The sequence below is a fragment of the Amblyomma mixtum genome, chromosome 1 (genome assembly GCF_055824585.1).
Source record: "Amblyomma mixtum isolate Tamu chromosome 1, ASM5582458v1, whole genome shotgun sequence".
Lineage (NCBI taxonomy): Eukaryota > Metazoa > Arthropoda > Arachnida > Ixodida > Ixodidae > Amblyomma > Amblyomma mixtum.
In genome coordinates, this window is record NC_143012.1 from 179,686,100 (window position 1) to 179,807,995 (window position 121,896).

The window sequence follows — 121,896 nt, forward strand, 5'->3', positions numbered from 1 at the left end:
TAAGCCTCTAATCCATTATCTGTTCTCTATTCGTGTGAATTATAATGTATATTACAGTTTTTTTTCTACTTGTGCTTTGTTCTGTATTTATGTATTGCACCTTGGAATTGCACATTTTTGTTTTGCATTCTTGTGTGTCTATGCTCCCCCCCCTATGTAATACCCTCGACTGAGGACCTTTAGGGCTCTATTGAATAAATAAACTCAACCGAATTCTTTGACGAGTTTTTGTCTATGCATTATACGTCAATTACATCGCGCACAATGGTTCTTCTTATCACCATCCCGTCCTTCTAGCACCGTGACAGAAACAAACAAACGGTCGTGCGCGAGCACGGACATCTATTACGCGCGTTTACGCTTGAGTACGCAAGCACGCGCGAAAAAAAAAGAAAACAGCAGCGTGCCTTAACAGCCACTGGCAGTGACCCGATTGATAGCCGATCGGTGTCGTGTGCGATCTGTGGCGTGGATGTGGGGCTGCTTCATCGGACCGCCGCCTAACGCGTAACTCTGCACGCCGCGCCCAGCGCTTCGCGGCGCTAATCGGGCGCGGTAACTTTCTCGTTTTGATCCCTCCTCTTTCCCCGCGGCCCTGAGAAGAAATACAAACCGTAGGACCAAAGTGGACCGCTGCAGAGATGTTATCAACGCCGTGGTAGGCCGAGTCGGCTGCACGCGGGCCCGATGCAATCAGCGCGATCAAGTTCGTGGATTGAAGGACGCTCCGCCTTGACCCGTGGAAACGATAGCCGACAGGCTCGAATCGCAGATAGGGCGATGGCTCTGCCCGCAAGCGGGGACCGGGAGATGATTGAGCAGGAAAAGAACCCGGAAGTAATCGTCACCCAGCAAGCGCCTACTACGAGCGCACGTCTATGCAGAGAGCCGTGCTTATTTACTGCATTGCTTAGAGCACAGGCTACTGTTATGGAACACGTGATAGAGCTCGTGTCGAAGAATAGGCGGCGTCGACGCGTCGGCGTCGTTGAACGTGATCGAAAAATGTACGAAAAGTCCCCAGAGAAGAAACCGAACGTGGCGGGTGACAGTTAAATTAATGAATGGTCGCTCGGGAAGAGCAACCTGGATCGCACAAGGCACACCGCTGAGAGCACCTGCCATCGCAGGGCAGTGGCGCATAGCTTAACCAGTGCACCACAGCGCCAGGAGGGGTACGAGGACACCCAGGGATATATGAAGATAAAACGCGGCCATTAAATGCGTGCTAGGTGCATCCCCGAGTAATGACGTCACAGATGAAATGATGAAGTGCATAGTCCGACAAATGAGCTATTAAAAAATTTCGCTGTGCTAAGAATGGTGAGGATAACATGCAAGATGGCATTAGAGCTTGTCAATATGTCCTTCCATTTTTATTTTGTTTTACCTTTTCCGCACCGCACTCCTTCCGCCTTTATTTCCGAAATTCCCTTCCCCGCGCAAAGTGGCATGCCAGTGATTTTTAGACGTCGGATAAAATTTCTCTTGTCTCTCTTCTTGTCTTGTCTTGTCTCCGTCTTCGTCTCTCTTGTCCGTGTCTTTGTTTGCGCTATAATCCCTTCTAGATCAAGATCAACTACGAACTCGCCCAACAGGAAGTTTTAATAAATTCTCTGATTTTTTCATTGAAGGGCTTCTCTCTTCTGTCAGGGATACATGAATGTAAAGTAGAGATTTACCTTCTGCATACGATAGAACCCATTATGCTATCGCGTCATAGCCTAAAGACGAAGCTTAAGGGTGCCCCACAATTTTTGTTCATTGGCGCTTCCGACGCTCGTGCTACACAGGATGTAGCCTCTTTATTTTTGCCCTTACATTCTATTTAGTGTATGTAGTCGTGTGTGATTGGGATCGGATTTATGTTTTCAAAGTAATGTTTTACTTAAGTTGCTGCAGGTCCACGTTTAATGTATGGCGCGTCCCATCAGGATTCTGCCGAAAGGGGATTGTTTGTTGTTTCCTGCTGATAAACTGCTTCCATCGTGAATTACTCACTGTGCTCACCCTTCGTCCAAAGAACAACTGGGGAGACAAAATAAAGCACAACAATAAAAAAAGGACAGTGCAAGAACAATATTTAGTCTCCCTAGAAAAAAAAATAATGAGTCGCGATGTGCAATGGGAGCCGTTCCATCAACTTGGACTTCGTGCGAGTCATATTACCCATTAAAACATCAGTTATGCACACTGCACCATTCGCATTTACATGTGAGCTTTATTATCTAATTGTAATGTTAGCTACATTATATCGTGAAAATTTCAGGACGTGAGAGGGGCGTCAGGTAGGATTTTTTCCTCTCTCCCACCTTCCACACTCGACCGCTGAATTTTCAGGCGCCAGCCAACCCTGTTGGACTGTCCTTGAGAGCGTATACTATGGCGAGGTCCGTGTTGCAGTATTCCACACTCACTCTGCACCTCACAACCCGGCGTTCAATCACTCAGTGTCCGCGAAAAGTGGAGCCTCCCTTTATATCTGAAGGAGACCTGAATACGCCAAAGGCGCCCTCGCATTCATGCAATGTTTAACGCCTTGTTCAATGGAATGTTTTAAGGCGAAAGCCTTTAATGGCTCATAGTGTCGCCCGTTATCAGAGGGTGTCACACGTGTTTAACTCGGGAATTAAAAAGGATAGAAGAAAACCAATGGCCGCTTCAGATAGAGGAGGAGAAAATGAACCTATAAGCCAAGTTTGATGACTGTAGATTAATTGGTTAGTTAATTATAGACAGAAATGGCGAACTTGCGTCGAAATAGCGCGGACGTCGATATAGCCACGGAAACGGTATGACGTCACATCCATCGGAAGTCGTCACGGCACAGTGAAAATTTTCACATAATGGGCGGAAAAACGTCGAATTTGTGTAAAATTAGATGGAGAAATGTGTAATTAAGCGTAATTAACACTTAAGAACCCCCGAAACAATTAGGGTATCGATATAGCCACTTGAACGGTGTGACGTCACATCCACCGGAAGTCATCACGGCATAGTGTCCTCGGCTTTCGCCTCTCAACACTTTAGTAGCCAAAGTGTTTCAGCCGCCCCTCGGTTTCCAAGGAACAATGAGATTAAATTGAAGGTGGCTTATATCGACAGATTACTACGAAGTTGTGTTAACAACGCCTCCAATTTCACTACAAACGGATACTTTGTAACGTATAGAAAAGATTAAAAAGTTAAATGAGAGTTTCGACACCTTCTGTCGTTTTCGCTACCGAACTGCGGTTCTTGGTCAAGACAGAATAGTCATCACTAGTCTCTGAGGCTACGCAACATCGATATTCACTTCCAAATCGCGATCACGGAGTCCTTTTCGGTATAAACTTCACGAGTTTCAATCAAATGAAGAGAAATTTTCAGAGTTCAGTTTTTTCAGCTATATATGCGTTCTTTTCCTGCTGCGCAAGCATCAATATATAGCCAGAAAGAGTAACACAATAATTTTTTACGAAAAGCAAAAGTTACATGGATTTTTTCCTTTTGCTCCTTTACTAGTTCGTTCCATTTATAGGCTGCTGGATAGAGGATATTTCCATTGTTTAACTTCAAGTGAATTTGGCTTCTCTGATTTCATCCCGACATCCGCATCTAGTTTGTAGAACTGCTTCGTATAGGCGTTCTTTTCGTTATATAAACTCCGCTGTACATTGCGTTGCTGACCGGTGCCTTGTGGAGTGACCTTGGGTTGCGGCACTGGTAATAGGATACCTTGCGCGAACTGGCACCGTCCAAGTAACTCACAAGGTGCAATAAACCCATACGATATAGCGCCGTTGTCACTGTCCGTTGTATCTGCGCTGTAACGGCATCCCGCATACATAGTTCTACTAAACCAGGCAAAGTTCAACCTTGTACCCTGTAGTATAACTGAACTGAACTGAACTGAACTTGAGATTTATTTACCAGAAAGGCTGGTGGGTGACCTGGGCTAAAAGCTGTAATCAAACAGCTTGACGAGGCCCAGGCAACCCTTGCAAGGCAGCATAGACGACACCAATAAATAATAACAATACTAATAATAATGATGAAAGAAAAAACTATTCCGGGTATAACCACTCATCCCTCGCTTTACCCGCATTGCTCCACATCTATGGCCAGGATGTTGGGCAGATGCGTGTACGAGTGCGCGACAAGAGTGACACCATTGCGGGCACGTTCATTCGCCGGATGCGCCAAGGCCACTCGACTAGCTTTCTTGAGCCTTGCGCTGGAGTACGCCAAGTCGCGACGGGGGTGATTTCAGCAGAAGCTGTTTTGAAGGCCATGGTCACGGAGCCAAGTAAGGTGCTGGAAATGGCAGCGCAGGCAGGTTTTCATTGTTACACTCTTTTCGAATTATGCTCACCTCCGTAGCCTCAAAATCTCTTGGGCCGAAGGCAACTAAATACTGTCATACGCACAAGTGTAAAACAGGGCTCGGTACTCATGTTATTGTGCCGAGCCTTCTTTCTTGAAAAGAAGCGCGTTCGATGTCAAAGAAATTGGGCAGCGTTAATGCTGCAAGATGAATGCAACCAGCTCGTCTGCCGCCAAAGGCGAAAGCCTTCAATGCCTCATCGTTGTCGACAGAAGGTTGTCAGCAGAGGTGTCACGCTTCTCTAGTCAGACCAGAAAAATCTTTGTGCACGATGGGATTCGAACCACCATCCTTCCGTTCCGCACCCGAGCGTGCTAATGGCTACGCTACTTCCTGCCAACACACATGTAGCTCTCCTTGTCTAGGACGCTGGAGAGTGTTTGCAGAAAGGCGTCGAATCAGACGGATGCCTCCCAAACGCCCCCCCAGTGCCTCCAGCATTTAAGATTCACAAACAGTTGTATACTTAATAAACATCTTAACCACACATCAGTGACACAAGCAGTAACACCGCGCTAAAGGCTTTGGCCTCCCCGCACTTTAGGTCAACAAAGTGCCCCCCTGAATTTTTTAAGCTTGTCTGGCGGACATCCTGAGGTCTGCTTTCGGCCCCGCTCTGTCGTCAGCAGCAGCGGCGATAACCTTTCGCAACCAATGGGGGGCGTAGGGGGCGGCTATGTTTGCGGTTATGTAGCGCCTCAGAAATTCACGCTTGGATGGCATTTCTTGCCCTGCCTATTTTGACATGTTGTGTCACTCGCGTCACTGTTCTTTTTTTTTTTTGACAAATTATGTTTTACTATTTTTATATGCGGTCGCATAAAATATTCTGCTTCTGATCCCCATCTAATCAGCCAGTTCACTTTCTAAAACAGGCTAGAATTTTGTTACCTTCCATTCTTCACTTCCCTCTCTCGTTTTTTTCTGAATGAATCGACCGCAGATTTATATCGTAAAATAAAAACGTTATTTCTTTTTTTCGGCGCAACGTTAAGCATGCTGTCCGATAGGCGCAATTTCTCAGCGGTTGCGTACAAGCGCAGTAAAATATTCCTGAGAATTTCTAAATTATTTGAAAGCGCTTGTTTTTATGTAAACAGGTGCTGAAAACAATGATGAGAAATCGCGGTCACGGCTGACTTCGGGGAAGATAGAAACAGTGTGGTCTTGGTCATTCAGCATAAGCAGTTGTCGTCTTGGCAAATCACTTAGGAACTGTTTCATTACATCTGTGCTAATATATGTGTCCGAATACGCTAATTTACGTCCCCACTTTTCGACGGCCGCCGAAATTTGCTGTTCCAGTCTTTGAACGTTCCTAACATCTCAAGCCGCCCTGCAAAGGGCGAGAATTACCATAATATAAGACGAATACTCTTTAACGAAAATTACAATGTAATTAACAACAGCTACACAAGCTACGTATGCGTACATGTGGTCAAGTGGGGACATTTACGGATAGCCCTAAAGTTACGTCACAGAGCGTCATCTCACCTAGAATTACGGGATTCTGTATGCCGAATAATAGTTATCATTCCCGGTTTATTCGGCAGGATGCCTGATTCAACCATTATAAGACAAGATCTTTATTATTTGATCCTGGTATCATAACAGGATTTGGCTAATTGTTGGATCCTTTAATTAAGCAGGCTGTGGTGGACATGACTTCAAGCGTTCGCAGTGTCCTTGAAACTCTCTTATGCCAAGCCTAAATCCTGCTGTCGTCTCTGTTTCCTGCTATTTCTTTGTGGAGAATGAGGAAGTGTAAACTGAAATATAAACAAATAGATAAATGGGTCTCGCTTTCTTCTTTGATAATTTTGCCATTAGGCAGAAGCAAACAATAATATTAAGCGGCTTGTATAGATCACCGGAGCTCACGAATCGCCGCAGGTAGTTCTCGAATGGACACGATAGTTCATCGAATTTGGTTTTGGATAAAATTCTACCTGGGGCACCTGAAAGGAGGCTGGAAAATAGATATTTTGCTTTTCAAATAGTACGGTAGGTTGCAGCACTTAGTTTGCTCTGCGCTTATTGACAACATAGTGTCATTACTTCAGCACTTTGGTTATAAAAGTAATGAGAAACTGCTGTTAAGCGTTGATGAAGAGTAACTGTGCATCTTCCATGGGTTGGGTAGATAGCTGTCTGCGAATTTTTTTTCTGAATGCCACAAGAAAAAATCCGCGCCGCAACGTTACCTTCACACAATGGCTCCCCACATATAATCTGATATGTCCGATATTTACGGACAAACAGTCGAGAAGACCAACAAATTTTATTCCTTGTTGCTGTTACTCCTACGGCAAATTATACAGTTATTGCGTCCGAGGCAAGAGAAAGTAAGGAGGTTGACTTCCTGACCGGCTCTTGCCCTGTCATGGTTGCAGCAGCAGTAGTTTTGCGCTTTAGCAAAGGGGGAGACTTTCAACGACAAATAACCTAACCTAACCTAACCTAACTTAACCTAGCCTAACATAACCTAGCCTAACATAACCTAACCTAACATAACCTAACCTAACCTAACCTAACCTTCGGTTTGGTGCAGTCTTTCTCTGCCATATTTTTTTTCACCTTCTGGAGAGTTTTACAATAAAGGCGATTAACGTCCCAAAGCGACTCAGTCTATGAGGGACGCCGTAGTGTAGGACTCCTGAAATTTCGACCACCTGAGGTTCTTTAACGTGCACTGACATCGAGCAGTACACGGCCTCCTCTGGCATTTCGTCTCCATCGATATGCAGCCGCCGCGGCCGAGATCGAACCCGCGTCCATCGGGTCAGCAGCCGAGCACCATAACCACTGCGCCACTGCGGTGGCCCTAACCGCAGATCTAATGGGGAAATACGGCCGTGGGCACAATTATACCTTCAGATTTAAATAAACGAAATTCCCACACACCTGCAAAACTGAACCGGAGCCACTGTCCGTTCACAACTGGGGACCGCCTTCCGTATGCATAAAGTAAGCACTACACACCGCTTCGGCCGTCCTGCTCGCTTTAAGCCGTTGACCTGAAAGGGTTGCCCGAAGAGGCGAACGCGGAAGGGCGCACAGTAAAGCTCTTCACTCCGCGGAAGCAGTCATCGCGCAGACAACAGGGAAATGGAACGACTATGTTATGGAGGGGGGGGGGGGGGGGGGGGGGGGGGCAACAAAAACGTATAGCTTCCTGGAGGACGGGGCAGATAGGCTGGGCAGCTCGGCGGCGATGGTTGGCAAGCGCCCGTTGCGAAGTACGACCTTGGCCATTGGGGGATTACCGGGAGGCGGAAAATGCCAGAAGGTCCTCAGTACGTTTCTCTATGTGCTGCCGGAAATGCGCAGTCCCCCCCCCCCCCTCCCTCGAGTGATGCCAACTATAGGAGGACAGAACCATAAGCTAAATATAACCACGGACAGTTTAGCACTCGGGTCGTCTAATGAGGGACCAGTCGCCTGCGATGCCACTCCCTGATCTCCGCAGAGAAGAGCGGAAGGCCTGGCAGTCTTTCTAGTTGGCAAAACGATTACCTTAAACAAGTACAGACAATAAATTTTTGTGTTTTCGGTTGTTTCTTTCGAACGATGCTTTAGACAGTGGTATACATGGAGCACCCCATGGCATTCGGCTAAGACCACAAATAATTTATAACTGAATTCCTTCATGGCGCTGTTTCCGCGTCAACAATCGAACGATGGCTGCGACGAGTAGTTTACATTAAGGTCACATGAGAGACAAAAAAAAAACGGCAGTATAACTGCATATGAGTCGTTTGCTGTAATTCTAGCTCTCGAAGAAGGCTCTGGTGTAGGCGATATAGTGAGTTAAAACTACGTATTCGCGTTTAGTATTGTAGTTTTTCCTTGCCTCACCTGACCTAAAGTTCAACTGCATGCCGCAGCCATTGTTCGGTTGATGAAACCGAAACCGAAACAGCATGACAAAGAAATTCAATTACAAATTATTTAGCAGTCGTAGGCAAACACCACGCTGTTATCCGTGTATTCTTATGTGTAACGTATCATTTTAAAGAGGTCAGCAAGCAATAAAATTAGGTGTCTATAGTCCTTTAATGCTGCAGGTGTTTTTGCTTTTCGCCATCATAGGAGTAGTCTATGCGCAAAAATCGTTTTTAATTTTAGAGCCCAAGAAGCGCTTTCCAGGTACATGCTGACCTTGCTAAAGCTTTCACGTGACCCCTAGGAGGTAGTGTGCGAGCTGTGATGTGAATACAGCCCCTGTATGCAGTGGTCCATACATATACTACCAAAGAATGGATATACAAACGCTTCCTGGCTCGTAAAAAAATAACCGAAAAAAATTATGGCAGACCATAGAGCAGCTTCAGCACGCAAAAGAAAAAACAGTAGCAGTCTATCCTGGATAGTCGAGTGACACGCGGTCTGCTTTACAATCATGACAATGCAGCACTGCATCTGCTAGGGAATGGGAATACACCATTTGAAGTCGTGTGATCCGGTCCGTGAGTAGGGCATTGATAAATCTGTCTGTTTAATTTTTTTGTTGCAAAAGCAACACTACGCGGGTCGCCGAGCCATTTCGCGGAGCTGACGAAAGGCCATACTGCGCATGCGCGAGGAGCAGTGACGTCACACGGCGCACAACTTGTGCGCCGCCGCCGTCGCTGCGCGGGTGACTCAGAGGTGCCGCCGCCGCGCTCGCCAGTTGCGCATGCGCAGTGGCGGCGCATAGCTAGCGTGCCGGGGCCACCGCCGCTGTCTCGCGCTCTCCATCCTCTCTCTCTCTCTCCTCGTTGCTTTCGCAATCCTCCAGGTTTAACCAGAGCTAAACCACTGCCATTTTTTTCAACCTCATGAGTCCGAAATTTTTTTGCGTGTGCATGTGTGTGCTCCTGCCTATTAAGTAGTTACAACTGAAATGGGGCTTCTTTTGGAGGCGATAATGCGTTAGCACGTGTTTAAATACCAAGGCGTGGCGATGTTCGTAAAGTGATCAACAAATCAAAAGGAGTGAGCAAATCCAGAAACAAAATCCAGAGATAAGCGCTAGATAAGTGGCACTTTAAAGTTAGGCAATTGGGGCGAATTCCGGACTCCTTCATGCAAGAAAGAACTGTCCCTAATTTGTGAAAAGAAGAATGGATGCCTTAGTCTTGGTTCTCAAGAAACAACAAGACAGAAAAACACACTGCGAGAACTCAATCCGCAGAAATTTGAGATGAACAAGGCGCCTTAATTCCGCGTTATGCGCGGCCGCTGCCGTAAAGGTCGCGGCGGCGCCGGCGGCGGCCGTTACGTAAGGGGCCAGTCGTTGGCCAGCCGGAAGTTTCCGAATCGGGGCAAGGCTCGCTGCCAGGAAGCGGCCTTTGTTTTCGGCCATCGGCGAGCGTGTCTTTTCCGCAACATTACGCATCGGGGCGTCCCCCTCCATCCGCTAATGGCCGGCCACTTCCGGAACCGCGGCCTGCAGTTCCGGCGCCGCGATCCCGGAAGAGAAAGGTGCTGGGAAATCACCGCCACCAAAAGCAGCAGCATCAAGCAGCGTCACGAGAGTACGCCAGCAGTAGGACCATTTTACGATGTCGCCTTTTCTATTTTATTCTCGTTCTCGGCCCCCTTTTCTCTCACATTTACTTTTTTTGCGCGAAGCCCGCCTTATCGGCGGTGGTTTTCTTCCCAGTGGCCGGGCTTTCCTGATTCGCCGGCGGCGGCTCGGACCGTGCCTGGCCTCCAAACACACCAGACACGCTACGCGAGGGGAGGAGGCGCCGAGCAGGAAGAAGTTTTCGCCGCACTCGAAAGCCGCGCATTGTTTCCCCTTACGTAACGCGGGTGAACGGCCCCGTCGCCGACCGCGATCGGTACTTTCTCCCCGGGAGGAAACGACCGCGTAAGGTTACGCGCCGGTTAGTTGGCGCCCAGAGGTGCCGGGTACAGGGCCACGCGCGGCGGCACGCGATCGCGCCGACAGGTGTTGCGAAGGCGAAGAGGGCAGGGAGGAGGGAGGCCGAGAACGGCAGCTCATTCAAACGCGAGGCTCCGCGATAAAGTCGAGTAATATCCGCAGCTCGTGGTGACGGCACGTGAGAGCGTCTAAGAGCACTTGCTGCTGGGCTAGTTGGTTTTGGTTCATAATTATATATATTTTTAGGCGCAAAAAACAGACGAGACGCATAGGAAGGTAACAGGACGAAGCGCCATCCGTAGCGCTTCGTCCTGTTACCTTCCCATGTGTCTCGTCTGTTTTTTTGCGCCTACAAACTATTTGAACGTGAGAGCGTCTTAAACGCCCTAGCGCGGAGGCCCGCTGTGCTTCTGCTGAGAAACCTGGTGAAAAGATTTGCTGTGGCTTAGGTCAGCTAGGCCAGTGTATACATAGCGAAAGGTACTATCGAGTACAAAAGTGGTATACACTCCACGCGGCGGGAGCGGTAGCAGCGGAAAACTAACGGAAAACTGCGTTGCAACGCCATCTACAGGCGGCATCTGGGATCGAGACAGCCAGTGCGTGACCTTCATTATCAACAGGCATGTCGCTTGGCTCGTTTCAATGTTTCGTGCTTTAGCTCGCCAAAATGCCGCAGTTTTACGTTGCTCCGGCTACCGCTGCGTGGAGTACACCACTTTTGTCCCCGATAGTACGTTTGGCGCGGCGCCCAACAACCATGGCAACCGGTTGCCATGGTTACGGCGCATGCGCAGTACTGGCCTGCGACGACCGCCCGAAATGCACCGCAGACTAGCGTAGTGCAACTTTTGCTATAAAAAGAAAAGTGTTTTTTGTTGAAAGAAAATGTCGCAGTAACTGTGGCCACGTACTGCCACGTGGCCACAGTTACTGCGACGTGGCCACAGTTACTGTGGCCACGTGGCCAGTAACTGTGGCCGCGTGGCCACGTACCTGCGGAGTGCCACTGCATCTAACCCGTTCATGAATCAATGCACAGTGGCGCACGAGAAGAGGGTCCTCGACGTGGTGCTTCGTGCCATCTGCGCCTTTGCACGGGTTTGCCACCAGCTTGGTCGCAATGGAGCTCCCAGGGTACGTGGCCACGCGAAGCCATGTTCCCTCTAAGCGTGATTGACCCTGTACATGCACCGCATGAGAAGGGGACCTGATATACCACCCCCACCTCGCAGGGCATAGACGGAGGTACATGACGCACCTGACAAGCATCCCTCTTGCCGCCTTGCCTCTTACTGATCTGTTTGCACATTGTGCTAAGTTTTCTAGGCGCAGAAAAGACGACAAAATACGGCAGGTAGATAAGACATTGATGTCGTATCTACCTGCCGTCTTTACCTTCCAGATAACTTTACCTTCTAGACACAAAGTTACCTTCCAGACAACTTTTGTTTACTTTATAAGTCTTTCAATGTCTGTATATATGCGCCTTTCGTTCTTCAATAAAAAAAAAAACCGTTGATTATCAGCGCTTGTTTGTGTTTGTCTTTCGTATAGTGTCGCGCTCTTGTTGCGCTGTAAGCAAATTGATGGATACTTGACAACTCGCCCAAATTTCCGCCTTGCTGAACGTTATTTATAGTTAAAACTTCCAATATATGGAAAAATTGCGCCCATGAACTGTTTCCCGCTCAAAAATGCTTTTGTCCGGAATTGTTGGGTATGACACGTATACGGCAGTGAGCCAGCTCGCCTGAACCATGGCAGAATACCATATCTCTGTTGCACAAGCCACGTCTGCACTCGTCTCGAGTGTTCGACTACGGCAAGACGCTAATTCGCGTGCAGTTGTGTGCTCCAACTTTTATTTGTTTTTTTTCTTCTTTCTTCTGTATTCTCTCCCATACTTAGTGTCTCTTTCTCGAATCTTTCCCCCTTATCGATCCCTTTTACTTTTAGCCCACCATCATTCCGCTGCCCGCTAGGAATGCGGCAGTTAAAGAACCAACCGGGACTTTTTTTATTTTTTCCTCAACTAGACCACTGTCACAGTTACGCTCAGCTCGAAACGGTAGGAGATGTTGGTTCTTTCTTTCAGCAATTAGACTCGTGCTCGCATTTCGAGACTGCCAGGCTGTCAGCAGCAGCAGCAGCCAGGGGTGTATAGAACGCGGATCCCTGGTCGAACGGAAAGGGCCCTTATTTGTCCCTGCTTGATCAGCGAAGCGTGCGGTGCAGCGTAGGGCGGATCCGGAGCAGCGCCGGGCCACAGGTGCGGGTTGCTCGACCACTGGGATTGTTTTCTCACCCGAAGCAGAACAGGCTAATTAAATTTCCAGAAATGGCAACTCATAGTTACAGCTTCCGGGGCTTCGTTTCTTACATTTGTACCTGGTCTGGTAGCGCCTCCGTGCTTTATACTGCCGAGTACGCAGCAGGCACGGCGTATTATCTTTGCAATTTTCCTTGAAGTTCAAAATTATGGCAAAAAGAAATGGCAGTGGTTTAGCTCAGCTAGGCAAGGATATACGTATCGGAAGCAGCTTCGTCTAATGACATTTCTGTAACGACACGCCGTCGTTGTCGTTCAGCAGCTTGGTGGCGTCTCTTTGCGAGACCTTCCTCTCGTTCTCCGGGCGTGTCGGCCACCCTCTTAGCCTTTCTCGCCTCGTTTTCACGCTGTCGGCCGGCCTTGTACCAGGCGACGACCTCTGGATCGGAAGACTCAATTTCACGCAGCCTGTGCTGCTTCCGTGACGAGCACGGCCGCTCTCCTTCCTCCATGGTGCGCGTCTGGGGAGCGAGCGCATCGCTTCCGGCTTTTATCACAGCTGCGCGGCGCGACTCTGCGCAGTGCGGGGCAGCGGCTGCGGCACCGTGGTTGCCATGGTACCGGTTGCCTTGGTAACGGCGCATGCGCAGTAGTGGCCTTTGGCAGGCACCGCGAAATGCGCTTCTGCTAGTCTTTAGTGTAGCTTTCGCTGCAATAAAAAATCACCATAAACATTTGCCTTTCGTCATAAATACACTGCTTATGCTTTTTTGGCGTTGAATAATTTTTTTACGATCTTCTGGACTGAAACCAGGGATAGCGCACTGTAAACAGAAAGGAATAAAAAGAAAGTAAGCTGTCCTCTAGCGCACTCTCTCATAAAAAAGGGGACTGCGCTAGAGAGCAACTCCTTTTTACTCCCATAGAGGCGTATTCATGTTTAGAGTGCATGGAGCAGCTTCTGGCGTCGAAGCTGGGAAAGTCAACGCACTGTTTCAATGTCCACACCATACTAATACCTGTGGTTTACGGTGCGCTCTCCCATATGTTCCTAGTGCTTGCGATGGGCCCACCGGCGCAACGCATTATCAAGCGCTTCCGGATGGACAGGACACTCAGTGCGCGGTACAGGACATGGGGCAAACCTTCGAGCAGCGCCTTTTCACTTTCTATTCCCAGTTTTGCGCCGCCTAAACATATTAGCTTGGTCGTAGTCCACTACACCTGTTCTCTTTTCGCATGCCTATGCTTGAGAGCTCTCTGCAAAGCAGATCTATCAGCGATCTGAGGCAGTGGTCTTATATTCTGGACAGGAGGTAAATACAGGGGTCTCGCAAACCGTTGAGCGCGAAGCTAAATTTCTAGCTTATTTTTTACACTGTAAAAAGCTGTAATATAAACTTGTCACAGATTTATCGCAGGCAAGGTGTTAAAAAATGGTATCTGTAAAAAACTCCGTTATCATCGTCATCAATGCCGATTACGCCTTGTTTAGAACAAGGGCCGCTGCCCATGGTTGTTGCGCTAATTGCGGCTGCTACACTACCTCAACAAATTTTGTCATCGACCCCCCTGACTTTCTGCAACCTAAGGGTACTTCTCTTGTAGTCCACTGCTGTAATACACTGCTCTCTTCCTGTCCCTTAAAGGGTCATTAAGGAGAAATAGAAGCTGTCCTGTATGGATAGTGTGCCGAGTTCTGATTACAAAAAGACCACCCTCACTGAAAACAGAGCTTTTATGAACTAGAAAAGATCAAGAAATGAAACACAGGTGTTGTTCTACCGGTCCCATTTCGTAAGCGAAATGTATCCGTCTGCACTGAGGCCTCTTGACCTCAGGTCAGCCTTGTCATTAAAGTCATAAGAATGAATGAATGAGTGAATGAATGAATGAATGAATGAATGAATGAATGAATGAATGAATGAATGAATGAATGAATGAATGAATGAATGAATGAATGAATGAATGAATGAATGAATGAATGAATGAACACTGATTTTTTTTCGTGGATCTCAGCGGCTATGCTGCACCGCCATTATTCACTTCAAAACAGCAGCAACCCGCCATTTTTGCTAAGGACGTCGCGAGTTTGAATCGACAGGCGGGGAGATTTTTAAATCCCATTTTCTCGGCGACGAATACGTCTTTTGATGCAGGAGAAACGTTAAGGTAGTGAAAGTAGCCTAAGAGCTCTATACAGGTCTGTACAGTAGCCAATGTAATCAGGACGTAAACGAGACAAGAAGTCTCACCAGCAATGGGACGCACGGCCAGTAACGAAAGAGGAAGTAAAGAAAGCCTTAGGAGCAATGCAAAGGGGGAAAGCAGCTGGTGAGGATCTGATAACAGCAGGTCAGTTGAAGCACGGAGGCGAGATTGTGCTAGAAGAACCAGCCACACTGTATACGCAATGCCTTGTGGCCTCGAACGTACCAGAAGCTTGGAAGAACGCTAGCACAGTATTGGAGAAGCGCAGCTTGTTGGACCAGTTGGTACATGTTACAAATGAATAGAAAAACCAGCAAAACAGGACGCGTTCACACGGCGAAGAAATACACACGGACAGTGCTGTTGAACGTTCCAACAATTGATTGTTCCAAAGTGACTCGGGCTATGAGGGACGCTGTAGTGGTGGCTTCAGGATAATTTCGACCCCCTGGTGTTCTTTAGTGTGCACTGACATCCCACAGTACACGGGTGTCTCTCTCTTCTGTAAGCGCCAGCTCATCCCCGCCGACGGAGATCCTTCGCCGGAGGGCGAGCGGCCCGAACTTTGAGTCCGAGCAACCCGAGCCGCCGTGGGAGGAGAGAGTGATGTGGGGAGAGGATGAGGAGGACGAGCGCTCGCGCGGCGCTTGAAAAACAACAGACTCAGGTGTTGGACACGAAAGAAGCAACACGGCCTCTTGTTAACCCAGTGATCCTTTGTAACGGAAAGACGAATAAACGTCTTTTGAATTGTTCGTTTATCCTAACACTTCATCGTAATGAAAGAATCGCGGCCGGGATTGAACCCGCGTCTTTCGGGTCATTAGCCGAGTACCGTGACCACAGAGCCTCCGCGGTGTCTTTCAGCGTAGAATATAACCAGCCCCTATATATATATAGCGTTCATAGATCACGAGAAATCATTTGACGCAGTGGAAACGCCACCAGTCATGCCAGGATTACGTTATCGCGGTTTATATGAGCCGTGTGCAAAAATACTGGAAGTCATCTATAACGACTGCACAGCGAACATAGTGCCCCATAAAATAAGAAATAAAATTTCAATGAGGAAGGGTGTCAGGCAGGGAGGCATGATGTCGCCAGTGCTATTCACCGCTGTTCGCTGCTATTCAAAATTGGGCGGAAGTTGCTTAAATCTTTCTTCTCGCACCCTTTGTGAATAGCGCTAAAACGAACTATTTTCATTTCATCAGAAGCTGGCGTACGTTTGGAAAGCTATTGCGTTCGTGAGCAAGAATCTTGGCAGTTATATCTACAATCAATAAACTTAATAGATGTGACTGCAATGCGTCCATAGCGGAAGATTTCATTACAGAAAGAGCCACTCATGTCGGTTATTTCATTTTCTATACGCAATGCTAGAAAACGAAAGTTGCCAATTTACTTCGAAGGACTTGATAAGAAGTACTTATTAAATGTGTTGGACAGGTCTACTCACTGTTCGAGAGTATCTGTAAGGATGATATTGAGTGTGTTTTATGGAAGCAACCAAGGAGATCATTAATGAAGTCCACATTTCCTTGGTGTTGTCGAATGTTGGAAACTTCATCTAGTACTCTCATTAATGTCCGCCGTCAACGTGTGAAGAATTTTTCAACCCTTTTATTATACTTAAATGTTTAGTTTGTTGTAACAAATTTAGCACAGTGTTTTTATGCTCAGTCACTTTTAAGAAATACTTAGTAATTTGCTATTTTCTCGATAATTTCAATATCTTCTAAGCCCAATCCGGAAAAGCTTGGTTGTAAATTTCGAGCCTTTTTTAAGCCTTCTGTATATTTCCGGCCCATCGGCCGTATGCAGTCTCCTGTAAAATGCATATAAGTTTGTACATTGCCTGTATCTTGGTAACGAAGAAGGTATTGACAATGTTGCTGGGCAGTGGGCGATTCTGGGAAAAGGCGAGACCGCACTGTTAGACGCCCATTTCCTTGAGCGTGCGAAATCCTTTCTGACTCGCGCGCAGCGCTCTGGTGCCGACAACCCCATTGTCCGAAGCATTTGCATCATAGCTTGTCAGACTCTATTTCAAGGGGTATCGTAATACTGCTAGTGGGTGTCTTCCCATGTAGGCGCGATTGGTAATGACGCGCGGTCGATCGTCTAGCCTGTTGTGTCTGCGACAACGGTGACACTTCCGAGTTTTTGTATCCTTTCGACGATGCACGACTGTTCGTACACCATCGCTTTCTCGGACAACACACTCACCAGCGCGTCCCCTACGCTGTCAGATACCGTTTTCCTCTTCGCTGTCTTGTTTTACTGCGGGGACTCTCTTGTTTAAGCTGCGTGATGGCCGCTAAACGTTTATGTCGGCCCGAACGAGTACTAAGTACGTCATCTATTTCCCCGCCCGCGACTCTGTCGAGACGCTCTGTCATCTAATTTTAGGCTGTCCCGAATTTCGCTCGCAACGAGTTCAGCTTTTTGCACACTATACCGCCAACTAGGGTTACGTCGTGCGGCAGTACAAAACTGCCTTTTTCCCGCATCGACGTGCGGCTCGGCGTGACCAAGTGCGTCGTGCACTCTTTCTTCTCCTGAGGCGAACGCTTCAGGCTGTCCGCTATGACATAACCGTCGCTGTTTCCGCCATCCGTTAGCGCACCGACTGGGTACTACGATTCCTGTGCTTTGTGGGCGTTGCGTGCTGCGTGTCTGCTTTTTTTTTTTTTACATTTTGGACCGTTTACTTTGGTCTGCGCGCCTTGTTTTGCTGCGCTTTTTCCGTGCCGTGAGTGCTGTCATATGACGTCTTATCTCTCTCTTTCGTCCCTCTTTCTCGCTATATTCTTTCTCTGAAATCTATCTCCTTTCTGAAGCGGGCGGCAGCTTAAGCCTTTTCCATTTCCTTGTCTGTATTCATGGCATCAAACCAAACAAAATACTCGTGCGAAAGCGCAAACAAGGATTTCTTTCTTGTGTTTTGTTTACGAGCCGAGCACCACACGCCCTTTGAGCTTGGCCGGAACGACGATGAAGCGGCCGTTGGCGCGTGTGGAGCGCTCGGGCCAGACATGGCTCGGTGATTAAAAAAACCGACCTCATTCTTGGATTCTCCCCTATGCCAGCCTACACGGCTGCTTGGGTCGTGACACTGGTGGAGGTGTGGTCAACGCTGCCTTCTCTTGCGAACGACTCGACGCGCCCGCCTCTCGTGACCACCTCTGACCACCTGGGAACTATACCCTGGGGATGCAAGGCAGGACCCCGCACCTCCAGAATGGAGGGGAGGGGGGGGGGGGGGGGGGATTCCTGCTTCCAGACGACTGGGAGACCCTGCTGCGCAGCTCGGACCCGAACATACAAGACCGGATCCTCAAGCGCGCATATGAGGTCGCGAGTAGGCCTGACCTGCTGGGCAATCTAACCCGACCCTACATAACTATACAGCTAAATAAAGGTTTGCCGCCGCGGTGGCTCAGTGGTTACGGCGCTCGGCTGCTGACCGGAAATACGTGGGTTCGATCCCGGCCGCGGTGGTCAAATTTCGATGGGGGCGAAATTCTAGAGGCCCGTGTGCTGTGCGATGTCAGTACACGTTAAAGAACGCCAGGTGGTCGAAATTTCTGGAGCCCTTCCCTACGGCGTCCCTCATAGCCCGAGTTGCTTTGGGACATTAAACCACCATAAATCAAATAAATTTTTCTTCTGCCTCTCTCTCTCTCTCTCTTTCAGTATGCGTTTGAAGCGTAGCTTCTTGTTTGTTCTGGTTGTTTCGGAGAGCTTTGGCCAGTAGTCCTGTTGCAGTTTCGGATGCAAAGATAGCTTTGTCGACGGCGTCCTTTGAGCGCGTTTGTGCATCCACCATGTCAAAATGTTGAGCTCTTTGGAACTGCGTTCAAAGGCCCAAGTCGTCGGAAACAATTGTAACTATTTTAGGACGACGTGTGTTGTTTGCAGGAGTTTCTTCGTTCGGTAGACAAACTACGAGATCTTTGCTATGCACCGAAGCTGCAAGTGTTCCAGGAAAGGGACTTTGTCTTCCTTCTCGAGTACTGCGGCGTTGTGCAACCGATAGTACTTGCATTGTCTCAACTCCAAGCTGAAGCTGACTACTTTTATGGGAACTGCTGCCAACTCTACAAACAGCCACTAAAATCAAAACTTGACTGAAAAGCTGAAGCAGATCACATCTACTGCAGCCACATTTGGAGGAAATTAAGGATGGCTTTAACTGCAGGTTTGACCATCTTTTGCGGCTTAATCCTAGTGCAAAGGATGCAATGATTGCTGCCGCTCTCATACCTATTAAAAGTTGCGATGGCAGCCTAAAGAAATGTAAAAATTCCGCCATCGTGCTCAGGAGCTCGAATGACAGGCTATTGTTGACCTGCTCAGCTTGACTAAGGTCACGCACACTTCCACACATAGGTCAGTGAGTACAGCTTCGGCTGCGGGATCAAATGCATCATCTGAAGCATTCTTTGCATTTTGAAGCATCCAGCGCAACAACAAGGCTAAGCTCCCAAGAAATGCTATTGAAACTTGAGTTTCTTAACTACTTCCAATATCCTCGAGCGGAAGTAACCACGCTTCACTCCTATCCATTCGTAAAAAGTGCAACACGCGATACGTACTCGCCTGCTCCTGTAGAAAGGCGCTTTTCATTTTCTTGCGGAAATTGCAGCCTGATTAAATTCGTGCGGCCAGGCTAGTTTCAGCCCTTTAAAAAGTAGTTTGCTAAATTGTACGCCCTAATTCACGGAGAAATTAACTTAGCTAATCAGCGTATTATTTATTTCAATAATGCATCGAAGTATCGAAGATACAGTATCGAGTGCCTGTATAGATAATCAATTGTCTAAATCTATCTTGTATCGGTATCGAAAATGCAATTTTTAAGGGAATTGGTGTCAGTATCGAAGATGCTGTTTCCAAGTATGTTGCCCAGCGCTGCCGACTGTGTTCGCCTTCCTTGTTTTTCGGTGGCGTTTGTGTGTGTTCGTGCGTGTCGCGTTACGTAACGGCTTCATGGAATGGATGCGGTGCTCGCACGTGAACAACCTCGTGGGCACCGGCGTGCCATTGGCTCTTTCAGTTTTGAAGGAATTCTCCTGATTGACTCCAACAAGTTAAACTTCTACTGACAAGAGAAATGATCACCAGAATGCTAGGCAAATGCATTTAAGGGCGGCTTTTTGAAGTACGGTACTCCAGATCATGTCTAAGGGTCAGTCATAAGCGTCACGAAAAAGTGTCGTCTTCTGTTTACCCCAACGGTTCAGCGGCAGTTCTATAGCTGATAATAGCGCGCAGACCACGTGACGTCCTGCTTTCTACTGAACCCAGAGCAACAGTCCAGCGATGAAATAACAAATTTATAAAAAATAATTAACTTCGATTTGCGCTTGCGCATGACACTTCCACTGTTTCCTTATATGGCAATATCAATTCCTTCGACAAGCACTGCTGTATATACGTAGCTCTCTTTTGCATTTATTACACTGGCAGGTGTCTGGTGAGCTTGATGCAGCCTTTAAAGATATGAGGAGCCAAACACGATCCATGGGAATGTGAATGCACGACACGGTCAGGTTTTGCAGCCCTAGGCCATTTGTAAATGGCAGAAATGTAGCCCCCGGTGCGCCGTTCAAGCGCTTCAGACCGGTATGTGGATGACTGTAATTACTGGTAAGTCTACTTCTGATGCCGACAAAATGACCAAATTGTACTTTAAGTGATTTCTGACCACACTGGAGCTGCCATATTATATCATCGAAAAAGTCCGGTAATTTATCAGTACAAAATAGTACTCGCCAAAAAAAAAAAAAAAAACGAACACTGCGTTCAGAAATAAACACTGAAAGAACAAAAGAACCAAATTTTCAGAAAATATAAACCTAAAAGTCCAATGCGTACGTACGCTGTAGTTCTTGGTGTGACACATCCGTTCTCCTACCTACAATAACGAAATGCGATGAAGCCACCTTACTGTGTGACAATAAATTGTGTGGTGAAGTCCACATAGCAGGCATGTCGTTCGAGTAATAACAACTTGCGAAGTCGCCAGTGCAACAGTCGACGATGTTAGCGGTGTTTCACTTGTGCCGAAACCGTTCTTGCACGTCGGAGACACTCTGAGCGAGTTATTCCGCACACGGCGGAATCGGAAGGGAAGAAAAAAAGAAAGCAATTGAAAACAAAGAACGGATTAGCAAAGTTATTGAAATAACTCATTTGGACTCAATATAAGAGCGGTAGAAAGTACAGTCGTCCACACGCGTGTCTAAAGCGCTGGAATGGCGCATTCTGTTGTGAATTTATGAGAGTCGCCGCAGCCTGGAGAGGCCGATGCAGCTTTCAAAGACACGAAGGGTTACACACGATCCACGGCAGTGTGCATGCACAGTAGGGTCTCGTTGTGAGCCCTATGCCACTAGTAAATGACGAAAGTGTACTTCCCGCTGTGCATTCGTATGGCTTACAACACGCAAATTGAACGTGCCGTTGAACTGCAGCGGGCTGTCTGCGAAGTGACGTCAGAGAAGGAGGAAGCTCCACCCGCAATAGAATCCCATCGTGAATATAACTCCACCCAAAGCCCTCTAACCCGAAGTGGAGGCAGGATAAATGCACATATGTATTGATTCTATCGGCTTGAAAATGGCCAAATTATCAGAGTAACAATTAAGAGATTTATTTTCTTATTCCTTGACGTATGGATTAAGAGTGCCAACTAACAGTGAACTTGACCATTTAAAGTGAGCAATGGCGCTGTAGAATGCAGCGAGGACAGTGTATTGGTACGAACCGGGAGGGCAGGGTCAACGCAACGACACGCATGATAGGCTGACTTCACCACACAATAGAAATGTATCTTGGTAGGGGGGCTTCGCCCCATGTTTGCGGTGCCTAAGGAGAACGACACTTCTGCTACGTGGACTTGACCACATAATATGAATCTTTATGTAAGAACGAGGAAGCCGCCTTCTGGCGTAATACGTCTCGCTTTAATTGCACAAGAAAAAAATGACAGAGAACGTTTGCAACATTCGATTCAGAGTGAACCCACGGGCCTTTTTTTGGCGAAGGTTGTTTTTATTGATCTTACAGAACGACTGAACCGAGGCATACACATGAAGGCTGATTAAATTATCTGTATTTTTTTTAGCGGACACGCAAGAGACGAGTTTTCTTGGGTCAGAGAGAGATAGCATAGATTTAATGCATAGAAGATTTGAGTGGGCCCTCATTTCAGGAGCGCCGCCGCCGCTCTTGCCCAGTTCACCAGCCAAAGCTGGTGTTCCGGTAGTGAGCTGGCCTGCGCCGTCTCCCAGGCCCCAGTTGTTGGATTATTGCTTCTTTGTACAACTGGGTTTTTCTGCTATGCCCATACCATGTGGTATAAGTCAGCCACTTCACCGCAGAAGGCGCGATGCGGATCGTACCAAATTGGAATCATGTAGCTGAATTTGGTGGGATTTATATACGTAAAAGTCGAGCCCACTTATAACGAACCTGACGGTCACGCTGATTGCGCTCGTTATATCCGAAGTTCGTAGTAAATGGACTTCTCATGTCATGCAGACGAAAATCCAAAATCAATCAAAGGCAGTGTTTGTTTCTTAAAGTCTGTGACCTGCGTCTGCTTTTTTCAAAGCACACCCTATTACGGCGTTTTCCAGCCTGCCCAGAGCGGCCACGTGCTCCTTTCCAAAGCCCTTGCTGGCAACAAACTTTGTCAGGGACGCGATGTAACTAACCGCTGTTGAAGCGCTCAAGTCATCATCCTCGACGTCTTCGCCTTCGGCTGCTCCACGCGCTATGGCATCGCCAGTGCATGGCTCTGCTATCTCAGCGTCATCGTCCGCACCCACCAAGTCGTTCCAAACAACATCAAGTACGGCCAGCTGCGCGTCAACGACGCGCTGCCACAAATCCATTTGTGTCAGATCACAAGACTGTTGGACAACCTCCTCCGTCGTTCCCGGGCCCATAAACCCCGCCTTACGGAAACAATTCACGATGCTCTCCGCAGTTAGCTCAGTCCAAGAGGCCTAAAGCATTCCCAAAGCGTCAAACAAAGAGATCTAAAATTGAGCATCGGCCCCTGGGCTCTCAATTGCAATCAGCATCCGCTGGATTACGCGTCGCCGATAAGAAACCTCGAGCGCGTGAATGATGCCCATGTCCAGTGGCAGAAAAAGTGTGGTCACCGCAGTCAGGGAGGGCTGCAAGTGATGCGCCCAACAGTTGTCGAGCACAAGTAGGACTTTCCTGTTTTCCTTCGTCGTGTCACGGTCGAATGCAACCAGCCACTCGGTGAACAATTTGCGCGTCATCCAAGCCTTTCTGTTTTGTCTGTAAGGGACTGGAACGTAAGTCCCAAAGCACCGCGGCTTGCGAGACTTCCCGACGACGAATGGCAGCCGCCTGTCAGTGCCATCCATGTTTGTGCACAGCAGGGCGATCACGCGAAGCGTACTGTGCTTTTCACCAACACACGTGTCTCCTTTAAAGGGCAACTGCGCCACTTTTTGAGAATTTTGCGACACTCAACGATTTAAATCTATATAGGCTGTAGGTAAAGCATGCTATGTTTTTTTGCACTACCATTTAAAATAGTGATGTAATCAATGATTAAATTTTGCACTTCTCCTCAAAGCAACGGAGGTGTGCGGGGAAGTTCAGTGCGACGTCACGGAAGTTATGATTTCAAATTACCGCTGCTGTCAGCCATGCCCTGCCGATTACTACAAGGAGGAGCACCGGCGCTACCCGGTCCCTTGTAAGGATCTGGATCGCGCTGACGAGCGCCTCCTCATCAAAATTCTTACTAACACTGTACTGTGCCCGGCGGTGCTTAAACATTTCAATACATCCTTTGATGGCGCGTGCCAGTTCTGTGGGGAGGTGGCTGACACCTTCCACATGGTTTGGGCGTGTCAATCAAACCCATCTATCCCCCCCAACCCCACCAGAGAGGATTGGGAGGCGGCCCTGCTCGGCTGTCAAGACCTAAAAAGCCAAAAGGATTTGGTTCAACGGACGCGGGCGGCGTTGATTGCCAATGGGGCACCGGAATAGGGGCTCCACCCAGTATTGTAAGGGGAAAGGGCCAATAGGGCCCTACCCCAATCACCTTTCTGTAAAAAACTTAATTTCCCATAAATGTTTTTCACCACCACCACCTGCCGTGCCCCTTTGGACGCTGAACAACGTTCGGCGGGCTTTGCCTTCGGTGGCTTTGGTTTTTTTCCTGCACCGATACCTTCGATGACCTCATCATGCGTCCCCCACTTAGCGTTGTGCGCTGCGGAGAAGCTTAAAAGCCGTCGCAATTTTAATTTGTGATTACGTCACCGTTTCAAATGCTAGGCCAAAAGCACTTCGCATACTTTACCTGCAAGTTTCACACATTCGACACTTTTAAGCTCGTCGATTTCTAAAACCTATGCAGTTGCCCTTTAAAGGCATGAGTTTTTGACAGCAGCATCTGGTAAGAGAGTGCAGTTTCATCTCCACTGTACACATCCCGCTGAGCGTAGCTTGCTATCGTTGGAATGTTCTCAGAGAGCCAGGCATCGATGTTCGCTGAGGCTGCTTCGCCGGCGATGGTCTTGAAAACTATTCCATGTCGAGCTTTAAACCGGTGCAGCCACCCATTGCCCGGGCTGAAATCGGGAAAGTCCAGTAGGGAAGCAGTCTCTTGCCTTGGAAAGCATCAGCGGACCACTGACGGGAATGTTGCGGGACCGGTCGGTGCACGGTAAGGGCGAAGTTTCCGACAGCGGGGTCGAGTTTACGGCACCTTCGCTCTAACCGAGTTGTGCGGCCGCGGTTGTTCGTTATATCTGAGACGCAGCGCCATTGCCGTAATACATTTTCTTACGGTAGCGCCATCCTCTTTCGCGGTAACCGAGCGTTCGTTATAACTGCGGCCGTTATAAGTGGGCTCGACTTATTCGATTGCAATTTCCTTAGAATGACCCAAGCTTGCTCTCTGTTTAGATTTTTGTGCGGTTCGGCTCATACTTCCCTCGTTAATCTCAAATGTTGGAGTAATTCCCTATAGTTAAATAACGGTTCTGAATACCTGCGAATGTTGGGGGACCCGGGGTAATATCGCGCGGGAAGCGGCGTGAGCGTCTTCGTTTTCAACATCCGCAGAGCGTCCTGGGGTTTATATGACTATGGACTTAAAGTGTGCCTTGTTTAGTTCTGAGTAGTCTGCTTGCGTGGTTGCCAATCCTTCCTCTGGTATAGTTTCAACATGCAATCTGGGAGTCCATAATAACTCACGAGACCTTCCGGGAAACCACCACCAAAGCAATCGCCACCTCGTCCGCCTGGACGAATCCCTGGCATCGAATTGATGCCAAATTAAACAATTTCTCTTGCGCATTCGTGCATACCGTGGTTGATATCCCGTTGACCGGCCCTGCCGCGTCCACGTAAGTTGCTTCTTCCAACCCGCTCCATCTTATCCTGATGGCGTTCACCCTAGCCTTCCTTCTTTTCTTATGAAATTCGGGATGCATAACTCTCGGAATGGGCTGCACCTCGACCTTGCTTCTAAGCTGGTCTTCCAAGTCCTCTCTGTCCTCCGTAGACCAAATGCATGGGAGCCCTAGTCTATCGAGTACGTCCCTTCCTGTCCTGCTTCTTGATAGCCGTATCCTCCGCAGTATCGAATGGCTTTCTATAATTTCGTCTACATTATTGTGAATGCCTATGTGTAGTAGTCTTTCAGTTCCTGTGTTAACCGGGAAACCAAGAGCTCTTTTCTATTCTGCGTATTATGACATCAAACTTGTTCTTCTCACTTTTCTTTCATTTCCAATATGGTGCTTGTAAGCGATCCTGCTCACAACAAAAGGCTGTATTAACTTTATGGTGCCTTTTTCTCTAAGTACATGCTTATGGTTTGATACCCTACTAATCATTCTCGCACTTGCTCAGTTGTTGCCTGCCATCGCATAATCATTTCCGCGAACATTGCTACCTTTGCTGTCTATTAACATACCTAAGATTTTCGCAAGTGGTACAGTCTTCGTCAAAAGTAACCAGTGTTGAGGACGGAGGGGCCCTGGAGTTGGCTGGGTCGTTCAAGTCCGCATGTCCCGGCTTTGAAGGACGATGGTGAACTCCATTAAGGAGGAAACTGTACAGAAGGTTTATTCTACATATTGACAGTCGAGATGGGAGTGCTCTGATCCCAACACAACGTCCTGTTAAATACGGTTCGTATTCCCCAGATCCCTGACTGGGGAATTTAGTTCGAGGAACGCTGTCCAATCGGATGGGCAGTTGATGGCGCTGGCGGTACCACCCATGGCAGGGTGCGGTGCTGATGCTCTCTCGCTCTCTCACAGCTCGGGGGATGGGAAGGGGTAGAGACAGAGTTATCAAACATTGATGGGTCACTTTCATCACTGCGGCAAGTGTGCTGCTCGAACGAACGTCCTCGAACTCCCCCGCCGGATGTCCGAAGCACGAGGCCTCTGCCGAGGACACAGCCGTCTTTCGATCAACAGCAACAGCTGGACCTTGTGAGCACCACTCCGTCGTCCGGAGACCCGAGGGTAGACTCGGCCACTGGACGCCGTCGCCGCTGCTTCCGCCGGTGCTTAGCCCTCGCCGCATCTTGCTTCACGATGACTCACGTCTGGAAGTAATTCTTCCCAGACCCGCGTACCCCGATCTTAACAGCTCCTCTGCGGCCAGGAGAATCTCGAGGGTTACTGCACATTGCGCTATGTACTTTCAGACCTATGTGCTAAGCTTCTTAAGGGTAATGGAGTGGATTCCAAGAGAAAGCATACGTAGCAGGAGGAGGCAGAAAGTTAGGTGAGCGGATGAGATTAAGAATTCGCAGCCACTGGCGAAGGACAGGGTTAATTGGAGAGACATGGGAGAGGCCTTCGCCCTGCAGTGGGAATAGTCAGGCTGATGATGATGCTGATGAGAGTTGCCTTGTAGCCCAGATTGACTGCCGATGGCGTATGGGGCCATGTCTGGAGAGCTTCCTGGAAAAAACGGAGCTCTCGGACAGAGATGGCAACCCTCCTTTTTCTTGATGTCAAGGCCGGCACGTGGTGCGCCATAGTGCCATTGTGGCTCAGCCATTGCTATCTCTTTTAGTTCGAAAGTTCTACCAACGAGGCCAAACCCAACCGAGAATCTTGTGTGAAGCCTCGGATTAACTCGTATAAGCTCGGGTTAGTTCGGAGGAGCGTCGCGCCAGTTGCCGCCGAGTGGAGAGAGGGTGTAAAGGTGAAGAGCGAGAAACGCGGTTGCGTGCACATGCCAGAAAGAAGAGGCGAAGAATGAACACATGCTGGTTGTGTCGAGGGTTCCTATGTGACGTTCCCGCCTGTCGGGGGTCAGTCACAATGCAACACAGTTGTTTGTTGCTATCTACGGGTTCTGCTGAAGCGAGGAGAATTGAGCCAACACACAACGCCTCCGAGTCAACCTAATTTATTCACACTCTGCCTGAAGATGAAACTGGGAGTTCCGCTCACCGCTGTCTTGTATTAGGCGTCGGTGTGGTCCGGCCAACAGGTGTCTCGCTCTCGGCTGCTCTGGCAGGGTGGCGCTCAGGCCGGTGGCGGTCCCACGTTTCGGTGACTATGACGGGTGGTGGCGTCAGGCTTCTCGGGAGTCTCGGCTGGCGGTACTCTGACGGGTTGTGGCGTCCGGCTTCTTGGGCGTCTCGGCTGGCGGTCAGTTTGCAGCGGATGCCCTCGGGTCCGGCCTCACCGACTACAGACCAGCCCGATCTGCTTCCGTCCACCTCGCCCGTCTCTGCCCGTTCTGTTCGTTCTGTCTCTTGTCTCTTCTGTCTCCAACGCGTCTCTCTGAGGACTCTCTTTCTTTCCTTCGGTGTCCTCCTCGCCCAACGGTTTTTCGCCGTCGCTGCTCATGCAGCCGACCAAGGGCGCTCGCCGATTTTTCCACGAAGCCGCGAAGGCCGGCGGTCCCATTGGGGATGTGTCGAAGGGGATCAGGTGTCCCTCGGAGGGCGACGGTTCTTCTAAACCAGCGCCTCGCCTCCGCTGCTGGGAGCCCTCCTGGTCTAACTTGCCGGCCTCCCTCGCCACCTCGAGCCATTAGTAAGGCCGTCGCGCTGCAAGACAATGCAGGCCAGTGGGCCCGCGAACTCCGGGAAACTGTTTGTGCCGCGAGCGTTCCGGCCTATACCCTCGGCGCCGCAGGGTGCCGGCCTCTTCGCGAACGCGGTGCTCATGTTCAGCCGAAGACGCACTCCTCTCGAAGTTGACATATTTATGAGGGTCACGGCTGTCCTCTCTCTTCTCGCATCGGAACCCGGGGTAGTCTCTTCCAAGAACCGCGGCTTGGACACGCGACCACGGCATTCGAAAACTTGGCCGTCAACGGACAAAGGGAGTCCTCCTTTAGCAGCGGAAGAGAGCAGCTGCCCGGAGAGAGACAGTCTGTTTTCCATGGGCCTGGGGCCCTCTTTTCTTTTGGGTTAACTTCCCTTAATAAAGACCCAACTCCTAGCCTTCTCCGAGTCCACAGCCCGTACCTCGCAACAAGGCCGTTTGCAGGCGCGCATGCGTGCACACACAAACGCACAAACGTGCCTGTCTCTGCGCCAAAGGGGGGGAAGTTGGGGACGCGCTGCAAAACGGGCCGCAGGGATGCGTGTGGTCGCGCTGGGCGCCCCGCGCGGCCTCTCCTCCTTAGCCCTCCGGCTGCTTCGTACGTCTTTGTGTTGCGCCCGCCGCATTCCACACAACCGCCTTCGCTGACGGGGCAGGGCGATAATTTTGAGCCAGACACAGTGTCTCTGGTGTTAGTCGATGGGGAGAGTTCTTTTGGGCCATGCCTAGGCCTCCCGTACACAGACCTTCACACCTATACAGACCCTAACGGTGGCACATTACAGGGTACTGGAGGCGGTGTTCCAATGGATCCATCTCGTAGTAGTAGTAGTAGTAGTAGTAGTAGTAGTAGTAGTAGTAGTAGTAGTAGTAGTAGTAGTAGTAGTGGTGGTAGTGGTAGTGGTGGTGGTAGTGGTGGTGGTAGTGGTGGTGGTGGTTTTATTATGCATTGAATATGAAAGGAAAAAGAATTTTTGCTAGTCCCGGCATCTGCTATCGCTGCTAGAAGCACCTGAGCTGGGGCAGCGGAAAAAAAGGATAGCAGGCCGCGTGTAAAAGTGGAAAGAAAGAGGTGAGGGAATAGTAGAAAGGACAGGGGGAGGGGTGCACTGGCAATAAATCTATTCACAAAGAGATTGAGTTCCTCACGTAGAAGGCCGCGCGTGGGGCCATCTTCATTCCCCTTTCTCAAACAAAGCGAGCGCCGCCGGTGGCCGCCTGATTTTCCGCGACGCGGATTGGCTCCGCCACGCCTGCTCATTTCCTCCTCTACCGGTCAGTCCACGACGTCGAACTTCGAAGCAGTTACGCCCAACTGCTACGTGCCTCGACTTTCCTCCTTTCCATGCTCCGGTAGATGATCGTTGTAGACTGCCGGCCCGACCTTGTAGTACGGTAGATTCCATCAAGAAATCCTACTCTAACTGGCTAAACAAAAGTTAAAACAACATTCGCTTAAGCAGTCGGTTTCGCGCAGAATTGCGCTGGACTGTTGTAGTTCGTGGTTAATGCTTCTGATGATATAGATGATATAGATAGAGGCAAAATGGCGCAATGCCCAAAATTTTTGGTAAAAGAAAAAAAATTGTGACTGCTAAAATTTTTGTCAGAAGTGGGATTCGAACCCACGCCCGGAAGACCGGACTGCGACCTGAACGCAGCGCCTTGGACCGCTCGGCCATCCTGACAGCACGTGAGCGAGGGATATTTAAGCCGATGTCAAGCTACAGAACTTCTAAACAATGCAGTGGACACTGTAAGTATGGTGACAATTCAAAACTATCCCCCGTATTCACAAATGTTCCTTTCCTTAAAGCGTTAAGTGGGCCTTCGGCAAGGACGGCCTAAGTTGAAACGTAAGATAAGGCTGAAGTCAGCCTCAAAAACCAACCTTACGCGATTTTAAGGGCGCCTTACGAAAAGGGGCTCCTATCCGAAAATGTTGGTGATATGGGAGCGAGGCTACTCGCGTTTTTATGTTGGAATCATCTGGAGATACACGTATAATTTATTCCTACTACAAAAAGTGAATAAAAATTTCTCCTAGCACGCTTGCAAGTAAGCATCAGAGATTTTAGGCAAACAATTTTCTAATTTTGACATTTTTTCTTCTTTTGCAGGCCACCCTGTAGTGTAGCCGTCACAATAATGTGCTTGTTGATTTCACTATAATTTCACGTCGCCCGCCTCTTTTGCGAGTGTTTGCTTCTCGACGTCGGTTCGACAATCATGTTCGACAATCGAGTTACAATCCGGGAAACTGTCGGCTGGGACACGTTTACAAGGTCTCCGGACGCTGACCAATTCCGAAGCGCCCTCAACTGCGGCATCGATGAAAAACAGTTAGGCTTAGCGACGACTACGGCAGCCAGGGAGAAAAGTTTGCCGGGGGGGCAGCGCAGTTCGTCGCTCGGCAGTTCGTCGCTCGGCGTGTCCGCGGGCGGCGTCGTTGCCGAAAGCTCGACTGTCTCGCTGATTGGTTCAGCGGCTTGCGTCTCGCAGTCGCGAGGCTGGAAAATCGAGCAGCGAGCAACTTGCCTGCGCGTCGTCCACCACTTCTTTCGTGAACGGTAGGGACAGACTCACTGGCTCTCCGAAGACCGCGGCCGCATGCTCGCGTGTTCACGGAGAGTGGACCATCCTGTACATACGCTTTGGTTTTGGTTTTACATTACGGCCTTCGTACTACCTCCTTTTTGTTTCGCCGAGACGGCGTCTGTCAACGCGGAGATCGCGCCTCGCGCAACTCCTGTCGCACTCGAACACGAAGCTAGCAGGGCGTCCGCTCCGGCGGCGCGCCTAGTTTCCGCGGCTCGCCGCTGCGGCGCTGGCATCGCGCTCCCGAGGGAGCACTGGCATTCCAATCGCAAAATGGGAGGTGGCAAATCTACGCGCACCGACGCGCTCCGTATGCGATCCGACGGAGCGGTCTCGATCTGCCATTGGAATTCAGCATCACTGAAGTCGTCATCGTAGCACGCCGCCATGTTGAACTGTGGTAAGGAGCAGTTTAAGGTGCCTGGGTTGGCACCTTAAATGGCTCCCTTTACCTGAATTTTAAGTTGGGCTAAAGGGGACCGTTAAGGGTAAGGTCTGTTTCTGAAACGCGTTAAGGAGCAGAAAAGTGAAGGGGCGCTAAAGATAAGGGCAAGTGTGGTTTGTGAATACGGGGGTATGTAACACATTGGGATGACTTGCGAATGCACTCAAACGCTTAAAAATACAAATTAATTTTCTCCTAGCTGCCACTGAGATATGTACAGAGTTTTCAAGAGCGTTTTGTGCAGTGGCAACACTCCATCGTGCCCCAAAAGAAGTGGCGGGTTCAGCTGGTACGACGAAAATTGATATTGAGAAGCTTGAAAGAACGCTAATATTATCTTAATTCATAACAAAGGGGATGCCAAGGACTTGAAAAATTACAGACCGATCAGCTTACTGTCCGTTGCCTGAAAAGTATTTACTAAGGTAACCGCTAATATAGCCAGGCAACCTTAGACTTCAATCAACCAAATGATCAAATGCCTCCCGGGCTTCTCCCGGGTAACGAGGCGGTCCACTCCCTCGCCCGAGGTCTCGCTCTCCGGGCCGGATTTGGACTCCCACCACCATCTGGAAGACAGGTTTCGCATCCCAGAACTGTGGAGACGTGCCCTGCACGTGCGGCCTCTTCCAGCAAACATGTCACACGAATACCATAATGGTCGGCGCCTGGCACGAGCGGAAGCGCTAGCCCGACTTTATGGCAACACAACAGGTGTATACTACGTGGACGCCTCCGGTTCTCACCACTTGGGATGGTACACGGCCGTTGTGGCTCACAACAGCAACACAGTTAACGGCCTCACCTTCAGAGCCAGCAGTGCAACACAAGCAAAAGAGGTCGCGATTGCTCTCGCGGCCTCACATTCCGATTCAAAATACATAATCACCGACTCGCGAGCGGCCTGTCGGAACGTCGAACAAGGCTGCACTCCCTTCCTAGCCTATCGAATCTACCAAAATTGCATACGGGATACGGACCCCGCACACCGTTACCTTATATGGGCCCTGCTCATCAGGGGTTGGTAGGAAACGAGGCAGCAGACGCAGCCGCCCGCGCGCTCTGTCACCGGGCTGTTTTCTCCTCCCCACCCGATCAGGAACCAGATTTTAATCCGGTCTATACATTCAAAGGTATTACAACCTATTATCAAAATTGTCATCGCCTTTGCCCTACCGCATGTAAAGGCCTGAACAAGGCGTATGAGCGGCTCCTTCTCCGCCTTCTCACCAATACATTGCTGTGCCCGGCAGCGCTAAAACATTTTGACCCCTCCTTTAGCGGCAGCTGCCCCCACTGTAGTGCAGTGTCTTCTGACACCTATCACATGGTGTGGGCCTGCCCCTCCAGCCCCGCTATTCCCCCCATCCCCAACCCAACCCGGGAGGACTAGGAGGTCCCTTCTCGGCTGCCACGACTTACAGGCCCAACAAGCCTTAGTCGGGCGCGCCCGGGCGGCGGCCACCGCCACTGGGGTCCCATACTAGGGACCTCCACCTAGTGCTTGTAAGGATCGGTCCCTTACGGACTGATCCAAGCATACCTCCTGTCCTTTCTTAATAAATGTTTTCACCACCCCCACCACCATCCCAGGAGCGTCTGCTTACCTTGAGAGATATGCTTATCCACTACTGAGATACCCGGCGCGTTCAAGCACCGCCGGCTTCCTTACTAACCCTAGCCCAGTACTCCCACTGGCACAGACTCCAGACCCGTACCCTGCCCTACTCTCCTTCATTCCCGCTATCCCGATCAGTTCCTCGCCTCCTGTAAGCTCTGCGGGAAACCGGGAGACTTTATTCACATCCTCCTCACATGCCCTACCTTCCCACACCCTCCACCCACAACCACGGCGAAGACATACTGGGAGGCCAGCTCCGCCGCTGCTGACCAGCGTCAGATAATTACAGACGCCCTGAAGCGGATAGCCCTCCAAGGGCTGTCCTTTACCCTTTAAGGGCAGCCACCTAAGGGTTCCCTCGTGCCACGTAAGGGGGGCGGGGTTTGCCCTCCCTCTGCGTTGCCAGGTAATAAATGTTTGCACCACCACCACCGGAATTGTCCCCTCTTATGACTCAGCTTGCGACGCGCCGTTTGACCAGCCATCGACCCGAAAGAACGGTGCCGCTCAGAGAATGGAGAGCCTGTGCGATTTTCTCAGGCCTCGCTCGGTGGAGATGGCTTTCCCGGAGAATGCCTGCTGAAATAGCAACCGATGACGGACGGAATAAAAGGCGCCCGTTCGGAGGAACAAAGGGGGGTGGTGGTGAAAAACATTTATCGTGCAATAAATTTTTACAGAGAGGTGATTGGGGTAGGCCCTATTGGCCCTTTCCCCTAACAATACTAGGTGGAGCCCCTATTCCGGGGCCCCATTGGCAAGCAACGCCGCCCGCGTCCGGTGAACCAAGGCCTTTTGGGTCTTTAGGTCCTGACCGCCGAGCAGGGCTGCCTCGCAGTCCTCTCTGGTGGGGTTGGGGTTGGGGGATAGATGGGTTTGACTGACACGCCCAAACCATGTGGAAGGTGTCAGCCACCTCCCCACAGAACTGGCCCGTGTCATCATAGGATGTGTTGAAATGTTTAAGTACCGCCGGGCACAGTGCAGTGTTGGTCTCCTCATCAAAACAAAGGGACGGAGCCATCAAGCAACTACACGTTTCCTTCAGGAGGCGGTCCCACCGTGGAGCGCTCGCCGCTGGTTTTATTTGAGGCCCGCGGCGTCGCAAGGACCACATTGCTTTCGGGGACACGGAGCCGTTTTCACCACTGTTGCTGCACCACAAGAATTAGCAGCGGACTTGCGAGTTCTACTCGCCCGTTCCCATGGGTTGATGATGATGATGATGAAAACTTTATTTGTAACAAGGGAGTTTTGGACACGTCGGTCCTTGGGCCCCCGCACGGCCCCACTGCATTCAAACGTTCATGTCCCGGAGGCTCATGACGCTGGCAGCCCGGCCGGTGGCGATGGCTTGCTTGGCCGGGTCCTCGGAGCGCAGAAGGGTCTCCCAAGCCTCCCAAGTGGTAAGGTGCTCCAGGCCCCGCGGGGGAGGATCCGCCGGGCAGAGGAAAAGAATATGGTCGAGAGTGGCTTTGGGGTGGTGGCAGAGGGTACAGGAAGGGTTCGTGTGGACTGGGTGATATCGCGAGCGTATATAAGGGGAGGGCAAAGTGCGTGTTTGGAGCCGCCTCCAAAGTGTCTGATGGTAATTGTCGAGGGAAGGATGAGGTTGGGGGTAGAGCCGACGCTCGGCTTACTCTGCAACAAGGCGGATGAACAGCTCCTTCTACGCCTTCTCACCAATGCATTGCTGTGCCCGGCAGCCCTAAAACATTTTGTCCCCTCCTTTAACGGCAGTTGCCCGAACTGTAGAACGGTGAGCAGCCATTGCGGCACACCAGTAGGTGTCTATCTGTAGCTGTCGCAGAATGCATTCTCTGTCTTCGACAGCTCCTTTGCCGGTGGAGGAAACTGGCGAAGCCTGTTTTTGTAATAGTCGATAATTTCTCGAAATAGCAGAATCGGTCGGCTAGGCTCATCGGTTGGGGAAGATGCGGAAGCAGGTGTCCGGATGATAAGTGCTCGGGCAGCTGCATTCGCAGCTTCGTTTCCAAGGGGTCCGTGCCGGCGCCCACACGATGCGTCTAGGCGTGGGTTCGGCGCCTCTAAAAGCGTTGTAGAGTATGCGATAGGCTAGAGGACATACCTCGCCCTTGACATAGCTCTCGCAAGCGAAACGCGGGTCTGAAATGACAACCTTTCATTGGGGGCCTGTGAACACGAGGGCAATAGCGACTTCTTCAGCCCGGTGGGCATTCTCGGCGCGGAAGGAGAGCCCATTGGTTTGCAAGTTCTGGTGGACTGGAGTCGGGGATGGTGGACTGGACGATGGAGTCGGACCTGTGACGTCAACGTACCCGACAAACACAAAACCTCCTCACAAACTCCAAAAAATTATGGAATGTCCCAGTCCCAGTACAGCATTCATCGAACGTTTCCAGACCGTAGAGGCAAGACATAGAAACACAAGCAAAAAGGCAGTGCTCCCACTAAAGGTCTAGAAACGTTTTTTCGAGAATTTTAAGCAGCAACAAAAACGAATTAATGCATTTTGGTCCCAGAAAGGCAACTGGGTATAACGTTTTCAGGACCAATGGTTTTCACAAGAAACAAACAAAAAAAATCGACTCCTCGCTCTCTTTTCTCTCTCCCTCTCGCCACAAGCTGCGGGGAGAGAAGGTTTTGCTCTTGCACTCATCGCTTTGAGAGATGAAACAGCAGCCGCAGCGGTGGCTCAGTGGCTATGGTGCTCGGCTGCTGGCCCGAAAGACGCGGGTTCGATCCCGGTCGCGGCGGCTGAATTTCTTTGGAGGAGAAATTCGAGGCCCGTGTACTGTGCGATGTCAGTGCACGTTAAAGAACCCCAGGTGGTCGAAATTTCCGGAGCCCTCCACTACGGCGTCTCTCATAGCCTTAGTCGCTTTGGAACGTTAAACCCCATAAACCAAACCAAACCAGAGATGAAACAGCAGTTTCATTCGAACAGCCGAAGGAAACGGTAAACCCCGCATCTCTCTCGGCGCATGCGTTTCTCGCACGTGTCCGTCGGCTCCTTGCTGCAGGCAGGCGACGGCGGTCTGCATTTTCATCGCGCCGCCGGCAGCGGTGGTCACCAGCTTTCCCGTCTTCTAGCGTTTTCCCAGCTTCCGCCCAACTTCAACATTGTGTGGTGGTCCCTCCAGGCGTCTCCGACTATCGGCACTCCTCGCTCCGCCGCTGTCTACCACAAGTGCAGTAATGACCTCCCGTCGCTCGCCCGGCTTCCTCGCTGGACGGAAGCCATTTTGCGCGCGTTTATTCGCGCTGCCCCAGACGTTCGAGCACAAGCCCCAGAGCGCGGCAGTTCTTGCTCTCGTCACTGCGCCAACTGGGCTGTCGTGGACATCGTAGCTACGGATTCACGGCAGTTTTCCCGCGCACCTCGGCGTGCCCACACCATTCCTTTTGAAACTGATGCCGCGGCGGCGCATCGCAAGTCCTTTGCGCAGCTTCACGGCCCTACTGATGCCGCTGTTCGAGGCGACGTTAGCGGCAGCGGAGCTCGTGGCAATAGGCGACTCCTCGCTCGCACCCTGCATTCATCAGCGCCTCCGACGACTGCAGCGCGTTGGTGGTGGCAGTGTGGCCGTCTACTACGGTCTGAGGCGGGAAGGACCTTCGGAGACCCACCACTCCCTTTCTGCGAGTGCCCATGGATTAGCCTGCTCTACCTACTTCGCCACCGCCCAGCCATCCTGTCGCAGCGGTATAGTTTGTGCGGTGTTCGAGTGGTTGTATTGACTCGCCCCCGCCGGATTAAACATGCCTTGATCTCGACTCCCACGCTGGACTGTGCCGCATGCGCGGTCTGCCGCACCATGGATGCAGCGCGCCACCGCACGTACCTGAGCACGTTCACCTTCCCGCCTGGCTCCAAGCAGTCTTATCCCCACACTTAGTCAAAGGAAAATAAAGCTCCCAGGATCGTTACGGGGGTGTAACGCGTATGTTTGAGCGTTTGCTGTGCTGTGAGAAGGCGCAGGACAGAAGGCTGCGTTTAATTCATGGTTAAAGCTGTTGCAGCCTTCTGTTTCATCCCTGCGTTTCCGTAGGCAACGTCGTCAAGGTATGTTGGTTTATTTTATTTATTTATTTTATTTATTAGGCCCTTTTCGCACTTTTTTTATTTTCGCCTAGTAGAACTAATATTTTTTTCTGTTTTGATAATACGGCGCTGAAGCGTGCTCCGAGTCTCTAAGCGTGAGGGGGGTTTCAACTTAAGTAAATCTGTGACCTGAAACTGCGTGTCTGCGGCGTACGCCCATCTCGTCTTTTCTTTTGTCACCCAAGTTGCTCTTTACATACGTTTGCTTTTGCGTGTGCATATCTGCTTTTGTAGCCCTTAGATTGCTCGTTTAAGGTGCATCAACTTTCATCCTGTATTCTGTTTTACTTTCTTCATTTCGCAGATTTCTCAGTGCTGGAGAAAAAAGTGGCCATCATTATCTGCATGGTGCCGTAGTGCTATGTACACTGTGTATTAAATGGTGCATACGTTTGCCTCTGCTGTTTGTATTCATTGAGATTTGCGCCGTTACGCGCAAGTTTTGTTCGACACGGACTTTCAATTCGGTCTATATTGCTTTTCTTTGGCTGAAACATGACTGCAATTTGATTGTGGTGGCGTATGGTGCGGTAGCCGATATGGACGACAGGATGCAATTCGTGCTAAGAGCACAGCTATATAGTAAACTGATATGACTTCTGTATGGCGCTGCTATTTGCTTTTATATGGGCCAAATCGGGTGACTTTTTGAATTCATATTTCCTTTGTGTGTAAAATGCTAAGACATTTCACGTAAACGGATAAGTGCAGAACGGCCGGGCCTGCACGCATTCACACGAGTGGAAAGGTGTATTACACCACCTGTAACGTAAGTATGCGCCTGAAATTTGGCACATATGTGCTCTTGGATGCCTGCAGGCTGTATGAAAAGGAGGAATAATTTTATCGAACCAGAGCCGAGAAATCAAGCATTAACTTTTGGGGCTTTCCATGGGATGTACAACTTTTTGGACATTGCTAGTTGTGGGGACGTTTTTTAGATGTGTTCGGGAAAAATGAGCACCTCCTGGGGAGATTCCAGATGTCCCGATGGGTCGATTTTGAGGAGATTTTGTGTTTGTTGGGTAGGGCACGCCGAGTTTGGAACCATGTTGCGCATCAAGCGCCCGAGCAGGCGCTGTTCTCCGGCTTTCGTGTGTGTGTGGACCCATAGCCTGTGCCGCCACAGCTCCGGGATACAGGGTATGCTATGCTGAGGCGACTGAGTAGACGGCGTCCTGGCCCCGTCTGCTGCAGTCTCGTGTATTGATTCATAAGATAAGCCTCTTGCAACTCCGAGTAGGTGTTGAGCACTCCCAAGGCCGTGAGGCGGGCCGTGGAGGTGGAAATCGTGAGGTCCAGAGCTTGTTTCATGACTTTTCGAACAATGACGTCTAACAGCTTTGTGTTAGCTGCTCTCAGGCGCAGGTACGGCGCCGCGAGTACGACTGGTGACATATGCTTGAGCGAGACGGAGCGCATCGCTTCCGCGCAAGCCACCATGCCGGTTAGGCACGCGCCGTAGCACTACCGTTTCCCCCACGCGCTTGATTTTGGCGATGGTGGTGTCGGCTTTTAGCCAGCGGTGGATGTGTAAGCCCAAGACTCATGATCTCGTCAACCTTGCGGACAGGATTCTCGCGGAGGGTAATGCACATCGAGGTGGAGTCGGTCTCGCAGGCACGAATGTGTAGTAGCTCGGACTTCGCTTGGGCAGAGCGAGCCTGCATGAGTTGGCGTAAGACTCGACTATGGTCGCGGTTTGTTAGAGGTTGTCCTCCATCCCACCGACTCCAGCTGTCTTGGTTACCGTAGTTACCGGAGCCCTCCTCTACGGCACCTCTTTCTCTTTCTTCTTTCGTTCCCGCCTTCCTCCCTTCCTTTACGGCGCGGTTCGGGCTAGTTCGGGTGTCCACCGAAATGTGAGACAATTACGGCGCCATTTCCTTTCCTCATGAACAAAAAAAAATGTGCTCCATTACACGCACCTCCCTTTTCCAAGGGGTCTGAGACCCCCCTCGCCTTCATTGTATTTGGGTATTGGCGAATCGGAATCTGCACACAGCCTGTCGAAACAGTTCAGAAATGCCACCTTTATATTATAGCTATATTATAAACTGAGCAAAAAAAAATGTCCTTAAATTTATTTCTCCCCTTTGTATAAAACTAAGCGTAAAACAGGCTTTCAGCCGCTTTCTCTCTCACCCTCTATTGCCCCCTCCACCTGTACTCGAATCTCCCTCCGATGCAGCCAAGGGACACTGAGGAGAGCTCTATTAATATTTTTTTTATAGCAAAATCCGATAGTTCGGCATTTCATGGCTTTGTTGCCTTGCCACTTGGCCGGCAGCGAAAGATGCATTTATTTCTAAGAAATTTGGATTCGAAGTTGAAATAGTTTTTCCCGGCGCTCTGATTCAAACTTGGGATTCTGCTATGACGACACAGAACTAAGTGACGTAACGCAGACTCCGTGATTTCTGGCGGCCAGCAGTGCGGCCCAGCAGCAGCCGAAAAGAAAGCTACCGCCGGCCGCACGTTGAAGTTATCTATCGGCTATTGCGGCCGTCGCTTCGTTTACATTTGCACCGGGTTTTGCCAGCGTTACAATGGATCCCGTTCTCGAAGTCGTCAACGAAGTTCTCGCAAATAGACGCCTTTAGCATACCGTGTACCTTGTTACCGTTAGCGGAATACCGGGAGCCCCCATACCGCTGAGAGCAAGCGCTGATTGGTACCGGCGCTGCAGGAGCGCGCGTAGCTATCGGGTACGTTGCGCCATCTGGCGACGTCAAGGAGATTTGCGCATGCATTTGCTGCGCCTCAGTGATTCGTAGATATCGTGTCCTAGTGTTGCTAGAACTATTGGTTCTAGCAACACTGTTTTGTTCTATGACGCCATGAAGCTTGTACTTGCGAGTTTGGCCTGTGGCGGCGATACCTGTATTTTGGTTCTTGCTCTTTTCTATGTTACAGGAGCTTTGTTGTCAGTATGAATGGCATTTTTGTAATCAGGAGCTGGTATTCTGTCGATGCAAGTCAACTTCAATTTCTCCTCAGTGTCCCTTTAAGCTCTGCTTACTTCTTTCATTATACCTCTTTTATCCATTTCCTTACGGTGCGGCCATAGAGTTTCTTGTAATAGTAAGAAACTCTATTGCGTGTTGCGTAAATCAGAGAAAATCGAAAAAAAATTCTCTCGGCTTAACTGCGCGTTTGTTTGGGCTCAAATTTCGCACAGAGGTTGCATTTGGTGGTCAGTTTTGTTTTATACTACATTTAGGTGGGGTACTTGCCTGATTCAGTCAGAATTATTTGGAAATCCCCATCGTCTGTGGCGACGGAGAACCAAAATCGAAAGACTTCGCAGCAATGGTGCCCGTAGCGCCATCTCGCACCCACCGGAGAAACCCAGCTGTGCTAAGTGGAGAGCTCGTTTCTCCGATGGCTGCGAGATGGCGCTACGCGTACCATTGCTGCGAAGTCTTTCGATTTTGGTTCTCCGTCGCCACAGACGATAGGGATTTCCAAATAATTCTGCCCGAATCAGGCAAGTACCCCACCTAAATGTAGTATAAAACAAAACTGACCACTAAATGCAACCTCTGTGCGACATTTGAGCCCGAACAAACGCGCGGTTAAGCCGAGAGAATTTTTCTTCGATTTTCTCTGATTTGCGCAACAGTCCGTATGGGTGCTGCCGAGGTGTCCACCGAGATGTAAGACAGGTAATGTGCCATTTCCTTTCTGCAGAAGCCAATTTATAATTTAACCTAGCAGAAATTGGAATCACAGCCCTCCAGTACTGCGCTCTTTCTCTCATCTTTACCTCCCTTTTCATCTTCCCCACAAGGTGTGCGGTTGAGGCAAGTGGCCGCAAAGGTGACAGTGCTGCGTCTTTTCTTTCCACAAAACCAATTATTTATTCATGTATTAGAGCGAGACAATATCTTCCACCGTGAGCGAGAACAAGCAGAAGTACCGCGTGTTCCGTATTTATCTGTCCCTGTTACGAAAAATTCTGCTGCGTAATCTGCTGAACTATATGGGCTCAAAACGTCGACTACAAGGTACCTTATCATGGTCTTCGTCTCTCGATGAGTAATTTAACATCTAAAATTGCCTGCATTTCGGGAAATCGGCGAAAAACTGCATTCAGCTGCGGCAGAACTTTTCGTCCAGGCGAGCAAAGAAGCCAGTGTGACAGATTGCGCCATCTGGCGAGGGGTGTTAATTTCAAGGAGCAGACGACACGCACATCCGAAGCAACCTCGCGAGGTGCGCATTCCCGCCCCAAGCCGTGACATCGCTTGCCTCACCGCTCGCCAGATGGCGCAGCCTGTCAAAGTAGCTTCTAAGCTCACCTGGACGAAAAGGTCTGCCGCATCCGAATGCAGTTTTTAGCCGATTCCTGAAAATTCCGGCAGGTTTATACGTTAAATAACATATCGAAAGACGAAGACCATCATAAGCTACCTTGTAGTCGGCGTTTGAGCCCACATAGTTCAGTAGTTTGCGCAGGAGAATTTTTTCTAACACGGACAGATAAATACGGAACAGGCGGTATACAGAAATGACTCCGCAGTAGGACGACGCCAATGTGCCACTTTTTGCTTCAAAGCGTCCAAAGATAGTATAGACCTCTTGCATTGCCCAGGGGGCGCTGCGAAAATGGTGCTAAAGAGCGCCCTCTGCCCTCGGCTGGGTAGTACCGGGCTCTGGCGTCTGCTTCGGAAAGCACGTTGGCAGTATGGACCCGCGACTTTCGCTTGTGCTGTGTCATGGCCTACAGCGAATATCGGGCGCCGAAGATTTTTTCAGGGCTGGCACGCTGTGTAAAGGGAAGAAATTATGCAACGCCAAGTACGTGCACTCTGTTCAAGAAATAAGCGGCGAAGTTTCAACGCGGTGTCATTCGCAAGTGGAGAGTCGCGTACGAAGTTGAATTTCAGATAAGGTCTGCACGCTTCGAGATTCAAGCGCACCAACGCGATGAAATACTTGCAATATATGAATTCGCAGCAGTTCTAAACAGACATGCATACGGGACTGCTCGAGCGCACGACGGTACACGCCGCGCCAGCAGCGGTCTTTCAGCATGCCACGAAACGGTGGGCCTCCTGCAGTCTTTCTTGACTGCATCTCGCTAAACAAGTAGTCATGCCTGCCTTGTAGTAGCCGCCATTTGTTCCTTCAGCAAATGCTAACATGATGCAATGCATATATGAGCTCGCAGCCGAATAACGCTGCAGCGCGAGATCGTGCGCTGCGCGCTTGGTGTCGTTTTCTTGATGTCGCTTTTCATCCTTAAAACGACATCGCTCGAACACGTTTGCTGTTATCAGTGATGCCGCGCTGCCACATACGTGCTGGTTTGAGGTCGACAATGTGCACATTTCACTCTCGACGCTGCGCTGCTCGTAGTGCGTAGCGAATTCGCACCTAATCAATGCGCCCATTGTGGTCATTTGCACGCACCTGGCCACCTCACTACGTTGCACCAGTAGAATTGTCTCAATTGTCGCAGTGGCCGGGTCTCTAGTCGTGAATCACCAGCCATGCCTGCTGATTTGTCGATTTGCCTTAATAGTGATTATCTGAAGTGAGATGTTGACATGACATATTAATTATACCATGTATTTTTTTTTTGCGCTCTTTGCTGTGTTGTGCATTCCCTTGATATTATCTCTTAATTATGCTATTCGTTTCTCACTTTTTGCTGCTTGCTTTGTTGTGCATTCCCTACTGTTTGGTGCTTGTCATGGTACACTTTTTGCTGCTTTGCTGCTTGCTTGGTCCAACTGCCTATGTAGGGATCTACTAGACAAGTTGTGTTGTAGAATGCATAAATTCTCATTCTACGCCTGCATATGCGGCTGCTCGCTACATATACATTTTTTGAGACAGGTAAGCGCCAAAAGAAGACGAACACAAGGAGGATGAGGCCGGCTGTAGACTGCGGGGAAGATTGTAGGTACATATGCGGGATCATTGGCCGGATTGTTTTTCTCGTTACCCACAAAGTGGCGACTGCATATCCTGATGTTCGGCACTGCATCCCACGGTTTGCCGTCCGGACTGCATGTGCAAAAAGAACGAATTTCAGCAACGCGGATAACCAAACAAACATCAAGGCAGGCGAAGCAGCCAGCACAACGCGAAGGTTCGCTTACTCAGTGCGTCGAACTGCAGCTATCCAGCGCATCCGGCGCTCCGCTTCGTGAGACCTTGAAGGAAAACGGTGGAATTTGATATTGGGATTCAGACCTTCTTGCTCGTGGCAGCCCACGACGCAGCAGTAAAGACGGTGACGCTTTTTCGAGACTGAGCGAGGTCTCTCGGGCGGATCGGCGTCTCCGATTCCTTCTGCTGCCTGCGTTTCGTGCTGAGGCACACGGAGCGTCGGTTTTCTAAATACTAAGCCACAGCCAGGCCGCGGCGTGGTTTGTCACAAGTGACGAGCCTTATCGCACTCACAACAGTGCAGAAAAACATGCGAATCGACGCAAAATGCAGGCTAGAAACGTGCGCCGCCACAGCCACGGCTCACTACTGACCCAACCTGGTACTACCCAGCCAACTTCTCCTTGCCGCCACCAGGCGCCGCCACGTTACCTGAAACTCCAGCGCAAGAGGCCTATGGCGCATGTTTATCCAGTCTATATAGCAGGCGGGCGGGCATGGCAAGTGTATTGGTTGTGGTTGTGGTTTTCGATTGGCAGCGATGAACTCGGTGCAAAAAGCCCGACAGCGATTAAATTCATACCCAGATGCGTTCTTCAAGTGCTCCAAAGAGGTAATGTTGCGTGTAAAACAAAGATCGTGTCTCGCTTATCGTGCAGCGTAGTTACGCTGCAGTAAACTGGAGCTACGGTAAGAGCCGAGTGCTACGCGTGGCTGAGCCGAGTCATTTGCGAGTCATTTACGTTTGATGATGAAAGATTTGAGCCGTTTAGCCCTGCAAACTATCAGGGATAAAGGTGACTACTACAGTACGCGCCTGTGTTTGAAAATCGTGCTGGCGTCGTGAGGATGCCGAGTGCGCTCTGGCCATCCGTGCGTTGCAAACGCAGTGACTGCTCGTTTGCAGGCTGTGCTTTATGGGAAGTGCGTAGTCGCGGCGGACGACCTGAAGATGAACGACTGCGCGAAGGAGTTCCAGGAGCTCAGAAATTGCATCCGCAAACACGTGAGCGTGTTGCTTATTCCCGTCGAAAGCCCGAATTCGTCGTGGCGACTTGTTCTTAACGTATGATTTTTGAAAGTTGCTTGCGCCTAGCTTTTCGGATAACAGCATGCGACAAGTAGGCAAAAAAGTGCTCAGGGCAGGCTGACGACTGTTCTTAGATGTCTGCCTTGCTTTCTATTCGCATAGCAGCACACATACACACAAAAAAAGAGCACTTATTCCGGCACTTGAAGAACCATTAAGTTAAATACATGAAGCCTTACTGCTGGGAACTAAAGCAAGATGTATTGGAAAAATTGTTTGTCAGCCCTTTGTTTCGTGCATCTTCTGAATTGCTCCATGTGCATCTTGCCACAGGACAACAGGATTTTGTAAATGTCACTGCACCAAGTACAGAAATCCTGACATGGTTCTTTAAACTGAACATTTTCTTTTGGTCTCTTGACATATATTGCCACTAGCGACTTATGTTCACCAGGGCCGGTAAAGAGAGCAGGCATGATGTGTCTTTATGCAACCCCCTTCATGTTTTTAAGCGCCCTGCAGACATAAGGAACCACTGACAGTTTTGCGCAGTGCTGTGAATGGTGTGCTATCAATAGGCATTTTTACTTTTAACTTTTTGCTGGAGTGTTTGCTGTCATCAGTTCTGAAACCTAGCATTTCTGAACGAAGTCAATAGACTGTGTCATGTACATTCGGAGATGAAAAGTTGGTGAAGAGAAGCATGTAAAGCCTATCATGCTTTACACTGTGGGTGTTCTTTAAGAGACCTGTTATTGTATTGCAAGAATTACATAAGATTATGTGGAAGATTTGTAGATGGAGCATGAGGTCGCTTCCAAGAATAATTCGTCTGCACATTTGTCTCTGCATTGTGAGGACTGCTGATGCAATCCACTGCTTAACGAGTTTCAGATACTTAGCTAGAGGAAAGATATAGTTGTGCATTCTGGTGGCCTTTCAAATTTTTGCACTGATTCCCAGTTCTGTTTGAATTTGCTTACTTATGGACTTCACCATTGGAGTACATTGTAAAGGCACACACTCAATCCATTGTTGTGTGTACTTATAGTCAACTTTGTGCTATGATTTGACAATGAGTGTTTCTGTGGTTTTCAAGGCTGTCACTGTTCTTTTATCTTTACAGGTCAAGAGGCCAGGAAAGTTATGACAGCTTATGGAGTAGGCAGGTGCTGCAATTGGCTTATGAGGGATAAATAAATCATACATGTGTCCGTCCAGTGTGCGTACCAGGCCCTTTTTATTTGCTGCTAAGTGTAGGCCTTTATTTGTGCTGGTTTCAAGTACAGTCAGAGCACTGAGATGCATATGTGCACATACACAAGCTGCACTGCCAAGCACTCTTTGGTGTTGTACAGATTTGTGGTTGTGGTCGAATGGACTGTATCACATGAACTGAGTGATAAGAGGTGTGGACATTGAGACATGGGACACAAAGCCTGGCAAGGATAATTTACAAAGTGGATACCAAATAATATGAATATTCTAGTCAACAAACTGTGCCAAGTATGCAACCAAAAGCAAGGCTACCTTGTCAAATTATTTTTCTGCAAAATAAGGGTGAAACTGAAGCTGGTGAGAAGCCAGAGAGAAAGTAAGCATGTTATAATGATCTAAGAGCTCATTATACAATACAGTTATGCCATGGCACATGGTAGCCACAAGCATCAAATAAAAGAGCAAAAATGAAACAGGAATTAATTCTTTCAAAACCAGTCGATTCATGTGTGATGTTAAAACAGTGCAAAAGTAGGCATGGATAGTATAGTGGTGCAAGAATGACAAGCACAAAAGTGGCCTTTGTCATTTTAGTGCCTTGTTTCTATCTGCCTCTTGCTGAGCTCTTGGCTTCGGTATTTGGCACAAACCAGGTAGCCCAGACAGAAATCTTAGTTCCGGGAATTTCTACATTGGGCTCAATCTTCAACTGTCTATTGCCAAAGACTACTCTGACATTTTACTTGTAACACTTTTGCGATGACCATTTGTGTAGTATAGTAGTTTTTCAGGAGAGGAAATAGCACAGTAAACATCTCAATCTCAGTGGACACCTCAACTGCATCATGAGGGAAGAGAGGAAGGCTGGAGTGATAAAAGAAAGAGGTGCCTTAATGGAGGGCTCCGAAATAGTTTCGACCACATGAAGATCTTTAACGTGCACTGCACTGACTTCGCCTCCATCGAAACACGGCCGCCGTGATCGGGTTTGGACCTGGGTACTCCAGCTCAGTAGCCGAGCACCCTAACCATTGAGCTACTGCAGTGGGTTGACCGTTTATGCTTCTCATTATTTTTTGCACCTTGCTTGTGTGCACATCGGTTTTAATGTTCCCTTCAGTATTTGACTAAGTGGATGATTTTTGAGTGCACGGTGAATAAAATGAACTAATTGTCGATATGAACATGTGTGTATGCACCTAGTGAAAATTTTTTCACATTTCACACACTCCTTCATGCTGAAGAAGTGCCAGCGATAGCTGTGCTGCCTTCTGGTCCATGCAAGCCCCTGCTGTAAGGTCCACAGGCCAGGCACTCCTCGACCACATGACTTTCAAGAAAGCGTTAAAGAACCCTAGGTGGTCGAAATATCCGGAGCCCTTCACTACGGCGTCCCTCATAGCCAGAGTTGCTTTGGGACGTTAAAACCCCTGTAAACCAAACCATCTGGACTAGTATTTTTATTGGCCATCAGGTGAGTATGGGGTTTTCAGTTACAAACATACTTCAATGACAATGCTGCTTACTCTAGATGAAATGCCCTGTGCAGCTGTTGCCCTTAAAAACAAAGCACAGCAGTGTCATTTCTGAAAAAAAAAAAAAAATGGTATGTCAAGGAAACAATGAACAGGCACCCAAGTAAATTTCAAGAACGAAAAAAAAAAAATGTGCCACAAGGCCAACGATCAAGCAACAAAAAATTCAGAATACACCCGATTTTGAACGAGAGAGAAAAATGCCTAGAAACAGCATGGAACCAAAAGAATGTAAGCAAAACGTCCTAGAAATACAAATGCTCTTGTCAACAAAGAACTCGATGGCACACTTATGCATTTGCTATCAGCAAGCTTCAATGTGTAGGCAGTTATGTTCCAAATGTATTTTATCTTGTACTGAGTGGTACAACAGGAAAAGCGTCCTTTCTTTATCGCTTTTCCCCATCAAATGGGGCTTCATTCATTAGCATTACTAGTCAAAGACGCTGGTAAAAAATGATGAGCAGTGAGTTTAAGTAAAGTGAGCTTTAGTTTAAGCTGCGTGCATTTGCCCAGTTGCCACGAGTTTGCCTGCTGGGGATATATTTTGAGACCATGCTAAAAGGCATATGCAAAAAACACAATATCAAGGGTTCAGTGGAAATCTGACTGCTGTACTCAAAGATGAGGCTGCATATTTATTTATGGCGACAAGGAAATATATGATCGAAAACAAAATGAAAATTGTGGATCTTGTTTCTTCAGAACATCTCGGGCCATCAAGAGAAGTTCAAATGTTGGTATTTTTATTGCTTAAAGCTCGAATGAAATTTTCACTGTGGTACTACTTACTACTTTCTTTATCTTGATTAGAGTAAATAATAATAAGAGCAGTTAAATCTGTACAACGCAATGACAGATTCGGTTGGTAACCATGATTTCGCGCGCTTTCATTCCCTTTCGTTCTCAGCGCGCGCTTGCGTTTTGCCGCTCTTGACACTTGTTTTCCCGAGGCAGCAAGGTGGTATCCCTCGCATTATTAGTGCGAGGAGTCTGCGGTCACTGTTCACTCTTCGTCTCTTCCCAACAAATTACACGCGATGCCAAAGGGGAACACATTGTTCGCCTATTTCACCAAGACCCCCAACGCCAAGGCAGCGCCGACAAAAACAGACAGCGGGGCCTCGCCAACCGTAAACGGCAAGGACAAAAAGTCGTCTTCGCCTAAAGGGAAATCCATCACAAATGGGACGCCGTCATCGAAAGGTCTCGTAGCGGGCTTTAAATTATTTTTCATCTGTTAGCGCGCGTCTTGTCATTTGCGTGCGAGCAGCGCATGGGACGGCGCAGTGCGTGGTCGTGTGAGGTAATTAGGGAGGGAACGGGTGCGCGCAGCTTCTGTTTACGCTTTCTTTATCCGGCTGTTCATTCTCCGCAGTGTTTCACCATTTACATGTGCATTAGAGAGGAGTCCTTGTCTTCTCGTTGATGTTGCGCGGATGGTCGATCTTATGATTGCTGTAGAACCGTTTCGTTTAACTGTCCGCGCATCAAATACACGTGTTTAGCACAGAAGGTGTAGCGCGTAGACCGTTGTTCTGATCGAGGTAATGGAGGAAGAAAAAACCCGGAAACTAAATTCTGGTGATTCTGTCGCAGTGACATTTATTAAAGAAGTCGGGAGGAAGCGCATTCGAGAAGTCGCCAGGAATCATGCACCTGTGGCGGAGAAAAAATGCCCAACCAAGCTGCTGGGATCGACGTACAGCGGTTTCGTGTGGATGAAGGCAGGCTGCTTGAAGTATACAACAGCTGGCCACGTATGCCACTTATAAGTGTCAAAGTAAAAGAACTAGTGCTCTTTATAATTCGGTACACAAATTAAGGAAAGCTGAGGATTTTTCTTTGGCTTTAATAGTGTTCGTGCCCCAGTTTCAAACAGTGTGGCTACTGAAGCGCCCAGTGAGAAAAAGCTACATTTTTCTTTTTACTTATACTTGTGTGTCTGTTCCTAAATTCTAAAAAGAACCATATCTGGCCTTGAGTTGGTGAGTTCGTTGAAGGATGGTTGGTATAGCAGTGTGTATAGAAAACTGCTTACAATGTGTAGAACACTAGATTTTGTAAAACGAGGCAGATCTGGGCCTTTTAGAAAAATATAGGTACCATAGCAATGTTGCTTGCGATTGTAGCCAGTGAAATGCAACATTAGAGCACCACTAGAAACTTTGTGTATGTTGTAATTATAGCGTCATTGTATTTCTGTATGAAGCATAGCTTGGAGATGTCTACCTAAAGATATTGGGAGTAGCCTAAAATCCCCTTACTGTGACTCTCCTCACACTGACGCACCAGCAGTGGAAACAAAAGTTTTTTTTAACTGAAGATTTGGCCTGAGGCTTCACAGAGAAAAAGCTCACATCTTAACTATCAAAGCAGATTGAAACAATGTTTTCAACTGAGGGCAACATAACTGATTGTAATAAGCACATTATTCAGCACAGCAGCTGCCGTTGCCATACTGGCGAACCAGGACCACTGTGAGAAGCTGTGTGTTTCTATAGCCCATTTATCAAAACCAGTTCTAAAGGTATACCTGCTTCCCTATCATGGTGTCTGTCACATCATGTGGAGGGTGCCTGTTCTACACAGCCTGGAATGTCCATGGTAGTGAAAATGAGGTATGGTGAGCTCAGTGTGCAAGAAAAAGAATGTGTTTCACTTTAAAGCTACTGCACGAGAAAAAAAAACTTTAGTACGGATCATCGGGGAGAAAACTAATGATGTGCACTAGTGGTGGTGCGCAATGTCAGTGACATTCGTCAGTGACATTTGTCAGTGACATTTGTCAGTGACATTTGTCAGTGACATTCGTCAGTGACATTCGTCAGTGACATTGCAGGCTTCTTGATTTTGCTTACTTTCTAAACATTCATGGTACTACATGCACGAATTTGCAGTCTTTCTGCTTTGTTGTGCTTTCTGTTGTCAGGGGAAAGACCTTTTTCCTTCACCTCGTCTTGCAAATAAATTGAAAGCTATAATTGAGATCACGTGTGCAGGTGTAGGCCCTTGGACCTTCTTTACGCATTACATAGAAAAGTATGGTAGTATATATTGCTATGGTGCTGTGGCTTTGGTGTTTCGCTGCTGATCCCAAGGTCATGGGTTCGACCCTGGCTGCAGCAGCTTTATTTCGATGGAGGTGAAATACAAAAGTGCCCATGTTCTGTGCAATGCTAGTGCACTTTGAAGAACCCCAGGTGGAGTAAATTCATTCGAAGCCCTCCACTATGGCATCCCTTATTGCCTTTATGTCTCTTCAGGATGTTAAAACTTGCAATCTACAAAAGTATGACGGTTCTGAGTTCGTACGTATGTGCACCAGTATTTTTTTCTAGTGTGTGTATTATGTGTGTTGCCTAGTTTTTGGTAGGAAAGGCATGAGAGGACTTTGATTGTTGAAGTCTCTTCCATATTATGGCCGTGAATTCGTTTCTAAAATGTACGAACATTGGATCTTTTCTGGGAGCACAATGAGTGGCAGTTCTGAGGACAGGAGGAAAAAGAGTGGGGTCTTAGTGGCATATGTTGTTAGGACATCATAACCCTGTTAGTATTCACACAGTGTGCCCAGTTGGAGTGCCGGCATGACATAAGTGTGAAGGGCTTAACGAAAATGAGTACTTTTAGGGATTGTATGCTTGTGCACAAGGCAAAAATTAAATATTCTAGTGATTTGCTTCTCAAGTAACACGGAGACATTATGCAATATTTGAAGTAATTGTGCACCTCAGGATAGGCTTACTTGACAACAGTGCAAAAGATGTCTGTACAGGGATGGAAGGAACGTAAAGGAAGAGGCCCCGACTTAGAAGACCTAATGACAGAAGATCTTGTATATATAATTGTTCGTGTTTGCACTTGGCTAGTTTTGAGTGTTTATTCCTTCAAGAAGTGTCATATTCATTGTGCATTGTAATGCTTATTCCTTCAAGAAGGGTCATATGCATTGGGCATTGTAATGCATCAAACTGTAGTTTATTACACTACAAATAAAAAAACCACCAAGTTGTGTGTGCAAAGCGCTGTGAAAATATATTTGTCAAATGCGCTGGGAACATAGAAAAAGAATACAAGCAAAACAAAAACAATTGGGTGCACTGAGCCAGGAAATTGATAAAAAAAAACTGAAATACTCAAACATCTGCACTAGCTACCATTCTTAACAATTTAAGCTTTGTACATGATACACTGCATTTTCCGTGGCCTTTCAATATAGGAGTCATGACTGCTGTGCCACTTGGAAAGGCAGTCACATGAAGATGTGAAACAGAGGTAGATCTGGCATGTGCTGCACATTACGTTTCTTTTGAGTTCTGCTTTTGTTTTTTGATAGCACGGCTTGCAGTTCCTCCTTTACTCTATTTCTTCAGTTCTTGGCAAATAGGTTATACTGGTTAAAGGAGGTGTGCCTTCCTCAATATCATCATAATCTAAGACCTGCTGGCATATTTCGTAAAATATCTTGGCTGCAGGTTGTGACAGCACAATGTGAAGCTCTGTCATCAATTACAAAATGCACGCAGTACATAAATGGGCTATGTCTTGGGCCTCTGAGATGAAGTCTTGCTGTCTGAACTGAAATTCGACCGTTGAATATCATTGTCTAAACTCATCGCTGCTGCTCTCATAATAATAAAAAAGAAAGACTGCATAGAGATCAGCTGAAGTGTGTGGTGTAGCCTTTTGCTTTTGAGGACTGTGCAGCAAAATGGATGCCATGATGACCAACAGACATCACTACGTCTGATCAAAGTTTTGTTTTTTACGATGCTCTCTCTCATTAAGAGCTAAAAAATAAGAACAAAACCAAAAATTTGTTTTTATAGAAATGTACTAGACGGCATAGCTGGTCCACGGGCACTCAGTTTTTGGTAGTATGTTCAAAACCTTGGGCTATATGTTTGATATGGTATAGTAACGAAAGAGTTCACTGTTAAGTCGGTGTTTGTTCCTGTAGGCTTCTTTTCTCTCTGTGTACGTGACTTATGAGTTGTTAAGGTTTACGGATAACGTGTCAGCATGCCCGTGTCTGGTCATTTTGCAGAGCAGGTAGCATTTAAGCATTTCATGGAATAGGACACTTTTACAGCATGTTGGTGGTTATGCAAGACATCAGTGCTGTTTATTTGGATCACATTGAAGATGGATTACCTTTGTCCTGTCTACCTTGTAGCACTTGTCCCGTCTTCCTTCATGTGCTGTGTGTTGTGCCATGAAGTAATCCATAGCACAGCATAAAACAAAAAATAACAAGGAAACGTAAGGGCATTACAGTGAGCATAAAAGAATGCATATTTACGTTTTGTGTCAATGACATTCATGTTCCCTATTCTTGCAAACACCAAGGTCACCTTGGAGACCTCAGAGTTAATCACAGAGCAATGTGGCAGTGTGGTAGCATAATCATCTGTAAGCCATGTGCCGGCACCTGTAGTGCAATGCTTCAAGGGAGTTGAAATTATAAAAAATAAGACTATTCAGGAGGAGAAACATTGTTCTCTGGCAAATTTTGACAATGCTGCTGGCATACGGCGCAGCTTGTAGCTATTCGCACGCTCTCAACTTCTTGTGACTGGAAAGAGGACTGTCCTCGTGCACTTGTCGCATCTCTTGTGGAATTTATTTTTACCAAGTGGGATTTCTTTGGCGTTTTTAAGTGAGTGCAATTGCTTGCTAGTGTGCTTGGTAATCAGCTTCCGTGGTAAAATGCATGTAGGTAGTTAGGTAGTTTGTATTCGTACGATCATTTGCTTATCCATTCACCTCCATGAGTACATCCTGCTATGTGGCATTATTTTATCGTTAGCTCACACATGCACCATTAAAGGGTTTTCTTTAAGATATATTCTTGCCCTTTGTAAAAAAATTAATCGTGTCAGAAGTAACACAGGATTTTTATTTTCGCTGTTTCTCGTCGTGCAGGAGGGGCGCCCTGTCTCCACGACTTGGTCTGGGCCAAGCTAGAGGGCTACCCCTACTGGCCAGCCCTGGTGACTGCACCTCCATCGGGAGGAGCCTTTGTGCAGAATCGTGCCAAGCAGCCATCAGTCCATGTCCGATTCTTCGACTCACCCCCGTCTCGAGGATGGGTTAAGATCAGGTAAGCTTTCATCCTGCTCCTGTAAGCACATTTGACGTCCAGGTTTGTGCACGCTACGTAGCACCAATAGCACCTGCAGGTCCATGCAGGAAAGCTAACCTTCGGAGATGTGCTGAGGGAAAGCCAGCTTCTCAAGTCAACCAGAGTTGTCCAATGTTCAATAGGACCTGCGAGAAAGATAATCCCCAGAGATGTGTTGAGGGAAAGCCAGCTTCGTAGTCATCTGGCGTTGCTCGAAGTTTGATCTATCAGATGGGATTGCTTATTTTTGTACAATATAGCTGTACATTTTCCTATACATTCACGTTGTGGCTTTACAGTACTCGGAAATTATTCGACGTAAAGGATAATTCGATCTAACCGAGTTCGATATAATCGGGTTTGACTGTAGCAACGAAAGCATGCTACAGTCTTGTATTTGATTCAGTTGCGAAGCTGCGCTATTTGTATTCTATTTGATTTGGAAAAGGTATTATTCGCACACCCTTACTGTTTCCCTTTAGTAACGCTGTGCGATGTAAGCTTTTGTCAACCTCTCAAAACATAATAGTCTGCAGTTCTGTGGTTACTCGTGTAGATGTGTACTGACCTGTCGTTATCGTTGCTGTCGTATCTTTGTGCATCACTGCCCTTTGATGCATGCAGGCTGACCAAGCCCTTCAAGGGTGCTCACCATCCTGAGATCCCTGCACAGTTGTCCAAGGCCGCATGGACCAAAGGAGTGGAACAGGCAGAAAAAGCACTCTCCCTTGACCCAAATGACCGTGTTTTGCTGTTTCCCACAGATGAAGACCACGAGGAGGGTCTGTAGAGTTTATACTTGCCCAGCTTTGTAGGGTGCACTCAGCACACATGCTGTGGTCATTTTTTTCTCTTTGGCTTGCGGAACCAAGGGCTCTTAGTTCACGCAGATTTTGTTGGAGTGTGGACTGATACAGTGACTGCTTGTGTCAAGAATAAGTGGTATAAGTTTACAATTAGTTATGTCTGTTTTTCGTACCCGAGCCGTGTTCAAAGATGTCCAGACCTCTGCCAGTGTGCTGCACACAGGCCACGCTGATTCAGGCCCTTGATCAGCTTGTGTGTGGACGTCTTTATTTCAGTTGGAACTCTATTTGAGGGATGTGAGTTTACGAGGAAACTTATTTCTTGTTGGTCGACCACCGGGCCACACATACTAACAAATTTCATTTCACAGACTAGCAGGCACTACCAAAGCTTACTTTTGTGAGCTTTCCTGTATAAATTGGGTGCTGAAAAAAACCCTGCAAACATACCTTCACCTTCATGTGCATGTTGGTAAAGTAGAAAATAATGCACAATTAAGTCATTATCAGTTCTCTTTGCCAGCCTTAAAATATTACAAAGGTGTGGACATGTTCCCTTACTCATGTGGACGCAGTTTATAGGTCTACATATTACAGGGCTGAAGATTTGCATCGTGTAAAGTCAAAGGTGTTTTCCCGTCGCATGGCAGCCGCTCATGTGTAATCACGTATGTGCACACACATAATGCCATAAGCAGTTGTGTATCCATGTGGTGAAGCTGACAGTTGCAGTGATGCTTTTGCACATTGGTTCCTCTGTAGCAGACAAGAATTCTGAAGATGTTCTTATGTTTTTGAACTTTACAAATATTTCAGTTTTGTGAAATTTTGGCAGGTGCACTTTGTGAAGTTGCGTTTAAGTTATATTGTACTAGGTATGATGACAGGATGAGGATGGAAAAAGGCAGCAATAGTGTCCTCATGCAGGTGATTTGTTAGCTACAATAGGCCCTTAAGGGGGGACGAGGGTTTTAAAACTAACTTTTGTATTTATGGCTAGAATCTCGTGAAATTTTGTACACAGATGCATTTTTCTCTTCTGATTGCAAATATGTAATCATAATTGAGCTGGTGGTCTTAAATCTTACAAAGACTGGAATGTAATTAGGTAATTTTTTATGCAGCTTTAATGAACTTTCTCATTGCATTTTGTTGCTTTTGTTTGCATGATTTGATAGCCAGAGAGTTCCCACACCCGATGACGTTCTTTGTTTTTCTCTAGGGGCATGTCATCCTGACATACTATGTCAAGAGTAAGAGGTCACAGTATTTAACACTGCAACTCGTTAAGCTATAAATTGCTATTTATACATGGCCTAAACAAAAAAAGTAAGAATGTCATCAGGTATGGGAATTCGGTGGCTATCAATTCATGTAATTGAAGGAGCAAAATGCAGTGAGAAAGTTCATGAAAGCTGCATAACAAATTACCTAATTACACTTTAGAATTTAAGTTAACTTTTGATCTAAGACCACCAGCTCAATTATGATTACATATTTTGAATCAGAAGAGAAAAACGCATCTGTGTGCAAAATTTCATGAGACTCTAGCCATAAATAAAAAGGTCAGTTTTAAGACCCTCGTACCCCCTTAAACTTTCTTCCATGAAAAGTTGCCCCCGTCGTGACATTGTACGTATCTCACTTACGAAAATTTAGGCACGCTGCAGTCGCAACTGCCACACTTCTCAGCCATGTCGAGTTTCCAGGCTGCCGCAAGCTTGCCGGGTTCAAGAGAAAACTCCCAGCCGTGTAGCTATTAAGGTGCTTGCCCATCGTGATAAATCATGTGCCTTTGACAGCCACAAAAGGCTGGAGCTGGTGATGCTGATGCCGATATGGACAGCGAAAGCTCGCAGCGGAGGAAAAAGTTGATGATGAGGATGAGCTTGGCCTCGGGCGCCATCCGTGGGCAGCACCTGAAAGCTTCTGTGCGTGTGTGTGGCCTCCGCGATCAAGCGCACCGTTGCTCGCAGCCGAAGCTGATCGCGGAGGCCACGGTGCGTGCATTTCGTGGTTCATGGAAAGTTTAGGTGTGGCCCTTACATGGGTCTTTTTTTTTTTAATATTTCTTCGGGAAAACACGGTGAGACATTTGTGCAGCTTTTATATGCGTTTATACGATGCATTGTGCATTATGTCCTTTGTGAATTTTTAGGGCGTATTCGCAAAAGAAAAAGAAGAAAGGAAAAACTCTTTCCTTGCTACTGGTTTAAAACAAACAAAAAAAACGCTTTTGCGAGTAAGCGGGAGTTGCATGAAGGTCGAAATTGTCTCACTGCTTTCAGTTAAGGTGATGCTGAAATGTGCAGGCACAGATTTTTTAGATGACACGCAAAGTGGTTAGTATGACAGCGATTATCAAAGTGAGGAATCGGACTCAGAATCCTAGCCTGATGGTTAAGACTGGTTCAGCACCAGCTTCAGAAGCTCCAAGGAAGGAAAAAATTCTTATGTGTAATGGGTTTGTTTGTTTACAACAACCACGTACACTGCCAAAAAGTGGCTAAAGAAAAATTTTTCTCTGTGAGCTGGAGAGCTGAACTTGTTGAAAAGATTTAAAAGATTGTTGAAGAGGCTGCGTTGCCTGGACACGAGCCAAGGGGAAAAGTAACTGAAGTGTTATCCCCCCTGCATCTTGATTCTTGTCAGTGGAGTTTTTTTGCTTACTGAATGCCTCCCAGTGTTGTCAAGCAGAGCCCATCGTTTAGGTGTGTACTGTGCAAAGCCTAGGACGAAAAGATTGAGAGCCAGTGGGAGGGCAAACCCTTAACCTGCCCATACTTAACCTGCGCACTTAACCTGCCCTATTGCTTCAGGATTTTCCATATGCAAAAAAAAATGTCTAGGTGCTCAAGTAAGCACGCACTTTGAGTGTTCAATAAAAAAAAATATCCTGCTGCAATCTGCTGCAGCGCGAGTTATTGGCAATCCTTTGCAGGGACTCTGGTTTCACCGTGCCCCCAGAAAGATGGCTGAGAATGCTGTGCAGGGGGCACAGATAGAGCGGTGGATGTGAAGGGGTTGATACTGGCTGTAATGGAGGTGCTGGAAGTAGTGAGAGAATTTGTCTACCTAGAGCAGGTAGTGACCGCTCATCCGGATCATGAGAGGGAAATAACTAGAAGAATAAGAATGGCAGATTCTCTCAGATCATGAACGGCGGTTTGCCAATGTCCCTCAAGAGAACAGTATGCAACAGCTGTATCTTACCGGTACTCACCTACGGGGCAGAAATGTGGAAGCTAACAAAGAGGGTTCAGCTTAAGTTAAGGGCAACGCAGCGAGCTATGGAAAGAAAAATGATAGGTGTAACGTTAAAAGACCAGAAGCGGGCGGAGTGGGTGAGAGAACAAACGCGGGTTAATGACATCCTAGTCGAAATCAAGAGGAATCAATCAAGAGGTCAGGGCATGTAATGCGAAGGCAAGATAACCGGTCGTCCTTAAGGGTAACGGAGTGGATTCCAAGAGAAGGCAAGCGTAGCAGGGGATGGCAGAAAGTTAGGTGGGCGGATGAGATAAAGAAATTTGCGGGGATAGGGTGGCCGCAACTGGCGAAGGACAGGGTTAGTTGGAGAGACATGCGAGAGGCCTTTGCCCTGCAGTGGGCGTAGTCAGGTTGTTGTTTGTTGTTGATGATGATGATGATGAATGGCGGCTCTCTATGTGCACCAATGGCAGTGCAAGCTTTCTTGGAAAGTTGTAAATGCTGCTGCCAAGTGCAGCACCCAGCACTGCTCCTTTATTTTTCAACTTGCTTATAGCTCTTCGGCGAGGCTCAGCAGTGTACTGTCTTCTGTGCTGTGGGGCAGGGTGAAAGGTGTGAGTGCTTTTTTTTAGGCTCTTGGTTGTGATAGAAACTTTCTGTTCTGTCTTTCAGCTGAAGACAGTGGTCGAGAGGAGGAGATGGATGAAGAGGAGGAGGAGGGAGGTGATAAGGAGGTGGGTGTTGTGACCTTCTGCTGAGCTGTCTGACAACCCTGCATGTGGGTGTGTTTTCTTTGCATCCTTTACTGGTGAACGTATGTGTGCTTGGATGTGTAGAACAGTTGGTTTATACGGTGAAATCTCGTTAATTCGAACTTACAGTAAATTCGAACCGACAGCCGGATCCTGGTTCAGGCCTCTGTATTTCAATGAGGGAAAACTCCCGATAGTTTGAACAAACCGGCATCTGCAATAGTTAATTCTAACTTGGAGTACCTGGCTGACACCGCTTCACGTAAATAGTCTGCCTAGTCTGCCTATAGCGAGTAGAATATGCTGGTGGTGGTGGTGAACTCTTTTATTATTCCCAAAACAGGGGACCAGTCCATGGACTGGTTGCGCTGGCTTAGAAGAGGTCAGCGAATATGCTGCAGATTTACTAGAAATGGAAAACAACGGTTATATTTCCATATCCTGTATTTGTACATAGCGTATATTGCTGCCCTACCCCTATCCTTTCTTCTATCGCTCCCCCCTTTCTTTCTTTCTCCCTGTCCGCTCCGTGTCCTTTTATACCCGCTAGCCGCAGCCATGACTAGTAGCATCTTATCCTTCCAAAATAAAGCCGAGCACACGAGGTTAATGGAGCCAACACCCCATTGCATGCAGTCCCAGGTGTATTTTGCTTTCAGAGCACTCGACCATGCCTCCACTGCTCCAGCACAAGCGGTTCCAGGTTTTTGTTGTGCCACAGTCGTTGGGCTGTGATCAGGTGATGTACACAAGGCAGTTGTTAACCGTTGCAGTCGTGCTTTTGTACATGCTACTTCTCTGCCGATGAGAATTCAGACGTTTTGCTGGAGTGCTTAGGCAACCTAGAGATGATGCTCGCGGAACCCTGGCAGAAGAAACACAAGCAAATGTACTTCACTGATTACTTTTAATGTGGACAACACTCCTCTGTAAATCAAGTGTTTTGGATCATAAATAGCATGATATATTTCAGCACTAAAGTTACGTGCTCAAACAAATGCATTCCGGTTGTACTTGTTTCTGGCACATACCTGGCCAATTAATCAGGCAACAAAAATAGGTAATATGTCATTAGGTCTCGTTCAGACCTAATGACTTACTTAAAGTTAAAATGCCAAAAAAAAAAAATGTTAAAAACACTGTGATGCGATGAGCTGTTAACTGTAGGCAGGCCTGGCTGAGAGGCCTGTAGCTGCCGCTCACAGGACGCAAAGATCTGAGGCCGCTGCTTGTGTTCTGCAGCCAATTAAGAAACTGCAAAGTAAGAACTACAGCAACTGCGTTACAGCCAGCCAAAGGTAATATCCAACGAGACCAGGCGCGGCGGCCAGTAAACTTTTCTCGTGTTTTGATAATCCCCTAGAGTGCTACAGCCACACAAATTACATATCAGGAAACAATGAAATAGCTTTGCATTATCATCTTGATGAGTGCACAGGAATCTCGACTGGACTGACCATGACTCATCATGATCTGAATGTGAGCCCGGACTCACCAGGACTTAGATAGCGATCTGAATGTGAGCCTGGACTCGCGACTCAGATCATGATCTGAATATGAGTCCGGACTTGCTCACCACTCAGATCATGATCTGAACGAGAGTCCGGACTCACTCACGACTCGGGTCATGATCTGAAATGAGTGTGAGTGAGCCCGGTTGAGTCCATTCATGAGTGAATTCGTTGACCTAGGTAATATATGTATTATTTTGCTATACACTCATTAGTGCTTCTCCATTTGTCTAATTTGAGCTATCTGTGTGTACCATTTTGCATTTTTGCTTCAGTTTTATATCTTCATTATTTTGATATGCAGTGGAAAACAGTTGTCGTCGACAAATTCCTTGCTTTCAGTGCATGGATCCATAACTTGCCTTTGGCTAAGGATGCAGACAGTGATAACATGAATTGCACTAAAGAAATAAACATAATAAAGAAATTGAAAAACCTTGCGATTTCACACTAGCAGGTCCTAAGGGGTCGATCAAGGGAGAGATGGGGAGAATCTGTCGACACCATTGGCTGGGGAGGCTCATTTGAGGGGCATTCACCACTTCTTTCTTTAGTTGTTTTCGACTTAGATGTGGCTACCTTGTGTTCTGCCTGTGCGGTGGGGCGCGATTGCCGCTCATTCTAGCATCCATAGGATAATTCGAACTGCACTTAATTAGAATAATTAACGAGCTTGGTAGTGCAGCTTGGTACCCTGGATTAACTGGTTGGCTCCGCGGTTGTTCCCTCAAACACCCGTAGAGTGGCCTAGTGGTTTGAGAACCTGCCTCGCATGCGGGAGGTTGGGGGTTCGATCCCCAGTGCTGCCGAGTACCCACCACTTTTCCAATGGGCACAAGCTGTTGTTTCCTGACCATGGTGCTCGGCTCATCTTTGGTGAAATCATCGGAAAAATGGGTCTTTGAGCCCACCTTGTGCAGACAAAAAAACGCGTTAGTCATGGTGCTCTTTAGCTAAGCAGCACTTGCACCATTCAAATCAAATCACCATCTTCATCATGTTCTCCCAAACATGCACCTTTCATGCAGCCATCACGCAAGAAGCGACGCATCATGCTGCTCTCGGATAGTAGCTCTGAGGATGAATTCAAGCCCGGTAAACACGATGAGAGCGAGTCGGACTCCGCAAGCAGCGGTGTTGACGAGAACACAGTCTCGGACCCTGAACCCGAGTCACCAGAAAAGGTGAGCCTCCCTTGGTCGTTCCAGCATTGTGGCACAGTTCACTGCTGCCTGCTGTTGCGTCAGCCTTTAAAGTGATGTCAGAACAAGCGTATTTTGTTTGTTTGGTCAAGCGAAAGCAGTGTAAACAAGACAGTGCAATTTTGCAAAGGTTTAATGATTATTTACAACAGAAGTCATAAAGTTGGCCAAGGTAGATGCAGCCATGTGTGTCTTGATAGCCTAACCTGGCAACCCTGACAGTGTTGCGCAACTTCGTTCATAATAATAAGACTGTAATCTCCAACTCAAGGAATTCAAAATGGAGCCAAGCAGTGTATATCACCATGACAAGCAAAATTACAACTTTCGCCGCTACCATCCCGAGATAATAGCTCAAATTTCTGACGCTGTGCCGGGCAAAAGCTAGTCATGTGGACGGATTTACTAGAGCCACTACTGTATCCGTGTGGGGGAACCCCAATGATTTGAAAATTTGGTGCTGCACTTTCTTGTGGACACTAAGCTTTAGGTAGGGACTGTTCGCTGCCTGTGAGTGTTATATTTTACTAGCTCCTAATGTGAAAGGCTGAGGAATGCTTATCGGAGGTATTCAGAGAACTGTATTGGCTAGAGTTTGGAATAAAAGTTAACATGTGAAAATATGCAGTTCCGGTTTCGTTATTATCGAGCGCCATTACCACCACGCTTCGAGCGAGAGGAGGCTCTATCTAGCGATGGCATAGGTCAGTAGTTTCAATTTCGACACCAGGTCTCTATGGTGACCTGGTCACTATGGTGACCTGACCTCGTGACACCCAGAATGGTGGCGCCTCCCATGGTATCGGGACTGCGAATCAGTCCTTGACTGCTTGTAAAAGGACAGTAATCGTAGCTGCCGAAAGCTTCGGTGCTACATTACTGCTGATGGACACAGGCCTCTCCAGCCACGCTGTGCAGTTAGATGGCGGACGCTTGGGCCAGCATTCCCGAGGAGCTCACCAGTTGTAATTTCAAGAAATGCAGGATATCAAACGCACTGGACAGTACCGAAGACATGTTTCTCTGGAAAGATATCTCTGACAAGGGCTTTTTGGAAGACAGCACACCCAACGACGGTGATCACTGAAGCACCGACTATGGACACTTCCAAAGCATGTGCGCCTGCGCGCACGCGCGCATGCCGGAACTGGTCTGCGCATGCTCGCGGCGCAGGACAGTAGTAGATGCGAGCGCGGCGCCCAGATCTGTATCTTCCAGGTATTTGGTACCTGCGCTACGCGCATCATATCTGGCGCGCCAAAAATTTCTTGGAGTTGGCAACATCGCTGAGAAAGGGAGTAGATGTCGCACCGTGCACTAAGCTACACCTCTCTCTCTCTGACTTCTTGGTGTGCTCGAGCCATCTCGAACCTTGTGTTTATGCACGCCCCCTCGCCAAGGTTGCCGGAAAAGGAGGACTAAGGCCATGTGCCAAGACGCGCTTGCAGGAGGCAGGAGCGCGCTTTCAAGTGTGTTCCATAAAAATTTCAGACATGGCAGTTGCGCGAAACACACACACACAAGACACAAGGTTGCGCTCGTCCCGTAACCTGTCTTGTGTGTGTGTGTTTCGCGCAACTGCCATGTCTGAAGTATTCAACCAACTAGCCCGACAACACGTTCTACTTCCATAAAAATCTTTCTCCAGCGTGTGCACCAAAAACACCTGGGATTATCCATAGCAGCCTTACAGGCAAGTCATGTAATGCGAAGGCAAGATGACTGATGGGTCCTTAGGGTAACAGAGTGGATTGCGAGAGAGAGTGTTAGTGTACCTGAGGTCAGTATAGTCAGTTCGGAGGACGAGATTAGGAAATTTGCGAGGATAAGGTGGCTGCAGCTGGCACAGGATTAATTGGAGGGATGTGGGAGGATCCTTCTTTGTGCAGTGGACGTAGTTAGGCATATGTGGATGGCCTTAGTGAATGTGAAAGGCTGCTAGCAAAAACCACATGCTTAGATGACTTGCCCCACCCATATCCAATGTGTAGGGTTAGTATGTGTCCCTTGTCATCGGTTGAAAAAAGATTTCAAATCATCTGGAGCCATTATTGTGTCTGCAACGTTTGATGCTCTTTTTGATGGTAGTGAAGGGCTGGGTAGCTGGACTGGATCATGTGTTCACCGACCCAGCTGCATCAACAACGTCCCAATCCTTGCCTGCTTGTGCTCGTGTCAGCATTGGTGACACCCACGAATGGTGCAAGCTTAATTTTTATTTTAGGAAGCATGGGCCTTTCTTTCACGTGCATGAACAGTGTGTTCCAAGTCTGTGGCTGCGTCTCTGCCCCGCAGACCCCCCAGAAGCAGTCCAAGAAGCGCAAGCAGCGAGACACCATGAGCAGCACTCCATCATCCGGCACCAAGTCACCTGCAGTCCGAAAACTGGCTGACTTTGCCTCACCCAAGGTGCGTGTGTATGGGAACCAAAAACCCCAGGAGTAGTGCTTTTGGCCCAAGTCTTCTCTGATATACATAGTAGTACGCTTGGAAGTGCCAAATCTGTAGCTGTTTAAAGACAATCACTTTGGGCTCAGCTGCGTGCCATTAAAATTTTCCTCCCCAGTTAAGAAAGACCACTTGGAACTTCCAAAAGCAGATTTTTTACAGTAGAGAGGTGGGCTAGTTGTTCTTAGTAATTTTAATGCATTTTTTCAGCGCAAAATAGACAGAATGTAGGAAAGAGTCATACGCAGGGCAAACGCTGAGCTTGTGTCTCTTTCCTATGTCCTGTCTAATTTGCGATGAAAAAATGCATTCAAATTCCAAAAGCGCTGCTGGAACCAGTTGGAAACCTTATGTAAATACCTTTGGGTTTCATTTGGTTTCAACCCCGCCGCGGTGGCTCAGTGGTTACGGCGCTCGGCTGCTGACCTGGAAGACGGTTCGATTCCCGACCGCAGCGGCCGAATTTTGGTGGAGGCGAAATGCTAGAAGCCCATGTGCTGTGCGATGTCAGTGCACGTTAAAAAACACTAGGTGGTCGAAATTTCCGGAGCCCTTCACTGCGGCATCCCTCACAGCCTGAGTTGCTTCGGGGCGTTAAACCCCAATAAACCCCATTTGGTTTCAGTTGTGTATGTGAAAGTTCCAGTTTGTGTTTTCTTGCTTGAACTTCAATTTATTTGTTGGGAGATGGAAACATTACATCAGCATAGCTGCCTGTTTTGTTTTATCCTGTAGCATGAATTTACTGGGACAATGAGTAACTGTCACAGGTGCATTTGCATCAGGAGTCATGTACACCATGATCTGTCAGCTGTTGTGATTCACAAATACAAAAGTTGATCAATCCTGCTAAGGTCAGGAGCCATCTCACTCGCTCCATTTTCAGTGCACGGTACTGTACCGCCAGCGTAGATATGTTAAGGAGAAACTGTGATCAGAAGCGTTTGCTAATGTGCAGAGTCTCGCAGCATGTGGGCTGGTGGTATTGCTGTGCCCCGACATTATGTACGGATTCAGTCTTGAGATGCGGCTGCTGTTGAACAGCCTGAAGAAGTTGGTGTTATGGTTTGCAGGCCAAGTCTGAAGCTGAGCAAGCAGCCAAGGCAACAGGTGGTGCGGGTGCCACGGGGCTTCAAACATGGGCGCACCTATCATATGACTTCCTCAAAGAGGGCAAGCGCAGGTGAGTGTGTCAGTGTCATCCTGGATAGTTGGATGCACACTGGGCCAGCTGCAGTGGTCTAGCACTGCCATGGCAGCCTGATGCCAGACTGCACTTGGAGCTGCGACTCCAAAAATAGTACAAGTTGGGGGGGGGGGGGGGGGGGGGGGGGGGGGGGGGGGCAATCACGAAGGCGGATGACTGCTCTGGCAAAGTGTTCCACCCTCAAGCGGGTACTGAACTGAGTTCTGTGGGCAGCTTTTGTGGATTCTGCGAGCAACCACACTGACCTGTCCCCCCTCGGAGGGCGGTCAGCTTCCACAACCTCCGGTACACCTTCGAGCTGACTGCCCTTCCTTACTCACATTACACATGGATCAAAACATTTTTTTCCCCGTTTTTGCTATCCCCAAATTACACCTCATATTATGTGCAGGTCCGTATTATATGCCGGTTTTTGCGATAATACCTGACTTGTTAAAACTAATTCGAGAGCATTAGCTCTTTCTCACTTTTGTACTGTCGGTGTTGGTGCCATCCACAGCACAGACCTTGGCAGCAGGCCAAGACGCTGAGTACTAGTAACGGCACTGTGTGTTTATGTTTTGAGGGTGCGGATGCGTGCGAGGCAGGCTTGGGAAGATCAGCACGGCCGTGTCACCATGTGCGGTTGTGAAACGTACAAGTGGCGAGGGCATGATTTGTGCGCCATTTACCTGGCTGGCTCGTGCTGGCGGTCGCTCTCCCAGACGGACAGCTGCGCATACACCTGAATCTGAAACTACCTAACGGTTTGCTGTTTGGTTTGATGCTGTCAGCTGGGCCGCACGCGTGGGCCCCGTTTCATCACCCGTTATCTCCTTTGCCTCCACCGCTGTCTTCACAATTGTAGCGTTGCTCGTTTATTGCTTTGAGCTGCGTCTGCGCTGTCAAGCCATCCCGCGGGGAACTACATAACGTGGGGCGGGGCGGGAGGGGGTAGGCATCTTCGATTTGGAGTCAACTTTTTTTTTTTTTTTGCTCAGCAAGGGGTGCGAGATGGGGTGTCTACATATAAGCAGCAGTATACAGTATAAATTGCATGTTATGACCTATGTAGAGTTTTTTAGGACATGTTTCAAAAATTTTCGCGTAATTTGCACACTCCTTTTTTGAAGCCTTAATTTAAAGAAAAAAGTGTGCAAATTGCACGAGTAAATACGGTAAGAGGATTCTGGTGTGGGCTTGTTGGTTCATGCTTAATAAACAGATTAACACAGCGCTATGGAACAAGGACAGAAGGAACATGAAGGAACACAGGACCAGCGCCCGTCCTTTTTCGTGTTCCTTCTGTCCTCGTTCTGTAGCGCTGTGTTAATCTGTTTATTAAATACGGTACTTCCCACATATACAACAAGGTGGATTATCCAGCCTTGGGCCGTCACTTTTTTTTTTGTTAAAGGAGTGTAGACACCAAATTTTTGGTCGCTTTTTTCTCTTCCTTCTTTGTAATGGTGCACAACTCATTAGTCTACCCTTGTGTCTCGTTAATAAGGACACTTTGGTTCCCGAACAAAAGTTTCCATAAAGAGAGTTGTCCGTAATAATGAATCATGAAGAAAAACAAAAAAACGCGAAATAAAACTTAATAAGGCATTTGCACGGCGGTCCTTCCATCAACTGTTGACGCTCCTCTGAGCACCGGATGCGCAGGGAAAAGTTAAAAAAAAAGGAAAATTTTTCGAGCAAGCTCGCATAATAGCCGAATGCTACTGGGTAGAGCCGTAGAGTAAGCATAAGATTGCAACCACATTGTGGCATCCCTGATTTCTCGTTTGTCTTGCCTTTATTGATATGGTGCCATGTTTTGGTTTCGATTGTAACTAGACTCCCCCAACTTCAAATTTTCAAATTTAAAAAGATAGGTCGACTTACAGTCATGTAAATACGGTATGGCTCTCGTGCACTCTATGAGGTGTTGATGTGCATCATGGCCTGCGATGCTGCATTAATGCCATTAATCCAGTGTTGCTATGGAGCCTTGTCAACAGCTTTACAGCAGCCAAGCCATTGCTCAACATTGAGTGGTGCCTCTTTCAGGGATGCCGCAGGCCGCCTGCCCAGCCATCCAGAGTTCAACCCACGCACCTTGAGCGTCCCAGAGAGCTTCAAGGCTAAACTGACACCGGTACGTGTGATCCTTGGATGGGGGTTGCATTCAGCAGGACTTTGAGAGACTGACCAGCATCCATTTCATTGCTGCTGTTTTTTTTTTCTTTAAATCTTTGTGCAGTGATTATACTTTTCTCTAATATTGCATGGCAGCATTCCGTGCAGTTTGCTGTTAGCACTTGCAGGAGTAGTTAAGAACTGTCTGGGCTAATGGTTAGTTTTGGTCACTAAAAGACCAGCAGCACCAAGATTAAGCAGAATAGTTGTTAGTCCTTTGAGGTTCTGTCATTCTCAATCCCTCTCACCTGCGTACTATTTGCACTGTCGGCGTTTTGAGTTCCCAAGGGCTGGCAATTTACTAGTATGATTTCACTGAAAATGATTAGATACTACTAACAGAGAAGAGCAAGTTTCCTACAAGTGTAGGCAACCTTTCAGAATGTTTTCTTTGCTGTCCATGCTGTCACCTCAATCCTAGATCTGCTTTGTTCTTGTCTCAGCTCTGCATGTCCAGTTATTTTTTGATAAGCTGGAATGAATCCATGCTAACCATTCAGCAGGTGCTTTGAATCGAACCTAATTGCAATTAGAGGGTAAAGAAAATTTTGGGGATACTTAAGTGTATGACACGATAGATTCGATGGGTCCCTTCAGTGGCCTGGGGTCCCCTTTGCATATCACTCGCAGACACGGACACTGTTCTTTATTTTATTTTATTTTTAATTGTACTTTTATGTTATTTTATTCACAACAAGACTTTCACAACAAGGCTTTCCTTTAACCAATTCGAATGAACATGCCTGGCTCACAACCCAAGGAGGAGTAGTTCGAGCCCTAGCGCGGCCATTTTTCTTTTCAGCGCAGTTTTTTTTTTTTTTTTTCAAAGGTATGTAATGGTTGTGGAATGACGTCATGAACCTGTAGATCAATGTGGAATTGTGTAGTGACGTCATCACTGTTGTACTGTGGGATTGTTATGGCAGATGTGCAGAACCGGCTCCGATCTCTCAGCCGCACGATCACAGCAGTGTGCCTTTCCTTCTCGTGTTCTTTTTTCCTTTTGTGTTCTTGAATGTACACAGCATGTTCTCATGTTATAAACACTTCAGCGCCGGGCTCACTTCTACCTTTTCCTGGTGCAGTGTTTAGTCGTTTGAAGCCCCGAGCACCAGCCATCGCACTGGTTGAATGCACACGGTGAATGAAATAGCTTGCTACATATGGGTGGAGCACTGCTAAGTTATTGACTGCGCAGCTGCTTATTATGCATTGTGTATTCTTCGTAGGCCATGCGTCAGTGGTGGGAGATGAAGGCAGAACACTTTGATGTCATACTCTTCTTCAAGGTGAGCGCACTTTCTCCTCACAAGTCTTCCGTTTTGTGTCCCCACTTCCCGGCCTTGCATCTCCTGTTGATGACTTTGCCTGTAGACATCTCTAGGCAGATTCTGCAGACAGCTTTATCCCTTTTTAGAATCATCCAAGCAGGAAAAAGTGCCAGTGGATGTTTTGAAGTCAGCTTTTGCTTGACAGGAGGAAATGAAAATGGCACAGAAATGCACAGGGGAAGTGCATATTAACATTATATGGCTGGTAGCTTGATATGTGAAATCATCATCGTCATCATTTATTGACCCTTAAAGACCCCTGGGTGGTGGGGCATTACATAAAGGCGGGGGGGGGGTTACACTGTGATATGCAAATGCATGTCACAATGGCCGAGGAAATATTTCTGTAGCTTAACTCTTTCGCTACCGCGCCATAGGCGATCGTTCGCATATGATCGATTCAAATCGCCCGCGCAAAAAAGCTAATTTTGGAGCGTTGTGGACGTGCTCCGCCATCTAGTTAGCGAGCTCAACAACTGCTCTTTCGATTTCAGCCTTGGTTTCAGTGTTTCGACATGAGGGGGCGCCGTGAAAAATAAAACTTTGAACGGCCGCAGCACCGTCAGCCGGAGAAAATGGCGTCCGCGTCGCCGCGCGCTCCTCGGAAGCAAAAGCTGACACCGAGCACGTCGGCCGGTTTCGGTTTCGTTTTTTGCGACGAAAGCAGCGGTTATTAGTCGGGCAACAATGTACAAACGTTGGATTTCGGTTTCGGCAGCGAGACTTCGCCTCGGGAGCCTGGAACGTCAGCGCGTACTTGCATGTAAGTTCTGTTTTCGTTCGCTGTGTGTTTTCTGCGGTGCATACGGTTTGTAATTGATGACAGTGATTTATTTTTGTGCTTCAGGGTCTTGACAACGTATGGCGAAGACAGTTTGCCAAATGCTCAAGGTCGCGTCGAGTTTTTCAACCAAGACGACAGCTAGGTGTCCATATCGGCACATCGCTGCGGTGCGGCGCTCGGAGATTCGCTCGAGTTCTCGACTTTCTTTTGATGCTCTTCACGGCGGAAATGATGAAGATCGTGTGCGGAAACACTAATAAGTATGTATGGATGAAGATTTTCAGCAAATTCGGCGTGACGGCTCATGGGAAGACGTGAATCTGTTGGAGATTCTGATGTTCATTGGAATCATCGTATACATTGGAATTGTTGACCTGCCACGACTGTATCTCTACTGAAATACCAGAATAATCTATTCTGGCCCTCTGCCATCAAAAATCATTTCTCAAAATTGGTTTTTCACTTTATTTGTTTTTGTTTTTTGCACGTAACGGACCCGGATGATTCAGTGGCGGCAGCTTCTATTGGCAACACTTGAAAAGTGTCCTGGCTTTTGAAGCACATCGATAAAACTTATTTCATCGATCCTGATGTGTTAGAGCTTGCCTAAAATGCCAAATTTTATCAGCTGGCTTTCAGGGAGCAGCTCATTCAAGAAATCTTCGGGTATGATGAGGGAAAAGAAGTCCACGCCCCCAATCCTCTCATAGAATCCATTCAACACCAACCGAAAAGAATGAAAAAAAGAAGAAACTACAAGCTCGGCTATCAGAGAACAAGGGAGGAACAAAGATAAAACCTTATGTGAAGCACTTGTCAGTCTACCTCCACTTCACATCTTCACCTCTGACTGCTGTTCACAGTGGCACCACAGTCATGACCCCTGACTTGACAAGCCATAGAAAGTGCAGTAAATTTTTCTCATAGCTGAAACTGTGAATAATGACAGCTATAAACATGTGCAACAGTTTGTATATTCCAGTTTTCCTCTAATCAACTTCGGGCTTAGTGCAGCCGGTAATTTTTGTTTTTGCTATTTACTTTTTTTGTGTTTTTAGCAAATTTCACAAATAAATGTTCATTTATTTTTGCACACACAACTCTGTTGTTTGTTTCATTCAGAAGTGTAACTAATAAGCTACAATTTCATGCATTGCAATATGTGCTGGGTGTATTAGTTCTTGAGAAAAAAAAATTTCTTTCAGTACGCTCCAAATCGTGCATTTTTCCACGGTAGCGAAAGAGTTAACTCGAACTAGCTTTAAGGAAAAGGTTAACTGGAGAGACATGGGAGAGGCCTTTGCCCGGCAGCGGGTGTAGGCAGGCTGCTGCTGCTGCTGATGATGATGATGCTGATGCTTTAAAATCTCTAGGTTTAATAATAGTGCATTTCACTTCACTTTCAACTTGTGCCAGGCAGCAGTTGTAGTTTTCCACTACAGTTACATAAATGTGCATATGTCACATCTTCTTTTGTGCCATAATTTGCTGATAGTACTTGTTCACTTCAGAAGGCATTCTACCCCTCTAAACATTTAGGCATCTGGCTATTGGCAGCATTTAAGAGAAGTTTGAGCTGGTTAATGGTATTGATATGGTGAAGTAAGTACCTGATGCAAAGTGAGCAGCTTTGTTTGATGCAAAGTGGAGGCCTAAATAGGTTTAATCGTGGCCTCCGCGATCGCAGCGCGCTTTTGCACCGGCCATCCCATTCGCACGGAGAGAGCGTAATTTGAGAGAGCGGTGCGACCGCTCCTCTCGCCGCACGGTGGCGCGCTTACCCCATGCTTGCTTTCCCTGAGGCGGTCGTGCGTAGACCGCGAAAACGCAGTAGTCGCAGGCCTGTGTGCGATGCGCGCTAGAAAATTACCGCACAGGAGCGCCGGCAAAGAACAAGGTAGCTTGCTGGTATAATATCTTCCTAAATTCGGAAGCAGACTTAGGACCGAGATGAAGCAGATCGTCATAAGAACGTTTTTTATTTGTGCAGTTGTATATGGCACCAAACATGAATTACTTTACATTTGAGCACAGCAGTCTATATTAATTTTGCTATCCCTGTAAACGTTAGTTTAGAGCTTTAAATTAAATATAGTATTAGAGTTCTGTCGGTTTTCCTGTGTATCAATGGTATTTGATGTGAACTTTAATGCATCCAATAACCGTTTGCTTTCGGCGCTTGTAGATATCATTCAATTCCTTTTTCCCTGTCGAATGTTGGTCAGGGCCTTGCACAACAGCCTGCAATGCATAAGGTTTTTTTTGGCGCATATAGCCTGAACCGAGGAGCATTTACATTTTTTTTCTCGCGCGCTGCAAGCAAAAAGGAGAACAAATAAAATTATTTGGAAATACATAGGATACGCAATGCTTTATTTACACAGATTAAACCAGATCTATAATGTTTCTCGCATAGTGTTCATTCTAAACACGCAGCACTTTCCTGTGGAGCGGCTTGATGGCGAGCTTTTTTTTTGCGGTATATGCTGCCCTGTCTGTGACAGTAGCTCCTACGTTAGGTAAGAGTGGCCTCACGAAATTATCGAACACCACAGATACTGTGCTTGCGGCGTGGTCCTCCCTTGCTTTGCAAACAAAAAGGGAGCACTGCCGGATACTCTAAAGTAATAGCTGCAGCCAGCTGCTGCTGCACGTTGCTTATTTTTATATGCGGCGGGGAAATATCAATAGCCTTCTGGTGGCCACCAGAACACTGACGAACTCTGATTTTGGGTAGGTTAATCCCCCCCTTGACTGTAGGCTAATGAGTAAGCAACGGACTAGACCAATCCGACTGGTGGAGGGCAGGCCAGGAGCTGCACCTTCTACGTTCTTCAACAGCTCTCACCACGAAATGCTGGCATTTGTGATGCCTGATGGCGGCCGCTGCAGTGAAATAGAAAATGCCCATATAAGTATCCCGACCATGATCCCGACCTAGACATTCTGCAATGTATTGCAAAATTTTCAAATCCTGGCATTGTTGCCACTCAGTTATTATAGCCTTAACATAAAGCAAAGTGGTCGCTTTTTGGTTGCACTTCATGGGTGGAGTAGGTGAACGAGTGGGAACTCACGAGGCATCGCTTTCAAGGATGCGAAGAAAAAACTCAGCGCGATGGCATGCAATTTAGACGACATGTCGCGACGTGAAAGCATGTATTGCCCCCATCAACTCTTAAATTACCACAAAAGCTGCATGCTGAAGACATTCGCAACTGTTTAACAATGTACCTCAACTTCTTTGTCACTTCAGGAAAGAGTCATAAAAAAACTGCCTGCGTATTCCTAGTCATTCAGCGTAGAAGCGCGCCAACAAAGCTGGTGCATCGGCTGAAAGTGCAGACAGTGCCGGCCGGGCGAGCGCCGCTCGATGCTTAGGCTAAGACCGCCACCTCGCGGCGTTTTAGAGAACTAGCAGCATTACACTCTTCTGCTGGGCGAGGCGCCGAATGGGACGGCCGGAGCAACAGCGTGCCGCTGGAGCAGATCATGGCGGCCACGGTTTAATAAGAACAGATAATTTCGTTCAGGGTTATCAGTACGTATCTAGTTAAAATTGGTCTTAGCAACCTCTTTGCCTGTACATTTTTTTCGCTGGCAGCTTCGCAAGAAAATGCACTGACAGATAGTCCTGTCAGTTGTCTAAAGTAGCTGGTCATCCGAGCATGCCTGTTTACATTTCTGTGAGCTGATTCTGCCACCTCTGAAAAGCTCCGAAATCGATAGACCATGAGGCTTGAATGTGTGAGCTGAGCATTTCAGTGTCGACATATATGCCTGCAACCGTTCACGTCCAGCTACCGTGTATGCCCACGATGCTGTTAGTTGTGAGTAAGCAAAGGAAATGTTAGATTGCCACAGTTGAGTGGAGTGTGTTGTCCCTTCTTGTCCAGGTGGGCAAGTTCTACGAGCTGTACCACATGGATGCAGTCACTGGTGTGGAAGAGCTTGGATTGGTCTTCATGAAGGTGGGTGTCCGTGCCTTTGTGCATGTCCACAGTTATGTAAACTGCAACAGATGCTTCTGCACATTCTGCATAACTGCATGTCTGTGGGTATACAGCACTCAAAAATAGCCTCTCTGGCATGTGCTTGAGGCAGGCACGTCAAATGAGCCCTGTATATTTCATCTGTCTAAGGCATCCTTTGGTCACAATGAGTCTCTGTGTGGTATTGGTCTCTCTTTAAAGGAATGGTTGGGCATTCCTTTCTTCTCTTTGTGCACGCAGGGGGAGTTTGCACACTCTGGCTTCCCGGAGATTGCGTACGGCCGATACTCGGAAGCGCTCATCCAGAAGGGCTATAAGGTGGCACGTGTTGAGCAGACAGAGACACCCCAGATGATGGAGGAACGATGTCGCAAGAGTGCGTTCACCTACCACATTCATTCTTTGGTTACTGGTGCATATTCATTGCAGTGTTGTGGTGCACACTGAGGCATTATTTGAAGTCATTCATATGACTGGACAGTTTGAAGGGAGCTCAAATGCTAGCAGGTGTTCTTGATATGAATGAGTTGTAGAGTGACACCAGCTTACATACCATGGCCTGTTGGCTTGTATTTTTAAGTTTGTATTTTTTTTCTTCCTCTTTTTGTGGTGCATAGCACTGGCATTGAGTAATGCTTAGCCTCTTGCCTCTTTTGACTATATTCTTTTTTTCTGAGCAGCATCAGTGATGCAGCCAGGGTTTTTTTAATTGGTCTTCTCGCACTTTGAGAAACCTGATTTACCAGTAAACCACCTCTCTTAAGTACATGCATCTTTGGGCAGTAGTTTCAATAAAGGATATTTGCGATATTGGAACTTGTGACCTCTTTGTTAGTTGACCTGTGTATGCAGTAAGCATTTTAATTGGTAATCTATTCTCTGCTCCTTTTTCGGACTTTTTCCCATGGAATTTCTTCAAGCAGTTGCCTTTGTTAGCTGTTCTAGATATTCTCCCCAAAGGTGTAGTTAGGATGTTGTATGGAGCTAAGATTGCTTTTTCCTGGGCCTTAAATGCCCCACAAATATTTTTCTTATTTCTTTTTATCACAACGGAAATCTTTATTTTTGGTCGCTTTCAGCATACACAATGTGGAAAATTTTTCCCTTAGTTGAGACACCTGAGGCTTAAATTGCGTGAGATGCTTGGCTCTGTGCCAGAAAGCAGTGAAGTAACATTTGGTCAATAACACTGCTAGATTACCACAAACGTTGCTTTTGCATTGATCACGATTTTGACTGCCGGAGTAATCCTGGGAGTGTATTTCTTCTCGCTACGACCAGCTGTGCCTGATCGACGAGCTGAGAGGTTGAGCTGAGTGCCATAGAGTTGTTGACAGAGTGTGCTTCCACCTGCAGTGCACAGACCGACCAAGTTTGACCGGGTAGTCCGGCGTGAGATCTGCCGGATCACGTCCAAGGCAACGCGGACTTTCGGTGTTCAGGATGGCCAACTTTGTGACCCTGAGCCGTCCTATCTGCTGGCCATCGCACATAAGTTGGTGAGATGCACGCTGCCAGCATTAGTTGTCATAAATTCCTTGTTAGTTTTTTTTACTCGTGAGTTAATGTGCAGTCAGTCACAAGGGCATTGCAGAGAAGAGTGGTTGCCAAGATGAGTGTTGCTGATTATGTGTAGTTAACACGCATTTCCCTAAATTTGTCATGGTTATAATCGGTGCAGTCAGTGCTGCAAAGATGTTCCGCTATTAGGCTGTGCATGGCAAGAACAACAGGGGTGAAGGGACATTAATTTCTCGCAGAGTGGAGGCTGATAATGTAGCATGTGGAAAATCCTATAAGAAGAATTTTGCAGTGGTGCTATAGAAGTGGTGCGTATTTCATACATTTCTTTGATGTAGTTCAGGTACTTGAGGTTGTGGGGCCAATGAGCATTATTTTGCTCAAGTTTCTCGGTGAGTCTGTCACAGTAGCATGGTGGTGGTGATGATAAATACATACTCGGGCCCCAGCCTATTTAAATAACATATCTACCTTTATATAATGCGACCACGAATATAAAATGATGTGGGAGTTCGAGACCTCAAGAAAATGAGAAAATAAATTATTTCAGTTACTACGCATTCACGTTTCATTCAAGCTAACTACAAATGGGTGCTGAGGGCTCTGGCAAGAAACGAGATAGTACACAAAATTATGGAAGCGACAGATTGGTTTAAATTGGGTTTGAGGAAAGGAAGTGAAGCAGTAACTGTCTCACATATCTGGATGGACATCTGAAAGGGAAGGGATAAAAGAGGGAGTGAAAGAAGACAGGAAGAAAAAGGTGCCGTAGTGAAGGTCTCTGGAATAATTTCCACTACCTGGGGATCTTTAATATGCACTGACATCGCACAGCACAGGAGTGCCTTTTGCGTTTTGCCTCTGTCGAAACGCGTCGGGTCCGAACCCGGGTACTCCAGCTCAAGCGACAGATGCCTCCATGTTTTTTTGAGAACCAACACTCCAGAAGTGCATGCAACATTGTCGACCTTAACGCGTGCAATCATTCACGCAACAAAGGCCGCTGTAATTGCTATGCCACTGCTGCTATGTGTTTTGTGCTGCCCAGTTCTGTGATCTTTTGTCCTTCTTTCCTTACCCCACTCTATTCTCTCGGTGCCTTCTTCTGTTCAGTGGCTTGTGCCACCTTCTTTCCATGTTCACAGCCATCCTCTCCCTCGCCCATGCTCACCATACGGCCCCAAGGTCGTCAAAAAGGTGGCTTCTCCTTGCAGGTCACGATTATGGTGCTGAAGGTCACTGTAGCTGTCTTGAAATTCAAAGCTTATTCAAAAATACATATACTGTATTTACTCGCATAATAGGCACACCCCCACTCTGGTCGCGAAAAATTAATTTTTTATTTCCGCGCATAATAAGCGCACCCCGAACTTGGGCCTGAGATCAATACTGTATTTGCACGATTGCAAGCCGACGCCTGCCCCCACCCCCAAATCTTTATTTTAACAGTTTTTGCTGAACTGACTACTAGTACTCCCTAGTGCTGCTGCCATCGCAGCTGCTGCGGACCCACAGCACGTACAACAACATTGCATGGAACAGCCGTGCACAGTTTTCAGGGATGCTCACTTTAAACGTCTGTTTGGAAAGCTTCATCTCCAGCCGGAAACCTTCCCGACTAAAGCCCACGAAAACGTCAGCGCTTGGAGTCGCGTGCGAAAATTTAGGCACGCCACAGTCGCAACTGCCGTACTTCTCGGCCCCGTCGAATTTCCGGCCTGCCGCACGCTTGCCGTGTTCGAGAACAAACTCCCAGCCGTGTAGCTATTAAGGTGCTTGCCCATCGTGCTAAAACAATGCTCTGCGACGAAGCCATAACTACAATGAACTAACACGCTGCCACAGAATCCGGCACTTTCACCGCCACAAAAAAAACTGGAGCTGGTGATGCTGATACCAATATGGATAGCGAACGCTCGTGGCGGAGGAAAAAGTTTATGATGATGATCTTGGCCTCGGGTGCCCTCCATGGGCGGCACCTGAAAGCTCCTGTGCACGTGTATGGCCTCCGCGATCAAGCGTCATTGCGCGCAGTCGGAGCTGATCGCTGAAGCCACGGTGCGTGCATTTCCAAGGCTTTTCCCGCGTGGGTCGTGGACAGTTTCGGTGCGGCTCTTACACGGATCTTTTTTTTTTTAAATATTTCCTTCGCTGCACTGCACATAGAGCACCAAGGAGAAAATTTACGTTATTTTCATACTTTGGTTTCAAATACAATGGGAGAGGTGTTCTGAAACTGACGGAATGAAGGAAAAATAAATACAGCAGTGTTGTTTTGGACTTTAGTGTCAATATTGGGTCACTGTTTTATTCCTTTTTGCTGCCTCTGACATCGCACCATATTGGCATGTTTGTTTTGGCTCCTGGCCTTTTCTTGGTGTGCTTCCCTGCTTGTTTAGCTCTATTTTTAATATGCTGCTATTGATTTGTTGTAGTGGTTGATCGATCTTTCTTCGCTTTTCTTCACGCAGGAATCTGGGGAGTCTGGTAGCAGCATCAGTTTTGGAGTGTGCTTCGTGGACACTTCTGTTGGCAAGTTTCTTGTAAGCTGGGGCATTCCTTGATTCCTTGTTCATCTCTGTCATGTTTTGAATGTTATTGAGGTCACTTTAGAGCTTCAGAGATGCCACACACTTCCTGCACATTTCGTGAAACTTGTGTTCTGTTATGTTTCACACACAGTCAACTTTCTATATTTGATTGTGTCGGGACATGCAGTGTCAGTTCAAGTGTTCAAACTCGACCCCCCAACTCATAGGCCTTGATGATTAAAATATAAAAGTTGACTCCAATTTAAGTCGACGCACACACTTGTGGGATGGCACAATGGTGCGCGTACAACTCAAAGCAATAAACACATAATGATGCAATCACAAGAACAGCAGTCTGAAGCCATTGGAGATCAGAAGCGAAAGAATAGTGCTTCATCCTGCTTTCAACACTCGCGTGTGGCCCGACTGACATGGCACGAACTGCAAACGGTCCTGTAGTTTGGATTCCGGTGTGACGCATGCCCTGATTATCGTCTCGAACTATCTACCGCTCTTGCGAGGAAGGAAATAGGCTGGGTAAATGGCTAGCAATACGAATTTTCTTTAACGGAACCAATTAGCATAAGAATTAACGTTTTTTGATGCACGGAGCCTCAGGCGTCCTGCTGGGAACAGGCACCAGCACGGGGTGCTTATTACCAGCCACTCGTCGAAAACTACATTAGCCCATCCCCCAATTCTGAATGATTGTTTCTCTGAAGATAGGCGAATTTATACTCGATGGTCCTAGAAATAATTAGGGATGCTGTTAACCTAAGTCCCCTATCCACGATACACCAGAAACAGCGCAGGCAGGCGTTGTGCGCAGTCAACCCGTCGCGGGCCCGGATCAAATAAATTGCTGGTGGTTTAGCATTGCTAAGCACGAAATATTATGTGAAAGCACTATTTCATGAGGTCAGACCAGCTCACTGGTTTTTGTGAAGCTCGTCCTTGACGGTGACATTGCGCAAATCATAAGTGGATAAAACAAATATTGCCGCGATTGGGATTCGAACCTGTGGCGGCATGAACAGATCAGCTTTGCTGGCCACTGCAGGCAGGCACCATGCTATTGCCGCAGCTGATCACGCCTCGTGTTAAACTCCAACACACTCACGCACTGTGCACTGCACATTGTTGTCTTCATCATCTAATACTACTGGAATGAAGCAGATGATCATGCGCCGACACCAACGACGAGGCGGCCGGCTAACGCTTGTGCTGGTGAACTCCTTGAGAGCCTGCCTCTCGCCCTGCTGCTTCATCGATTGTTTGTGCAAGAGTCTTCGTCACCAACGCTTCCCACGTCCCAATCAACCAGCCTTCACTACTATCGAACTAATATCGTCGCCAGACGTGCTGACGACTCAACAAAGCAAAACCATGAGCCAGCCAGCCTAAACTCATGCTTTCGCATGTCTACTTGGTTTAACTATGTTGAAACCCTGCCACATTTTTACAGGTGGACACTAACTCCAAGTACCTGAAAGCATGAGTGAGGTGTCCACTGACCCAGGGAGCTAGTTATGCGGCTTTCCTTTTCTCAAAATTAACAGAGTCTGCAACATTCTCAACACCAACACCAATTAACCCAATGTACATCGGTGGCCTATTACTCCAGTTGCTCGTTTCTGCCAGAACGTTGTCAACGCAGATGCAAGCAGTGCACACCTCTCTCACTAGCTACATAACTCAAAATGTGATTGAGGCGTCCGCTGACGCAGGGAGCCAGTTATGACATTTTCTTTCTTTTAGTTTTACACACAGATGAAAGTTGATGAAGACGATGCCATCCAATGCACGGTGCGAGAGTGTGTTGCAGTTTAACAGGAGGCTTGATCATCTGTGGTGGTAGAATAGTGCTCTCGTGCAGTAGCCAGCGAAGCTGATCTGTTCACAATGCCATGGGTTCGAAGCCCAGTCGCGGCAACGTTTGTTTTATTTCTGCAGGTATCTGAGAGGCTTCAGACAGACATCGACTTTTTGAGGTTTGCTGGTGAAGTAGTGCTTTCACAATAAGCTAGTAGTGTTGCGGTACACATCTTCGATGCCAGCATTTCGGCACCTTTATGATGTCAGAGCTGGAGAGGAGCAATGAGCGCGCGCACCGCTGCCTCCAGTGCTCCAGTCCGGCCTTGATGGCCGTGGCTTGACGAAGCACTGTGAGCACGTTACTTTGAAACTAGAATCCATGGCCGCATTGCTGTGAAGCACGCCTTCTCATATTTGAAACAGCACAAGGACGGGGCATAGTAAGGAGACACCACGAGTCCCATCCTTGTGCCATTTCAAATGTGATCGGTAACCAGTGGTCCGCAAGCCATACCATCGATTGCTTTTTTTATGTGATGAAAGTGCTGGGGCTGGTGGTGGGGTGCTTTGCATATCAAGCATCGGCTCACAGCTCAGAGGGACCGTTGATTCACCAGTTTGCGGTGAAATCAAGATCGGGCATTCCCGTGCACAATCTAGATCTTCAAATTAACCTGGCTGGCGCAGGCCTCCACTTTGAATTATCCGGTCCAGTTTACATTAGAAATTGGAGTACTGCAGAAATTCTTCAAATTATCTGATATTTAGAATAAACTATGTGCTAAATATTGACGTTTTTCTGTATTTGAAGGTTTTGCCGAGCTGAGCTAATTCGTCGTAAAAAATGCGTGTCGCAGCATAAAACGCATAAAACAGGGATACCTAGGGGCTCCTCTGTAGCTGGAAAAATTCCGCAAAAAAATGATGCTTGTGTACGCGCTGCGCACTTTTCACAGTTTTGTCGGTGTGCGGTCCTTACACGAGCATCATTTTATATGCCCAAGCGTACATGTTATACACGTGTATATGCGCTATGCAGTGGTCTGGATTATCTAGGGTGGTCCAACACCTGATTTGACCTCTGCATGCTGGGCTCGTGCAAATTAGCTTTCTTATAGTTCATGTGTGTTGCATTTAGCCATTTTAGCATTGTTAGTTATCTAGCATGTCTACAAACTTCTCGGGTTATTTCTAGTGATTGCCTTCTCTATTAATGTTTGAGTGCTCATAACTTGTTGTAAACTCGAATAGCCACTCAGTAATGATGAGAGGGATGCTGTAGCTTCTCTTGCAAATCCACTGCCAATTGGCTTTCACTGATTAATGTGCTAAGCTGGCAACCTTAGTTCTTCAAGCAAGGAGAAGTTCTAACGATAACGCATAGTCATTGCATTATGAGAATTACGCATCCCATCAATTTTTTTTTTTCAGCTTTGTTAAAGAATTTTGTGATTACAGTTGAATCCCGCCACAACGAAATCGGCGGGGCGGACGAAAAATTTCGCTGTCGCGGAATTTCGTTGTTGAGAAATTACAGACGAGTCGGCTGATCCCAGGCTGGCGTTGCATATGTCTCCTCGCTCAACGCCGCCTCTCCTCCTCCTCTTCTCCGTTCCTTCTTTCACCACCTCCTCTACTTGCCTCCTCCCCCACATCGTTTCGAGAGCCGTCGGGCCTCATCGCATCTGCACCGCTGCGTGCTACCACGGCGCTCTCACGGGCTTGCTGCCGCCGGCGGCGACATCCTAGGAATTCAGCAGAGCAGAGACTCGACGAGACCACGCTAAACGGTGCACACACAAAGGAAGAAATGGTGAAGCAGAGTGGGCTTCTTCCTGCACTCTCGCGTTTTCCTTTTTTTTTTTTTTCTCCGACAGGACACGAAGCTCCGCCCACCGATGGCTCCGCCCACCGGTCCACACAGACTGCCTGAAACGCGCTAGGTGCCTAGCAGACGACGCGGCCACGGAGGACGCGGCCGGAAACGCTAGCAGTTGGCGTGCGCTGGCGCATTTTACACGCGCTTTCGAGGAGCCCCTCTTCGCTTGGAGGCCGCAAACGCTTACCAGCCAACACCGCTAGCAAGTGATCATGACGCGCTTTCGTGCTTGACAGGAAACCGCGAGCACCATGACTACAGTGTACCATGACAGCGAGCTACATCAATCGAAGAAGCCCAGCAAAGAGCCAATGAGCGGGGCGTGACGTCACTTCAAAAATCACGTGGGCATCTGGAGAAAAAAAAAAAAAAGCACACGAGGGTGTGCGCGAGGAGGATGTGCGATTGAGTGCGCGTACCCCCCCCCCAACAGTCTGCGATGCAAAACAATTAACGGCGGGAACGGGAAAGTCGCTCTGCAGCACTCAACTTCTGAAGAAAGACAAGACGGAGGGGCCACTCACCCGCGAAAATTCGCAAAAAAAATTCGTAGAAGCGAACACGTGCTCGCAAAGTACTTCGTTTTTGAGGAAATTTTAATACATTAAGTCCTATGGGGGTTTCACGGGGAATGCAAATTACTTCGTTGTGGCGAAAATTTCGTTGAAGCGGCGTTCGTTGTACCGGGATTCAACTGTATCTTTACTCACTAGTGGTTGCTCACTGAGGTGCAGTGCTTGCCTTTTATGGATGAGGCTTGCCTGTGCGTCATCCTAACTTTCTTGCGTAACTCCACTGCTGTCAAACGAGTTGGAGGATGCTATGTTCTGTGCTACTGTCATTCTCAGGAACGAGAGCAGGGTCACTTGGCTATGCTCTGACAGGGAAGGCCTATTTCAGTGCATTAAAAGGGTGGCACAGATGACAGAACTGTACAAGGCCAACGTTTGACCTCTGACCTCTGCTTTTCTGGTGCAGCTGGGACAGTTCAACGATGACCACTTTTGCTCCCGCCTCCGCACTGCTGTGTCCCACTATCCACCTGTCCAGGCAAGTTTCCTTGTTTGAGTCGGCCGTGAGGGAGCTGGCACGCCGACCGCGTAGCTGGCAGTTTAGGGTGAACCAGCGGGGCTGTGTAAAGCCCATTGAAAAAATGGAATTGTTCACGCATGTCACTTTAGGAAAATCAAGTTGGGGGCTTGCACAAATGATCTCTCTGGTTCCCTCATCTCAGAACTTTTAAGAAGGGTAGCGAATGCTGGGTTATGTGGACTTGTATCATTTGCGTGGAGATGAACTATCGGTAGCATAAGTGTATCGGATGCAAGTGAACTGAAAAACATCGCCTGAAATGTGTCGAGGTATCAAGGGATGGGCATTCTATATCCGCTGGTAACAATACCATGCAGCTCGGTCACGAGGCAGAGCTACAGTAAATTTTTTCCCCTGAGAACATGTGTCTCATAAACTTTTGCTCCTTGTCGCACTTTGAATACACATGCATGATAGTGTACATTCTGACAGCCACTACAGTCGGAGACAGCTCAAGAATGCAGTGATAAACGCTCCTCCAATGAGGCTCCCTAACCAATGGTGTCAACCTATTGTCATGGTGTTGCGGGTGAACGCTTTGCACCTGCATGCCACCTGCGATGCCAGACTAGCAGATGAGTGCAAGGTGGTTGACAACGATGTCATGACAATAGGCCGGCACCATTGGTTGCAAGGTCTCCTTTGAAGGGCCACTAAATGTCTGAGGTGTGTTCAGCTGTGGTGCTCAGTTTATGCCAGTGGCGTCAAAAGTGCATGTGTGGCTCTGGGGTGTGTTAACCAAGGCTGCTGTGCCTGCTGTGTAGGTGCTGTATGAGAGCGACCAGTCGCTGCCCGCCTGCCTGCGTCAGGTGCTGGAGGGGCCCCTGCACTCCGTGCCTCGGGAGGCACTGAAGCCCTGGAAGGAGTTCTGGGATGCCCCACGCACCCTCAAGCAACTGCGCGAGGGCAACTACTTCGAGGAAGGGTATCCCGAGGCACTGGGGCATTTCATCGATCCAGGTGTGTGGTTGCGTCAAACATTTGGGTGACAGTCAGTAGTCAATAAGTTTATTTTTCAGGTTCAGCTGGAGGGTTTCCTGGCTAAAAGCTGCCTGGGCAGCTTTGCTGGGTCCAGGAAACCCCTGCAAGCAGTAGCACACGAGCGGTACTGGAAATTTTCAAAACCAGTCACACATGCAGTAGTAGATTAAATAAAGAAAACACTCGACGCAAATATACACTGACTCGAATAATGTTAAAAAAAATGAGAACACTGAAATGGTCATACATATGTTCAAAGAAAAATACATTAACATTCAAGCAAACGTTCAACAATCAACAAGTAGAGACATAGAATGATATTTAAACAAAATATTTCCGCCGTTCAGCTTTTGTATACCCCGTTGTATGTTGATATGTGTTTAAAACATGGGGCAGATTATAAGACAACATTTGTCTTTTATAATCGGTGCAAAAACGTGGTATGTTCCATGAGTTAGTACTTCTTAGTACTTGATATGAGTTAGTTCCAAAAGTGCTATAAAAAGCCGATAACCGTGGATGGCACTACTGCACTCACTGAGCAGTATGCTGGAGTGCTCAGCGTGTGTTGAACACTCTCTTCTCTCTCTTGCAGTGTTTGCTTGTTATTGTATTGTTGACCATTCGTTTGCTAGCATGGCCCCCTTTAATATGGGCGACTCGAATTATGGACAGTGTTTTCTGGGGACCAAAATTTCTCTATGTATTTCCACCTCGTTATTATGGAAATTGACTGTTTGGACAGAGGACAAGATAAAATGCACAGAACCTATCAGGGCTCATGTATGCTGATATGGACAGCAACCACAGAAACAGTACAACTACCCCAACCAGATGCTTCCTTTATAGGCGTGTGCAATTTGTGGTTTTGTGGTTAAAAACAAATATTTTTAATATTTCTGGCACACAAAAGAGGTTGAATGGCACAACGAGCATTTTCAGAATTATGTATTTTTCAAATGCACAAGGCCATTACGTGAAAACAAGGAGAGGATGAGTTGAAGCTTTGTCACACTCATCGAGGCTTTTTTGACTTTCTGCAAAAATCACAGTCGGAAATTGGGGGAGCCAACCTGCATGCTGTGCTGACATACCTACGGAATGTTAGGGCTGTATGCAGGGCTTCCAACTGCTGCTCTTAATTGCGATTGCATCATTGTGCAGCTGTTGCTTTTAAGCTGTGACTCCATGATGCCTGTGAGGAGTACACACAGCGCGCCCAGTGTCACCTCACGTCAGGCATAGGAAAGAGGTACCCATCTCAGGTACCCATCTCTTAGTGTTCCATGCTAGCTCCACTTTGTGCTCGCGCCGTCGCACGTGTTTAATGAATTTTATGTAGACAAGAATTCCTGCAGCAGCTATGGCGCCGCGGAATTCAAGGGAGCCACGCATTCTTTGATTAGAGAGATTTAGCATAGAGTGGTCTGCTTCTGTGAGGAGCCACTACACAGGTCGCCCTGAGAATGCCACAAGGCACCGGGCACCAGTCAGCTGTGTGCACGCATGCCTTGTCGGAGCTGTTCAGCGCATGCACACTGGTGGCACATAGAAGTAGATCGCAGTATGCTATATCTCTCTATTGGTGCACGCCTTCATGCTGGGTATGGTGCGTGCACACCCTGGCTGGTACAGATCTAGGCGGCACGCTTCCGCCTGCTTGCGTCTATTGTTGCAAGCATGCACTGATCGTCTCTGGCATATGCACGGGAGTGCAGGCACACGGCGCGGAGTCAGGGATTTGGTTGCACACGCCCGGAAAGGTATGCCGAACCGAAACCACGCGCAACAAGAGTTTGAGAAATGTTATTCGTTCGAGACAAATACAAGAGTTCTAGAAATGTTATTCATTTCGAGACAAATACGTCGATATTTCGAATACCAAACATTTGGATTGAATTGAAGACTGAACATTCAAAATTATTCAAATATTCAGATTAGAGCTTTTTGTTATGTTTGCTGTGCGTCTTTGTATCGGTTTTCCAGCGCCCTTCACATCACATTCCGTGGGATTGGTTGCATTCACAATGGTCAAACTATGTGGTGTGCCCACGGTGTAGGGATTTAGAAATGTTGACCAGCTGTGGTGATTATTGCGCCAAAACACTTCAAGAGAAGATTGAAACCATGAGTGAATGCGTTATTGAAACGGGATGTCTTCAAAATTGGCTTTTACTGTATTTTCTCGTAAAAGTTGTTGGGAGTTAGCACCTGGTATGTCAACATGTTGTCTCCATTCCTTGTCTACTACTGTGGTTTGGCCTTGTAACATGCTCGTGTTGGTTCGTTTACTTCAGAGCACATTGTGTACATTTTTTAGTACAAGAATGCAATTTGAATTTATCATTGCTGCTGTTCAACACTGTTTGATTAATATTTGATTTGAGCTCATATTCCACTCATCAAACACCCTTAATTTTTAGCCAGTGAAAGTTTTTAGCTGTAAATACTTTTCATTTATACCTATCGCGTCCTGCCAAGAGATCTTAAAATGCCTTTTCTGTATGCATGCAGAGGACTCGACGCACCTAACTCCCCGAGAGGATGGTTGCCTTGCCCTGAAAGCATTGGGAGCCTGTGTTTGGTGAGTGACTGCGTTCGGTTTCTACATTTATGAATTGCAGCAATGTGGGAGGCACATGCAGACATGGTGTTGCGGATCAGGAGGCTGCTACCTAGGCACACAAAATAATGTCACTACTACTCTGCTGTGGGTTCGATAGTCATCGAAATAAAGTTGGCTGTCTTTTGTAAACAGCTCACTGTGCTTCATTTGGACTGCTTCGAAAACAGCTGTGTTGATTCTTTAAGAATGCCGAAGACAACTTCATTCAATTTTTGTTCTTAGCAAAAATTGATTCTGTGACTTTTTCTGGGCATACTAATGATAGTTCAGTTGCATAAGACTGGGCTTCTGCGAATATTCGATGGTTTTGGGTATTTCGTCGAGTAGTAAAGTATTTGAAATTCGATTCGATCCAAATGTTTTAGGCATGTGCGAATATTCGGTAATTTCAAGTATTTGGTCAAGTAACAAATAATTCATTGTTCGATTTGATCCGAATATCTGGTATTCGAAACTTCGGAAGTACTTGTCTCAAGTGAGTAACGCCTCTGGAAAGCTTGCTTCGTGTGGTTTCAGTTCAAGATACTTTCTCCGGGACAGCTCAACAACAGGCATGCTGCTAAAGCCCTGGCTCCATGTTCACTTATGCATCATGTGCCTGCATGCCCGTGTGTATGCCAGAGCTTTTACTGTGTACTCACGCAGCCGCGGTTGTGAGCAGGGATCTGCTCAAGCGCCGCACCCAAATACCACCAGGTGTCAACGCAGACGCTGTAGCTGGCACGTACACCATTCGGAGGACGCGCAGCTCTCTTCACTTGCACAGGACGAGCCTGAGCTGACTCGCAGCCACTCTTCTGTGCATGAGATTCACGAGGCACGTGGTGATATGAGCGTGTTTCGGATATGAGCGTGACGCAAGGCGCCAGTGGGCGTGTACACCCTGCAAGTGTCCTTGGAGTCATCGCTTAAAAGGAAGAGCTGCACAACGGCACAGTTAATACCAGCAGTTGGAGGTTCCACGATAGGTCCCACACCCCACAAATAGGTTGGGTCCGTGCGTAGGTCGACTCACCCAATTTCCAGTGGCCTTGTGTGCAGAGGTCGATGCGGCTTGAATGAGTATGGCAGGGCTTCTTTTTTTTTTTCTTGATGTAATGGCCTTGTATATAAAACAAAATTGATATTAATAGTGTCATTTGACCTTCTTTTTCAGCAGAAGTTCCATACGCTTTTATTTTTATTTTTTCAGAAAGCCCTCCTTCCAACAATTTGGGGATGGGGTTCATTATGCTGGGAAAAAAGTTTCGACAGTTTTTTTTTTTTTGTGAGAGTCGAACTTCCGTATCATACGTCCGTCCTCCAGTCCGTCCGTCCATCCGTCATTTCCATCCATCATCAACAAAAGCACACAGTCAACGGTATTCGTGTCACCAGTGTTTAGCATTGTTCACTTCCAAAGCTGTTTGCTGTGTCAATCATGGCGAGACAAAGAGAACATCAGCCGAACAGCGGCCCTGGAGGACAGGTGCACATTTTTTAAAGAAGGTTAAAAAATTCGCAGGACAGTTAATACAAATGTCTTAGCTGTGGTGTGAGAGGGTTTAGGCATTTTCGCACCTAATCTCAAGCTCGTCAAATTGCTTGGGTGTGTTTTAGTTTAGGATAAACTTCTGCGCTCCTCTCCACTGATCGAGTGCTTGCCGGCTTGCTAAGCATACACTTGGCGTGCATATTGCCGTCTTGGCATGCTGTCAAGCTCTGCACTGCGTGCAGTGCAGAACTCGGCAGCAAGCTAAGAAAAACTCATAAAAAAAATAAATTGTGAACAACAAATGTACGGGGTCAGTTCATTATGTTCATGGATTCATTATGCAAACGAATACGGTATTTGAAATATTTGCTGCAAAATTATTTGAAATTCGTTTTGAACCAAAAAAATACACTACTTGTGCAAATCTACATGAGATGCATTTATTGCCAATGAAAATTGCATTGAGGGAAGAGAAAGGGTCTTACATAAAATGAAAATTTTTATTATGAGAGCTATCTTAATAAAATTAGGTGGATATATGTATTTTTTTCCCCCTGTTTTAAAGAATATAATTTTTTTCCATATATCTGAACTAGTTCCCCTATTATGGGAAAATAACTGAAGCCTAACTGGATAATTTCTTACAGCCCATTAACACACTTTCCTTCAATATTTTTGAGTTCTGATTAAAATGGAGCTGCAGCCAAAGACTTGCCACGCAGAGCTATGCTATTTATGTTGTTATTGAGGCCGATTGGTATTTGATTTGGCATTTGGCTGATTGGCATGTTGGATTTGGCTGATCGGCATTTGAGGCGTTGATTTCTACTTGTGGCTCGGAGCTTCCACTGGTTGACTTATGTGGCGATTTTTTTTTCTTGTTTTCTGAAGTTGGAGGCCGACCTGCACGACCCATCAACCAATGTAGGAGTAAATACGGCATAGTGTGCTTGTAACTATTCGATTATAACTCTTAACATCCCTGCCTTTCCCTCTCTCTCTCTCTCTCTCTCGATTATAACTCAAAGGGTGACTTTTCACTTCAGTTTTCGGTAAAAAGAACTCGCGTTACATTTGAGAAATATGGATTTATCCATCTTTATGTCGTTGAAATTTAAGTGGAAGTCCATGCTTATTTTGTCTCGTTTATAAGCCCCTGTGTCATGCATAGTGTGCTGTTGGCTGTCGCTGTGGGTAACCAGCTGGCCGAACTTGCTCTCTGTTCAGTGTGTGTAAGCTGCCGTGAGAGAAGGCAGTGGCCTTTAGTAGAAATTGCTCTGATGCAAGACGTGATCAGTCAAACAGCAATGACAAGAGATGCAGAGCTAAGATTGAGTTTTATGCTTGAAGCAGTGGTATATTCAGGCTGGAGGATAATGACAACTGGGGTGTGATGCTATTTTGTGCTGCAGTGCTGGGGGGAAGGGAAAAATGGAAGGTGACAGATGCTGGTTGCACACACAAACGGTTGATAGCTTAACCAGCTAGGATGGCAGGAGAAAGAATTGGAAGAACTTCTTTTCTTACATAAATGCATCCAAATGGGAGAGAAATTAAGTCTGGCAGTGGGTGTTTGATGTCGCAAGGTACGACTTTGAACGGAGAATTGGCATGTAGCCCAAAAGGCTGCAATATTGGTGCGTTGTTTACATGAATGATAAGAGCATTACTTTCACCTCGCACATGTATTCTCTGCTGTAGCTAATTGTTCAGAGTGTAGCTAATGTTGTGCATATTTACTGCACCCTATCACAGGTACCTCTCGGACTGCCTGATTGAGGAGGAGGTGCTCACAATGCGCAGCTTTGAGCGCTATGTGCCCCAGGAGACGCACGTCGACAGGCAGGCCAGTGGTGACTGCAAGAGCTCGCCCATCCACCTCCACAATATGGTGGGTCTGCTGCCGAACACGACGTTGCACATCTTTTCCTGGCCTCAGTGGCTGCATTTTGACGAGGGCAAAATGAAAAAGTGCTCTGAGCATCCGATGCCATAGGCTTAAATGGGCATTGGTGGTGACCACACTGGCAGTCCGAATTAGCTGGATTTATGAATTAATCAAGCTTGAATTTATGAGATCTTACTGTAAATGTACTTTTGCTATTGAAAAAAATTTTCAGCCCTGCTCAGATAACAGAAGGGATATGCTTTGTTAGGAGCTGTGGTGACCAAATAAGGGGAACTCTTATTGTGTGAAACACACTTATGGGTTTGGGCAAGGAGCACTTTTTGGGACTTTGCGAGAGGGAGCACTTTACGGATGCTGTCATGGGGCAAGTCCCATTGCAATTTGCTTAGAAGTTCTTGTCCCACTTCTTAATGTGTTAGCATAGAACCCTCAGGTTGGAAAAATATATCCATCAGTCTGAAGTTTTGGTTGGTAGCTGGCAAAATGAAGTTGTGCACTTCATTTTAAGATGAGAGGAGAGGGAAAGTGGGAGATTGAAGACAAAGATGGTGGGAAAGTGGAGAGGGAAATCTCCCTCTGTTTTTGTGGGAGAAGGACAACAAAGAGAGGGCAGGGGAGAGTGGGTGTGGTGTGTCACACTGCGATTGCTGGATTGGATTGGGAAAGTGGAGCGGGAGTACAGCTCAGGCCACCCGCTCGCATGGTCTGAACTACTCAGTGCTCCTTCTGGAGATACTCTGCCTTATCAGTTGCATTCATCGTCTATAATAATTTTTTTTTTGTCTTTTTTTCTTGACCTGTGGTGTTGTATTGTGCAGATCCTAGACGGGGTGTGCCTTCAAAACCTGGAGGTGTTGCGCAACGCATCGGGTGGCACTGAGGGCACCCTGCTGGCCACCATGGACTTCTGCTCCACACCCTTTGGTGAGTCACACCACAGTCCTAGCATCTACTTGTGGCTTCGGTCTCTTGGTGCCGCTGCACCCTCTTTCCATTGTACTCCGCGTTTGTCTCAGTGCTATTTTGGATCGGGTTTCTCGAGTCAAGTTTGGCCTCATATTTGCATTTTCACATTTGCCACAAGACCTGCCTTGTCACCATTACAGTAAAAGCTCGTTAACTGGATGTCATAAAAGAAATGGATAAAAATTTCAAGAAACTAAATGGAATTTCAAGATAAGCCAAGCACTGAAAATATTTGTGTTCTAACAGTGCATTGTAAAAATTTAAGCCCTCTACTTAGCTTTATTTTGCTATGTAAACTGCCCCATGTAGACCCAGCGCTTAATTACAATAAAAAGATTCTTGTGTAGTGGTCCAGCAGTGCTGGGAATGTGGCAAACAAAGGTTGTGTGATTGCATTGATGACACTACAGTAGCAGCATCTGCTTTTCTGAGCCATGGCTCAAATTATGCCACTGACTTGTGGCGTAGTGCATGGCCTTCATTGCCTTGGGAAGTAGACTCTATCTGTATCTCATGTCCTTGGTGCCTATTCTCCAAGTTTCACAGGCGGCAACGGGAGTGGTGCATGTCAGCATTGGAATTACACATATTACCAAGTGGTGAAGAGTAGCACACATTGTAGCACATTCTGTGAATTATTTTTGTCATCTGCATGCCATGCTGTGTGCCCTTTTTCTCAGTTTCCACGGGCCAGATTTTAGGACACTTGAATTTCATCCTGAAAGCCTTTCAGAGATAGGCTGTGACATGCACAGTACCTATTGGAGTTTATTGTGCGACATAGGGAACTAGCTAAATTTAACAGTATTTGAGATACTGTAGCCGACCAATTTTTCAGACTCCAATAATTCGGTTTCGCATGATATTTTGGACTTTACTGAGGAACTGTGGCAGCCATCTACCAGTATTTTAGACCTTGTGGAGTCCAAAAGATCAGTTTTCCAGACAAACAGATACCATCAATGTTGTGAAGATCGTTTTTGCGATAAAAATTTTTCGACCCAACATAGACGTTAGCAAGCATTGCTGTCGCTAACAGCCGGCCCATTGCTGCCGTGAAAGGCGAAATCTCCATAAACGGAGGCACTCAGACAGATTAGCTTGGATAGGCTCCGCTATTAGTTCCTTCTTGTAGCTGCTCAATTTAAAGGGACAGTGAGGAGAGCTCTATTAATATTTTTTTTATAGCAAAATCCGATAGTTCGGCATTTCATGGCTTTGTTGCCACTTGGCCGGCAGCGAAAGATGCATTTATTTCTGAGAAATTTGGATTCGAAGTTGAAAAAGTTTTTCCCGCCGCTCAGATTCAAACTTGGGATTCTCCTATGACGACACAGGACTAAGTGACGTGAAACATGACGTGCACTTGACGTAACGCAGACTCCGTGATTTCTGAGAGCCAGCACAGCGGCCTAGCAGCAGCCAAAATGAAAGCTACCGCAGGCCGCACGTTGAAGACATCTATCGGCTATTGCGGCCGTCGCTACCGTCGCTACCGTCGCTACCGTCGCTTCGCTTACGTTTGCACCGGCTTTTTGCCAGCGTTACGATGGATCCTGTTCTCGAAGTCGTCAACGAAGTTCTCGCAAATAGACACCTTTAGCATACCATGTACCTTGTTACCGTTAGCGGAGTACCGGGAGCCCGCCTATAGCCGGTGAGCAGGCGCTGATTGGTCCCGATGCTGCAGGTGCGCACGTAGCTGCCGGGTGCGTGGCGCCATCTGGCGACGTCAAGGAGATTTACGCATGCATTGGCTGCGCCTCAGTGATTCGTGGCTCCTCGTGTCCCAGTGTTACTAGAACCATTGCTTCTAGCAACACTGTTTTGTCCTATGACGTCACCACGCTTGTACTTGCGAGTTTGGCCTGTGGCGGTGATACCTGTATCTTGGTTCTTGCTCTTTTCTACGTTACAAGAGCTTTGTTGTCAGTATGAGTGGCGTTTTTGTAATCAGGAGCTGGTATTCTGTCGATACAAGCCAACTTCAATTTCTCCTCAGTGTCCCTTTAACGGCATGTTCTTCATTGCCATCAAAGCACCCTACAAAGGAGAACGCACGATTACATGGAAAACTGGACAGTGGCAGCATCTGCTGTAGGTTAGACGAAGCCGCACGGGGTGTGTGGCAGATGGGTGACATGGGGGTGACATGGGACATTAAACCCCAATAAACCAATAAGCCAAACGATTCAATTAATCATACTGTTTTTTTTTGGGTCCCACTGAGTCCAGAAAATCGATCGGTGACTGTATGTGAGTATGGTAATGAACGCTTACTGCATATTGCTTCCTCACTTCACCAGTACTCACTTTTTAATGCCCATTGGGTTGTCTTAGTGCAACAGAAATGGCGAAATGGATGGATAATCTTAACAGCTACATCCAAGTTGTGGAAGAAAAGGCTGTCATTGACATAACCGTTCACCCACTAATTGCAAGTAGTTCCCTCATTTGTGCAAAACTTTCTGCTTGCACATCTTTCGATTGAGCTGTTAATCATTCTGAGTGTTGACTGAGCCTCGCTATGCATGGGCACCTCAGTCTGCACTGAACTGGTGGCAAACACTGGTTTTTGGCAAACACAAGTGCCTAAATCATGCCGAACACTGGCATGGCTATAGGCAGACAAATGATATGTGGTGAACATTTTGTTTGAGTGACGTCATCCCAGAAAGGGGCAACGACTCATCCAAGTGAATTCCTTGCGCACACTGTGACACACATACCTCTTGGGTATGTAATGTCAGAGCCTTGTCGGGAGGTGACCATGCACGACTGGCCCCGACTGCAGATGAGTTTTGTAGAGCAGCAGAGGTGAAGCGTGTTGACCTTTTGTTTAATGGCATCTTACTGGTGTCTGCTCATGCCTGCCAGGTAAGCGGCTGTTCCAGCAGTGGCTGTGCACCCCCCCATGCCGGGTGAAGCTCATAGAGGACCGTCAGCGTGCCGTGGATGACCTGCTCACATACTCCGAAGAGGCCAAGAAGACTCGTGAACTGATGCAGTCACTGCCCGACCTTGAGAGGCTTCTCTCCAGGTCAGGATCACCTACACCTGGGCAACTTGTTACACTGATATAGGCCATTGTATCGGGCGAGGGAGTTGTCAAAACATGCCCTCTCTGGACTGTTGCAAACTAGTTCCGCTACCGCTTTGACCGTGTTAGTTCCAAGTGCACACGACACTCCAGTGTGCATTATGGCAACGCCCAGGAAGCCCTTTTTGCAAAGGTCTATTGTGTTGACCTTTAGCTTCACTGTAGTCCCAGTGCTGTATATTACTATATTTTTAGGTGTTGGAGAACAAGGAAAACGAGACCATAACCACTCAAAAGTTATAGACGATGTGTGAAAGTCTCTCCTTTTGTGCACGCTTGTGTTGGGAAGACAGATGCGCTAGGGCCAGCATGCACAGTCTGTAGTTGAATACTGAGTCATCCAGCAATCTTTGTTGGATAATTCTTCAACCGTCCTCAGCATAGAGCTTCTCATGCATACCTACAGTGAAAACTGGTGGCTCTGCGCTTCATCCACCAGGGGCATGCTGGGAGACGTGGTTTCATATTTGGCTTGGCTAGCGTTGGACCAGTAGCTTGGATTCGACCATAACGATACAATGTTTTTGAGGCAAACCTCAAAGGAATACTTCTTTATACAAACTGTAGCATAGCAGCCCCACTCACCCGCCATGGTGAACTGTGATGAAAAAAGAAGAAGACGACCTTGTGGTGGGAAGTTCGTTTGCAGCGTAAGCGCTTGGCTGAACCATTGTTGTGTATTGCAAATCCAGCGTGTTGCAGATTCAGCTGAGCTACAACTCTCTCATGCGTTAGAGGTGCGAACCTTCACTCATGCTATATTGATTAAATAAGAAAACATGCTCTGTTAAAAGTACAGTTGCCGACCGATTTTTCGGACTTGGCGAGACCCGAAAAATGGTCCGAATAATAGAACAGTCCGAAAAATTCGTGAACTTAAAAAAATAAACTTTTCTCCGAAAAACTGGCTTTCAAAATCGCGAAAATCGCCTCTCCCCATGTTCCGCCTGCAAGCGATAATAGACTCAACCTGAGTCATAGCCGTGCTTTCCTCATGCCCGCACCCTATCACATCATGATACCAGATAGCGCGACGCGGCCGCGGTCATGCCGCGAATGAATGCACTCGCTGCACGAAGCAAGAACAGTCAGTTTGCATGGGGCAGTGACATTCGCGAAGACCGAGAGGTAACACACGGGAAAACGCGAGTGGAAGCGAGCGCCTCCAAATGCAGTACACCCCCCCCCCCCCCCCCCCCCATTCCCCCGTCTACCGCATTTGCTGCACCGCACCGCGGAGTGCGTCGTCCAAGCCACGCCGGACGCTGCAGCTGTCCCGCTGTACTGTTTTCAATGCGATCGCGTGTCCTTTGTAGGCCATCTCGATGTCAATGGAAAGCATCTCATTATCTCGAATGGCAATGATGGAGAACAAATAACCAAGCCTATCCAAGCCAGTCTGATTGCGCCCGCCGAGCCGATTCCGTTTAAATCCAAGATGGCGCCTTTCACGGTGGCGGCAAACGGGTTGGTAGTGACAGCAATGCCTGCTCGCGTCTATATTAGGCCGAAATAACAAACTTTCGGTTAAAAAATGATCACCACAATATTGTTGGCGTCTATTTTAGTCCAAAAATTCGAACTTTTAGGCTCTGTGAAGTCCGAACTATCGGTCGAGAAAATGTACACGTTCCTATGAGGTGCGCAACAGTTCCTCAGCGAAGTCCGGAATATCACGCTAGTCTGAATTATTGGAGTCCGAAATATCGGTCGGCTACTGTATTTAATCTGCACAGTGTAGAGAGCATCGCGTTCGCGGTGGCTAGAGTGATGATTCTATGACAGAATCTGCATTTTTGGCCCCAGACACTAGCCAAGCCGAATAAAAAACCATGTTTCCAGCATGCCCTTTGTGGATGAAGTGCTCTTTAACAAACTCGCATAGACATTGGCGCCATTTTTCCCTCTACATAATTTTGAGAAACTCTGTGGTCCTCAGTGCTAAAGAACTCATACAATCTTGTGCTGAATGCTGAATGCATTCTTGTTCTGAATCCTAATTTAGCCTTTGTGTGTAAAATGAAACAGCTTTGAGGAGGGTCCATTCTGTGTTCTCCTTTTTCTCTTACGTCTTCTGCTATTTACTTCATCCGACTATCTATTGAGCTGAAGGCACAGCTTGTGCACAAACAATCTAGTTACGGCTGAGTTACATGTACACAAAAACTCATGCAAACGTGAAGGCGACGGTGACAAACGGGGGGGCGGTGCCATCGCGCGAAGCATTTCAACCGTGCCACTTGCCTCATCGCTCGGATTTGCACGCACAGAAAATTTTGCTCTTCACCCGGAATTTTCCCTCAAGCCAATCAGACCGCCACTGGCCATTTCCGGTTTGTCATATAGCTTCTCTCCCCCAAGATCTGTCTTCGCCTCAACAAGAGCGTTGTCCCGATCATCACCACCATAGAGAAAATATTTACTTTGCTATAGCTGTAAGGCAGACCCCCAACGTTTAAATAATGAGAACAATTGACTTGTCAGTTACGGACAAGTCGATTGACAACATTTGAAACAGGCTACAAGCAGGCGCTCTTCAGGGAGACGTGCGTGTCGAGCCGTGGGTACCGGTGCTCGATCCACCGTGCCACTGCACTCCAGCCGTATATACTTAGAGAATAACTCTCGCTGTATATTCTCACATGCATATTATAGCTTGCTTACTTTCAAGCGCATTGCAGCGACAGTTTACAGAAGTGTTTTTACTAAGCTGGAGTGCACGGGCACTGAATGAAAGCACAGCTCCCCCAGGAATCTATGACTTTTTCGTCTCCGCAAGCATGCCAGCTGGGTCATCACCGCTGCCGTTAAACTGCTACCATAGAGAAAATGCTTCTTTTGCCCTGATCAGCTATGAGGTACATCCGCAAAATTTTAAAAGAGAACAGAGAACAGGTGATGGGCGTGTTTACTAAGCTTGAGTGCGCAAGCACCGAAACCACTGTGCACGTCGCCTGCCGCCTTCACTCACTTGAGGGTTGCCCACTAAGCGACGAAGCGAATGACGGCGGTTGTCGCTCTCATTTTGGGCACATGGAGCTCACTCTTTACAGTTGAATGTCAATACTGTGAATAGGTAAAATATCGTAAAATAGTTAGATATAGCCGAAATTCGTAATATAAAAGTTAGTCTAAAACGCACACTAGAGCAACAGTTTAGTCAGTGAAGGGACAGCAGTGATCCTCAATAGAGAAAGGAGGAGACGTTTTCCAAAGGTTTAGTGTTGTTTCGAAAGCGCTCGCTGCGATTCTGGAGGCCACAGAAAACCGAGTGCCAGTTAGGTTGGCTTCCCCAGGCAGCACCACTGTGCTCAATGGTGGCAGCACAAGCATCATCTGGAGTAAATTGTTAAAGTGTGTTGACAGGCTATTTGTTTCTGCACTCGCCCATATTTCTGCCTTTAAGCATTTCAGGTGCAATTTTTCGTTTCGATCAGAACCAATTATATCTTAACACGAGAGCATTAAAGGCCCCGTTCTCCTGAAAATCCGGTTTTGGCATTGTGAGCGAAAAATCATGAGCATGGCCCTGGCAGGGGGTTCCCTAGAGAGCAACCTAGGAGGCAGATGGGCCACCTAGTTCACATGACATTGCGGCGTCATTCTACCGTAAAATCATGCAGCTTGTTTCAGAATCTGGAAAGAAAAAAGAAAGCTCTCTCTTTCCCACTTTATTGCTGTCTTGTAGATTGTACTGCACTTTTGGAATCAGATTTGATTTTGGCAGAAGCTGCAGTTGCTCTGTCACAACCTTGCAACCCTTATTTGACACTGAACAAACAGTTGTTTTGTAACTGCTTGAAAAACTATCACTTGGAGTCTGTGCTGCTAGGCAGGAGGAGCAAGCTTCTGTGTGGCCTCAGCTAGACGGTTCCAGATGGACGTATATAGTCACTCTCTTCCTTCTGCGGGCGATGCAGGATTCACGGCCAGGGCCTGGCACGCAAGGGTGCTTCCCATCCAGACCAACGGGCCATCCTGTACGAGGACACAGCATACAACAAACGCAAGATTGGCAACCTGCTCCAGGTGCGTGGGCTTTGCCCTATTTTCTACCCATAATCCCTTTGGGGTCTTTGAACGTATTGCTTTTAAGAGCGCTAACTCTTACTCATCACATTTCGTGGGATCTGCTACCACCCTGAGATCGCAGCGCCATCTGTGGCAGCAACTAGAAAACAGTGCATCTCGCATTGAGACTTGTAGCGCCATCTACAATAGCATTGTAGAAACAACCACCTGCGTGTGCCAATGTTGAAGTCATGGTCCAATATGGTAGATAGAGGTGGAGCTATGCTAGTATGACGTCAGGGGACGAAATGGCAGTGTTCATATCAATTCTAGTGAACCAAACAGCTAATGCTCGTTACTTCGTTTTCCAGACGGTGGCGGCTTTTTAACGAAAATCTCTACTTGGCTGCAGGATTACACATGGTGTACCTTTGCTTATTAGTGTGAAAGCACTCGTATGCTCACCAACACTGACCGAAAATTGTCACCGTACGTACGTGTATACGATCGTGTGCCATTGCCTAGCAACCAGAGTTACCAACCGAGCTTACCCGAATGGGTAACTCGGGTAAGTTCGGACGCGCGTTGCACCACCTGCGCGGGAGCATAATACCTACCAGTGGCTGTGATAGAAACAGCCATCTGCCAGTGCAGTGGTGCATCTCTTAGCCACTGCTCTGGTAGTGGTATGAGGACTCACCACCATCTATGACTGTTAAGTAGAGAATGACCAATTCTGCACATATGGGCATTAACCTGCTAAAGATGTCACGTCATACCCTCAAGACGGAACTTAAGTGCCTCCTCCTATTGAAGAATGAACACCTGCTTTCACACGTCTCGGTTATTCAAGTCTAATTGGATGAGCATATACTATCAATGACAAGTCTAACTGCCTATGTTTCAGTGTAGCAGCATAAAACTTGGAAGAGCTTAGAGAAAGAACCGGGGCAGTATTTTTTGAACTGTTTTTTTTTTAGCATATTCATTAAAATTCTCCAATTAATGGCCACAGTCAGCTGCTTTTGCACCCACTCCCTTGACTCTTCAATCAACTTCACCGGTAATGGGAGTGCCCAACATATGCTAGGCTGAAAACAGCGTTACATGCTTTAGGGGTGTACAAGACCACAGCTGGCCAGCCTTACCGACGATTCTACCGGTTCTGCACTGGTAGGGTTGTCAACAACCTCTTTGAAAGAAATCACAGCTTTGGTCAGAAGTCTCTATCCGTGTCTGCTTTGTGCAACATTACTAATGGCTGTATCAGCTATGCCTTTCTAGCCACACCCACTGGCTACAGCCCCTATATTATTGAAGCGTTGTTGAAATTTTTTTGAGGCTGCATGTTTTGTCATCCTACTCCCGGGGAACTTTGTTTACTGACTGTACTTTAACCCATTGCACACCTTTTTTTTTTTTTTTTTCGCTTGCAAAAAAATGCAGAATTTTCTAGCACTAAGATTGGTAGTAAATTAGCTCCACACACAACGTGAGGCTGCAAAATAGGGGATTGCACCATGATGCAAAAGCCCCGTCATCTCGGAACCATCCCCATCTTGACCACACTATCCTCGCCTCATTGCTGTGACATGTTCTGTGGATGCAACTTCACTTCTCTGGAGTGAGTGAATGGGTGTTGTGCGCAGGCACTCGAGGGATTTCGGAAAGCCGTGAAGGTGGCGCCACTGTGGGCTGATGTGTTGCCTTCGTTGACATCGTGCACGCTGACGGGATGTGTCTCGGTCGGCAGCAAAGAAGAGCACTTCCCAGATTTGACAGAAGCGCTCGAGTTTTTCGAGAATGCCTTTGACCATGAGCAGGCCAAGAAGGAGGGCCGCGTGACACCCTCAGCAGGGGTGGACGCTGACTACGACGAGGCAATGCGACGTGTCAAGGTGGGTGCTTGCTTTTTGTCGTCGAGTAAGCTTCATCTGCCTGAGCTGTGACCTAATTGTCAGTGCTTTCAGCAGGGGATAAGCATGTGAAATGGAAATATTGTGGCTGAAATTCGAGAATGACAAGCAAAAATGAGAGGAAATTTGGTGCAAAATGAAAAAAATGTCATCAGAAGTGGTGGAAGTATGGCCATGATCATGAAATGAAAGAAAAAATTGACAAGCGTTTATGCTGTGCTGCTTAATGTGAGAACTGGGTAGTAGTTCTTAGGTTGTGCTCTATGCACAGTGAAAACAGCATCAGTAAAAGAAAGCAACATTGCATAAATAGAACAGCATAACTGTCAATAAATCAATAAGTTTATTAAGGCAAAAGCCTTTAATGGCTCATACTCATGGCTGTGACTCTGTCCGTTCGTCTGTTACATCTGAAGTAAAAGTCAATACTAGTCACAAGTCATGACTAACTAGGCATTAACCAGTCATCAACTAATTACTCATGACTAGTTAGTCATCAACAAATCCGGACTAGTTAGCCATTAACCAATCATGACTAGTTAGTCATCAACCAATTAGTCAAGACTAACTAGCCATTAACCAGTCATGGCTAGTTAGTCAACTAATTAGTCATTGGTCATGACTCTTTATGTGTGCCTACGGTTGTCGTCTCGTTAGCGGCCAAAGTTGCGTGGAAAGGTTTTCGCCTCATGCACTTTAGATCGTCAAAGTGCCCCCTGAATTTTTTGGAGCGAAAGCTCCGCTCGCGTACAAGCCTTGAAGGTCATGTTACTGCGCAGATATGACCTTGAAGTGGCCTCAGTTAGTAAAAAAGAAGAAAATTATGGTGTAGGTGGGAATCGAACTCGGGTCTCCAGCATGCGAGACGAGGACACCTCCACTCCGCCACGACTGTTCGACTCTTGGGAGGCACGTTTAGTGAATGCACAGATGTCTGAGAAACGTATCTTCGAGATATGTACTGAGGCGTGCATGAATAATTGAATTATGAGCATGTAAATTATAGATATCCCAATTAAGCAAGTAGCGAAGTGCGTTTGCGGTGAATTTCCTTCGTGCATGGCGTGCACTCGTAGCGCCGTCATGCAGCACCCACTGAAACCCAAATACGCAATGTACAGCAATAATGGTCCAGCAGATGGCGTGCATCTAGTGAATGCACAGATGTCTTGGAAACGTCTGAGGCGCTCATGAGTAATTATGAGCATGTAAATTACAGGTGTTCCATTTAAGGGGGGACACTGGTCTTTGAGACCAAAAAACTGATTTTCAAAATATGACATCTGTGGAATTTATAGCTATTATTTTCGAACGGTACCAATTTTTTCCTTCAAGAAATCAGCATTTTGCCCATAATATTAAATTGTAATAAGGGAGTAATTACTCATTGACATCCACCCAAGTGCAGCCATACAGCTACAAAGGAAAGCTATACAACTTTTTCAGAAACTTTGCAGTTAAAGAAAAATTCGTCCTGGTCCGGGGTTCGAACCCGGGACCACCGCTTCACCGGAGCAGTCGCTCTACCAATTGAGCTAACCGGGATGGCAAGCTTATGGTAGGGCGAGAACGAATTGATCAATAACTCGAAGTGGGAACTGTGTTGGTCGAATGTTTTAGGGGAATCTCCCAAGGTGGAGTAGATTATCCACTTTTTGATCCAGGCCTTTGGGGGGGTTGAATTAACGGGACTTTACTGTAGCGCTTTGCTCAGGTAGTGTAGTATGTGTGTGTGTGTGTGTCCGTGCAGGAGGCAGACAAGGCCCTGCAGGAGTACCTGGGGCAGCAGAGCCGCCACTTCCGCTGCAAGGCCACCTACGTGGGCTCGGGCAAGCACCGCTTCCAGATCGAGGTGCCTGAGTCCTCTGCACGGCACGCCACCTCTGCCCACGAGCTGCATGGCCAGCGCAAGGGCTATCGGTAGGTTGAATAAGTACTTATCACGGTTTCCCACGGCGAAGAGGTGACAGTGATGGCTCTATCACACCTGCGTCCACTCCCTCCCGCTTGGGCGACATCACCACAATTGACACATTCTGGATGGTGGACTCTTTCTGGCCTACATTTCCATTATTGCTTAGCGTCACCTGGGCAGCATGTGACTGTGGGTTACACTAGGCAAGGTCACCTATGCAGGTTACAGCTTTAAAGTTCACAAGATTGTTACAATACTCGGGTAATGTGCAGTTATAGTACTGCACTGAAGTTCTGTATTTTTTTTTTTTTTTTTGAACGGTCATCTATGCAGGTTTTCGGCTCCGAAAGTTCACGAGGCAGTTACAATACTCGATAATGGGCAGTTATATCTCAGCTCAGAAGTTCTGTATTTTTATCTTTTTTTGCAACTCTTAGGCCAGCATATGTTGAAGTATTAAAAACAAATTATAGACCTTAGTGCTTCTTGATGATGTGTAATTGTAGTTCTGGGAATATGCGTTCTGGGGCTATGATATGCAAAGAACCTGGTTTTGGGGATTAGGAAACGTTTTGTAGAGTCCTGCGGGTTTATGGATGAGACACAGTTGAACAGGTTTCCAAGGTCCTTTCTGGTGAACATGCAACTTCTGTGGAGGATCTGGAGGCTTTTTGGCGATTCGCTGTCTTGTTGAGGCTGGCGGATGTGGACATGGAAGGCATGCATGCTGTGCTTGGAAATGCAGGCAGCTGTGCTCATGAGGCAGAGGTCGATGCAGGTGGCTTGCATTTGCATGGACCAGGTGACACAGTGTGGCAAAATGATGTGGGTCATGATTGAAGGGAGTGGAAGGAATGGAAAATGAAAAGTAATCCCATGTTTCTTCTTTTATCTTCGACTACGTAACTTGTTACTCGAAGATCATCAAGTAGAATTTGAAACAGATTTGTGCGAATGTCCAAAACTTCAAAAAGTTTGCAAGTAGTATTTACTATTCAATTTGATTTGCAGCACCCTTTTACTGCTTGAACTTTTGGATCCTGCTAAACATTAAAAAATTAGGGATTTTCTATACATTAAAGCATCACATCATTTCCAAATGCCAGTACATATTGTGCACTTGTCACGTGAGTTAACTTGCTCTTTCCTCATGGAATCAACTGCCAGCACCCTGCAAAAGCCTTGCATAAAATCAATGCGCTGACGGCCATTATGGGTCGCCGTACCGCGGCCGCTGCATGCTTATGGGTCAGAAAACAAAGTCTAGCACCATGCGATACATCATTGCATTGTGCATGATGCAGTTGACAACTGACTGTAAATCTGACTGGCGCCGATCCTGTCATAAATAATTATGACAAGAGCCAGAGCACGCCACTGCTGCACAGTGTGGAGGAACGAGGTAATAACGGCCAACACTGTAAAAGGAAGAGTAGAACCATGGTTGAATGCATGCTCTAGTGCTTTCTGTCGAAAGTACAGAAACTAGAACAGGTTCTTAGTGATCGTTGCTGGGGTGTCCTTCAGCGAAACTGCATTGAGGTTCCCATTCAGTGGAAAACCCAGTGTAATCCCGGTGGCATTGTGGCAAGAAACCCACGTCACACATGGATGTCCGGTATGACAATAATTGAAAAGAGGACTTGTAGTGTGAATTAAAGGTTAGCTCATGTGTTAGTCGACTTAACTTTATAAAGTAATTTACTTTACTTAAAGAAAAATTTCCATAACTTTCTGTCGGGATTCAAGTCAAAGGCCCTTGGGTCACCAGCCAGGCTCACTACCGACTAGGCTCTGTCGGCATGTTGACTCGGCTTGAGGTACAAGAGGGGTGATGTGGAGACATTCAGTTAGTGAAATACTAATTAGAATAGCATTATGTGCATAAATCGCAGTATGGAAGAGTTTAAAAACAAGGATGTGGAAACTGTGTTGTGATAATTGTGATAAATGTGTGCATGTGAACAGAGAACAGTGACTGTGTGTGAAGAGAAACTGCTGATGGGAGCCGTTAGCACTATTACGTCGTACCCTTGAAGGTGCACTAAAGAGGAATCTGAACTTGTCGTCTTTTTACCGCAAGAACTCGATCTACACGTTCCGAGCATTCTTAGAAACTTACGATTATTTTCCTCTGCGGCCGATTTCCCTAATTTAAATCGGATTAAACATCCCAGCTCTCGCCTTATTTTGAATTTGCCACTGAAGGTGGGAGGAGTCAACCAACCTTTCAGCCAGTCCCATGGTGGCTTGCCGCTCTGCCATCGGCGGAGTGGTACATAGCAATTGGTGAAAGCAAAGAGTCCACGCATATATTTATTTCTGTGGGCCTAATTTGCAGCAATGTAGTCTGACTGGATCTATTTATTCACGGAAACCTAAAAAACAAAATAAAAGTGAAAGCGAACCCGCCATGCGACTGCCTGAAAGGCACTCCACACGTTAGTTGACTCCTCCTACCATCTGCGGTGAGTTAAAAAAAAATCAAATTTATATTGGAGAAATCGCCCGCACAGGACAATAATTCGAAATTTCTAAGAATGCTCAGAACGTGCAGGTCAAGTTCCGCAGTAAGAAGACTTCCTCTTCAGTGCACCCTTAAAAGTGGAGCTTAAGTGTCCCCCGAATTTTTTGCCTGTGATTGTGCTGCTGCAAAACTTTTGTGCAGTGATGGGTGCATGTTGCATAAGCATCCAGGCACAGATGTCAAAAAGAAGCCAACTTGTAACTGGGCACGCATTTGGGTCTTGCTCTACTGTCTCTGTATGTGAGCAGAGTAGTGATGGTGACGACAGTGGTGATGTGTAGCAGCATTATGCCACTCCCTCCCAAATGCAAACTCCGTAGCAAACTATAAGTTCAGTAGTGTGTACCAGCAATATGTAATCTGCAGTATTCTTCTATATCATTAGCTGTACCAGTGCATTTCCAGGGTTTGCAGCACCATGTGTGTAACAGTAACATGTCTGTCATAACAGATCCCTGGCTTTCCCTCTCTCTCTCTCTCTCTGTCATAACAGAGAGCTTACTTAACTTATCGCAGTTGGACTTCTTGCCCTACTTCTGACCGTCGAGAGCGGAGCATTGCAGTAGTCGCCTTCCAGCAAATGAGAATACGCTGCCTATGGTCATATGACCCGTCTTACATTGTCTGTGTGTCTGGTGGTGGGTTTCAGCATTGGCATTGGCACCGCACTACACCATAGCTGAAAACTCTCGCTTTCACATGCTGCCCCTGGTGTGCTCTGCAGGCGGTACTACACGGACGAAGTCAAGCGGCTGGCGGCAAACTTGGTCTCGGCCGAGGAGGCCCAGGAGGCAGCTGTCAAAGACATCATGCGCCGCATCTTTGAAAACTTTGATCGCAGGTGGGATGAGCACTCGTTCTTCTGGGCATGAGTCTGCTTATCCATGTGCCTTTTTTGTGCATGCTCTTTGCGATAGTATTGATACCGGCCCAGCATTTGCTGCCTTCGCCATGATCGCTGTGCGTGTACCATCTGTCATGTGATTACTGCATCAATTTCGCCAAACTGTGCCAAGGGCAAACCATGCTGCAGATTTGCCTCATTAGGGCTAAGTATGTGTGATCTGTGTCCTGTGCATCTGAGATATAGAAGCTCAACAGAGGTTCTACCCTTTGGCGTATCTCATCTCCATGCAGGCGGGCTCAGTGGGAACGGGCTGTGCGGTGCATAGCTCTGCTCGACTGTCTCCTCTCACTGGCTCGGTACAGCGGGTCTCTCACCGATGCCTCCTGCACCCCGCACTTTTTGCCAGCCGACTCTAAGGTGAGCCAGCCACAACATCTGCTAGTCTGAGTGGCCAGACTACTGTGTACTACTCTCAGAAAGCCCAAGAAGATTCTCAATCTCTGTTTACTGTTAGTGGGAGCTACAAAAAGGAAAAAAGAAACTTTGTCTGTTTTCAAAAATAAGCTGCTAAAAATGCCTTTTGATTTTCCTGCTAATTAAGTGCCGTAAACATTGAGGAGTCCAGTCTGTATAGGCTGTTAGTGTACCATTGAGTGAAACGCTCCTTTCTGCCAATGTCCTGTGTGCAGCCCTGCTTGCGGGTGAAGGCGGGCTTCCATCCCTGCCTGCTACAGCACCTGGGTGCAGCCACCCTCATCCCAAATGACCTGTCCCTGGGAGACCCCGAGGTTAGTGCCAGTGTTGGCATTGCTGTCGTGTGTGTGTTCACAGCTCAGAGCTCCTGTCATGTCTGATGGGAAGCTACTGGTTGGAAAATCACATTCCTTTTTTATTTATTTTTTTAAGTAAGTTCTCAGTTTTTTTGTGCAACTCGAGTTTGGATGTCCTAAATTTATGTAAAAAAAAAAGCACTGCAAAATTCAGATTGCGAATTCTTGGAAAGATGTCTGATGGATGCAATATAGGCCTGCTTAGTTGGATCAGCAGAGTTGTGTGCGGAAGACTGCTTGCAGATTTTTGGCTTGAGATTCGTTATGCCATAATATCTAAAAGGATTGCAATTTTCAGTCGTATATAGGTGAGGTTGTGTGACCGTGGAGAGCTGTTCTGACCTAGCCGTTGGCTGTGAGTAGCATGGCTTGAAGCAGAGCGGCTTTGCGTTCCCTGCATAGCTTGAGACGTGACACCCTCACTTCATTTTCCTTACTTTTCACAACATAACGAAGTCTCGGAAAAAGCAAGTGGCGAGTTTGTCTGCTAAAACTAGGCCTAACCGTGGTTGAGTGATGGGTACTTTTGGAGCAGCTCAAACTTAGCAGCATCATATAGGAGAGTAAAGGTGTTGGCCATTTGGTGAGATAAAATGACTAAAACTGCTACAGATAAGACGAACAGAGGCAGGCAGCCACTCTCTGTTGTTGCCAGTCTTGTACACGTTACAGAAAATAAGTAGCCAATTACAATTACTGCATCTAAGCAAACAAGGGAAGGGGAATGAGGGGCTCGTTTTAAATATGAGAGAAGCCAACAGCCACAGAAACCAAGGGGACACAGGGGACTTTTTTTTTTAATTTTATTTATTTTGTGCTGTTGTTAGATTTAGAATATTACTGAATATGTTATCGCTTAAAGCTAATTGATTAGAAAAGCAGAAGAAAAAACAACCACATGCCGCCGGTGGGATCCGAACCCACGACCTCCAAATTACGCGTCCGGTGCTCTACCGCTGAGCTACGGCGATGGCTGTCAAATCTTCTGCTTTGGGGGGTATTTATGTTTACAAATAACCTAACCTTGAGAGTGTTCACCAGCGCCACCCACGTTCTTAAGCGGCGGCCCCTGAAAAATAACAATATTACAGAGCAGTAATCAATTACAGTTGCGTTACTTTTCATAATTTTCACTTGGTCATTGAAGTCAAAGCATCGATGACCAGGAGGCTCGCCTAGTTAGGGCTGGTTATTCAAGTGCATTTATTTCCAGCACCCCAAACAAAACATATGAGCGTTAAATTTGCTTTGTTTTTTATTTCGAGTGACTGTTCTGTCACTCGTGTGCCTCAAGAGGAGTGTCGGTTTGTTGACAAAAAGTGATTCCTCTCCTGACAACCAGATGGTGCCACTAGGCTGAAGTCCCTGTTTTGTCAACAGAGCATGCCAAAAGCCATAGTGTTCGCATATACATGTGAACACCACGGCTGTTTAGAGAATGTCATACCTGTGTTGAATTCCAGTGGAAGATCACAAGCATTCTGGCGGAGGTTGCTCCCTCCCATCCTGCGAATGCAATGCATGCGCTCGTGCAGAGGCACTTTAGTGCAAGAAAAGCTCCACATTTAGGCAACATGGCAGCGCCCATTGAAGCAGAGCCTCTCGCTTCACCACCGATTCGTCCTTGCCACTACTGTGTCTCTCATGGTCACAGCAAATGAAAGGCGCACGCAGCTTTCGCTTTGTCTGAAGATACCCGCACCGCAAAATTTTAGCGATAAAATGAGCCAAATTTTCAGAATGCTCCCATGTTTACAGAGCTGCTAGGTTTAGCGAGTAAGTGTCTTCTGACGTTGAAAAGCACAGGCGGTTCAAACAGATCAACAGTTTTGGTCTAAAAAGCGGTCACGAATTGACATTAAGAAAGTTTTTTTTTATTTTTGCGGACACAAAACAAAACGAAAAATTATTACATTTGGGAGAATTACCATTGCACCTTTCAGCTGATATGGCACAGCACTTGGCTAAAAGTAAAAAAAAAAAAAAAGACAGACAAAAACGTTGCTTGTATGTTGTCCGGATCACCGCATAGCAGCGTAGCGACGGCAGGAGGCAAGTAGCCTGTCGTAACAAGATATAGATGCGGAGGAAAGAAAAACGTTGTGCAGGGTTCCAATCAGATCTGCCGATTTCACGGAGCAAATATCGCTGCCCCGCAGAGTGATCTGGGTTCGACGTCTGATCCCAATCTGCCTTTCGAACAGACAACTCATGCTCTCATTTTGCCGTTGGAGTACAGTTGCTCCAAACAGAGCAGAAAAACTTGATCTGGATCTGCCATTGCAATTCAACAGTAGTAATTTCTGTCGGCATGCTCATGCTCGGATTCCATCTCTGGCTGCTGTGCTGATGTGGTGCATACTTTTTGTGCAGAGTTGCCCTCCTCTCTTGGCACTCGTCACTGGGCCCAACATGGGTGGCAAGTCTACTCTCATGCGCCAGGCGGGCCTTCTGGTGATTGTCGCCCAGATGGTAAGCACATATACTGCTGCTGGCGGGGCATTAGCTGGCTCTGTGAACGCCTTGGAGGCCACAAACAAAATGCATTGCATAATTGCCAAAGGCACATTTTGACCTTTGGGACCTTAGAAAACCTCCGCAGGATTTCCGATCAACCCATCTTGACTTGTCAAGGTTTTACTGTACAGTGTGTGCAGTCTTAGTTAAATGCAGGTCGGCTACTGTACACAACAGCAATCAAGCCGAACACGGTTGCTGTTTTTTAGCAGTGACGTAAGCTACCAGATAGACCCAAACACCTTTGTTAACAGGCTTGAGGAGTTCTGTGGTAGTCCTGGGGTTTGGAAAAGATAAATACTGTGTGACTGCAGGGAGCCCGGGTACCAGCCGAGGCCTGTGAACTCACCCTTGTGGACCGCATCTTCACACGGCTGGGAGCCAGTGACAGGATCACCTCTGGTAAGGATTAGTGGGCTCCCCTTGAAAGAACCACTTGCAGGCATGATTATATGCCTGCCAGCCAAGCTGTGCTGGCATCTGCTCATGTGATCTGACTTTCTGCACCTTTTGCGCACGGCACTTTGCAAACTTCTGTGTGCAACTGAATGGAAGGAGTGCTTCCGCTAGGTTTCTTGCATGTGTAATGAGCAAGTTAGTTTCAACATTGACATGTAGTATGTGTAGCATTTCCTAGACGCATCAAAAACCATAATTAACAAAAGCTCAGTGTGTCACAGAGGCTGGGATCCGAACAGTGAAGCTTATCAACTAGTGGCAGCCTTTCTGAGCTATGGTAAATTTTAGTGATTTCAAAAATTTGTGCATGACTTCGTTTAGTTTTAAGTATCTACAGTGAGAGTAAATGTGGAATTTGTAGTACAGGAGGCATTAAGAGAGTAAATAAAGCTGGCATGGAGTCTGGTGGAATAAAACAGGCGAAAAAAATATTCTAAACTTTGCAAGTTGTAGAGACAGAAATAAAATTGTAAATTGTGGGGTTTAGCGTTCCGAAGCAATGCATGGGCTATCAGGTGTGGTGTAGTGGAGGGCTGCGGATTAATTTCAACCACCTGGGGTCATTTCCAGTGCATTTCGTATCGTTCTGGTGCATTTTTTTTTTCTCAAAGCAAAGAATTTTTAAGTGGGCTCTTTGCATTTCTTATGTTGTGAAAGGAGTCTGTGGCATTGTTCATGGCATCACAGTATTGCTTCGCAGCAAATAAGCGAAACCAAGAGTACGGGGGAAAGGGAATGCTGTGACTTGGTTTTTACAACAAAATGTCCCTTTGGTAAGGGAACAAAATAAGCCAGTTGATTTCTGACCATCCTTTATTTCCGGGCTACGCTCGAAGACACAAAGTTGGAGTAGGACAGCCTGTTTAAAATGAGATTTGCATGAAATAGTGCAGTGGTTTTGAAGAACAAAATTGTGGAACAGTAAATGACCATACTGACTTCAGTGCAGGTCAGTGCAGTCTATAGTCTAGCCACACACTAGCACAAGTTGCTGTTTGTTGGCCCTGCATGTAGAGTTAAGGAATGACTCGTAGGTGTATGCTTTCTGAAGATGAAAGGCCTCAGTATAGTATGTGAGCTCACATTGTCCGTCAGTTCAAATAATTCTGCAAGCAAGGTACTGGTTGGTGTGAAAGCATCGTAGTGTAGAAACTGCACTTACAAGAGAGTGTAAGAACTCGTACAGCACTGACTATCGACAATAATTTCGGTCATTTGCATGGCTGTTTTTGTTTGCGGTGATGTTCAGCTGCCTATAAGGTGTTGTATGAGCAATAATAATCATGTTTGATGTCCAGCACTTTGTGTGCCCTTTTAGCCTGCGTCCTTTCCTGTGCACTATTCCCCACTTTGGTGTTGAAGGTCCTCGAAAGGCCTTGGGATAAGATGAGAAAATGCATCCAGCTTGTGTTGCCCTGAAAGGAGTCTCTTTGGGCTCCCATTTGAGCGACTGCATCGTGTGCACCTCACTAAGCGAGTTTCAGCGTTCTGCCATTGTGGGTCAACGAAGAGTCCATTGCAATTCTGTGAGCATAGCTGGAGCAAGGTAATGACGTTTAGTGATGTGGCTGTTGATCTCCCCCTGAGGCAAGGGCTAAAGGATAGCGCAGGGAAAACCAGCTGAAGTGCTGTGCAAAGGCAACAGTTCTACTGGGATTTGTGGCACAAGTTTCACGACACAAGCTCAACCGGCATCTATGGTGGTGCTGTGGTTGTGCGTGTTACTCGCAGCCCCTGCATGTTTCTCGCAGCTACAGGAAAAGCCTTTGGAGATGGGCTGATCCTGTGCACAGGTGTCATCACGCTGTTGTTTTGCCCGCTTCTTTGCAGGCGAGAGCACATTCTTTGTGGAGGTGAATGAGACATCAGCCATCTTGCGACATGCCACTGAACACTCGCTGGTGCTGCTTGATGAGCTAGGTAAGCCTAACTGTGTTTGCGTTCGCTCTGATTCAAAGCACAGGTACCTGTTGAGTATCATTGTTGGGGACCCAACTGGCTGGCTGCTGTCCACTTATCTTTTTTTTTTTGCCACATCTGAAGGGGGAAAAAAAATTCATGAATGTCTTGGAGGCTGCTGCCAGTGCTGTATGTCGAGCCTTGTCTTCTCAGTAAGTGTTCTCATGGCTTTGCTGTAGACATGGTAAGCCAGCGAGAGTAGAAAATGAGCTAAAAATTGTTTGGTTCGTACTGTTGCTCCTTTTGTGTGCTGCATAGCAGTTAGTTTTTAAAAGACCACATTTGAAGCTTTGTATGAAAGGGGAATGACTGATTGGTGTACTGTGTTAATTTAATCAAAAACTGAGTTTTTGTTAATCCGAGTGTGTTGTCTGCTTCGTCTAAGTCTTCCATAGGCATTACAATATAATAGCAGGTAAATATATAGTAGTGAAATCACGATGATACGAATCTAACAGGGTTGTGAAAATTTTCATGTTATTCGAAATTCAAACGAATGTTCGAATTTTACGAATGTTCGAACGTTCGTAAATTCAAACGAACAAAATCTATATGCAGAAGCATGAGAAATGCATATTGAGAACAGTTTACGGCTGATGGAATATATTCACAGCCATGCGACTACAGCTCACTACTCGCGGTGTATATAGTGCAACTAGTGATCGCTGAGTCGGACGATATGCAGGCAGTGCTTAGTGCTCGATGGTGTGGTCGTGGCTTTCGCATTTGTATCATTCATAGTGGCGTAGGAGTGGGTTCACAACATCCAAAATTCTCAAGACCATGCGACTCATGCAACACTTTTGATTGATTCTCAGAATCATGATGTCATCACTCACAACTTATACAATGCTTCTGATTGGCTCTTAGAATCGTGACATCATCATCCTCATGATCTTTCATATGCCTTTGATTGTTACTCGGAAAAATCTTGAGCAAATAAAAAAAATGCAGTGTCTAAATAACATGTCTTTGTTAACATAAGTACATAATCACTGGATCATAAAAATCAACCACAACAGCTGCACTGTAGTAACGCACTACCGAGTATTGTAGTCATCCTGTAGATTTTTTTTTTTTAGGGTCTTTAGTCAAGAGTCGAGATGATCATTAGTTTAGGAATTTTCAAGAGGAGAAGGAATGAACTTTTACTTACTGCAAAAAGAACTGTCACTCTTGCTCCCTTGAAGGGCTCCCAACAGTCCAGTACCCCTCTGGCCTCCGCTTTGTGCCTTGCCCTGGTGACCAGTCTTTCCCTGGTTGATCACTTCAGCGGACAGCAGGACGCCCTGCCACAAAGAGCAGGAAGAGTTGAGGATGATGGTTGTGGGCAGTGCCTTCCGGCCCAAAGATAATGGTAGAGGCCGCAACCTCTGAGGCCTGGTAGGTGGTGTGGGGTGTGGGTTGTAAGGTAGGGTGGATCTGGTTCGCTGATGGGCGATACGTACATGTTGGTCTGGAGCTACCTCCAGACTGTGCTCTTGCGTGGGTCGAGTGAGTGGTGGGTAGAGGCGCCTATTCTCGCGGTAGTAAGTGGTGGCTGCGTGGTAGTCGGGTATATCATCGTTGTCACTGCCATGGGGGTTGGGAGCAGGGCTTGTTGGAACTTGGAGAGATATCTCAGATGTACACATGAACACATTCATTGCTGGGGTATACCCTTGTGCCTAGGTCCCCATGTGATGGTTATGGAGTGTTGCGTGGCTGGCGGATGATCGAGTAGGCAGGTGGCCATGTGGGCTGACGCTGCAGAGATAGTGTTTGGCTTGGGATTCAGTACAGACGGTCATCATATCAGTAGTGTGTCTGTAGCCTTAGCCATTGGCCAATGGCCGAGGCTACAGAGACACATTCTGCTTCCCTGGAGTCCTGGGTTTGATTCAAGGCTGCCGCCATCGCGAGAAAGTGCAAAATGCTTGGCTGGGGACAATGAGCACTACAACTGCAGACTTTGTCTTTTAGGCCGTAACTCGTAGAGAGTGACATTAAAGTGGCTAAAAGCTGTTTGATACATGAATGCCAACTGAGCGTTTGCAACAGTGCTTGCTCTTACTACATATCGCTCTCCTGAGCATCCCATGAAAATATAGGACGGCCTGAGAAGACAGCTCTGCAGACAACAGACTTCCTTTGACGTAACATTTGGTTACACGAATAGTCACCAGTTAGCACTATAATTCATGAAGCTATGTGCTACAGTCCCACTTGCATATATCGAACTCACAAAAAAAAAAAAGACTACGAGTTCGATATAACGTGTAATTCGATATAAAAGCAACAGTAAATTCAACAACACGTGAACTTGTTGAGATGGGAAAAAATGTATTCCTATGATAGCCACTTATTGTATGCAGATTACTGAGTGAAAATAGTCGTGAATTTCTTTCCGTTTCTTTATCTTCGTTGCCTCAGAGAGAAATTTTTCAATGTGATCCATGGACTCCCAATGGCTGAGACCGCAGCCTTCTATCAACACGTAATACCAACGAATCATGCTGAGCGCACGGAGCACAATGAAGCACCTGGGCATAGGTTCTCAAGTCCTCGTCACAATTCGTATCAGTGATGTCCTGGTTATCCGCAACGTCAGCAATGATGTCTTCGTCCACAAGCTCTCTCCTGCAGTTTCAACATCGTTGCCTCCGTCTTCTCCGGGAAATCAGGGACCGGAATGTTGGAAGCAGATCTGTAGTCGAACCCAGATATATCGAACCCGCATATTTCGAATTATTGGCTATATCGAATACACAGATTACCCCCTTGGAAATACTATGTAAAAGTATAGGACAGTTGTGTTGTATATCGAATTCCATTTTCGCCGGACATTGGATATATCGAATGCCGCGCCGCGCCCCTGGAAGGTGCGCTTTCCCCAAAGACATTCCTGTCTGGTCCTCAGCCGCCTCAGCGGAGAACATTTCCGCAGTCAGTCAGCAGGCACAGGGCCTTGTTTTTTCCTTTTGTTCCCCGTTTTTGCGCCCCACCGGTGCGAGCTTTCCCGCTCCTCCTGTACCGCCGGCGTGTGCTTGGTCAAGGTCATTGCAGCTCGGCGAAGAGAGTGCGCGGCATGGAGACGCGCGGCGACGTTTCCAAGCCACGCTTCCTGGGGAAAGGAAGAGAGAGAAAACGGTCGCTCGTGGGTCTGGGGAGAAGAGAGAGAGCTCAGAAAAAAAAAAAAAAAAAAAGCGAAGCCCGGAGCGTCGATCTTTCTCCCTGCTCTTTCTTTTCCCTCTGTCGTTCCTTTGCAGCCGCGTTGACTGCCGCTCGCATAGGCTTTGCTCGGACCACTCCATCTGCGCCTCGCGTGTTTTTCTTGTGTGTGCGACGTGAAGCAGGCCACAGTAGCCAACTGTTTTGGCAAGGCAGGCCTTGAAGTAGCCGGAGATGAATGTCCAGAAGATTTAGATGACGATGAGTGCTTGGACGATGCATTTCGCGACTTGTCCAATTTTCCCGGCGCCATTCCGTCCGAAGTGACTGTTGAGGACTTTATTAACGCTGACAGCGAAGTTCAAGCGGTAGCCGACCTCGCTGATGAGGACATTGTGGCTGGAATAGCTGGCGTTCAAGACGTCGATTCCAGCGACAACGAGGGCAACTGTGTTGCCGAAGAAACGCGTCTGTGCACAGCCACTGAACTGGCGTCAGCGTTCAGCCTGATTCGGCGCTGTTGCGGCGAAATGGAAGGCACTGGGCTCTCGCACCTAGACAGTCTCGAGAAGATCGAGGCCAGTGTTTTGAACTTCGTTTCCCAGAGGAAAAAGGACCCCAAAATTAGTGTTTCTTTTTTTTCACGAAATAAAGCGCTTTCACAGTGCGTGCCCATACTACTATGTGATTTGCGGCTGTTCCAAATGGTAAGCCGCAATTTGTTATGATCGTGAGTGCAGTTTTAGCCCATATCTGTATATCGAATTTTCGCTATGTCGAACTATTTTCCGATCCCCTTCGAATTCGATATATCCAGGTTCGACTGTAGTTTCGTTTTTGACATCATTTCTTGACCATCTTAGCATAGGCAGGACGCCTAAGAGGTCGATTCTGGGGTCTCTTCCAGTTCTAGGGTTCTGCAGGAGCCGTTCAATCAGACATTTCCTAAAACCAACCTTTACCGCGCGTATTATTCCCTAGTCCAGTGGTTGAAGCACCAACGTTACGTTTCGCGGTAGGTATAGCAATCTTTGCCTATCAGGTCTTCATTCTAAGCCTTCAGCCACTTGGCAAAAAGTTTGCGGGCCATCCAAGCTCTTCGATTGGACCTGTAGGTCACCAGCCGAAAGCTCGTTTTACAAGCATCGCTTAGACTTGCTTTTTCCAGTCACAAGTGGTTGGAGCTTTGTCGATCGATCCATGGTGGCGGCAAGCAACTTCAGATTTTTTCTCCCCTTGTTCAGTTCGCTTGGAAATTTACAGTTTCATAGATAAGGGGGTGTTGTGCCATTTCATGGCTGTCATCGCTCGTATACACAACGTAAACCATGCGAAACTGCCGATGGCAGCACGACGTACTGAATATGCGAACTGCACGACAACGCAGGCGCAACTGATGCAACGGGCTAAAAACACACATTCTAGTTGGCTGGGTACACGCCCGCCGCCTGTGTCATGGAAAATCCACGTCATCATTAGTCTCAACATACTGTGTAGCACCAATAGCACCTGCAGGTCCAGGCAGGCGAAAGCTAACTTTCGGACATGCTGAGGGAAAGCCAGCCTCTTGAGTTGCCTGGTGTTGCCCAAAGTTCGAGGCACTGTTGTGCAGTTCGGAAGCCGCCGCTCAAAAGAGGACGGAAGTGACCGCGGCTGTGGAGGCAGCCGTTGCATAAGGGCTTGCGGCTGTCTGATCTCCTGCCTGTCCCTAAAACCTCTCAAAATAAAATTGTTACCTACCTTCTTACCTACCTACCTAGCTGAAGTTCGATCTCTCGGATGTGATGGCCAAATTTTGTACAATGTAGCCGTATATTTTTCTATAAATACATATTGTAGTTTTACAGTGCTCAGGAATTATTCGATATGTGGGAGGGATAATTCAATCTAACTGAGTTCGATATAATCGAGTTCAACTCTACAGGTTCGAATGTAGTCATTTTGAAAAACGTGGGTCTTAATGTTTCCCCTCTGAAAGAATAGGGCGGCATGTCTTCCCTTTTCTCTGCAGTGTCATTGCTCTCTATGCTGTTTCAACCAAATACATGTGACAGGCTGAATGGTGCGTGGCTGCCAAAGCTGGTGTGCACTGCCAGTGCCAGTGATTCACCAGTAACTGAGTGCCCCCTCACTGCTGTGGCATGGACCGTTTTCTCCAGGCAGGGGCACGTCGACCCACGATGGCATGGCGCTGGCACACGCGGTGGTCAAGGAGCTGGCCGAGTCCATCCGCTGTCGCACGCTGTTCTCCACTCACTACCACCACCTGGTGGAGCGGTTCCGGGAGCACTCCGCCGTCCACCTGGCGCACATGGTATGTAGTACTCTCCGTCCAGGCAACATCACCCCTAGCTGCGCATTTGTGAGCATGCATGTGCAATCAGGAACTGCAACATTTGCGGGAACGACGTTGCAATGCATGTCAACATCATTTCAAAAATAGGTTTGCAAATCAACATCATGGTTCGGTGCAGTGTTAACCTGCTTTGGGGTTGGAAGGGTTGGTGCTACAGCAACTACACAGCACTATTGCTGATAAACTGGTTTGTGAAGATATATAACAGATCGCTTTGCTATGCAATAAATTTTCCCTCCAATCCGTCCATTTCTCACTTCTAACTTGCATTTTGAGAAAATTTGCTAAAATTTTGATAGACCTGCAATTCCTGCAGACTGTGAAATGAGGTTCGAACTGTACTGATAAGCCACCACAGTGCAGCTTAGTGTTTATGATACTTGGCTCCTGACCCGAAAGACGTGGGTTTGATCCCGGCCATGGCGGTTGCTTTCGAAGGAGGCAAAATGCTAGAGGCCCATGTATTGTGCAATGTCAGTGCTTGTTAAAAAACCCCAGGTGGTCGAAATTATTTGGAGCCCTCCACTGTGGCATCCCTCATAGCCTGAGTTGCTTTGGAACATTAAACCCCCATAAAACCAAACCTAAACGGTACTAAGATGGAAAAATTGCTGACGATTACGTTACTTCCTAATGCGAAATTTGAGCGCAGCTCATCAACTGTTTCAGCTTTTCGATAGACTGAGGCAAAGAATTCGAGCAAGACATGTATGTACAATTACAGACAACTTGTTATTTTCCACACATATTCCTTCTTCAAGAAACACTCTAGTAACAGTTCTTGATTGTCATGAAGGAAGCTTTGTGGTCAGAGAAATGGATATTTGCTGGACTTGCTGAATCAATGCCTGGTTCTCAAAAACGAGGTCTGAGCAATTGGCGAGGTTGTCACAGCCGATTGAAGCATTATGAGCGAGCGGAACGGGGTGTTCTCCCGCATAAGTGGTATAAATGCAGGAACTGCAGCAACTTTCTGTTGTCCTAACATGAGGCATGCTTCTAGCTTAGCCAACTCTCCGGTTGGTAGCATTGTGGGTAGCATGATCATGCACTCACATTTGAACATGCGGTACAGTTTCTTTTCTCCATATTAGAAAAGAAGCCGCGGACTGCTGGGACATAATTCATCTTTCAAATAATTTGACCCAACCCGCCCTCCAAGTAACTGTGTATAGCCCTTTCTTGAAGCAGCATTGATATGGTGATGAGATGTTGCAGCACTGCATCTATGAATTTTTTGGTACAGCCAGCTACATTGTGTTCAGTTAATGAACGAAAGGAAAATATTGCAGGTATTACACTGCACCTAAGTGCAGGTGACAGGCAAGGGTGTGCGAATATTCGAAATTTTTGAACAGTTTGCTAAACCACATTTGCTATTCGATTCGCTTCACAGGTGCACTGTTCAAAGTGTTCGAACTTGCTAAACTTGCGAAATTTCAACGTTCATATGAACTTGCTGCCAAATATCGTATTGTTTTCGAATGGTAGCATCTTGCACTTGTCACATCAGTAAACTTTCTCTTTCCTTACAAAATCAACTACCAGCATGTGGCAAAAGCGAGCGAGTGGTAATGCTAGCACTAGCTCTGACAGCCGTCGAGATCCGCTGCTGCATGCTGGTGGGTCTGAAAACAAAGGACGGCACCATGCAGTAAGTCATTTTATCCTGCCATGATGCAGTCAACAAAAGCAAACGGGTACCAGCAATCCTTGCTCTCTGTATTTTCTTTTTCTTACTGACTTTTGGATAATTTGGGCATTCCTTCCAGTTCATTGAATTCAAAATTAGGTTGGTAGCAAGGTTTTAGAACCCATCCTGCTATATTTAAATGCCAGCTTTGTCAGATTATGGATTTCATTTTGCCACTGGTTTTTCATGACAACATTACAGGTTGCATACTGTTATGCTGTCTAATTGAACAGTATACATTCCTATGTATGTTTTTTTTTTTGTGTGTGTCTGTGTGTGTTTGGTGCTGTGTAAGTCATCATCAGTTCCGTTTAATTTTTTTGGTTTCAAAGACCATACGAAATTCTGATAAAAAGTATATAAGGACAGAGTTTGCATAATTATTTTGTTGTGAAATGTCTTTTCATACTGAACACATATTTGATACTTGAAAGCATTTCCTCTTTACATTCATATTAGGTTCGTATCAGAAAGTTTCAATATTCTTACACCCCTAGTTTTTAATTCGAACTACCTGTATTGATATTCAAAAATCTTCTGTTCGATTTGCATCAGATTTTAATTATTCTTATTCGCTTCAGAAACATAAATTTTATATTCGCACGTTCGTAGTAATACATAGGGCGTTGTTGTGGTTTGGGTGCAACGTTATCTGACCACCCACCCTGTAGTAGGGATTAGAGCACTGCTTGGGCCCCATTCAGAGGCATGAACTTGAAGTCCGAAGCCGGCCTGGGCACAAGGATACAACCCTGCTGAGCCAAGGTCTGAGAACTGAACGCTGGTACCCAGTCCGGTCTGGGCTCCTGTAGATCTGTAGACTTGGACTTTTTGGTTTCTATTTTTTTTTGAAAATTTGGCACCCTTTTTTCAGTTTTTATTTTAAAACGCTACTTTCATTTGTTTTTTGTTTTTTTTTTCGACAAATGAACTACTGACTTTTACTGGTGACTTAATAAGCAGTCTGTGCGGTCAAAAGTCATTTAAAGTCTATCTCGGTATTCTTGTCATTCTGAACAATTTATTCACCAGTACTTAACGTGCAAATGGTAGTACTTGGAGCTGTGCTTGTAGAAAAAATTGCTACCTTCATCAACAGAGTAACTCAAGTTAAATGAGTTAGCCAGCAGGCAGAAACAGAAGTGGAAGTTTACTTCTAAGAACTAGGTTGACACGTTATCGTTGGGTTGTCATGCTGTGTTGAATGCGAGGTCTACGTGTTGATGGCACCGATGGAAGTGGAAGTTTACTTCTAAGAACTAGGTTGACATGTTATCGTTGGGTTGTCATGCTGTGTTGAATGCGAGGTCTACGTGTTGATGGCACCGATGGAACTGCTGCTAAACTGTCGCAGTAGCCAAAACATATGTTTTTTTTGCCACAATTCGTGGTTTCGTGTCAGTGTAGGTAATTAACAGACTGTCTGCTCTAAGCAGGTGATGATAGTGAAGAAACAGTGCTTAGATAGAACAGAGCACAGAGATGATGCTCCCCAGTCTGTAGAGGCGTCTAAGCTAGCGGAGCAATGCCTCAAAGCGCACAAGTGCACTGCTTATCCTGCAATACCATTGTTGCATTCAGCAGCCAGCTAGCTTTGCCTTACAAGCCAAAAGTGCTCTTTTTTGATTAAAACTGAATTTTGAGAAGTGAGTGAATTCGGCGTACTTTTTTCAGTTTAAACCAAAAAGACCAACCCCTATGTATGTGGCATAGCAGCCATAAACTTGCGTAGTGCTTCCACTGTGGCCATTCTGCGAGGTTCTGCAACAACAGTTTTAACCAAAATGGAGCACATGTCTTGTTTAAATAATGCTCTGGTCTGGGCAAGTTAGTTTGTTCAGAACGTGCATATTAGCACGAGAAAGACGAGGACACATAAGCATGCGCACTGTACATGTCATGAGTGCTCCTCGTTTGTTGTCATGTTTTTTGTGCTAAGACGTATCGTAACTGGTTCAAGGCACACCAGTTCAGTGGCAACTCTTGTCCGTACAGGCATGCATGGTGGAGGATGAGAACGAAGAGGACCCAACCGAGGAGACCATCGTGTTCCTGTACAAGTGTGCGGCCGGCCCCTGCCCCAAGAGTTATGGCTTTAATGCGGCCAAACTGGCAGGCATCCCACGGCAGGCAAGGCGCTATCTCTGGCTATCTGTCCTGAGCATACCGCTTCTTCGCTGGTCGCTGCTTGTCTCATGCAATTAAAGGTGCACTGAAGAGGAACCTGAACTCATATTTTTTCCACGGGAACTCGATCAACACGTTCCGAGCATTCTTAGAAACTTCGACTTATTGCCCTGTGTGGCCGATTTCCCTAATTAAATCGGATTAACATCCGGCTCCCGCCTTTTTTTTTTTTTTAATGGTGGGTGGAATCGACTAACGCATGGAGTGCTTTCAGCCAGCTCTGTGGAGGCTTTGCTTTCACTTTATTTTGTTGTTTAGGTTTCCGTGAATAAACAGTTTCATTTGCCGATATATATAGCCACAGAATAAGCCCGCCGAAATAAAAATACACGCGGACTATTTGCTACTGCGGATTACTACGTATTACTCCGCCGATGGCAGTGGCAAGCCTCGATGGAGCTGGCTGAAAGGCACTCCATGCGTTGGTGAACTCTGCCCACCGTACGCGGAGAATTAAAAAAAAAAAGGCGGGAGCCGGACGTTAATCCGATTTAATTAGGGGAATCGGCCACACAGGGTAATAAATCGAAGTTTCTAAGAATGCTGGGAACCTGTAGACGGAGTTCCCGCGGCAAAAAGACGAGTTCAGATTCCTCTTCACTGCACCTTTAAGGGTGACGGAGGGTTAATTGGAGAGTCGTGGGAGAGGCCTTTGCCCTTCAGTGGGCGTAGTCAGGCTGATGATGATGATGATGTCTCATGCAAGGGTGCCTCTCATGTTTCTTGCTGAACGATAAGCGAGGCCCCATATTCACATTTCTGCCAGTGCACTCTAGAGAAGTGGGCAGGAGAGATAGAGAGGTCTGCAAAGAGAAGGCAGAGAGGGCTTGCCATACTCATGTTGCATTGGCTTCCCTACTTTTGGGGAAGAGGAACAGAATGGTGAACATGAAGACTACGAACGGTCTCTGGAAATTGCGGGAAGTGAATGAATGCACACCCCCCTATGGAGATGTATGCACATGCTGTAAGGAACTGGAGGAACCACTTTATTTTTGGTCTCATATATTAAGTGAGCTAGAGAAATTATATATATATAGCAGACAAGGGAAGGGGAATGAGGGGCTCGTTATACCTTTAAGAGAAGCCGACAGCCACAGAAACCAAGGAACACGGGATTTTTATTTATATTTATTTATTTTGTGGTGTTCATCATTGGAGATTATTACTGAATATGTTATCGCTTAAAGTAATTCATTAGAAAGGCAGAAGCATGCCGCCGATAACTTGTTCTGTAATGTTCTCCATTGATGAACAGCACAAAATAAATAAATATAAATAAAAATCCTCTGTGTTCCTTGGTTTCTGTGGCTGTTGGCTTCTCTTATATATATAGGCACACACATACACACAGTTCTTACCTTTCGGGCTTAAGCCTGGAGGCCAAATAAAAAGTCTTGAAAGTAAGGTGGAAAGTGCACTGAGCTTTGGAAGAGGAAATGATAGGGGTAGCATTAGGAGACGCAGAGAGAGCAGCACGGGTTAGAAGAGTGACCTGCGTTAATAATATCCTAGCTGGAAATTAACTTGGGCGGGACACGTGATGTGGAGAACAGGAACCCATGGTCTATTAACGGTAACGGAGCAGATTCTAAGAGTAGTCAGACAAATCTTGGCGTGGCGAAGAGTCAGGTGGGGAGATGGGATCGGGCAGAATTGCTGTGATAAGGAGGCCCTTTTAAGGCGGAAGCCTTTAATGCCTCATCGCTGTAAGCAGGAGTTGTCGACAGAAATGTCACGCTTTTTAATTGGTCAAAATGGTCGTGACGTCACAGGGCGCGAATTTCAAACGGGGCCAATTGTACTTAGGCTAGTTACCATGCAACCAATTATAGGGATCGTATAGTGATGCTCTAAGTAAGTAAGTTTAGTTAATTGCTTAATCACCCAATTAGCCTAATTAACCTTTCTAATCAGTCCAGATAAATAAATAAAACTGAGTAGGAAATGGGTCGAGTTCGGGAATGGAACCCCAGTCTCCTGAGTGCGAGAGGAGTATGCTAGCCACTCCTTACAGCAAGGTTCGGGTGTCCACTGAGGTATATGAGATAGATACATTTCCTTTCCTCAAAAACCAATTTACCCACGAGCAATGGCGTTATGGGGTTCCCTGGCAGCGTTGCAAGACACTGTCGCGTTCCACTCTTACAGGGGAAGCTTAACATCTTTACCACACACCAGTGACACAAGCAGCAACACTGCCTCACCCCACTTTAGGTCAACAAAGTGCCCGCCCTGAATTTTTTCTGCAGTGGCCACCACCGTCCAGTTGGCAGTGATCCATGCTGAACAACTACATCTGCTTTCTTGTCTAGCACTTTCCTGTGGTGCTCAGTTCCGTTCTATGGCACTGCTGTGGGGAACATGCCACCATGGCTCTTACCCAGAGGTTGCACAGCTATTTGAGTATCGTAGGGATTTTGATAGAGGCCTATTCAGGAGCCCTTTAAACTTAAAAAACCAAAGAGGAATGGCATTTCCTTTCTTAGAAACCTACAGGTGTGGAAATTTTATGCTAAAAAGACACAGTGAAAGCATGGAGTTGCACATGCAATGAGATAATGTTGGGAAAGAATTTGTGTAGAGACAGTGCTCATGGCTGTCTGGTCATCAGAATAGGTGTAGCTTTCTAAATGTTCTTGTCCCATGCATGTGCTAAAATAGCACGGACCATATTTGTGCAAATTAGAACAGCACACTGCACCTTCCATGTCTGAAGCCTTGTGCTGACAGCAGGTGAATGCTTTGTGCTCTGTGCCGGTTGCAGTTGCACCGCACCCCGTTTTGGACTAAATAATTGACAAAAAAAATACGGTTATACATTTTCTTTTCAATTGGTGTATGTGCCACACGTTCAAAATTCAGGCCTGAATTTTTAAAAAGAGTGCGTCCTTTAGTTTATACAGTACGAGTTTTCTAGAGAAAGTGAGACAGAAAAGAGGGAAGGCATTGAAGTGTTGCCGAGGCTTGCTGCAAGCCATCTTTCCGAAACAAGAGAGTCTGGCTCCATATGTAGGTCATGAAGTTCTCTCCGGAGTTCTGGTATAAATTACAGAATTACCAAAAATACCAAGAGTACCGTTACTCATTTTATTGTAGCCTTACAAGGCACAACTCTTTCACTTTGCATTGCGTGGAATAGGAAAGTTTTTTCTGCTGCTGCATTGTGGCTAAGAACTCGTCAGTGGAAGCTTCAGCATTAACAAGCAGGTTGCTTTTAAGAACGTGGCACACGTCTTGCATACCTTACTCATACTGTTCTTTGATGACTGTGGGGTTTGTCTATGCAGGTCATCAGACGGGCCTTCGAAAAATCCAGACATCTTGAGGAACACATCCAGATGCGTCGTGCCAACTGAGTTCCGGCAGCTACACCCTTCCTTCTTAGTACAAAGTGTTGAATTTCATTGTTTTCGGAATAAAGTGAGCATTTCAGTTACATCTAAAATTCCACCACTTGACATTCGCCATCGTATATCGTTGGGAAACCAGTGCGCTTCAGGGTTTTGAAAATGCCTCACACCTGCTCTATTTGGTGCATCACTTTTTTTTTCGAAACTCTCATGCAGCAGATTTCCAGCTGTGTCATGCAGGAACACAATGTATACAAAAAGAAAAATGTTCAGT

General features: G+C 47.0%; 2 protein-coding genes, 1 non-coding gene and 1 pseudogene across 3 annotated transcripts; 2 read left to right on the forward strand and 2 right to left on the reverse strand.

Moving 5' to 3' along the window:
- Positions 1–29,422: 29,422 nt before the first annotated feature.
- TRNAL-CAG (transfer RNA leucine (anticodon CAG)) lies at positions 29,423–29,506 on the reverse strand. Its single transcript has one exon. It is a non-coding gene; the product is annotated as a tRNA-Leu (tRNA).
- A 13,659-nt stretch (positions 29,507–43,165) lies between these two features.
- LOC149370115 (NADH dehydrogenase [ubiquinone] 1 alpha subcomplex assembly factor 8) lies at positions 43,166–44,942 on the forward strand. The gene is made up of 3 exons (XM_089560071.1): positions 43,166–43,305; positions 43,600–43,698; positions 44,849–44,942. The coding sequence occupies exons 1-3, from the start codon at positions 43,234–43,236 to the stop codon at positions 44,870–44,872; spliced, it is 195 nt and encodes a 64-aa protein (XP_089416197.1). The 5' UTR covers positions 43,166–43,233; the 3' UTR covers positions 44,873–44,942.
- A 2,417-nt stretch (positions 44,943–47,359) lies between these two features.
- On the forward strand, positions 47,360–121,662 carry LOC149370116 (DNA mismatch repair protein Msh6-like). The gene is made up of 31 exons (XM_089560082.1): positions 47,360–47,681; positions 52,404–52,581; positions 53,227–53,384; positions 57,291–57,352; positions 59,910–60,065; positions 62,379–62,492; positions 63,605–63,714; positions 65,773–65,860; positions 67,131–67,190; positions 71,913–71,987; positions 72,249–72,384; positions 73,365–73,507; positions 76,001–76,072; positions 80,733–80,804; positions 81,611–81,806; positions 84,342–84,411; positions 87,683–87,818; positions 88,655–88,760; positions 91,680–91,842; positions 95,823–95,931; positions 97,563–97,811; positions 99,580–99,749; positions 102,996–103,112; positions 103,409–103,535; positions 103,808–103,906; positions 106,322–106,420; positions 106,780–106,867; positions 108,755–108,844; positions 114,193–114,347; positions 118,078–118,212; positions 121,560–121,662. Exons 1-31 carry the CDS (start codon positions 47,516–47,518, stop codon positions 121,626–121,628), a joined length of 3,768 nt encoding a protein of 1,255 aa, XP_089416208.1. The 5' UTR covers positions 47,360–47,515; the 3' UTR covers positions 121,629–121,662.
- On the reverse strand, positions 70,387–71,299 carry LOC149370117 (uncharacterized; annotated as a pseudogene).
- Positions 121,663–121,896: the final 234 nt, after the last annotated feature.

Bases quoted from the DNA above. Each gene is read 5' to 3' on its own strand.
- LOC149370115 (XM_089560071.1), top strand. From the start codon at position 43,234: ATGAACTCGGTGCAAAAAGCCCGACAGCGATTAAATTCATACCCAGAT. The intron at 43,306-43,599 runs GTAATGTTGCGT...GCTCGTTTGCAG, and splicing joins TCTTCAAGTGCTCCAAAGAG to GCTGTGCTTTATGGGAAGTG. The intron at 43,699-44,848 runs GTGAGCGTGTTG...TTATCTTTACAG, and splicing joins GAAATTGCATCCGCAAACAC to GTCAAGAGGCCAGGAAAGTT.
- LOC149370116 (XM_089560082.1), top strand. From the start codon at position 47,516: ATGCCAAAGGGGAACACATTGTTCGCCTATTTCACCAAGACCCCCAAC. The intron at 81,807-84,341 runs GTGTGTGGTTGC...GTATGCATGCAG, and splicing joins GGGGCATTTCATCGATCCAG to AGGACTCGACGCACCTAACT. The intron at 103,907-106,321 runs GTTAGTGCCAGT...CTTTTTGTGCAG, and splicing joins TGTCCCTGGGAGACCCCGAG to AGTTGCCCTCCTCTCTTGGC.